Source organism: Sander vitreus, chromosome 12 (assembly GCF_031162955.1).
Source record: "Sander vitreus isolate 19-12246 chromosome 12, sanVit1, whole genome shotgun sequence".
Lineage (NCBI taxonomy): Eukaryota > Metazoa > Chordata > Actinopteri > Perciformes > Percidae > Sander > Sander vitreus.
Window position 1 is genome coordinate 23,155,529 of NC_135866.1, and position 115,606 is coordinate 23,271,134.

General features: G+C 40.5%; 2 protein-coding genes across 2 annotated transcripts; both read left to right on the forward strand.

Annotated features, from left to right (window-relative positions):
- The first annotated feature begins 10,242 nt into the window (after window positions 1-10,242).
- carmil3 (capping protein regulator and myosin 1 linker 3) lies at window positions 10,243-101,281 on the forward strand. Its single transcript, XM_078263329.1, has 41 exons — window positions 10,243-10,300; window positions 18,156-18,250; window positions 29,899-29,949; window positions 31,692-31,751; window positions 31,847-31,968; window positions 33,993-34,087; window positions 34,493-34,563; window positions 34,762-34,835; window positions 40,934-41,009; window positions 42,790-42,878; window positions 44,042-44,136; window positions 46,436-46,522; window positions 48,908-49,017; window positions 50,723-50,800; window positions 55,667-55,743; window positions 61,994-62,098; window positions 66,691-66,760; window positions 66,875-66,956; window positions 68,853-68,949; window positions 69,038-69,092; window positions 71,086-71,258; window positions 72,247-72,315; window positions 72,707-72,800; window positions 75,792-75,890; window positions 75,996-76,115; window positions 76,859-76,972; window positions 77,666-77,841; window positions 78,134-78,227; window positions 81,239-81,361; window positions 83,633-83,699; window positions 84,322-84,509; window positions 85,113-85,163; window positions 85,624-85,703; window positions 89,834-89,953; window positions 92,763-92,922; window positions 94,573-94,942; window positions 95,750-95,856; window positions 95,974-96,187; window positions 96,909-96,980; window positions 97,356-97,475; window positions 100,689-101,281. The coding sequence occupies exons 1-41, from the start codon at window positions 10,243-10,245 to the stop codon at window positions 100,727-100,729; spliced, it is 4,299 nt and encodes a 1,432-aa protein (XP_078119455.1). The 3' UTR covers window positions 100,730-101,281.
- Window positions 101,282-111,206: 9,925 nt separating this feature from the next.
- Window positions 111,207-113,123, forward strand: LOC144526191 (uncharacterized). The gene is given in 3 exon segments (XM_078263460.1): window positions 111,207-111,271; window positions 112,464-112,592; window positions 112,594-113,123. Coding segments are annotated over 3 exon segments (627 nt in total). The 3' UTR covers window positions 113,027-113,123.
- The last annotated feature ends 2,483 nt before the right edge of the window (window positions 113,124-115,606 follow it).

Below are 115,606 nucleotides of genomic sequence, written 5' to 3' on the forward strand. Positions count from 1 at the left end.
TTACCCACTTAGTCATTATATCCACATTACTGATTATTATTTATCAAAAATCTCATTGTGTAAATATTTTTGTGAAAGCACCAATAGTCAACACTACAATATCGTTGCGGTATCGATATTGAGGTAGTAGGTCAACAATATCGTGATATTTGATTTTCTCCATATCGCCCAGCCCTAACCCATATACATACCATACAATCCATCCCCCCTTGTTTTAATTTTTCTAAAACTCATTTTGTTTTCATTGTTTCACTGTTTCATTTCATTTCTCTGAAACGTACTGCTATATTGTTTCTTTTGTAAAATATTTCATTTTATTTGGATATTTTATATTTGATTTAGTTATTTTATTCTTAGTATTTGATTCTATTTGTTAGATGCTTTCTGGAGATAGGCATGACTTCCACTGCAAGTTGTACTGTGTATGTGTGTGTCCTTCAGGAGTTGATGAAGACCAAAACAGAGCTGAAAGGAGATATAAGAAACATAAGTGTTGGATTTATATTTACCAAGTGGCCAGAAACGTGACTCTAATGAGACAACAGTGTTGCTCTGTGTTTTATGGATATGTAAGTAGGCTGTGCAAGTGTTTGCTAACATGTTAGCCATAACAACTTTATTATTAGGAACTCCTACAGTATGTCAGCACTCTGTCTCTGTCTGCTGGTTTTGGAGTTTTTCTGCCACCTTGTGGACAAAAGTCAATGCAGCCCGAATTCAAAGACACCTCTCTAATTTAATATGTACCGCCCCACAGTGCTGTGACAGGAGTTTTAATTGTCCTTTAAGACAGATATTTACATAAAAGACAGGGCATAACAGAAACTATGAGTTAAAGTAGGAGACAAATTAATTGTGAGATTGAATATAATAACAAGGCAAATTAGCTTAAAAGGGAGAATTTAAAAACCTTATATTAGACATTTCATATACATTCATAGATAGTTTTTATATCCATTAAAAAAAAATTTTTTGTCAACTTCAAAAAACAGAATAATGACATTGATTTTATATATAATACTGATTGGCACATATAAAAAAAAATTGTATAATTTATAATTGTTAACTGACTGTATATCTTTAGTAGTACAATTTTTGTACAAGTAATAAATCACTTTAGAAATCACTTTTAAGGGATATCATTAACCACTGAAATAGAGCATTATTATTCAGGTGGGGCACTTTACACTCCCTTATAATGTTAATGGATTCTCCTGATTTTTAATATCATGATAAAAAAGTTTAAAAAAAAAGCTACATAGTATGTATTGGAGGTGTGAGTCTTCACTGATCTCCCGATTTGATTACGATTATCATGTCAGCGATTCCATTCGATATCACGATGCGTCAAAAAAAAATTTCTATTAAAGCCATATAGGATATTTAATTCATAGCTTTTCAAGCTTCAAAAACTAAACATTCTGCAGTACTATAATACTAAATAAATTGGGTACATAAACCTACAGCACTGAGCACATGGCACTTCCTGAATGTGCAAAACATAACAGAATATGTAAACAGAAAGGTTGTTAGGCATACATTAAATTGTAAACAGAAATAATCGATGCAGCATCGTCCATGTCCACGATTCGATGCATCGATTGTTTGATTCATTTCAACACCTCTAGTATGTATAGAAATAAGAAGGATGAAAAAAGGGAAATAATTAAGTACATTCACTCAAGTACTGTATTTAAGTGCAATTTTTACTCACAGTTCACAATGCTATAACATCTTATGCTGTACTGTAAATGCAAATTACAAATGTGAGCATTTCTGACAGAGCAGTCTAGGTTTGTGGTGTCGGGAGACACTGATGCTATTCTAGTGAGTGGAATACAGTAAGCTGTTTTGTTTTAGCATTTACACATCAAATTAAGATTTCAGTGCTGTGCTAGTTCATTTCCATGTTCAGGATGCATATCCAGATCCACAGAGTATCAAACTGCATCAATGTGCTTTGCTCTTTTCAACAGAACAGCATTATGTTTTGCTTGATGCAATACAAATTGTGTTTGTTACCAGGAATGAGTATAGATACACAACACAACAGATTATACTGATTGTTACTGATCTAGTCATGCTTTACATCCAGTGAATGCTGGGATGGGCTCCAGCCCCCTGCCCCATAAGGAACAGATGGGCAAAGAAAATTAATGAGAAAATGAATGAGGAACTGTAGGTATGCCTGACTAGGCTGCTTACCTGCCATCAATTGATTCTTAAGATCTGAAGGACTACTTTTTAAATTAATTTTTTTTTTTTTTAAATGTATCCACCTTTGATCTAATATCAAATGTATTAAAATCTTTCTAATTGTAATTGTGAAAACATGTTTCAGAACAAGGGTTTTCATGGCCAGCGCATAAAATAAAGGTGAAATGTTGATTACTTCTACATGTTTCACCAAATACAAGCGTTATACTCCTGCCAGGTATCTGCTCTCAATGAACATTGATGTTTTGCTGTTACCCATACAAAATGTAACACATTTTTATTTAAAGTGTCTGTTTGCAGTAAAGGACAAGAACAAAGACAGATGCATGCATCAATAATGTGCATGTACAGTATTCATCCTTGTTAAACAACCTTATCTGCAACAGCCATAACCTCCAAATGCACATACAGTGTTATTGATGTCATGCAGATGCAATGGCATTTTCTATAACTGCAACCTGTTAATCTGCAAGCTGCTTGTCACAAATATCTGAACACTCATATGTAGTAGTGAACTGACTACATGCAGACTAAGAGACTTTTAAATACTGCAGGTGTTGTAATAGTAAGGTGTTGTGGTGGTGGTGGTGGTGAATGTGCTAATCATTCCAAAACCATGCTGTTAAATTAAATGGAGTGTGCTTAACTATGTCACTCTTAAACTTTCTCCCTCAACTAATGCAAGCTGTGCACATATTGTAATTTCACTTCCCTTTTAAAAACCTGGTGCTTGAACACATGTATTGGCTTTTTCATCCATTATAACTCTGCCTCTTGCTTTATTTACCTTTTACCACACATTTTCCAAAAACCTTCCTCTAATATGCCAAGGATTGGGAAGTAATAATCATTCCTGCTGCTGAATGCCAATTGAAATCATTTGAAAACATTCTAAAAGTGAAAAAGTGTGCGTCAATATGGCTGGTTGTATATGTGACTTTCAACATTGTTGTTGCTGCTAGGTATATATCTGTATAAGAATATGTAACCGGCTCTATTATGGCGTTATATATGTGCCTCAATCCTGAGCGAGTAATTGTAAGTTTTGAGCACAGAGAACTATATTTTGCAAGCACATTACATTACATTTTGACTTAATGGAGCCATGTGGTAGTTTAGACCATGGTTCCCAAATGCTTTTTAAACTACAGCAATCCCCTCATAGTAATTTTACATTCTGCACTTTATTTATTTCAACAACTAAAAATAACATTGATGTAAAAATGTGTAATTTATTTAGACTAACGTTCATTTTAGGTGAAATAATATAGGCCTATTCTCCATCACTACAACAAGACAAGGCAGCAGTTTTAGGTTATGTTGCTGTGCAGATTTGCAGATAAATATTGGACTTAAACGATGAATAAAAAAGGTTGTATGCCAAATGTTTCTTTCGTTTTGTTTGAAAACAAAAAATATCTTACATGTGAGGTTTTATAGGACAAAAGACGGAACTGTCCTTGGCATCATGCATTGATTCTGTTTTTAATTTAGCTTTCCCCTCAAAAACCAAAAATAAAGGACAAAATAAAAGCTAACTAATCTATCAGGACAACTGTTTCAAGATCAAGAATGAGAATAACATTTCTCGTATACAATTATTTTATTTTATAGCGGTTATATACTTTCCAATTATAAATTACCACAACCTACTATATCTTTGGCATCCATTCCTTCTGCGTACTCCAATGCTTGACACTTATCCTTGCTGCTGCACCACATCTTTATACTTCCTCCAGCTCTTCAGCCTCCTCCTGCATAAGCATTTAGATTTGTGTGATCTTAGGATGTTTCTCTCAATGAGTTCATGTTCATTCAAATGTTCTGTATCTAAGGCTGCACCAGAGGTTCTGTGAGCTCAGAGACACTCTCTGTCAAACCTTGTGAAATGTGTGTCAGTAGTATTTTAGGGGCAGAGCCACACCACCAAGCTCAAAACGATTGTTGCAATAAATGGTTAAAACCTTGATGTGAGTGTCTTGACTGAAAATTATTCAAGTTAAGGTCTTGTCCTTAGTTCCCATTCTGGCATGATGTCAAATTCTGCCTGGTATGAAACATCTAAGACTTCTAAGATGTCTGGGAAAGGACAGTGAAGCCCTTTAGGCATCTTGTCCAATCAATACACTTTTCAGCTCTTTGGTGTGTGACATTTACAGATCAGTGGAGCCATGAAATAGAAAGCCAGAGAGTTCAGCTCATGCTGTTATCCACTCTCCGGTCTCATAAGTGATCCTCCGTATTACTTCCAATAAGCCACTGACACCCACATCTTTATTTTATTTTTTTTCTTGAGGCGCCAATGCAGTAAAAAGAGGAATTAGACAAAATAAAGCTTTGTAACAGACGGGTGTGTAGCCTCTGGTGGAACACAGCACATGCAGGCAGTCAAGCCGTCTCCATGTAGCCAGCTGTTTCACGCTCCCTCTTAATCTGTTTGCAGGCTCATTTAGCAACTGGCTGCTGTGGATTCGGTTTTCGCAAGTAGAGTCATTGCTGTGAAGGTCAACTAAAATGTGTGGCCTTGGGAAGCCCCAAAGATACATGGGAGTAAAACTCTTGAGTCCATTTGTAAAAAATGCTAGTGAGATAGCAGTGGTAGAACGCAACAAAGGACATTTATTCAACTACTGCACATAAGTACTATTTTGAGCTCATTTTCTTGAGTATTCCCACCACTACATGACTTGTTGTTGACAGAGGGAAATATTTTAGCCTACTTTTTTACTCCACTACTTATTTGATAACAGTGCACTCTTTCAAACTGCCTCTCCTGGAAGACATTCACATGGCCTATCAGAGCAGCAAATGTGAATAATAATAAATAATAAAGTTACAATGAAAATAAGAAATAAGAAACTAGAGGAAATGTAACACTTGTCCAAGCAATCTTAAACTGACAATACAATACAATCTGACAACTGTAAAACACTCCAAGTTAATCTATAAACACATCAGTACATATCTGAGTGGAGGGTTCATCTTGTATGATAATTGGGTGGGTTTGAGGTATGGACAGGGCTGCTTGATGTTAGTCAAATCTGGCAGCATGCTATGTTGGGAACCACTAAACTAAACTACAAAAGGTACAAAAATACATTAAGTAGTTCAAATTAGCTCCACCTCAACCAGCTATAAAAATGCAAAGTGATGCATCAGTCAACCATCTAAAAATTGCATATATGATAACAGTCAGAACTATTTTTTTCTGCAGAACACATACTTTTGCTTTTGATACTGATTACAGGAGTTTTTTTTGTTTTGTTGCATTGTTGTATTGGTTCTTTGACTTAAATAAAAGATCAGAGTTGTTCTTCCACCAGTTGTTCTTTTTTTTTTTTTTAAGATACATTTTTGGGCATTTTAGGCCTTTATTTGACAGGACAGCTGAAGACACAGGTTGGAATTGAACCCTGGCCCACTACATCGAGGAGTAATCATCCCTCCTCCTCTACATATGTGTGCCTTCTCCACCAACTGAGCTATCTGGGCACCCGTGATAGCAATCTATTTAAGTGTTAAACAGTAACATAGTCACTGCCATCCAGATCAACCTATGCCACCTTGCAGTTCAGAATATATCAGTATAGAACAACAGTCTTACTTGAAATCAAACTGTGTGTGTCCATGATGGGATCAATGTTAACTGTTTTCAACCAGATGAGGGCAGTGTAGCACAGCTCTGCTGCACAGCCTTAAAGCTGTGTGTTACTCTAGCACATTCTGTAGGCCTACACTGAGGAGAAGCGAGCCTGTGGTGAATGTTGGAAATGGATCTAAAAAAAAAAAAGCATCATCTTGAGTTATTACTGACATCAGGAAGAACAGTGATACGCCAGGTGTTGACACTTTTATATCTGCTGGCTTTTATAGACTGGATGTGGTTGCTAGTGCATTATACACTCCTTTTCTTCTCCCTCTCTCTCTCTCTCTCTCTCTCTCTCTCTCTCTCTCTCTCTCTCTCTCTCTCTCTCTCTCTCTCACCAAGTGTTTCTGGGATATGTTAATTGTCTCACTTCTTCTATGCACATATGTTTTGTTGTCTTGTATTGCCTGCCAAATGACTACCAAATGTCTGCAGAAGTACAAGCACAGATTTTCAACAAATGAGTGTTTCCTACACTTTTGCACATGAGGTTTGTCTGTTTTAAACACATTGCTGCCTCAGTAGCAGCTCCTTTGTAAAAACCTTTTATTCCAGCATTGTTTTATGTAAGCAGATTTATGCACATATAGCTAACAGACAAGTAATTGAAGGCGTATTGAGCTTCTCGACTCCGCTCTATGTGATGCTGCATTGATGAATAAATAATGGAACGTCCTTTCAAGTGCATCTTTGAACAGTGCTGAAGTTTTTAACCCGATGAAACCTGGAGACAGCTACCGTCTCCCAGACTATGAACCTCTTATTCTCGCTGTCTTGGCCCTCCGCCTTTCTCTTTCAACGCTCCTACCCCCTATTTCTCTGGCATAATGCCCCCCACTGGGTCTTCTTTCATCAGAGTGAAGTATCAGTGAGACGCAGATACAAAGGTCTCTCATACACATGCACAAATTTACATAGAAGCATGCATGTAGCAGACACTGCACTTTTGTTGCTTCGAGGGCACATTTTTGTAAATGACACACCAAACACAGCTGCACCCTCCAAAACCCATTCATTTGTGTCTTAATGAGCACATTTGTTACATTAGGAAGTGATATATGGGACGAAAAGGGTTAAAAATTCTGGTCTAATTCTGACTGCATCTGTGAAAAACAGCTGAACTGGGTTGCATAAGCGATGACATTGACAAGTGGCAGCCATTCAGATGAGGGGGTGAATCATATATCATTGTTACATACAGCTTGAGCTTCAACCTGGCCTCCCAATTCTCCATCCCAAATCCTATCACAGCCATGAGTAGTGATCTTGCAACTCCAAGGAGAAAGGCACTGAATGAAACTATTTGATATACGGCTCTATTCCCTCACTGTCCTCACATCATTACAGAAATATTGCCATGAAAACACATTTATCAAAAGCATCAACTCAATGTTCTGCTCTGACATAATAAAACCATTACTTTTCTGTGAAGAACTATTAAACATTATTCAAATAAATATTTACTTATATTCTGTCACAAAAGGAAGACACAGGGGAACACATGTTTTGACACATGAAAGCCTTTCTAGTGATCTAATCATGGATATTTTTGATACTTTTGAAGATCAAGTGTTTGGATTGTTCTCATTCAGACAATACATGTTTACCTTTCTGTTTATCCTGCAGAAGGATTTGGGGCCATCATGAGCAGATTGTCATCAGTAGTCTGGAAGGAAATAAAAAAGCAAGGTAGTCTGATTTGGGGATCAGACTTATAGCTCCATTACAGAACTAGGTAAAAGAGCTTTATAAATGCTACTGCCCTCTGCCTGCAGCTTTCTGCAATTGGATCTAAAATTGCAAAATGTGGTATTTTTCAGAAGCTCTTCTGGATGCTGATGTTTTGTGGTATTTTAGAATGTTGATGTGTTAACCTCATTGAGTTTCATTACGTTTGAGATTGTTCTTTTTTAAGATAATTTTTTGTTGGCCTTCATTATGACAGGACACCTTAAACATGAAAGGGGAGAGAGAAGGGAATGACATGCAGCAAAGGGCTGACTGAGCCTCTGTATATGGGCGCCCGCTCTACCAGGTGAGCTATCCAGGCGCCCAGATTGTTCTTGTTTTATGGCTTTAGACAGCACTTAGGTTGTTTTAAGGTGTAATTTAGATTGCTTCTAGGATGGAAATCTTTTGTATGATTGTATTGGAAATATTATTCATCCTTTTGTAATTGCTTTTATGTTTATTTCAGATTTTGTTATGTATTATGCTTTTTGACTGAACCTTGTTGTTGATCCTATTTTGGCTAGGACTCTTAAGATTTTGAATCTCAATAGGATTTCCTGGTTAAATAAAGGTTTAATAACATTTTTAAAAAGCCTGACAGTGTTCAATATTAAATAACTAAAAACATTACGAAATAAACATGTTAATAGGCCTATATGAAGTAAGTAAAACCAATACGTCATAGAATAGTTGAATCAAATCAAAAAAAAAAAATTATCATGAACTAACTGTAATGTTATTATTCTCATATTAACAGTGTTATTGAAGTTATTTTTTATTAAAAGGTCTGTTTTTTTTTCATGTCACCTTTCATGACAGCGGTGTTGTCATCATCAATAACCGACCCCTTTCAGCCAATCACATGGGCTATCAGCCTCCCAGCGGGCTAACCTAACGTTAGCTAGTCCAGCTAGCTAGCTACGACAACCAAAGAAGTAATTCTCAAAGAGGAAGAAGTGAATTGGGGAACGAGGGAGTGGTTTTGGATAGCCTCCGTGTGTTTTGCTCTTCAAAGAGTTGTGTGTCTTTCTATGAGAACATATTCGGAATCAAAATGCTACAAAGGTAAACCATGAATTGACCAGCTAACGCTAACGTTAAATAGATGTTGCCGGCTTGCCGCTGTCACTTGCTCTTCATTTAATGCTGAGTTTAAATACAAGCTCACACGTCAACCAAGCTAACTTTGTTAGTTGGCTAGCTCGCTAGGTAACATCAAAGCCGGTCTACGGAAATGCAAAGAGAAATTAGCCCTTATTAGAAATTATTTGGTAACATGTGTAGCGTTCTTCAGCTAAATAAAAGAAAGAGGGCACTGTATTTAATTATAGCAGCATGTTGTTCAATAGTTTTGGCTACATTTTGGTAACGGTTGGTGGGGCAGCAAAACTGATTGGCTGAAAAGTTGTGACAACGCCACTGTCATGAAAAGTGGCATGGAAAAAAAGTTATGATTATTTATTTTTTTGAAAGACACATTTTTAAATAAATATGAGTAATAATGATATGATAATGTATACATTTTTACAATAATTCATTTTCATAATAATGAATTAATTGAGTTTTAGTAATTCATTAGATTATGTCAACTAATTTCTTCGTTTATTTATTGTCCTGTATTTGTAACGTCATTATTTTTGGAATGTCTATGTTTTTCATATTGTACATTTAAGGTTGAACATTGCTGGCTTCATAAAAAAATAGCAATTACAGACAAGAAAATAATTACTTTGAACCTTTTCTCTCTTAACCATAGACTGTATAATATACAGTCTATGCCATGGATGTATTAAGAGAACGGTCTATGCTCTTAAATTACTCTTATATTAGCCTACAGCCTAAAGTTGTTGAGTGTTGTCAGTGATAGACTTGGCTCTTGTTAAACAGGGATTACAAGACATCTTCAGGGGGTAATAATTCTTGCAGCTGAAACCCTCTTGTGTCTGATTATTTATTGATTGATTATTGTCATTTCTGTCATTCTGATTTGGGAGTACGCACTGGAAATGTATTTCTGCCAGTTATCAGTATGTGTTCATTGTTTATCAATCTCAGATCCCCTTTAGCCAGTCAACCTGGGGTCTTCAAGAACCAATTCATACACTGACCATCAATGAAACCTGCTGTGTACAGTAAGTACCACATATCTTTTTTTGTATCCATGCTGAGACGAGTGAGTGGACCTTCCACCTCCTTGCATTACATTTGAAACTGTATGATCTTAAAAGGGACTCTCTTGGTTTTGGACCATCTGAATGTAATCTGTCATGATGACCCACATTCCAATATAGATTTAACAATAATCTTTTGAATTTTGGAAAAAAACTTGGTAAGTGGCAATGGTACAACCTCTAATCCTTTACCTCACACCCACCCACCCAACCGACCAACACACTCTCTCTCTCTCTCTCTCTCTCTCTCTCTCTCTCTCTCTCTCTCTCTCGAGCGTTGAAGTCGGAGGCGCTCCTCGGGTATTTGCCAGTGCGCACCACAGTATCTCTTCACGTCACACTGTCCGGACTGTTGCTGCGGCCGGAGCACCTGCAGGCGCGGTGGGAGGAGGGAAAACAAGGACGAAGAAGAAGTGCGCAAGGGACATTTGAGAGCGGAGGGAGGAGAAGGGGCTGGGCCGGCAGGAGGAGCGCACCATGGCCTCAAAGGAGACCACAGCGGCGGGCTTCGTCAACGTCAGCAGAGAAATCACAGGTGAGCACGAACACGAGTTTTTCGGACAAAGTATGTTTTAACCTCTTATTTACAAGAGGGGAAGGAGGACGTCTTGCTTTGAGGGCGCGTGGGGTTAGTTTTTATCTTTACTCAGCTGCTCTTAATCTCCTTCCCAGTGCGTTTGATTTAAAAGGCGTTATCACCGCAGGCAAGCGCAGGAAATTCCTCCCAAGGCAAAACCAGAGTTAATGGCTGTTAAAGCTTGTGAAGATTGTACTCCCATCGATGTCGGAGCCGGGAGTGTTCACTTTCCGATTGATTTAGCATTGGCTAAAGATCTGCCCCTGTTTTGCTGTCAGTTAGGTTAGTGTAGTAGTAAGTGTTGCCGTGCATGTGTGCGCGTCGTGGCTTTCATGTGCATCCATTGGGAGTTTTCATCTGTTTCTTATCTTTCTGCGTGTGTGCGCGTGGGAGGTATTGTGCGTCTGGGAGCGCTTTGCGTGCAGCAGGCAGCATGGGTTCAGCTACACACACACACACACACACACACACACACACACACACACACACACAACATGCTTAGATGATGTTGTTAAAGAAGGTGTGTCTCTCACTGCTAATTATCCAGACATGGCGAGTTAAATCCTGCTGTTGACCAGCTCAACCTGTCCTGCCCCCCTCCCTGCCCCTCTTATCCCTTTGGGAACAGATGCTGGGGTCACACCAGCAGGCCTTGGGGGCACTGCGGAGTGTGTTAAAAGGTTTAAGCGATTGGGTCTTACCCAGCTTAATGTCAATAACTCTCTGTTTGTCTTCGGCTGATCCTTCGATCTGCCGGTGTGAATTTTTTTTTTCCCCCTCCCCACCCCACTCCATCACTGCCTCATCCTCCCTGCATCCGCTGCTGCTCACTCAAGTGTGGGAGCCAACTTCACGGTTGTTGCTGCATGTGGAAAGTGAGTTGGGAGATTGTGACACAATTAAGCATCGCGACACAGCGTGACGTGCTGTATCTCCATATGATGGGCTCATATTTAGAATGGGTGGCTCGTTTGAAATGTGGACTGTGAATATCACACAGTTTGCAGGCATATGCGCGTGTTTGCAGTCTGAGGATATAGGTTGACACTATGTTTGTGAATAGCAGGTTGTATTATGTTGGTTATTGTGGGGGAGACGTAAATGGAGAAGGCCTCCGGTGTGGTTCAGTGAGCTTCGGCAGGGCCATGTGGTGTGGTGGAGTAGAGGCCCCTAAAGATTGCAGCTCTGGATCGTGTGGTCAGTTCCATTGAAATGAGCCAGGCTGCTTCTTTCTTTCTCTGAGGCTAAAAATAGCCCAGTTATACTTTTTCTTCAGCTAGAGTGTGTGTGTGTTAGAGACTGTTTACCCCTGTGTGGCTGTCTTTAAAGGAATAATCCACCAGTATACCTAAGCTGAAGATCAAAGGCAAAATGCGGCGATTGCATCAACCGCTATAACATGGGGATTTTACTGAGATATGGGCACATTTTCTGATACATAGCTATATTCAAATACTGTATAACTCATTTGGATGGAAGATTTCAAACACAACCTCTCAGATAACAGAGTCACAGATTCATTTCCATATGACCATGTCCAAAATGTGTCAAAATCAAGTCTTAAAGGACAATTCCGGCGCAAAACAAACCTAGTGGTTAATAACATATGTGTACCGAGTCGACCGTTCTCTGGGACATGTTTTCATGCTAATCGAATGTGTCTCAAGCTAGCGCAAACTGGTGATTAGCTTCTAAAGCTAGCCTTTGGGGCAGAGGGTAAATCGCTATTTTTACACCACAAACAAGGCTCAAAATAGCACCACACTTCAATGGTAGCATAATGAGGGTCCCTACATGTAAACCGAAGCATTGAGAGACAGTTTATTAAAAAGATGGATTATAAAGACAGTAGCGTTCATGTATACATGCGAGCGCCATCTTGGAAAACAGTCATGACCAGTCGAACCACGTACGCCGTGTTTGAGCTATGTTACTGGTTGCACGGCGTTCGTGGTTCAATCCCAGAATTGTCCTTTAATACTTTGATGTCCAGTTTACTTTAATATCAGATGTCACTGTAATCGCACAATGTACAGGTGCGTGATAAATTAAATGAACCCCGTAAAAGAAAACGCCACATATATTTATTTTAATGAAGTTACCTGTTCACACAATACAGTAACGTGAGCTATATAAATTAGCTGGATACATCCGTATCGGAATGTGTACTTCGTCCACAGCAAACCTCTCCAGTTGGTCCCAAAATGTCCCAGTTAGAGAGTAAATGCTGTAAACATATTCCTTGTAAATCTTTACAATCATTCCCCTAAAGAACCAAGCAGGCCTGCATTGTTGCACGATCTACATTTTCTTCAAAACTTGCCATTTTCAGTGTGCAGCTTGCTAACTTGAAGTGTGTGAAGCGGACGGAGTTTGAGAACGGCAACACACAGAGAGCAGAAGGTGATGGGTGCTTGAGCTACACAATTATCCTGAAAATGTACTTCTGTTGAGCCACACTACCCCAGAACTAAATTCGGATCCTAATCCCTGCGGTGGAAACGCAATAAGTTCCTCAGGAGGTTCCTTGTTCCGGGGGAAAGCTCCATCGTCGAAACTGGGGTATAGATGCAGAAACATTTTTACACCACAACACGACTAAGAGACATCAAATACATCCACACATACCTATACACATAGCACCTACACACATCATACTTGGCTCTGAATTTTGTTTAGTGGTGATATGGCAAAGGGAACAAATCTCCTGCCCAGTGGCGGTTCTACTTTGAATTACACCCTGGGCGAGACCCCCCCCATTGACAACACATGACTTGAAAAGACCAAAGCTGTTTCTTAATACTTTCCAACATTCATAAGCCCATTTATTTCTACTGAGAACGTCAATCTTTAACATGCGTATAGGATGTGTGTTGGCGACCTGGGTCTTAAAACAATTTGTAGTAAATGAATGCACCTTGACTTACGTATTTACATGCACTGTAGCTACCTGTAGTATGTACAGTATGACCTGTGTACTACTAGCTAATCACTTCCTAACAACATGCTGCTCATTGTTGTGTTTTTAACAAGATGTTGCTCATTGATGTGTATTTGGAGGAGGAAGAGTGGTTTGGGTCTGTAATGGGATTTATTGAATACAAAATACAGACTATCACCAGCCTTAACCTTTAATCGATTAGTGGTTTTTTAAAGACAGAAAATACTGATTACTTTGTTGCTGCATTATGACATCACAATCACTATATTTGACTAGAATATCCCTAAAAGCATGTTTTGGGTGTATTTATATCAATATGGGGGTAATACTCAGTAGGGATGCACCGATCCGACTTTTTCAGTCCCGATACTGATGCCAGGGCTTTGTGTATCTGTCGATACCCGATACCGATCCAATACTGTTGTTGAATTAATAATAAACTGTATACCTTTTCCACCTTATACCTTCTTTCCACCATGTGGAAGAGACTAAAGGCACCATACTTGCCTAACTAAACATTACTTTCCTAACTAAGACAAAATAACATAGATGTAATGTATTGAATTCTTATTTATGTGTTATTTAAAAAACAATTGTGCATTCAAATCGAAAATATAATGTAATCAAACTTCTTAAAATTAATTTAAATAAATAACAATAATGGGCCTTTATATAGGTTTATAATGGCTTATTCTACTGTCAGGAGTACATAGAATATCACAAACATTTTAATGTCATCATGTTTACTAAAAGCTTTGATTACTAAAGGGTTTGCTTGGCTTGGTTATATGAAGGAGAATCCATGAAACGGTTACAGAATCTAAACAATTTTTTTTTCTGCAAACTGCAAAGTAGTAAAATTGTAAAACTGAAATTGAATGAATACACATACAAACAACTTTAACATTGTTTCCCTTTTCAAAACAAAATAGTTGTAAGCTAGTTGTATAAACACTACCTTGCCCACAGGTAAGTTAGGTTGTAGTGTGGTTGTAGTGGGCGACTGAATGTAGCTCCGCTGTCAGCCTCCTTCGCTGTTTGAATAATGTTAGTAGGTTGGCGGACGTATTTCAGCAAGGCATCTTAAATCCAGTGTTTTAATCATTGCTCTGAACCCGTCTTTCTCAACGGTCTGTAGCGGGATCGTAGTTGGATTGCGTTCATAATGTTGTTCCGCTGCATGCTTGAAGTGACAAGTCTTTCACGTTAGCACTGTAACGTTAGCACGGTAACGTTAGCACGGCCGAGTAACGTTAGAGCGACGGGCAACAACAGTGGCTAAATTATGTCAGATTTTTTAGAAACAAAAAACCTTGCAACAACAGCCGGCTCCTCTCTTGAGCATACGTTGTTGTTGATCTCCGGTCTTTCTTCATCCTCTAACTTTCTTCTCTGTTCTTGAATGTGCAGTAGTGACCGAAGCCTCTCCCAGCTTAACAGACTGTTACGCTAGCTAGGCTAGCAGCTATAATGTTACCTAACATGCCGTTCGGCGGTGTAGCTACATTTGTAAATGTAAAATTATTAGTGTTAGAAACTGTTTAAGTCACAAATTGTTATGTGCTATGGTGTTTTATCCTTTTAAAGAAAGTTAGTTGTGGGTTATTAATTGTTGTGTTATAAAGTTACTACCATGAGTGAGAAGGGTACGCTGTTAACATGGGTCCCAGTTCTGCGATGGAGGAAAAAAAAACTAAAAACTGGTTTGGCCCGTGGATCTGTTAATTTTTCCGATCCCCAATCCAGCTATTTTGTCAATATCGGCCGAGATCCGATCTTAATATCGGATCGGTGCACCCCTAATACTCAGGTGTCCACTTGTATATAAATCATGTGAAAATGTACCCCAGCACATACAGTAATGCTATGCGACGTGCCAAACATTCACATTTGAGAGTAACTTTTGTGAATATTTCAATGGATATTCCAAATATATTTAAGACTTAGCCTATAATGAACTATGTGTGGAGCTAATTCTCTGCTTTGGTAGGACACACACACGCGGTGGTCTTTTTCTAAACATGAATTGATTACCGTTCACTATGATTAGTACTTGGTTGACTCTAGATGTATATGTTGTGTTCACCTCCTTTGTTAATACCCGTTGCCTGGATGTTGTAGTTTCCTGTTCCTATATGTTTTAAGGACATCCTGTTTTAAATTTAGAGGCGCCTATATCTAGCTACAGAGGTTCGGTAAGCTCCCGTGTTTCTAACTGCACCCACCCAGATCTTTTTCATTAAGATCAATTTTTTATTGGTTTTATATTTTTGAACAAACAGAACAGACAAACACAATTGAACAAGAACAACAACCCTCTCCCACCCCCCACCCTCTGCGGTCTTGAGGAAAATAAAAACAAACAAATAAACAAAAACAGAAATCACACCTTGCCCAGTCGCTCTCCTCTAATTCTTGTGACGCTGAGGTCATTAGGACTGATACTTGTGCTGCTGCGTTTTTCCATAGGTCTATAGTCGATGACTTGGCTTTGTTAATCCTTGCTGTAGAAAGCTCAAGCATAACTATGTCTAGAAAATACGTCAACCATTGTTTTATACAAAGTGAGTGGGGGGAGGGGGGGGCAGCATTGAGCTATCATTTTCTTGGTTGCGGTTGATCCGGCAAGCCAAATTTTCTTCTGTCTTCCAAGTAGGTGTAATTTAGAGTCATCATTAAGTAACAAAACAATCGGGTCAGTAGGAATTCAACATCCTATCACATCAGATATTATTGATATTGTTTTATTCCAAAACTCATGCACCTGTTCACACTTCCAGACCATGTGTAGGAAAGTTCCCGTTTGTTCAGGTTGGCAGAACGTGCAATAGGGAGTAGGAATGACTTTTGAGTAATAATATGTGATTAATAAATGTATTTCACGTCGTCCTAACCTCACCGTTCTATTCGGGGCGTGATATTGTGACTCCCACTATGAACCACATAAATTGTCATTCATTTTATTGTTAAACCTCTGAGGGTAAACTTTAACACAGATTTTTTTATTCTTATCGTATAATGTCGACTGACATTTTCAGGAATACATAGTCATAGAAATTTGCCAAAAAGTCATGAAAAGGTCATGGAAAAGTATTGGTTAAAATGCGTATGAACCCTGTGGGTTCTTGGAACAGTGGGAAATGTTGTCCCAAACTGTCTCCCAATTAATTATGTTTCACTCCGGGCTCAGCTCTCGCTCCCATTTCTTTACTATTGGGAGTTTTCCTACGGATACAGTTTAGCATAAATCCTGGACACTAATCCTCTCACAGGAGAATCAACAAGCCATTTAATGATTGGGTGCATCTCAACACTGTTCCCCCATGGTACTCCGTAACATTTTAGGGCTGATCTTAAGCAAAGATAAAGGAAGAAGGATGTCCTAGGGACCTCAAAGCTAGTTCTCAGGTTTTCAAAACTTAACATACCTTCATCATTGAATAGCTGGTCTAGAGTATAAATACCTCTGTCACTCCACTGGTTACAAAAAAAAGGTTTGTTACCAGACATTAAGTGTATGTTGTGCCAAATTTGGGTGTTCAAATGTCACTTATTGGTGTAGCGTAGTTGCTCCTCCACCTGTTTTAAAGTTGGTCAGTGTGTTACAATAGGGCCATAGGCTAGCATACACTTTTTTGGACACACACCCGCAAAGGCAAGGCCCCGCAGTCTTAGACTTCCTGTGAGGTTCCGCTCTACTTCTCTCCATGGGACTGTAGATGAGGGGCCCATCCACACTCTGAGGGCCCGCAGCCGAAAGGCTCTGCGGTATACTTCAAGGTTGGGGATCTTTTTTCATTTTCAAAGTTTTAGTCTTCAGCCCTAACCGATGCTGCCTCAAGTGTCATCACATACGGTGAATTATCAGACTTCATATACCTCCCTCCAGAGCACAAAAGGCTTTATACAACTTTTTTTTCACATATGCAGCCTGACACCTGTAAACAGACTTTGATGTGTCAAATCAGTGGAGTTCCCCTTCAAGTGTCTGGGACTCCACTACAGAGATGAACGTCTTTCTTTGTTGACTAAACAGTCTCAACTCAAGGGCCACTTACTTGCTGTTGACTAGGTCTGCAAATAACGATTATTTTCATTAATTCTTAATTATTGCCTAAGGAAATAGTGAAAAACACAATTTTCAAGATCCCAAAAGGATGTCTTCATGTTGCTGTTTTTATCCAAAGATATTCAGTTTACTGTCATGTAAGGCTAAGAAAACCAGCTAATATTTATATGTGAGAAGCTGGTGCCAGTGTATTTTGCTTAAAACTTTCTTAAATGATTAATCAACTATCAAAATAGGTGCTGATAAAAATATCTATTCTTCTTGTCACTTTTAGGACTCATAGTCCATGTTGGCTTAAATCAGTGGTTCCCAAACTGGGGCCGTCGCCAGCTAAATATAAATAAATAATGCATGGTTCTGCTGCACTGCTAGCAAAGCATGGACAAGTTTGTGAAAGGACTGCCAGGTAAAAGTAAACCAGAAAATGAAGTCACACCAGTACAACACCACAACTACTCAAACAAAGGCAAGAAAATACGTAGTGTTTACCACAATTCATCTAAGGAGCCGACTGCCAATTTCCCAGTTGAATCCCATTGTGCCTCGTTATCCCTTCGCGGGAAAACCGCTGATTGTTATTATCTCCTATCACCAAGATTGGTGCATTCCTAATGTTTCTCCACTCATTTATTCAGTTTTTGTTCTTTCATTTGTCACCGCTCTATATTTAAATTCATGGATTACTTCCCCCTTTTACAGTGTTTCTGAGTGCATCTCAGGACAGCGCTTTTCATTCTGTTATGGGTTTACATTATGTAATTGGCTCCCCTGTTTTACCACTTATCCTCTGCTCTTCTCTCCAGAGAGCATCAGGAAGGTGCTGGACAAGCAGGCCATTAAGTTTGTGCGAGCCATCAAGCAGGACACCAGGAGTGGCAAAACAGAGGACAGGATTCTGGTGAGAGACGCCAACACACTCACACACCCATCTCCCCCCCTCCCATCCTGTGTAACACCAGGTCACCTGAAAGAGAGATATTCATTGTTAAAGTGAAAGTGTCTTTACGTGTGTGGTGTTGAATATGGAGCAGAATGGCACTGGCTCCTTGCAGACAAAATGGAAATCAATGGAAGTTAATTGCGACAAATTGAAACAGCCATAAGAAGTCACAGATTACACATCCTGAGACGCACACCAGACGCGTTGAAAATCAGGCTTAAGACAGAAGCAGAGCAAAGTGGACATTGCCTACTGAGTCCATCCTCAGAGTTTATTAGATGTGGCAGGATGGCCTTAATGCCCCGGGGGGTGTGTGTGTGTGTGTGTGTGTGTGTGTGTGTGTGTGTGTGTGCGTGCGTGCGCGTCATGATTTTTTGTTTTTTTTCTGCAGAAGCTTGTGTGAGTGCATGCCAGAGGGTGTGTGGGCAGCCTGTTATGTGTTCAAGGAGCTTGTGCGAGCCAAGGCCACCTCTGTTATTGAGAAATTGTTAGTCAGCCACATTACTGACTGATCAGTTACTCACACCCAGTTGCAGTGCGACAGAGCGACCTTAATTCCTTTCTCTGAAGACAAGAAAAAAGACAAGCTGATAAGTTTATCAAAACTATTAATCAGTACTTCTCTCAGTTTTCCATGTCTATTATTTCTCTTCTCCGTCTCCCCCCCACGTCTCCATCTATCTCCATCCTTACCACACCGCCCCTCTATTTTTGTCATCTCCTCTCTTTGTTTCCTCTCTCTCTCCCTCCTTATCTGTCCATCTCGATTATCCTCCTCCCCATCATCACCCCCCTCCTCCCCCTCCCACCACCACGCCAGCCGCCTCTCACTTTCTCTCTCTCTCTCTCTCTCTCTCTCTCAAACCCCCCCCACCCCCCTTTATGCCCTTCCCTCTTCCCTCCATCTTTACTCAAACCTGTAAAAAGGGTATCAAGCTTTTCTTTCCATCAGAAGCAATTCAATTAGGTCTCTGCCTTACAAGAGTTTTTTTACTATCCAAATGGGCCTTGGCTGCTGCCACTGCTCCAAATTCTTTCAAGGGAAGGGAGGCGAGGGAGGTGGATATAAACATTAATTCCAGCTTGTTGTCAAGGTCTTCCCCCTCTAAAAAATCTTTTCCCTCTAATGGATACATCAGTTTGGATATTTGAAACGTGAACAAACAGATGATGGAGTTTGTAAATAGTGTCTTTCAGTCTCTGGGTATTGTGCAAAAAATATTCACTTATGTGTCAAAATGTCATACATGATAGTTAGAGAAAGTGGACTATTTTAGGATTGCTTTCTAATACGGAGATTAAACTTGGTCTTGAAAATGTATTTTCTAAGCCTGAAGGCTCAGGCAAGGCCTTCTTTTACCTTCGTCCTCTCTTTCATGCGCATCCTTTCTTCGCAGGCGAAGTAGATTTAACAGGATCATCTGCTTTCAGCTTGATTCCTCTGGTTTGTTTAGTTTGTGGGCAGAAGGAGGTTTACAATGTTCGAGTTTATATTGACTGTATACAAGTCTTTGTCCTACATCGCGCTCTTTCTTTTTACCTCCTTTTCCCTCGGGAGACTGCTGGTATCCAGCTGTCTGCGCGTGTTGACTGTACCAGCCCTCATACTGCCACAAACACATACACACACCCCCTCCACCCATCTCAGACAGACACAGGGAGGGCTCAGCGTGACATCCAAGCAGCACTCAGGGCAATGCATTGGGGAGCATCAACACGACACACACACACACACACACACACACACACACACACACACACACACACACACACACACACACACACACACACACACGTACAGTTTGACATGTGCAGGAGGCATCTATGCAGACACACATGGTTCAGTGTATCAAAAGTTGCCTGCTTACACACTCTCATGGCCATTATTAGATCACCCTATTTGAAGATTAGGGGCAACTCAGAAAACAAAGCATCTTCAAAGGCAGAGACCCAGGGAGGGAGGTTGGGGAGGAGTGGGTGGTTGTGTTGGAAGAGAAGGGGAGGGGCATACCACAAGAGCAAAGGGAATGGAGGGGGAAGGAAATATCTGATGTGTTGTGATGCCCCAGTTGCCTATTTGGCTCTTCCGCCACTTATTTACCCCGGTCGGTCGCTTCATTTTATCCTCTGTTGACTCTGCGGTTCCAATGCTCCCACCTAATAATAATGGGCCTATTACTGGCTGAGACTGCCACTGTTTGACAGTCCTGAGCACACTGAGGCACTTCAGACGCTTATTTCCACTTAAGTTACGCGGAGGTCCGACTTATGAGACTGTAGTAGGACCGGGTTTTGAGGTCGAGTTAGTGGTGCAGCATTTAATGACTTGGTTGTGGTTGCATGCTCATTGTTGCTGTGTCTGTTTTTGGGATGTTCACAGCACGGCCGTTATTCAGAAAGTTGGGTGGAAGTAATTTATAATAATGACTTATGGTTAGCAATCACTTTTTAAAGTTGTACATCTCTTTTTATGGACACAAGAAATAAAACATTAAATAATCTAAAATAGGGCTGCAGCTATCGATTATTTTAGTAATCGAGTATTCTACCGATTATTCCATTGATTAATTGAGTAATTGGATAAGAAATACTTTTGTTTTATTGAAGAGCAATAATAAACAATAGTTTTGGAAAAAGCAACATTTTTGTTGCCTACATTGCTTACAATATCATCTCTCAAAAAACTAAACGTATGATGTGCATTTAAGTGCCATATTACATTGTAACATTTTTAAAGAAAACATTTTCTGAAATGACATCAACCTCACACTAAGGCATACATTAAACATACATAAACATGACCTTAAGTTGTGCAACTTAACTTTCAGAACTACAAGTTCCATCCTGAGACTGATCTATAGGCCTATATGTAAATATTAATTATACTCAAGATTGAGCTCTGTTACACTTATGCTAGTAGATTGTTGATCAGCTGTTTCTCTGTGAAGAGAGAGAGTGAGAGAAAATGGTGCGCAACAGTCAGCTGTTTCTGCTACGGAATAGTCAACAAGGCGGCTCTTTAGATCAAATTGTGGTCACTGCTACGTATTTTCTTGTCTTTGTTTTTGGTAGTTGGTGTGTTTGGTGTAGTTTCATCGTCCATACAACTCCGTGATTTACTTTGTCGGGTCCGCTTCGTGGAATGGATGAGAAATGTTTTCTGTTGAGATGCTGAAGCATTGACGTCGTGCTATTATTGTGGTGAGCTAGTTCGGTTTTTCAGTAGACACACTGTACAGAGTTCTCGTTTTAACTACGTTTGAACTGATTCCAAACTTTGGACACTTTCTGTCATTTTCTCCAGCCCGTCTCTTCTCTTAGCCCCTCACTATTTACGCTCTGGCATGTGCCGCCCGCAGACTTAGCAGCGTCTGGTGTGCGACAATAATAATGATCCATGTGGAAACGCCATCCGTCAGCAATACAACGTTGGTAACGTAATTTAACGAAGCTTCGAGGCAAATCATTTTGCATCGAGGATTTTTTGTAATCAAATTATTCTAGTTATTCGAGGAATCGTTTCAGCCCTAATCTAAAATAACATTTGGGATGATGGATGCTAACCAACGCAAACTTGTTTTCCTATAAGTATTTTCCTTACACCTAAATCTAGAATTCACCTTTAGGACAGAAGTGTCAACACCCCCCAGTTAGCAGAGTGAGGTTTTTTTAAAGTTCTGTTTATTGGTATTTAACAGACGTTCCACAACAAAAACAGATCCCACCCCAACCCACAACCCACGCCCCCTAACATCCTCTTGTGGTTAGTGAGGTTTGTTAATGTCCACAAGTGTTATTATGATTAACTGCTGTTTTGTTGAATTACTGTTACCAGTATTTTCACTATCCCCTTGTATTTACCTGATTAGTGATTGTATTTTAATGGCCACCTGAAAAGTTCTAAAAACTGCAGCGCACCCTTGGAACATTTTTCAGCAAGACATAGCAGCTCAAAATGTGCTCTACCAAATGGTTGACAGGACTATTAAAGGGTTAATATTGTACTTTCTGTTCTTTTTATTTTCTTGCTAGTTCTCTCTACTCCGTACATTGCATGGAAAACTCATCCCTCCTGTGTTGCTTTTTTATGTTCTTCCTTATCTGAATTTAGAGTCTAAAGAATTGACAGACCGTGTAAGGCCACCTGGGAAAAACTTGTGTTTGTGTGCTAAATACTATAAGTAAAATCAATTAGACTTTAAATTTGTTGCAGTTTGCAGTCTATACCATTGCCAAATGTGAATGCATGTACTGGCTATCTGAGCGTTTTGGGAGTAAATCAATACAAGTAAATAATAGTAGTAGCCTAGAAATCTAGACGCACCCTAGCGACAGCAAATGTAATTTACTTCTTCTCGCTATGCATCTTTTTAATTATTGAATTCTATCGCTCTTTGGAATTGTTTAATTGCTTCTGTTCCTAAGTGCTCTGTCCACTGTAAACCCCATCACTGACTTGTGCTTAACTGATTTATCCAGACCCTGAGGTAATTCTGTGGTGGTAAATCCAAGTCTGTGAATTTAGAAGTCTCTTATTAGACCATTGGCATTAAAGTGGCACTCCAATGATTCCACAGATCGAGTTCCATTTCTCATCACAAGGTGTACTACTCAGCCGGTAAAGAAACGGTTGTGTAGTGTCTACTGTGACTCTGGAAGGAGCTCCTTTTAATGTTTTTGAAAAATAACCCAGATGATGTTGTCATGGTTATCTTGGCTTGGGCTTGGAGACTTCAGAGTTAATGGCAAGCTGCAGAGATGGTCTAATGAAGGGACACTATCGGTTGCATTATGGGAAATGTAGGATCCAGCATGTTTGGAGTTTTAACCCATACTAGGGACTAAAAATCACACACGGTATGACGTGATTTGTAGGTGTTTTCTGATTTTATTTTTTTATTTCTAAATATTTGTAGACAGATGTAATATACTGAAATGTAAAATTCGATAGGGATGTGCAGTTATCAAATTTTCATGGACAAAAATCACAATCACCAAATAGCCCGGGAGATTTCCAAAGGCCCCTTTTTTATTCTTTTCTTTTGACATTTATGACCTAACTCTATACGATGGGAGATTTGGCGAGGGAAAATGTTTTTTTGACTCTCAAGGTTCCAGTCCAGCTTTAGGATTTGTGTACTCCTACATGATTCATGTTTTAGTCTGCAGGACAGTAGATGATAACCACGGTAACTTTTTCTTACCGTGGTTGAAAAGCAAGAAATTCCGGCGGTAGAGAGTACGAGAGTAGCGTAAGTCAGAGCGAGAATGGCAGGGTGCCTTAAGTAAGTGACGTCAGTGCCTGTGTGGTCGCGCAAGGAGAGTGAGCGGTAACGGAGAGTAGCGTATGAGTGCCACTGTGATGAAAAAGAGATGGCAAAGTTGATGTAAAGTGAGTTAAAAGTGAACAATAAAACAACAAGCTAGAACTTCTCAAGACACTGTGGCTTTATCTATTGTCAATACTGCCGGTAAAGTGAATGGCGTCACCCCCGAAAACCATTGGCTTAAACCTTACAACATGCTCTCTCTACCAATACAAGCCACTGTTTTAGGCTACGAAATGTGCATGCAGGCTGAAATTCAACCGTGCCGTTTTATCGGGATAAAGGTATAAACGGAAGGAAACTCTTGTTAGCTGCTAGGCTAATGTGCAATGGTAAACCCTGCAGCTGTAACGTTAATGTGTCTACCTCAGCTGAGAACGGAGAAATGTATTTGCCTTTCCTACCGTAATACACGGCAGGAAAGGCAAAGACATTTCTCGGATACAAGACATTACACAGGTACTCTCGCATATAGGCCTAATAGTCAACACAAATGGAATGTTATTATGTGTCTTGGGAACATTGCGCTCCCCAACTCGCGAAAGGTCGGATTTACTCCATCTTTTGATAAGTTTTGTTTAGAAAACCTTGAATCCATGTAAGAGACAATGTCATCAGACACAATCCATGTCATTAGAATCAATGAATGATGGCGAGTGCTCTGTGCTGTAATTGGGACTGTGCTATCTTTTGATTATCATAACACATGTCGGTAGCCTATGGCGGAGAGGCTATGAAGTGTGACTGCTGACCTTCTCTCTTCCCCAGTAAGGAGAAAGTGTGAATAAAAGTATGTATTGTCAGGGCTGAGAGGCACCTCCAAAGTATCTTTGCCTCTTTTATCTCTCCATCCTATTCATTTTCTTTCTCCTTTGCTACCTCTCTTGCATTGTTCTGATCCTGCTGTATCCACCCCTCCTCTTTCTCCCTCTCTTCTTTACTCATCCATTTGTCCTCTCCCACACTCTGCCTGTCTCTATTTCATCCCAGTTTTTCACATTTGCTCATTTTTTTTTATTTCCCCCCTACCCTTCTTTCCTCTCAGCCCATTGACCCAATCCTGGCCACCCTTCAGCCCCTGCTTCTCCTCTTATACACTCTTATAATCTCCCCTCTTACTTCCAACTATAGCACAACCTCACAACCCCTTCCCATTATCTGTCTCCTTTCCCCCATTTTATTTTTTATTTTAAGAGGTCCTTTGGGTTTCAGAGCGCTCTCCTTGCCATCTTTTTGATTTAGACACATTTGACTGGTTGGTTTTTATGAGAGAATCTGGAACACGATGTGTTTTTGAGCTTTGCATTTCTTTCCTCTCATTTGGCTTCATCTTTCTCTCTCTCTCTCTCTCTCTCTTTCAACCACTCTAAAGTCCACTTATGTAGCAGGACCTGGGGCATCTGTGCTTTCAAACCCCCTGTAAGCTGACAGATTGACTGATGGCAGGGTTGTGTTCTTGTGATGCTGAGTTCACTTGAGTGATGGTAGCTGACTGTGTGTGTGTGTGTGTGTGTGTGTGTGTGTGTGTGTGTGTGTGTGTGTGAGAGAGAGAGAGAGAGCGAGAGAGAGAGAGAGAGACAGAGAGACACAGTCAGCCAGCCAAGTGTAGTCCAAAGCCAGCTTAGCAAGCTATTGTGCATCATTATAAGTGCATGAGAGTCCAAACGGAGTGTGTGTGTGCGCTGCACTAGCATGCCGGACTCATGCAAATGTCTGTATCGGAGTGTGAGTGTGTGTGTGTTTTTTCAAAATGCCCTTGTGGCCGAGCCAGAAATACTGCAGGCGGCCAAATCTGGCACTGATCCTCAGCTTGTTCCCTAAGAGGCAGCGCTGCATGCAACACACACATGACCCAGAGACACACTTTGATTTGCACCATCTCGTTTGAAGTGCAAGACCCAGAGCCTGACAGCTTATGATTAATATAAGCCCCCGCACTCTCAGCTGCGTGTGCATGCAAACACACACATCCAGAAAGAAATACTTGTTTTTTTTTCATGCCCGTACTGTACAACACACTCCCACCCTGCCCTCGCAGTCTGCTTCAGGGGCCGGCCAGCTGGCTCTTTGAACTAGAACTTCTGACACTGTGCCGTCACAGTAAGGGCACTTAGCAAACCCCCCCCCCATCCTATCATCTCCTTCTGTCTCGCTACTCATCACTCATCCTCATCACTTTCTGAGATTTTCACCTGACCAGGTCAAACAAGTCGATCTTCTCATCTTAGAGGATTGCCTGGGTGGGAAATTAATCTTTGAGGGGCTTTTAGGATGTTCGATTGATCCTTGGAGGAGAAGGTTGCCAGAATGCCACATGAGAGGAAAAACAATTTGGTTGTGGCTAGTGGAGCTTGACTTGAGCTCTGGATATATGCACCAATTATGAAAGTTCACTCGCACCTGCTATAGAAAAGCAGCGCTATTGGATTGACAGTCGAAGTTCACCAAATTCTAACCAATAAATATCAGTAAAGAGACACACGCGCACACACGCCCACTCGTTACTGTATCAACTTCAGTAGCTCATATATCAATTTCGTCTGAAGGAATGGCTCTGTGCGTAGCGAGTGTGTGGTCGAGCGAGAGAGTGAGAGAGAGAGGGACAGTGGATACGTTGAAGGCAGACAGGTGAACAAGTGTCAGGTGTTGGCGATCGTAGCAGAGGAGAAGTTAACAGTGAAGTTGTGGTAGAAAATGTACAGTGTAGGTTTCAGTTTGACAGAACATTACAACAGTGAATATTTTTTCTGTTTCTTTGTTGTCCCAGGCTAAATAGTCTCTGGATCAGTTGAAATGTATTGATAGTATATTTTTGCATGCAGGCGAAAAATAGGGCTCCTCTGAAAGCCATTGTGTAATTCGAAACACTGGAATTTACCATTGCATATGTTTTTTGTGTCAATATAGCGAACATTGAATGACATCATTCTTTATGAAGTCTAAATGTTATTCCTTCATTTAGTGGATGCTTTTTTTTATCATGTGGATTGATTTATAGTTATTTTAGACATTGCCAAATTTAGTTTATTACTCTAAAGAAATCCTACTTTTTAAGAAATTCTGAAATCTTATAGATGAGAAATAGGGCGAGAAAGTACTTTTCTTTTCATCAGGACTTAACTGTTGACTGGTATTTTACAGTCAACTGCAAAGGTAATGTGTATCTAGAAAAAGTGGAATTTTATTTGACGACTGCTATGTTTGACAATAAAGCTGAAGAAGTCGGACATCTTCTACACTGATCCTGTGATCCTCTGAGTAATGTGACGTACTTAAAGTAGAGCTGTGGCATTCTGATTACTATTTGCTTACGTTAGCTGTCGGTCAGCGACTACTATTAAGCTATAACGTACGAACTGGAAAATGGCGTGTGTACTAGGGCTGGGCAATATATCGATATTAAATCAATATCGTGTTAGAGGTGTTGAAATTATTCAAACAATCGATGCATCGAATCGTGGACATGGACGATGCTGCATCGATTATTTCTGTTTACAATTTAATGTATGCCTAACAACCTTTCTGTTTACATATTCTGTTATGTTTTGCAAATTCAGGAAGTGCCATGTGCTCAGTGCTGTAGGTTTATGTACCCAATTTATTTAGTATTATAGTACTGCAGAATGTTTAGTTTTTGAAGCTTGAAAAGCTATGAATTAAATATCCTATATGGCTTTAATAGAAAAATGTTTTTGACGCATCGTGATATCGAATGGAATCGCTGACATGATAATCATAATCAAATCGGGAGATCAGTGAAGACTCACACCTCTAATCGTGATATGAGACTAGATATCGTCTTAGATTTTGCATATCGTGATATGACACAAGTGTTGTCTTTTCCTGGTTTTAAAGACTGCATCACAGTAAAGTGATGTACTTTTCTGAACTTACCAGACTGTTGTAGCTGTTCTATTATTTGCCTTTTCCCCCACTTAGACATTATGTCCACATTACTGATGATTATGTTACTAAAATCTTAATTTTGTTAAAGCACCAATTGTCAACCCTAGAATATCGCCGCAATATCGATATCGAGGTATTTGGTCAAGAATATCGTGATATCTGATTTTCTCCCTATCACCCAGCCCTAGTGTGTAGCTAACACCAGTTGATTTATTGACCGAAAGACTCCTCTCTCTGTTGGTCTTTGAGCACAGCAAAAAGACTCAATCCTTGCTCTTTAAATATCAAAACAATACAGAGTGCCAAATCCATTTTTTGGGGGCGTGAAATATCAGCGTGAACACCGATTGACTTGCAGTGCACGTTTACCAGATAACAGCCAACGGTTTTGTAGTTTGGCTAATATACTAAATACATGTTGATTGAGCTTATAAAATTTACAACCGGTTTACACAGCCCATGCAGCAAAAGCAGCAGCTGGTTCAGTCCTCTGTCTGTGTTTACACAGGATGCGTTCAGGCCCAGTATTGAGTGTAGGTCCACCGCGTTTTGACAGCGCTCAGAACCCAACACACAACTGTTATGCAGGTAGAATGGAAGAAAATAGACTTTAAGCGTTAAAAATATGCTTTGGATTACATTTACGGGAGTAAAAAGCAAGCAGTTATGCATGCTTTATATACTCGCTGTAAAAATTAGAAGCTTACTAAGAGCATAGATCCTGTCCTTGATATTACGGGGGACAATTGGCCGCAGGTAGATTGTAGTAAAGTGACATTTTAAGTTTGAAGGGAGTCGCAATGAAGTGATCCCAGAGAGAGGATCAAACCCTGTATCTGGTATACCTCATATATTGAATAGCTGTCCCTTAGATTTCTTCCTTCACTGCTGCACAGTGAAGTAGGCCAAGTAGGCAACACAAAAACCCTGTCTTGATTATTGATTGTCTCTAATGATACTTCAATGGGCTGTAAATGATATATCAAGTTAGGACAAACCCTAAGCAAGAGGCCTTGCTCAGCATCAGAGGATAAAATGGGCATCCGTCAGAGAGCCTGCATTATTGATGCCTCTGTTTACATTATGAGATCTTCTGTCAATTTGCAAGGCTCTTGGAAGGGAAAATATTCTTCTTTCATTTTCTCACTATATAGCACCTCTCTTTCCTCTTTCTGTGCACCTCAAGGTCCTATCACAAACTAACACAAACTTGTCGAGGAGCTGTGATTGGACTATCTTTCTTCTGCGAAGGCCCCTCCACCAGCTTAGTGCAGAGATTTAATTCTCGTGGTGCGGGTATCATTCTGTCTCCTCCTTTTTTAGTCTCTAGTTTTCATTCCTCTCCCTCTCCTCTGTCTCTTCTCTGTGGGAGTCTGTTACAGATGTCTATATAGTTAAGACACAGGGCTGATCTGTGAGGCCAGCTTTGTTGGGAGTAGGTGTAGTATCTGAGGACTCTATTATCAGGAGGGAAATCTGGTCTCTCTCGCTCTCTCTCTCTCTCTCTGTATGTTTCATTTTCTTTCTTCCTCTCACCACCACACAGCGGGGCGCCATTAGCCATTCAGCACAGAGGGGCCTTGAGGAATTGAAAGCGACGGAGCAGAAAAAGAAAAGAAAATCTGAAAACGGGAAAAGAGACGAGAGTTGGGAGAAGGGAGGAGGAGGGTGAGGTGTTAAGGCGGGAGCAACCCAGACAGGGCACTGTGGCACACAAGGAGATGGAGGGATTAGGGAAGATGATGGGGGGGGATGAACAGATTTCCACAGAGTTAAAGAGAAATGGCAGAATGCAAAGGAGGGAATTTTAAAGCCAGCTAAAAAGGAGCAAAACTAAAGTGTGGCCAAGAATTGTGAGTGATGTAGAATGCATGGCATGGGGGTATGCTTATTATGGATTTTTGAATTATGAATGAGATTAATTAAATAGGCAGATGTGAATATATTCACATTTTCTGTCTCTTACTTTACCCCAGACCCATTTAAATGGTAATGCCCTTCTTTTGGCAAAAGCGCACCTTTTTTATTTTGGCTTCTCTTCCAGTCCTCTTTCTCCACCTTATCTTACCATTAGTGCCCTTCCTGATGCAACGAGGCATCTGTTGAATAAGTCCCATTTAGTTCCATCAACACAATTTAGCGCGATAAAATTGGACTGTCATATGACTCTCAATCTCGCCATAATATTTCTGACACACGCACTACCATCATTAGCTTGCTAATGCCTAGAGTGCTTAGCATGACTTATGAGTCATTGGGACGAGCTGCAGAGATGATTTGCTCTCTTTATGGGGTGTTTGTGCTGTGCTATCTTTTTGCTGCGATTTGCATTTCCTTCTCTGTGACAGAAAAATGAATGTGTTCTCCCCTCAGGTCCTGGCAACATGGAGACTGTATCTCTTTGCTGTCAAAGTGCCCACCAAGGTAAATGTTCCTCCGCTCTCAGTGGAATTTTATGGCTTTCACTTGCCAGCCTTGATCTTATGGTGATTTGCAAGAGATGTGACAAAAAAAGTAGCAGACTTTTCGGAGCAGGAGAGACGAGATAATGATGATGACTGTGCTGATGATCATTTTGAATGACACCGATTGCAATAAAGAGGATAAGGTGGCAGGTGGAATAAAGTCAGTGGTTTAAAGCAATAGTTTGACATTTTGGGAAATATACTTATTCTTTTTCTTGCCGAGAGTTGGATGACAAGATCGATGCCACTCTCATAGTTTGTAATGAAGCTACAGCAGTTGGTTAGCTTAGCTTATTGTTGTTTTTTACACTGGGGTTGTGTATGGTTTAAACAAACAAGATACAATGTGTCAATCAGTGAGCTTGTGAGGTGCTGGTAGCCAGATGTTGTGGCCTTTGGACAGAGCCAGCTGTTTCTCCCTCCTCCTAGTCTTTGTGCTAAGCTAACAAGTTGCTAGCAGTAGATTCACATTTACTGTGCAGCCATGAAAGTAGTATCTATCTTCTTATCTATTTTTCTGCAAGAAAGCAAATAAGCGTATTTCCCAAAATGTCAAACTACTCAATTCAGGTGTATTTTGACTTTGGTCTTATTCATGTAGTTTTTGCCATCCCTTTTATCAGTCATGATAACTGTGCACACACCAGAATAATTAAGATCTGGGATAGTGGCAACATCACATCAAATCACAACAAAGTCTAACAGGGGCAAGAAACTCGAGCGGTAAACCAGACAGGCTGTAAATAAGTCAACAGTTCAAATGCTTCATTTTCTTTTATTTAGAGTGGCATGTTCCAGTTAATCTATCATGGCATGGATGCAAATGATTCTCTCTTCCAGACCTTGTCCTCAAGTTTTTGGTCATTTTTCCCATTTCGCACGAAACCTGTTGCACAGAATTGCAAAAACATGAATGATTGTCTTCCTGCTCGTGTTTCTTGCCCCATCTGACTTCTTTTAAATGATGTTGCTGCGTTCACAGATCTCTATTCTGAGTACCATATTATTGAGATTAAAAGAAATGGCCCAAACCAAGAAAATAACACCTAAGTTGTAGAGCCTGAACGATAAAGGAATTTTTAAGGCCGATATCGATACAAACATTTGGTGATTTAAAAATCCAATATTCCGATATATCGGCCGAAATATATTTAAAAAAAAAAAAGAAAAATCCAGAAATGTGTAACAAAACAAACAGATTTCCCTAACATTAGTTATTTGTAGTCATTTATGAGTCCTCACTAAAATATGATAATGCAGTTTAAAAATAAACTTGTTTGTTTTATTGTCACAACAGAACAGAGGAACATCAAAATATATTAAAGTTCTGATAAATAAAATGTATAAAAATACAAACTTAAGAAATGAAACTTAAAGGGTTAAACACGAGTGTTGCCAACAGGGACGTCGTAGAGCGCCCTCTGGTGGACGCCAACACTCATAACATGGTTGAAGGGTGTTTTGTCCGTTTTTTATTGTATTTTTAAAAAAAATATATTTTTAAAATTTATCGGCCAATATAAACGCCGATACCGATAGTTTGGAAAATGCCTAATATCGGCCGATAATATCGGCCCGCCGTTATATCTGTCTGGCTCTACTAAGTTGTAAGAAGATGTAATTGTAATTATCCTATAAAGATTATAATGTGGACAGTGTGTCAGTGTGGACCACAATAATGTTTCTTTTGGCTGTTTTCAGATGGAGGTCACCTTCAACTTCCTGGAAATCCGAGCAATGAACACTTACCCAGAACACCAGGTGAGGCCCTGACATTCAAATAGTTTTCCTGCTGTTTGGACCTTCATAGCAGATTAAAGTATTACAATAGATGAACTTTCCATCTCCATACACAGGTTGTCATCGATACAGACAAGACCACCTACTCGCTGAGAATACAGACCCAGGACCAGCTGGATCATATGGTCAGCCACATCAACTACGCCCTCTCCCGGGTCTTCAACAACTCCATTTATGCGTAAGCATCTCCGAGCACCTCAGCCTCGAGCAACGGAACAAGTCTTTTTCTGTTTTTGTATTGTATGTGCTGAGGAGCGAAGACAAGTTGGCCGACGTTAACAGCACTCGACTCATGTGTTGGCAAGTTGGCAACTCCTCTTCGGGCAGCTTTCCTCCTCAGCAGCCAAATGCATTCTTGTATTGCTGTAGTTTGCATCCAACCCATTTCTGTGTCATGGTAGACTTTAACACCCAGCAATCAGTGGGATTAAATCAGCCATCTGACACTAAACAGGCCATTACCCGAAGGCATTGTGTTGGATGTTTTTTCCTTTTTAAAGCAGTTTATTTATTATAAGCGATGAGAAGCAGAACACACAGTCACTGATGGAGCAATAGACCCGGGCCTCCAGTCAAAAAGTCATTCTTACACAGTTGAAAATCCTGAAGTGGGCTGTGTATGTCCTCTGCACTTTCTAAAGAGGGGAGCTCATAGGTAGAAAAGCCTGGGTAGAGTTAAGTTCAAGCCCTAAATATGTTGTCCCATAATCATGCATGTATGGGTGAGCAGGCAAGATAGACAGTGAGAGTGTATCCCCCTTTCTCTTGCGTCTCATCTACAGTTTCTAAGAGCAATGAGATTGACTGTGCTCCGACTATTGACCTGCACAAGGCTATCTTCGCACTCTATCATCTTTCAGAATGGCTTTTTTCCATTAGGGCCACGGCAGATGATTGCTTCCAGTGAGAACATTTAAAGAGAATAAAGAGCGAGGGCTGGACAGACACAGGGAAGTTGTTGTGGGTTTGATTGTGTAGCCTTGTAACCAATTGGTGCCGTTGTATTGAAGTACACAATGCAGATGGTATCAAGATAACGGGCACGCACATACACACACGTTCCAGGGGCGGATGATGATTGTCGAGATAAGGTGGGGATTAAGGTCATGGATGTGGTTAGGTGTGTGTGATTTGACGACAAATGGGATTAAGGATGGTGTGTGTTGAATGCAACGGTATGGTGGTGTAATCCTATCAAAAAGCCAAAGCAGGTAGAGCACAGTATTATGTACGAACAGTATTTACTTTGTGATCCCAGTTCTTACAGTTTTCTGCTTACTGGATGCTTTTTTGTCAAAGAAAACAACCAGTAAGCTGAGGAATATGCATTTAATATATACAGTATATATAATTGCAGCAGGGAGCAGCAGTATCTTCAAAAAAAACATCCCAGGGATCCAATTTTACAGTTTACGTGTTATTTATTCACTACCAAAGCAATGTCATAAGCAATTTTGACAGTTGAGTAGAGCACCTCAGTCAACAAGTTTGCTAGTTTGGGTATTTTAATAAAACTGGGCTGTCTATGCAGTAGAATGGCGCAAACATTTTTTAAATTGGTGCTACATGGCCAGAGAAAATGGAGACAAGGGGCTGTGATATTCCCTTTTGCTCAAAAGGTAGAAAACGTACAACTATCAGAATGCACCGCACCGGACCAATCAAGCGAGTTCTATCGTTTTATTTGAAAATTGCGATGCATCATGTAATGGGGCCCAAAGGCTTTCTAATCACAACACTGCTTATTCAAAAGTCAGTCATAGTGCCCATCCTGAAATTATAGCTAATGAGGACCACTTTGGTTTAGACTGAAGTATCATGAAAGTCATTAGGGTTTATTCTGTGGGCACCATGTCTGTACAAAGTTTCAGGGCAATTCATCTAATAACTATAGAGATATTTCAGACTGGACCAAAGTACTAATGACTTCCTAATGGCCCAGTGTGCAGTGCAACTCGTTACGAGACCTTGGTTATCTTCAGGTTGCTAATCTCGTCCACCATTCTCCTCTCTTCTGGAAATGCCAGCAGTCTCCATTTGTGGCGCAGGTTGCATGGTATCATTACAATTAGCTAGCACCTCTTTACAAATTGCACGCTTAGGCCCTCATTGTGAGCATATTAGCATGCCAGCTCAAAGCACCACTGTGCCTAAGTACGGCTCGTCTTGTTTGACGCTGTTCTCTCGCTCTTTGTCTTTCAGTCCTCCTATTTGTCGAGCAGAGGGAGACCTGAGTGAAGGAAGTCACAAGTTTTCACCAAACTCTGAATCGTCATTGGAGCCCCAGAAAACATGCGGCGAGTCTTCTTTGTTTCCGTTTATAGCACACAAAACACATACATGCATACAAACATACACAATCCATCCACTCACTGACTCGCGTCAAATCATGTTGGAGACTCATCCTTAAGTGGGTCAGAAGACCAAAATTGCTGGATGCGCTCCCTTTCTGCTAGTAATCCCATTAATCTACAAGAAGTCTATGCTGCAATACTTTCATCTCACCTCAGTATTACCAGCTAATCTCTCTCTCTCTCGCTCTCTCTCTCTCTTGATGACTTCCTCCGTTATCTCTGGCCTGCACTATTACAATCTCCTTTTCATTCCTACATTTGGCCTCTACCCTGCTTTATTCTATCCTTACCATTTTTGGTCTGTTACGTTCTAGCTTGAATTGATTTGTGTCATTCTCCACCTTTCAGGAGGTTTTTCTGAAACCTATGCTGCTCTTTGTGACTACAACGGAATTGGCTGCAAAGAAGAAGTGCAGTGGGTGAGGACACTATACAGGCTGTACAAAACCACTCCTTTGTTCGTTGTGCTGTTTAAGATACTTCTGTCGTTTGTACAACTGCGAAAACTAGGATCTTTTTAAGTTACTGTCCCATATCTTTCTCACTCTAACTCAGTAACATCTTGTTTGTTTATTTTTCTCTCATCTTTCCTCTCCTTCTCCCCTCCTCTATTCCAGGATGTTGACACCATCTACCACTCTCAGGACAACAGGGAGTTCAATTTACTGGATTTCAGCCATCTTGACAGCAGGTGACAGTTTATTGACTTCTTAACCACAACCAGGCTGATTACAGCATGCCAGCATGCACTGATTGGAAAGACACAATTAACTTACGCCAAACCTAGACCGCAGCTGCATACATTGCAGTCAGTGTGTGTGTTGGCTCTGTACTTCAGCACATTATATTTGAAATGAAGTAGTGAAAATGAGGGTAAAGTGCTGACTTTCAGTATTAATTTGAGGGTGTTTACATCCACACCAGGGGACATTTAAGGGACCGAAAGTAATTGGGAAAAGTTAACACCAACTCATTATATTTTGATATTTGTCAGATCTGTTGCAGTCAGTGTGTGGCTGTATGTACCCGACATACATCAGCAGACATTTGGCATACTCCTTTGGGATGCTTTTCAGAACAGTAGCAGCCATCTTAAATTGTTTCCAGTTCAACTTCAGTCTGGTCTTCAGAAAGTGAAATACCTACTTAGCTACATTGTTGTACATGTTTTTGGTGCTTTACTTTGCCAGTCAAGAACATTCCCTCCAAGTCAGTGTATTTCCCTAACAAGTTTAATGATGGGTTTGGTTATGAAAAACGTTTAAATGCTGGACACAAGATGTCTCCAACTTCACTGAAAAGTTCATTCTCAATGTGCACTGGAGAAGTTTAAACATCACACTTGTATAAATTGCATATTAGACCATGATTGCTCGGAACTATTTGTGATGTCACAAAATCCTGCTGGGAATGCACACAGTATTATGGTAAGCTCTGGGACCTTCCCCCCCCTTCAGAGAGGATATTGAAAACAGCCTTCTAGTGTCAAACTCTGCACGTTCACCCATCATTCTGCACAGTGAAGGTCAAACTTCTATGTAAAGTAACGGTAAGATAAACACCTTATTAAGTGGAGGGGAACCCATAGTTTGATTCAAAAATCAAACTATGGCCCTGTGTACTTTTCTTTGCCCAATCAGAGTTGGCTGAAAGTGTTGTAAAATCATTGAAATTCAGTGCTACAGTTTGCAAACTCTCTGAGAGATAGTGTACGTGACCTCTCGCTGCAAACCTCTCTTGTTTGCAGCATTCCCAAAACTCTTCACCTTCATCTTGCAAGGCTTGTATATTGCATGAGTCATGTCAAGCTTATTCTTCCCTCGGAATTATTCAATTTAGAGTGTGCCCAAAGGCTTTGCTGCAGTGTATACGCTTTGCTCTCGTGGCGCAGATCCGACTTTTCCGATCCGTCTGCATAGCGAGGGGAAGCCGTCACGTTCCAGACTATGTCTGTGAATTGATTTAGAATTGAAGAAAATAGGAGGTGCGATTCTTATGTGAAAAGAATCCCCCCCCCCACCCCTACGCAAAAGGCATTGACAGGAAAGGTGCGTGCGTGCGTGCGTGCACATACTGGACATGTTGTGGAAAATGCCACCAATACCAGTACAACTTGATCGTTAATTCAGCGCTTCGTTAACCCCCCCCTTTGTTTGGGTGCATTGTAAACAGACATATGATGCATGCTCTTCTACCTGATTTCTGACAGAGTAGCTGCTTAAGGAACGTTTTCTGTCCCCAGTGGTCGATGCACATGCCTTGGGAGCTGTAACTGAACATCCATTTGCCGTTCCCAGGAGTCGCCAATCAACCAGGACTGAAATGTTTGGGATTGTAACTGAAGCTGAAATTCAGCACTTAACAGTCGTCGTTTCATTTCAAATCCACCGTGCTGGAGTACAGACCCAAAAGAATAAAAACATACAAGTATCATAATACTTTTGACTACTCCGTAGTTTCAAAAGACTTTTCGTCCTCATTCTGCATCACGATGTTATACAAAAATGTTTCCCCGACAGTACGATGCATGTCCTCATCTGACAGCCCTCGTCTTATCTGACATTAGAACTGTCTGTTTGTTTAACAAGACCCTCCCTGGGCAACATGTTAAGTGCATTCCTCTGTCATTCTCTCTCTGGCGCTCACTTGCTGTTCTATGTCTCTGTTCAGTTTTGTTAGAAGTTTGGGAAGATAATAGAGAAGGGGAATGATAAGCTTGTCAGATGCAGAATCCAGGGCTCAGAAACAGCTGTAAAATGCCATATGTCTTCTCCTCTACCTCCCCGCTGGTAACTTGTTAAGCCCCCAATTTCCTTTCCCAGACATATTGAGGAAGAGGATACGCGTCGCTCGATCATAAACAGATTTGACAGCTGACATGCAAATGGAGCATTCAACCTAGCTTACTTGTCATTTTGTTTGAGGAATGTTTTGTTTTTAGAAAACCCTGCGGCCTATTGAATATTTTCTACTTTCCTGACTGGAGAGGATCTATTTACACTTAAAAATGTATTTCTCATCATAGGAGTGAGTCCTTGCTATGCTGGTAAATCAAAAATACATTCATAAGAGCGTGATTGCAGCAACTCATGAATATATTAATGTATTTCATATTGAGAGCTAAAATCATTGCAACGCTGTTGTTTTTCCTCCAATATTTTATATAGTGTGTGATAAAGAGAGAGCCTTTGCAGCGGAAGCTGCCTGCCCTTGCTTTTTTTTAAAGATCTTCCTTAACATATTGTTCCCTTGAGCCCACAATCCAATACCAAAGACTCCCTCCCTGCTATTGTAGAGAAGTTGCACAAATCTAAATGGATACAGGAAGCTAAGATTTAACAAAGCACCACTATAAATCACAAAAAACAATGCAGGGAAACAATCAAGAAAAGGGTGCAAATGACTGAAGAAAGAATCTATGGATTGGTATTTCCATGGTCATGTGCCAGAAGCTATTTGTGGTGCATTACTCCCTTCCTCCCCTCCTTGTCCTTCTACATTTCCATCCTTTCGATCTCCCCTGATTGAGGCTGTCTACCGTTACCACAAGCGACAGGGCAATGCTTTTCCTGCTGACTGCTGTCCGTCCAAACATCGTCTCAGCTCATTCCTCCTGACTGAAAGCGGACACCTTTTTCTCTAGCCCTGTTTTTTTTCTCCCCTTTTCATTGCCCTCCACTCTCTTGTTTTAGCTCTCTTTCTCTGAATTACGCCCCTCGTCACAAATGAACACACACACACACACACACACACACACACACACACACACACACACACACACTCTCTCTCACTCTGCCTGTCTCTGTTGGTTCTGTCTGGCCACTGCAGGTTGTCACCACGTTGCAGAGGGGACTGTGTGTGTGTGTGTGTGTGTGTGTGTGTGTGTGTGAGTTTTCTTTTTCATACATTAGTATTGTGTGTATGTGTGTGAGAGAGATTTTTATGCCTTACGGCCCCATGAACTTGTTGGGGGCTACTCTTGGCTTGACAGTCCCTCCTCAGTACACACACACACACACACGTGCGCGTGCACGCACGCGCAAATAAGTCTGACCTTTCTTCCTTTTAGTGCCCCCAGTTCAGGTCAGAATGTTCACCTTCCATACCTAGGACAATCTAACAGGTGCTATAAATATTTATTGTCCCACAACGTTAATAAAGTTTTTGATGACCCCCGCTGACCTTTTAGCTATCACTACAATACAAATTTTGTTTCCACTTGTAGGCTACACACGAAATATGAAACTCTGAGCACATAGTCATGTCATTTACGGAGCAGATCCATGTTCCCGAGAGAATGAACCCTGTTTATTGTGCACACTTCATGTCCTTCCCTCAACTTTACCCACAAGCTATTAAATAATCTAATAGGCTTATTGCCATGAAATGTTCCGAGCACAAGGACCCCACGACCTTTCCTCTGTGCCATCTCAGGAGAAACACTCTATCTTAGCCTTCCTCCTGGTAAGGTCTATAAATGTCAAAATCACAGTTCTCTGTTGTGCATATTGTGGGCTATAATAAATGGAGCCTTTACGGTTTGCTAGAAGGTCATATTCAGATCATAATAAAGTTAGGATTTTGTCCATTCATGATTGTTGGCCAGAACGGACATGGATGTGGCGCACCCTCGCTCGGTTCTTTTTATACCCCCGTTTTAGAAGTGTGCTGGAATTTGTGAAAAACATTACCTTGCCTATCGTGGCAAACCGTTTTGGTCACTTGAGGTGATTGTGTGAAGACTTAGGTATGTAACAAACACCACTACTTTCATCTGCTCCATTGTTTTATACAACTCATTTTCAATCTAAAAAATCAGTTTTTTTGGGACCAAGAGTTGGCGGTGGGAGGGGGTAATGGCTCTTTACGCTGAATATGCAAAGCAGGCTGTTCACAGCTAAGCCCCGACTGCTCAAAGCTTACAGCAGGGCTGTTCAACTATACTGTTCAGAGGGAAACATTTTCAGAAAGCTCAATGCCTGGGGGCTAGAAATGTCCCTAAACTATTGTCAATAAAATAAATCATATTCCTGACATCAAAATACTGGGTGAAGTTTAGAAAGAATGAAGAACGCAGACATTATCGTCAAGGTCCGATGACGTCATTGACGTGCATAATAATTAGCCATGTGGATTTTACTGCTGGGAGAGAGAGGGGCTGGTTTGTTTCCGCCAGCAGCTAAGTTTACAAGAATTTGCCAAATTTCAAGATTCGGGGCAAACAGAAAGGTTAGACTTCACACACGGCTTTAATTTGAGCAATTTTCAGAGTAGCGCGCTGTGCATGTGTATAACAGCGACTGAAAAATCTACCTTTCACGAAGGTTCCCAGTTTAGCACATGCTACATTTGGATTCTTTTACCTTTCGGACAGAGCCATGAGCCAGAGCTGTTACATCCGTTCCCACACTGAGCTAATTGGCTGCTGGCTGAAGATTTTTATTTAGCATACATACGAGGGTGGTATCAATCTTCTCTTCTTACTCTCCACAAGAACGCAAATCGGCATGCATCCCAAAATGTCGAATGAATTTACACCAGCTGGCAACCCTATTCAGAGCTTAAAATTCAAATATAGGATTTTTGTGTGCATTGTAATATATAATGCTTTTGGTTCACCTCGCAAACACCAACTAACATGAGTTTGTATACTGTATATAAAAATATTAGAACTCTCTATCGTAGACCAAGTTTAATCTTCCCCTTTGCTCTAACATAATCCATTTTTGAATTGTAATCTTAACATTAGATTCCAGTCCTAAACCTGAATTGATCTGTGTGAAGAAGTGACAGATTGACCTGCTGTACAACATGTGCAAGTACAAGATACACAAAACACCCACGTGCTGCATGACTGAGTGAGACTTCATAGAGGTCAATTACATGTCCTGCTGTCAAAACATGAATCGGCAGACAGTGTTTGATGAATTCCGACATGTGCATCATCTGCACGCACGCACGCACGCACGCACGCACGGACGGACGGACTGAGCTGTGTCAGTTAGAATGGACTGGTCTGATGGCTGGCATGGTAATGAAAAAGGAACACGGCCCGCAGCCATTTTACTCCGAGATATACTGTAATGCCCTGGCTGCTGCAGTTATTGGCAACAGGACCCTCTCTGGCTAGATTACAATTTCCTCTCTTTCTTTGTATTTTCCCTCTGTCTCGCTATCCTCTCTCTCTCTCTCTCTCTCTCTCTCTCTCTCTCTCTCTCTCTCTCTCTCTCTCTCTCTCTCTCTCTCTTGCGCGCGCGCTTTTCCCTCTGTTACTGCTTGTTTGTCAGATGATGTATAGTAGGTGTAGCAGCAGTGTGGCTTTAGTTGGACCTTGGAGGATTCTAAAACTCTCTTCCCTCTCTTTCTCCCTCCCTCGCCAACACACACAGGATGGTCTGTGGGCTCTGTGTCTGTTTGTGTAGCAGTGGCTGCAGCAGTGTTTGAGGTCTATAACTGGGATCAAACTGTGCCTTTATTGAATAATCCACTGACCCAGGCATCAATGTTTACATCTTTGTTTTTACTTTCTTCATCTCTGCTCTCGTCGTCAGCAGGGCTGCAGTATGTGTCATCTTTTAGAAAGCAGTGCTGCCCATAGTGTACTCCCTGTCACAATGATGAACTGCTTCTTACCAAACGGGGGGCAAAGAAAAAGTTTGGCCCACGATAATGTGAATTTATGGATCAGTGACATCAAATGGTTTTGAGCAGATGGAATTTGCTAATTTAAAGATTTTAATTTAGTCTCTAATGCGTGTGTGTTTGTGTGTGTGTGTCTCTCCATTTCAGGGACTTGGCGGTGATCGTGGCATCCATTGCGTACAACACCTGGTTCACCAAGCTGCACTGCAAAGACATGCGCATAGTAACTATCTTTTTTTTGTATCTTCCTCTCTTGTAAACCTTGCCAGATCCATACTACAAATCCAGTGTTTTTCTTCTCTTCCCTCTGCTGTCCCCTGTTATCAGATTACATTTCTTTCATCATATTTTATCTGCTCATTTGGCAGACTGATGTCCTAATGTGAATAAAGAAGTCACGGCTCCAGGATTAGTTAATATTTTACTTGAATCAATTTTCTATTGGTTTGGACCAATGCATTATGAACCCAAATCTTCACTGGACTATTATTAAACTCTTGAGATTATATACTGAATGAAAATCAAGTTAAGAAAAGCAAAATAAAATAAAAGACAGCGAGTCGCCATCGCTGAAAAGCTATGCCAATATTTACTCTAAGTTTGTCCTCCAGCTGTGTCTGCTGCGATTTTAGTTTCCGCTTTTTCAGCTTCAGTCTTCCCTTTCTTTGCCTTTTTAGCAGGGTGGACGGTTGCAAGTAACCGTGACAATTTCTGTATTTTCTCCTCCATTCTCCAGTAGACTTGCAGTAGCTCAGGCTCATACACGGGAGGGGTAGAGTACGCACAGCGGACAAGGAGTTATTTCATTGTTTTTTTCCAGCGAGGCAGTGATTGGTGGGCGTTTTTAGCTAAAGATGACGGATCCTTCTCGCTCCTTTTTCAGAGCCCATGAGTTATTTATTGCCATCTGGGTGTGAAGACCATTTCAAACAATAAATAAAAAAAGTGTATATTGGAAAAAGTTACCAATTTGACAATTTAGACAACGTCATTGTAGTCTCGGATTGCCAGACCTTCCTCCACAGCGCTGCGGAGTAGGGTCTGGCTAGTCCATACAGCATTCTGGGATGGGAGAAAAATGTGCTCTGGTTTATTGGCGTTTCTTTAAATCAATCACAATCGTCACGGGTGGTGCTAAGCACTGCACAGAGCCCTGGTGGCGCTTCAAAATAGCCTCGGGAAGGAACTTGTTTTGGTGCAACGTGACATCATGACTTTGTGTAAACATACACACCCACTTTCGTAAGCCAAGTGGTGTGTTATCTGTACGCATTTTCCGCGCCGTATACAGCGGACGGGTTGGGTTTAGGAAAAGAAGAACCAGTTGTGTTTAGTAAAAGAAGAAAGCTACGGTTGGGTTTAGGAAACGTGACACGCGGGACACGATCCCCGGTCTCCTGGATGAAAGTCCTGTGTTTGACCCATCCACCACCCGACCAACCTCCCTACGCGTATTTTCGCCCTTTCATACTACTCGCTACGGCGTAAATTCACACACAATCGCAAGGTAATGTAAGTCAATGGAGGCCAAACGGCGTTGATAAACACGCTACAAAACGAGTATGCGTCTTGATAACACGCCAAAAATGCCATACGAATTGGCGTGTCATACATACGCCACTTCATGAGATCATGTTCTGTTTGGTGGAACGTGTGTACGTTCAAAAGTTGTTTAAGTTGTGTAACAGAAAACTCCATAGTTCCATAGATCTAGTCTATAGTCTCTCTAGTCTAGCTGTCTCGATTTCACCGGAGCAATCCCGGAAGTGGAACGTCGTGGATATAGACTAATGTCATTGAGTATCACAAAATCTCTGATTTTTCCACGGTATTGTTTCCATTGAAATTTAAATTATCATATTGAATTATCGCCCAGCCCTAATGCTTTAACATAAGCAGATTTCTGTTGCTTCTGATTACTGCTTGCTTTTCACTCACCTATGTTCTTCATCCATTTGAAACCTCTGGTCACAAGATCCTATGCTGTGTGTTTTTGTCTCCAGGGGTCTGAGGTGGTGGACCAGGTCCTGCACACAGTCAGCAAGTCCAACAGTCTGGAGGAGCTCACTTTGGAGAATGCAGGACTGAAATCGTAGGTTTCCTCTTCCCTGACATTATCAGCCCTGCCCGTCACCTCTCTGTTAATCTAATTTCCTCCCCTTTTCTTCCTCTACTCACACCTTCGCCTCTCAAACACTGCTCCACCTCTCCTCTTTTGTCCTTTTTATACACGCTCCAGTCTTTTCTCTCCCCTCTCCTTTTCTGCTTTGCTTGTATTTTATTCTCTCACTTCCATGTCTTTCGTCTCACCTCTTCACCTTAGCTCATCTCAGCTCTCCACTCCTCCTCACCCTTCATCTGCTGTCTTAACCTTTTCCAATTCTGTCTCTCCTCCTTTTTTTCTTTCCCACCTCTCTTAACCTCCACTCTTTCATCCAATAAAGGTCCCTCCTGTCTGCCCGTGGCAGGTGTATTGTTTCCCCAACGAATCATTAATGAGATTTTGGGCTTCACCTGGCAAGAGTTTTCACCTTCTATGCATGGCTAGTATCATTTAGCAGAGCAGTTTCCATATTTAGTATTAATTGAGATGAATTGGCTACCTCAAGCTAAGATGATATGCTGCAGCATAATGATGAGGTTACCAAGTTTGAATACTTTATTTATGTTAAATCGCTTCCACTAGAGAGGGCAATTTTTTAAGAGGCTCTCCACAAGCACTACACCAAACGCTCACAGTAAAGTGAAAAAAAAATGCTGCTGGTTGATTTAGGTTGATGAGAGCGGTAATAGTGAACCAAAACAGATTATTTGCAGCCTGCAAAACCAAAACAATGCACAGAAAGATGCCAAAAAGCCCGGCAGAGCTCAAATATCATTTAGAAGGGTTTCCCCTTCAACAAATATTTGTCTACTCATCCCATGTCATACGGAAGGTGACATTTTGTGCATTTTTAATAACTAACTCAATTTTTTACCATATGTGTCCATTTTAAATCATCTTCCTTTACATTCTACCTTTACAGCACAAACCTTTTCCCATTCAATTACCATTTCTGCAAAGGGACAACACTGCTGCTTGAGTAGGACACTCAGCACTCATTACCAAGAGGTGTAAGGGTGAAACTTTATCAAGTGCATTTCACTGAATTAGGGAAATCTCTCTGACGGATTTACTCACTCTATTGAATTAGCTTTCTTTTTTTTTATGTTTAAATGTAATATTTTCTTTTTAACGTTTTTTTTTTTCTCCAGGGATTTTCCGCAGAAGATGGCGTCAGCGCTGTCAGAGAACCCAGCCTCTGTGATTCACTCTCTCAACCTGGCTCACAACACGCTAGACAACCAAGGTACTGGCCTGGACTCTCTCCCTCCTACTGCTGTCTCTCACAGGGCACCACTGATTGTTCTTTTGCTTCTTTTACTTCGCTGCTGCTTTTCTTTGCTCTCAAAGAATTCAAAATCAATGTCTCTCCTCGCAGCACCCTCATTTTCTGTTTCTCTTTGTTTCTCTTTCATCTATCTTTCATGCTGTATATCTATGAGTGGTCCTCCTCTTTAGAGAAATGCTTTTATTTATTCGGTCTCGCCTACAACTCGCCTCACAAACAGAACCTCTTCTTAGGGTTGCTCCATACACGTAAACTTACATTTTAAATCAATTTTGTGTGCCTCGATACACCTTTCTCTCCCTGTGCCTCTTTCACACTTGTACAACCGAAAAGAGTGCATGTGTTTGTATGCCAGGGTCAGACTTTGCATGCAGGCCACTATCACTCATTAGCTAATTTCTGTCCTCCCGTCAGACACGTCACTTCCACTCACTTCAATAAATTATTTTGTGCTCACACTTGCCATCCTCCGTTTGTGTTTGTGTGTGTGTGTATGTTGACAGTGTGCAAACTTACTTTATTGTGACTACAGCCACAAAAGTGCTGCAGCCTTAACCACCATCACAATAATACTCATAATCACAGTAAAGAATGACCTTCAGTGCTGTGTCCGTTTTACAATGTTCTTTATGCCTCTAATGCCAGTAGAAGTTCTGTACATACACATTCCTGCTGGAACCAGGAAACAATGTTTGGCACATAAATATAAAACATTAAAAAAAATTATAATAATAAAACCGTAATATCAAATAGTCATATCTGTGGTTTGGCACTACAATTTTTATTTTTGATAAAGCCGAGCCTTTCATGTTATTGTAATTATGGCTGCAGTGTGTTTAATCGAATTGTTGAGCTGAAACTAGGTGTTATGTAAGCTGGCTTGGAATATATTTATATGGGCTTGTTTCTGCACTGGGTATGTGGGAGAAAGTGAGATTGTCGGTGTGATGTTTTTTTTTTTTAGCTGTAGTAATATACTTGTGGGGTTTACTATAGCTATGTGTGTGTGTGTGTGTTTTGGAGGGGGTGTAATGAGAGAGGTTGCATTTTAGTGACAAAGCTCTTTTTGGGCTCATAACTCTAAAAGTGGATGGGTGTAGGGCTGTAAGTAATAGGGCTGTTGGAACAAATACCGAAATTCGAATATAATTCGAATAGTAAAAAAATCAATACTATTCGAATGCTAAAATTACTATTTGAAAGTGACTTTTTTTTTTTATAAATATGTTGGCAAACGTTAGTTAATCTTCCTCTTCTCGCCTTGGCCACCCACATTTGTCACTCACATCTTATGAACAATAACTTAGCGGGCGTGAGAAACACAAGGCATTGTAAGGTATAAACTAACATTACATAGCCTACCGTACGTTGAGGAGCTAACGTTACGTACCGAGTTAACTTAGTACAAGGGGGCGTGACAGGCTGCGGCTGGAAATCGTAACGAAGGACGGGAAATAGTTTTAACATGACTTTAAAATCGACATCCACCGAGCCAAAGTGCTTATGTTAACATTAGTTAGCTCGTTCTTGTTTTCTAACTGTGTCGCGAGGTATAGTAACGTTAGCGTAGCTGGGAACTTCATGGAGACAGCTAAAGTTAATGTTAGCTGCTCTCACAGCTGTCAGAGTTAGCTTCGACTTCATATATTACCTTCTAATAGCTGTATTCTCAATAACAACAATGTGACAATGTGTGAACAACAGTGACAATCTGCAAGAAACAGGTTGCTTATAAATCACTAAAATAGTAGTGACAGCACAGTTTGGTTATTAATGCAGTTTGTTATCGTTATCGCGATATTCAGCAGCGTTATCGCATATTTTCCTCATATTGTGCAGCCCTAGTAAGTAACAGTTATTTTCATTATGGATTATGTCAGCTGTTTTTTTATTGTTTTTATTAATTGATTCATCGTTTGGTCTCTAAAATAACACAATACAGTCAAAACTGTCAATCACAATTTCCCACAGCACAACGTGGGGTCTTGAAATGCTTGTTTCGTTCAACCGACAGTCCAAATCCAAAGGTTTTCAGTTCACTATATATATATATATATATATAAAAACAGCAGATCTTCACATTTAATACAGCATTTTCTTAAAAGAAATCTAAATAGCTGACAATTTATTCATTGTTGATCATTAAACATTTTATTGTTTTGTCTCTAGATGGGTGATTATGTGTGTTTTTTTTATTAAATAAGGCCTTCAACTTCCCTATCTCTCTGTCTCCTCTCCCTCCTTCTGCTCAAACCAGGAGTCTCCAACCTGATTCAACAAGTGTGTCGCCTCAACAAGGGACTGCGTCTCCTCAATCTCTCCAAGACCTCTCTTTCCTCCAAAGGTAGGAGTGCTCCTCTTAGACACAGTAGCTTCTTGGGGGTAACCCCACACACATCTTTTTACTATTAAATGTAAATAAATGTCCAATTAAATGTTGGAGCTGGTACAAAAATGATGCGTCCTGCTCAAACAGTGGAAGCTTTCTGTGAATCTGGGTTTGAAGCCAGGTTCTTCTATTGAACCACAATGTTGCCCTGCTGCCCCAAATGCAGTTTTATTTGGGCTAGGGCTCTCATAGATAAAAAGACCCATGCATGTACAGTATTACCCATCTACCAAATGATAATCAGGTCAGAATCATAAGTAGTTGATCTGTCTTTTCCCCCCTAAAGTCCAACATAGGCATTAGTGCAGTGTCCCATTTCTATCGTTTTTATCCCAGACAATACAACCATCCACTAGTATTACAGCAGATTCAAAAGGATCATATTAATATGGATGTAAATCCATACAGTAATAGCTTATTTGTAATAACATTTTTGGTCATTATAGCATATTTTACAGCATTCTTGATCTTTTATCGCATTGTTTATCTGGTTTATCCTAAATTATGGTTTTATATTTTTTTACAGAGTTGCAGAAGTAGTAAGCTGCTACACAAATGCAAACACAGTCACCACATATTTGGTCAAAATTGAGTTAAGATCTGACATTTTAGTGTCTGTTTTACCATATAACATTGATTATGCCAGGGATAATATCATTTTTGTGAAAATACAGGGTTGCAACAACATTCGACAGCTGGTTGGAGGGAGATTCTTTTTGTGAGATTTCTGCCTCCAATGCAATGGAGGTAAACCTTTCTGCACACCTCATTTTCATTGGGAGTATTTCTTCAGTGGAAAACAGTCTCATGAAAATAGTTTTTATAAGTAGAAAAGGTAAAGAAAGAGAGCAAGGCTAGCCTTTGCTAAAGCTAAAACTTACCCGTTCTGGTGAACTGATATCTGGTAATTCTCTTTGTTAACCAACGTTTGGGGGCTAAAATAACCAGCCCTAAGTGGCATAATAACATGGAAGCATTACAGCATTTCTGTCTGTTACACGGTTTGCTGGCCAGCTTGCAAACTAAACCCTTTCTCTCTCCTCTGCCTTTGTACTGACTGCTCTCTGCCTATATAGGGCGGGATGGCTACAGAGGTGTTGGATGTAATTATAAGGCTGAAAGCTGAGTGGTGTGTATATGCCACAGACAACGACCTCGATACCCAATTAGTGTACGTTATGAATGGGAAAACAACTCTAGGTGCGATTTTAAAAGACAGTGGGTTGACACCGTAATTCCGGAGGAATGCAGTGATGGTGCTGACCTTGAATGGTGGGTATTAGTATGACTTTGCAGGGGATGAGCATTTTTTGTTGAATATTTATGGATCTCTTCCCACCCCCCCCCCTTCCTTCTGTCTCTAAAACACCTACACATATGCCGAGACAAGCACGTGCACACACACTTACTGTAGGACACACACACACACACACACACACATACACACACACACACACACACATACACATACATACGCTCTGATGTATGTCTCTGAGATGTGATCAGACATGCAAATAGGCAGATATACAACACATGCTCCCACATCCTTGCTCCCACACACTTGACATTGGCACACAGTCCAAATGGCTTCTAAAAGTCTGATAGATAGATAAAGCGGGGATTAGACATTGTCCCCTCTTCCCCTCATTTCACTCCTAATCGCTACAAATTAGGGATGAAGAGCTTAGCGCCTTGCCGGCTTCAGGGCAGCACATGCAGTAGCTGGCTTCTTCCACACACACTCCCCAATGCTTGAACAGGAGAAAGTCACCTCCTACAACTGCTAGCTATAATTGATGATACTAAGTCAAGTGAATGGCACGCAGATTAGACTTTTTTTTATTTGTTGCTGCTGTTAGATGTTTCTCCCGTGTTGTTATTGTGTCTATATTTAATCCTCAACTTGCCATGGCGTGCTGAGCTTTGCATCAATCTTGCAGGGTGAGAGTTTTAATGAGGGGTTCCATCGGGCCTGGGGGTGTAACTGTGTAGTGATCTGATTTGAGATAATTTTTTTGTTTTGGCTTTCAGGGTACACTTGGATACTGGGATGCGGGGTAAACAGTGGCTGGCTTCCTACAAAAACTCTTTTGATACTAACCTACCTTTTGGAGTTCACTAGTCTCTGCTCAGTTATTTTTTTTTTGCCAAATAGCTTGCTCACCCGCTTCCATTATGTAGATTTGCATTCATTAGTTGCTAATAAGTCACGTCCAGAGCAATAAATTAGCCCGTTGGAGAAAAGGGATGATTATAAGATAATTAAATGACTGAAGGATGCATATAACAAACCTTAAATTCCCTTCTCCTCCATTTCTTCCCCTCTTCTCCCCCCATTAGGTGTGGTTACTCTGTCCCAGGCGTTGTGTTCAAGTGACGACTACTCCAATTCTCTGCTGCATCTGGACCTCAGCAAAAACCCTGGGGTTCTGTCTGGAGAGGATGCCACGGTGAGGGACACACATACAAACACGCAAATGAAATGCTGGATTTTCTTACATTTTTTTACTAAGTGCATGTCCATCTTCAGTAAAAATGCCGAAAAGTTGAGAGAAAAAAAGAGTTCACAAATGTTTTTACAATGGCTGTGGTGGAAAATTTGATGTATCGTAACAACTGAATGCGACAAAGTCAGTCAAATCCAGCCACAAATTCTGGATTAGATTGAGATGTGGACTGAGCCACTCCAGGACATTACCATTGCTGTTTCTACCTGTGTAGCTTTGGCTTTGTGCTCGTTTTGCTGGAAAACAAAGTAATGAGGTTTTTTAACAGACGACATCAGGTTTTTATCCAGGATATCGCTGTATTTTTCTGCATTCATTTTCCCCTCACAAGCCTTCCTGGGTCTACTGCAGAGAAGTATCATCACAGCATGATGCTGCCACCACCATGCTTCACACTGGGGATGCTACAGTATGTTTATGATGAGATGATAGTCTCATCAGACTGCAGAGTTTGCCATTCTTCCACAAAGCTGCGACAGGTGAAGCACCTGGCCAACTGTTGTGGTCTTCACAGTCTCTCCAATCTGAGCCTCTGAAGCTTGGAGCGCCTTGAGAGTTTGATTGATTGATTGATTGATTGATTGATTATATTCGACAATAACAATAAATACAGTACTTACAGTACAGAACAAATTTAATTTGGTCCACCCTGTCTTGTACCCTAAGCCTATTAACTCTCTCAAAATGAGAAGAATCTAAATTAGTGGCCCCTGGTAGCCTTAGAACAAATTCTGACAAATTTCTACTATGACTTCTTTTATTGACAAAGTAGATTTTTGATTGCTTATTGAAAACCATCACACCAAGCTTAACAGGCATATTCAAGGTGACACTAGTCTCGCTTTGCCAGACCTTCCTCCACAGCGCTACGGAAGAGGGTCTGGCTAGTCCACACAGCATTCCCGGATGGGAAAATAACATGCTGTGGTTCATTGGCATTTCTTTAAACCAATCACAATTGTCTTTGGCAGCGCTAAGCACCGGGCAGAGCCACGGTGCCTCTGTAAAATAGCCTCGGGAAGGAACTTGTTTTGGTGGAACATGTTTACGTTCAAAAATTGTTTTAGTCGTGCAACAGAAAACTCAGATTGGACAGATAGTCTAGCTAGCTGTCTGGATTTACCCGGCAGAGATCTGAGGAGCAGTTAACCGTAGTCCTCATAAATCCACCGGAGTTTAAAATTCCAACACAAAGAAAGCGAAAGGTGACGGATATCCGGCAGAAAAGAGTGAAATCCGGCGGAATTTCCGGCAGCAAGGAAGCAATCCCGGAAAGGGAACATCGTGGATATGGACTAAGGTGACACTGAACTAGAGCACAAGCCAGTATTTTCAAAGCCCCATAGTCCAACAATGTGTTGTCAGAGAGAGAGCTGTTTTCACTTTGACATTAAAGGGTCTTTTTTTTTGTTCAAAAAGTCTACTTTGATTCAATGTGGTAATACAATAAAACATGATAACATCCAAAGGCAGTGAATAATTTTTTATAAGCACCATATATTTCTGTATACATATAAGATAGATATATAAGGCAAGTATATACAAGGCAAATTCCTTGTATGTGAAAACCAACTTGGCAATAAATCTGTTTCTGATTGAGATTTTTCATATTAATTCACTAAAAGACACTGTTGTTCTTCCCGTGCAGAACCTGTACCTGTTCCTGGCCCAGCCCAACTGCCTGGTCCACTTGGACCTGTCTGGGACAGACTGCACCGTGGACTCGGTTTGTACTTCATCTCTCTGTTACAGTCACTATCCACCCGTCGCTGTTCGATCTCGTCTCTAGGATGGGATTCAGGCCAAGAAACAGAAGGGGGTAGCGTCCTGAATACGAATTGCCCACCACACAAAAACAATGTTACCTCAGTAGTCTTTCTTAGAACTCCTCTGTGCATAATAATGCTTTGAGTGATGGTGAAAGCTCTTACAATGCATTACAATGGAGTTGTATAGCCTCTTATGAATTATATAAACGATACATTGTATGAATAGCATACAGGAGCCTTTGTTTCATGCGTTTGTTCACATCTTTGTCTCTTCAGAGAGACGACTTTGTCTGTGTTGTTACTGTGTCTAAATTTAGCATGTCTGCCAGCGTGACAAAAACGGTGTCTTGCTGCATTAGCAGATACGCTAACAGCACAAAGGATGACAGAGCTTTCTCTCTGAAAGAGTCCAGTGACCATGCTTGAATGTGTCTGCCCCTGCTGGCTGTTGCTGAGATGGCAGTTCTTCCTGATTGACTGTGAATATACAAGCCTCAGTGGAAAAAATGTGGTTCCAACTGTACTCAGGATGTTTTTAGGGTCTGTGTCCCTTTTGGAAGATGTAGAGGTTCATGAAAACTACTGGCTGAACGGGAGGTCACATTTATTGTTTATGTCCCGTCGCTGCTGCTTTGTCAGTGCTGTATTGCTGCTGACAGGATAACGTGCAGTAGGGACATGCACGGTTGAATAAAACAGACATAAATATCCTATTTCATTGTGTTCTGTTCTGCTGGGAGGTAAGAAGTCAAAGTCAGCTAGAGATCTACTCTGAGCTCTGCTGTTGCTCAGTGTCACCTCAGAAGGGCAGGTGGTGTCTGAACTCCACACTCACTATATTGCCATGATGCCTCGTCATATAACACATTGAGCATTTTTGCTGGTCAGTTTCACCTCATTTTCACCTAGCGGATTTAATCCCATTGCTGATTCAATACTTTGTTTCTCTCAGTGGTGCAATGTAACTTAAGAACATTTGCTCAAATATTCTACTTAAGTGCAGTTTTGAGGTACTTGTACTGTACTTGACATACATTTTAAAGGGACATTTTGAGCTTTTTACTCTAGCACATTTATCTAACAGCTGTACTTTGCATATTTTTGAGATTCTTTCATACAAAACATATAATCAGCTTTTAAAATATGAAGTATTGTTCAGTAAAAACAATTCTCCCTCTTTTCAAGTCATTTTAGTCTGGAATTGAGTCAAGGTTTTAGCTAACTATCGCTATCAGTACTAGCCTCAGTGACAAATCTATACATTGCGTTTCCTGTTTCTGCTTCACAACAAAAGCCACCCTGTGTTTCGCCAGGTGCTGTGAACTAGCAGCAGTAGGAAATCTTCAGTTTGAGCTCTGATACAGCTTTACCACAGTGAACAGAAAAGCAGTAAGGCTGATATCAATAAGATAAAATTACAAACAGGAATCTTTGATTACATACATGCATTGTTTCCTGTGAATCCCTTGTATGTGTGAAGGAGAAATGGCTGACGCCGCTACTTACAATGTAAACTACCATTAAAAAGGTAATTATAGAAGGTAAACATATTGAATAGCTATTTCTGAAAAAATGCAAATCATAAATAGTTTAACAAACAAGGTTTAATTTCATGACAATTTTAAGGATTAGAACTTCAAACTGCCCAATACTTTATAAAGTAGATAAAAACATCTCCACCTCGACTAGAGATGGTCCGATACCATTTTTTGCTTCCCGATTCCGATACCTGAACTTGCGTATCGGCCGATACCGAGTACCGATCCGATACCAGTGTGTCATATATTTTATTATGTTTTAACAACTGTACACTACTATCCCTGTATGGATGTGATATTATTTCTATCTTTGTTGTCAGTCTGGCTCAAGTTAAACTCTTTCTGAAACATGAACAATGAACGTCCCAGAACGTTCTTTTATTCTGCAGTTTGACAATCCGTTATAACGGAAAAACAACATAAATAAATTACTTTAACGTAGATTTTCTTTAGGGCTTTATTACGTGGTATCGGCTCGGTGTATGAACTCCAGTACTTCCTGATACTGATACCAGCGTTTTAGGCAGTATCGGAGCCGATACCGATACTGGTATCGGTATTGGAACATCTCTAACCTCGACCAACTACAACAAAAGTGATAATACTACGTATGTTTGTATAATTCTACAAGGAGCCATTCTGTATAATTAGTACTTTTACTTTTGTTACTTTAAGTACATTTGCTGATACTACTACTTTACTTTTATATACTTGCAGAATGCAGAGCTTTTATAATGGATTTTTTTTTACATTGTTGTATTACTAGCTTTACTTAAGTAAAGGATCCGAATAGTTCTCATACTTCCACCACTGTTTTTTCTTTACCACAATGCCTTGCACTTTACTGCGGGTGTTTTAAACCCCGGGAGCAGGCAGCTTGTAAAGCAGGAATCTGTTTCAGGAGGGAATAGTCCGCCCTGTGAAACTAATGCTCCTCCCTTCCCGTAAATGTAGGCCATGAATTTTGTATTGAATTATGTGCATGAGTGGAAGTAATAGCATCTGTTCTGCTTTATTTGCAAGTTCTCAAACTTTGTCTCCCCCTATATCTCTTTAAAACTCCCCTTGAGATTAAAAAAGTACCCTCTGCCATCGCTGGTTCATGTCCTGTTTTGATAATTGTCATTTATCCTTTGGAGAGGAAGTGTCTGAGAGAGAATTTGTCTTTTTTAGTGTTGGCCTGTTGGATTGAATTATTAATCAATTCCTGTTTTAATCTAGGTTGATGTACTGACGATGGTCGATTAGTCAGTTTGCGTGATGGATCACACTGCCAGGGAAAAATGGATTCGCTTTCAATAGTTTAACCTCTCGCAAGCGATGAGATGCTCCTAAAAAGTCTTACAAGAAATTGGATTTTGATGCCGATCATATTTGCCTAGAGCTCTCTCCTGTCAAACAAACGCACATATATCATCTTTATTTCAAGATTAATTTGGTCACAGATTCCTGTATATTCATTTTGGTACTTTCCAGAGCCCTGTAGTTTGAACGTGAGCCATATCTTCACAAGATGGGAGCTTGATTTGATATGCACTTTGATGGATGGTAGATGAATGGCTTTATTGCTGCATGATTTCACATTGATCATATAAGCAGGGGAACTTTAGGTGACACAGCATATTTAATTTCCTACACACGTTTTCAGTTGCTTTTTTTCCATATATAATGTGAAACTTGACATTTGATGGATATTCAGTATAACAAATTAAAGAATGTTAGTAATACATTTTTTCGCTGGTATGGTTTCAGCTTGATTCTGATTTAGTGTAATACAATTACTCTTCTTGTTGCCCATTTGGCCCTGCTATCGGGAATTCGTAGACTTTCCCTGACAGATGAGCACTTTCTGTACACATTTTGAAAGATTGGTGGAAACACAGCGTCTGCTTTATTTCATTCAGCTGCTGGAGCTAGGGGGCATAAACCCTGAAATGGACAAGAACATAACTAATTGAAATTTCCAACCATTAGGGCTTAAATAACCCAAGCCTTTTCCTTTTCAAAATATGTTGTATTTTTGACTTTCCTTTCATCATTTCACATTAAGGGTATAGATTTTTTTTTTTTTTTAAATGCAACAACTTTGAAACATTCCAAGTCTATGGCATGGCTCAATAAGGGGCAATATTGGTCTGTTTGTCTGTTCCTGTTGTGCACCATGAGGTCGACATTTGTGAGTTTAAGTGAAATATATTACAGCTATTTGCTGTATTGCCATGAGATTGTGGTACACACATTCATGTAAAAATATATATTCGATCATTTTACCTTTTTATACCTTGAACGGTTATTTAAATAAAACTATGTATGAAGCTTGAAAGGGAAATCACACCGATAAGTTAATAACGCATGTACATCGGAAACATGACAGTTGGTCGAGTTGAGGACCACAGGTTTAATTTTTAACATAGTTTATCGTATTTTTTATGTTAATATGAATCTGAAAAGTAACTAAAGCTGTCGGATAAATGTAGAGGAGTAAAAAGTACAGTATTTTCCCTTTGAAATGTACAGTAGTGGAATAGTACTAAGTAAAATAAAATGTACTTTACTTGAGTAAACTACTACTTTCCACCACTGCATACAGCTGACCCCAAAGTGTAGGCATCCAGTCAATGACTACCTGAGCCAAATCCACCTATCAGCCTAAATATAGAAGGCTCTATAAATAGAGACTGAGACACCACAATGTAATGTCTCAGACAAAAGAACATTTTAGGGTTAAGTGCCTTGCTCAAGTGCACACAGTAATAATGTAGCATTCCATGGTCCTTGGCAGTCGCACATTGTTGATGCTGCATACACTCTGTGTGTGTGTGTGTGTGTGTGTGTGTGTGTGTGTTCATAGAAAGGTTGTATTGTCTTGTGTAAACCATACCATATGGCACAAAAAGGATCAAATGAATCCTAAAACAAATTGCAAAGACGGCTTCGTCCTGATTTGGCCAGCAGTAACATCTCATTTGTTCTGGTACATTCCCCCCCCCCGCACCAATCTGTAGAGTCAGACTTCTATGAAATTCTATTATTTAATGTCATCTAAAAATGCTAGCATGATACATTTAGGGATATTTCTACTGAAGAGGCTTCTGCCAAGAAAGAGTTACAGCAGCATCATTTTTTTTAGTGTGTTCAAATTGCATTTGTGTCAACTTTAATCTGTGCTATAATAATTTGTGCAGTGTTCAAGAGCCAAAATAACAGTTATACAACACATTCCCATTCCCTGTAGTGAACATAACACAACCCATTTATCTTACTGTGTTTCTGTTTCTTTGCCAGTTGTTTGGGGCCTTGCTGCGAGGCTGCTGTGCTGACCTCTCCTACCTGAACCTCTCCAAGAACTCCTTCTCTCACAGGTGGGCGTTCACCTTGAGTGTAAATCCCTGTTAAGACTTCTTGTTGTTTTGTTTTTTTTGAAGAAAAAAAAACATTTGTTTTCTTATTCTGACTCAGCCAAACCGCTCTGGAGGAATTCCAGTCAGGAGGCGCGGAGCAGAGCGAGCGTCATCATTTATTTTCTGCTGTAGATTAGTGTTTAGCCCTGGACCTCACTGATGGAATTAGCGCGCAGGCTCGGGTCGCCCCCTTAATTTGTTCTGGCTCACTGCATGTGTATGTATATGTACGTGTGTGAGTGTGCAGAATGTGTTCCTGCTTGTCTTTAATTTATATATGTCTCAGTTTGCTAACAAGTTTTCCATCTGTCAAGCACTTGTTTGCTTGCCCCAATATTTTTCTTTTTTGCGTGCTACGAAATGTATGTGCGTGTTTGTGTTTACCTAGCTAGGAGGCAGAAGCGGCTCCGGCTCCCAACATGTCGTGTCCCCCGGGAGCCTTCCCTGCTCAGCATATTACATTACAGAATTACTGTGGAAGATGATGGTGAAAAATGAGACTAACTGTAGTCGAGAATTATTGTTCCAATCCCCAGGCTCCAACGCCTTCTCTCTCTCTCTCTCTCGCGCTCTCTCGCATCTGTCAGGCTGCACCTCTTGTTCTCTTTTTCACCTTTCTTCCTTCATTCTTTATTTTTATGAATTCTTGCTCATTCTGGAGCTCTTTGACCACAGAATTCTTTCATTTCTAATAGGAAGATTGAATATCCCAGGATTCCACCCTTTCTTTTACTGGAGACATCTGCGCTCCATCCATCTTCTCTGTTTGGTTTTTATCTTTCCCCTTTCCATGGCTGTTTTCACCTCTCTTATCCATCTCTTCTTGCTTACTGTGTCCTTCACTCTGTCATCCTCTTTACTTCCTTCTCTCCCCTATTTCCTTCCTGCTCATTCTCCCTTCTCCTCTTTGTCTCTCCTTATCACTCCTCCTCCCTCTCCACACCCTCCAACTTACTTTCATCCCCCTTTACCACTGCTCTTTCTTCTCACATCTTCCCACTCATCCCCTCCCTCCTCCGCTCCCCTCTGCCTCCCTCTCTTCATATTTTATCCCACCTCTTGCCGGTCCTGGGTCTTCTGGTATTAAATGCTCGCTGGCTCTAGTGCTGCCAGTCAGACGGCTGCGGTGTTGCAGTCACAACACGGAGCCACAAAGCTGTCCCAGCTGATAACAACCGCCTGGCTGCCGCTCGTGAATATGGAACGGACTGCCTCGGACCCCTCCTTCACCCTTCACACACACACACACACACACACACACACACACGGCGCTTTCCAAAGAAACATTTAGCAGTCCATGTTAGATACAGTTACACACATCTACACGTGTGGTAACAAGTTGCTGATACAGCTCCCTGGAGAGTGTTTTGTGAGAGAGACGGTGACACTGTATCATTCTGTATCAGCGGAGTCCTGACAGGCTGTATGCTAATCATTACAAATGGGTCAAGGTAGAGCTGGTGTTCCACACGCTGGGAGGTTATCACAATAGCAATGACAGGGGCTTGTAATGTGGCTTCCTGGTTTTCTCTCACTACTGTTATACTATCTTCATCCTGGTCTTTTTCTTTTTGCCTCCTGCCATTGCTCTCTCCCATATGAGCATTTTTTTTTTACCCTTTGTAACTTCATTTTCTCCTGCTTTTTTCTCTTTATCTCACATTTCCTCTCCCTACATACAGTTTTATCTTTTAACCAAGTGACATGGTTTCATCTGTGTGTGGTAAATGTCAGAGCATTATGAAAGATGTGACTCGGTCAACCATACATTTGCCTACATTACTAGGAAAATCTATATATACTGTAGCTAAAAGAATAGAATTGTTGGTGCGTGTGTGTGTGTGTGTGTGTGTGTGTGTGTGTGTGTGTGTGTGCGCGTGTGCGTGCCTGCCTGCGTGTGAATTAACACCCGCCAAAAGTAATTGCAGCTGTTGTCATTGTCATGTTAACAGCCAACTCGGCAAGTCCTAAATGGAACTCTGATCGTTAACAGTGCAATCACAACAGTCAGTGTTAACCACTCCGTCATGTGCACAAGGAATTATACTCGCAGTGCAATATGCACAAAGGAATTTGGTGAAGCGGAATAGAAATTGGTGGGTTGTAGTAATTATTCATTATATTCTCAGCCAGTCACATTACTGCTCTCATACCAATTAGACTGCTGTGCCAAACACATGAGCACACAACAAAGTTGGCTCAGTAATCTGAGAGAGGAGTGCAGAGCAGCTTTTCTGTTATGATGTCCTAGAGGTTCAGACACAATACAAATGTGCTGCCAAAGGCAGGTGATCTGTTGTTTCAGACTGAATTTGCATCAGTGGAGATATTAAGTCAGGTCATGTTGATATATTGCTAATGTTTAAACATGAAGGGGTTTATTTTGAATGAAAACCTTAAGTTAAATATTCCTGTAGAAAATAAATAAAATTAAATAATGAAAATTCGTACTACAAAAGGTTACATTTTCTGAGAAAAAATGGTCAATGCTCAATGTGCAGTTGAAGCATTTGAAATGTAAAATATGTTTTGATGAGTCATGCCGTGGTTTTATATGGGAGTAGGTTAAAGCAGTTAGTGTCCAGTTGAAGAGACAGTTAGTTGTTAGGACTTCACATGTCAGTTGATGTTGTCAGTGAAAGTTTAAATGTAAGCATACAAAGTGAGTTGATGTAGTTGGGCTGAAATGATTCCAGGTTTCAGTCAAATTTGAAGTGTTTGTGAAATTGTTGAAATGTCAGTTGAACTAAAATTTGAAAGGAGTTGAAGCATCAGTTCAAGAGAAAGAACTTAAAGTGGAACTACGCCCATTTTTTTTAATTTATATATGTTATACCTATGTTCTAAGACAGTCCAAAACTATTTGTAAACATTAACAACTCCAAATCCAAAAACTAGACTACTTAAACTCAATTTTGTGATTTCATCAAGTATGAAGTGTGGAACTGCTCCATAGACAGTGATTTGGGAAAGGTGTTATAAATGACACTGAGAGCACCCAGAAGAATGTTCTGGGTATATAGGTACATTTTCTGTTTCACAGCTGAGAACACTACAATAGAATATACAGTAGCTCATTTGGGTATTAAAAAAAAAGGAAACAATCAGTATCCCATTCATTGTCTATGAAGCAGCTCCAGACTCCATACTTGATGACATCACAAGGCTGAGACTTGCGTCTCTGGTTCCTGGCTTTGAGAGAGAGAGTAGCTCATGTTCAGAAATATTGATTGAACTTTTCTCAGCCATGGAAATAGCAATCTAATTCTTAATTTAGATGGTGTTCTCCTTTAAATGATCTGAAGCATATATTTGAAATGAATAGGCCAGGGAAATACCTTGTTAATATTATACAGTATATAAGCAAAGTATGTAACGCTATAACATTTGATTTCATAAGAAATTTTAGAGTTTAGAGTTTTTTTTAGAGTATATAATTCAGCAACAATTTTGTGAATCAGCAGTTTTGCAGAAGTCAAAGCATTAAAATACAGCTCCAAGTTTAGAGCATATTTGGAGTGTCAGCAGGATTTAAATTTGTAAAGGTCACTATATCCTTTGGTATAACATACAAATGATCCCTGCATGTACACAGAAATAGACTACACAAACAATGAGGTCATTTATCTAGCCCCACTGGTGGCGTTGCTTTAGAGATAATAATCTCCGTCATTCACACGGTCAGTTGGTCCACCACTTTGGTCCCGAATGAAATATATTATTATAATAATAATAATAATAATACATTTTATTTATGGGTGCCTTTCATAGCACTCAAGGACACCTTACAGTTAAAACAAGCAAAAATACAGTTAAAAATCCAAATATAATTAAAACAAACACATTTAAAAATTGACATCGAAAATGAAAAGAAAGTAATATATCCATGAATTCGATGGCGAGTGGAGTTATGTGGGGTAGGCCTTTTGGAATAAGTGAGTTGATATCTCACTCACTATTGGATAGATTGTCATGGGATTTTTTACAGACATTCATGGTGCTTAATAACTATGGTGATCCCATGACTCTTCCTCTTGTGCCACCATGAGGTTAAAGGGCAAATATTATATAGCATTTTCAGGATAATACTTGTATTTTGTGTTTTTACTAGAACATCTTTACATGCTTTAATGTTAAAAAAAACACTTATTTTTCTCATACTGCCCATGGCTGCTGTACCTGTATTCACCCTCTGTATGAGACGCTCTGTAGGATCGCCTGTCTCTTTAAGCCCTCCTCCCAAAAAACGCCCAGTCTGCTCTGATTGGCCAGTGCGCTTCCTGGAATGTGTCTGGAATTTGGGGAGAAATGACCAGCATTTGCCAAGATTACAGCTATGTTGCGTTAGCATATAGCAACTTTAACGTTAGCATACTGCTAACTATTGATTGTAGTGGAACGAAGCAGCACTTTCTACTGTCAAAAATCATAGATAAAGGCTTCTGAACCAAACACTACCCAATCTGACATGTTTCAGCAGTAATGCGACCCGGAATTGGGGAAAAATTTAACAACATTGGCAGCCAAGATGACATTGTTTACTGCCGTTAGCCAATGCAGCTAGCGTTAGTTTAGTTAGCAGTTGACACTTATATTATTAGAATATAGCAGCAATTTCTACAGTCAAAAATTGCAAATAAAGGCTTTTCAACCAAATACTACTAACAGAAAATCTTTCAGGAGTAATGTGACCCAAATTGGGGAGAATGTAACGACACTGGCAGCCAAGGTGACATTGTTTAATGCCGTTAACATGTAGTAACATGGGACAATGTTAACACCGCAGTTTTGGCCACGTTTAACATGAAAATCCAACATTTTAACATTGTAGATATGACAGAAAACACAGAAAAGCATGATATGGGACCTTTAACATTTTCACTTCTTAATTTAACTTAAATTACCTGCAAAACTAACAGCATTCCCATCAGCTGCTGCTGTACTTTGTTTTAAGCGCTAAATAACATATGGATATATGATTGATGATAACATTATACCTGCCAGAAATGACTATTTTCCATTGTCACCTTGAGAGTCTTAACATGCTGACGATAGCATACAGTTCACAGCACTGGTGTGCCTGAATAAATATGGCTGTTTATCTTTATTCCTCCGTTACTCTATGATGTGTGGCTTTATTTTGAAGGAGAATGATTCACTCAAACATCTGGTGTCAATTGCGTCTGTAGCGAAAGCAAAACATGTTGCATGCGTTCGCAGACATTCTGACATGTCATAGCAGGAAACGCAGCTGTAGTTAATAACGTTAGTGACTGCATTCCATTTATGGAACTGAGCCCTCATTAACAAAATTAGTCACACCTGTGCTTTTCCTGCTAAGATGAGTCAAAATGTCTGCCATTAAAAAGGTTTACATGGAATGCCATGACGTAAATCTTCTGATGAGAGTGACTTTTGCATTGTAGTTTATCATTAACTGAAATGACGAGTCATATTAAATATGCTGTTCAAAGTGCCTTGTCACTGAAACAATACTCATATGTTTAGAGGTAGCAGGTGATCTTTCATCACTTTCCCCCACTGTCTCCAGACCCTCTCCTCATCCTCCCCTGTGATAAATTATTTGTACAGTGGGGGCTGAAATGGCAGATTGGCTGCTTTGACAAGTTCTAATCACTGATCCGAACCAGTGTACTGCATCTATCCTGTGAATGCAGAGAATCGTCCCCTTGTGTGTTACAGTATGACTCAGAGGGATGTTGAACTTACACACAGACCTGTTCTCTGTCCATCCTCTGATGACAGGCTAATGTACAGTATATGCCAAGCAGATGGTTGGCTAATTGGCCAATTGTTACCTTTTTAACTGGTGGCAGTAATTAATGCCAACTCCATCTATTTAGTGTCTGGTTGACATAATACTGACCTAAATGTCACAGCTAGCATCTGTCTACTTTAGCCTTCTTTTTCTCTCGCTCCTGTTGTTCCATTCCCTCTCTGTCAGTTTTCCGCTTGTCTGCTGCGAAATTTCTGTCACTTTTATCTATCAGCATATCAACTCCGTCTGTCATCCGCTGTCTTGTCTCTCGATCACTCTCTTATCTGCTCTAGTCATGTGGTCACCTCTTTTCATTTTCTGTCTTACTGCCCGATTGTGGTCCATCTTTTGTGCTCCCCCTCTGTCCTGTTCTTCCCTCCCACTCCTACACACTCTAAAGTATTTTTGTTTTTCTTTACTGTTCTTTTCCAGGAAAGCGAGAGATTCTCTGCCAACTTTCCGCCAGTTCTTCAGCTCTGCATTCAGCCTGACCCATATCAGCCTGGCCTCTGTGAAAGTCCCTCCTGATTCACTGAGGTGAGTCACCGTCACAGGCAAGGATGTAAAGGGATCTTTAGGCATCCTTAAGCACATACAAGATGCAAATCTCTTGTATGGTCTGAACTGCAAACAGATGAAAAAGGAAACCTCTGTACATCCCACTGTAACCTCATTGATTTTGACCCCTTTTGCATTTGGAATTATTTATATGTATCTGATAAGATCATAATTCCATACAGCAAAAGAAAAAGATTAAAATTCCTATGTAAATGCTAGCCAAACCGTATTAAATATATTATCCCTCAATCTACTTTGGGAGGTGATAACGGATGCATATGGACATGCTACTTACAAAATCCATCTCTTGCAGATATAAATTGCAAAAAAGTGTAAAATAAACAAATCAATCCAAGAAGCACTTTAAAACTAATTTTCAAAAATGCACTGTCAACATACTCGCAATGTTTTAGATTAGATTCAACTTTATTGTCATTGTGCAGAGTACAAGTGCAAAGACAACGAAATGCAGTTTGCGTCCAACCAGAAGTGCAAAAAAAAAGCAGAAAAGTGCAATGCGATATACAAGTATAGACAGGTGGTGCATAGGCAGGACAAGAAATATATTGCATTGTGTTTTAAGAGCACAATAAATATAGCTATGTAATATGAACACTATATGAACAACATGTACAGATATGTGCAATGTAGTAGCAATGACATTATACTAGTAGTAAGAATAAAATAGATATATGCAGTGTATTAACAGAATATATAATAAGAAAAACTGAATAAATATGGATACACTGAATGAATCATATAGACAGATATGTACAGTATGTACAGCTATGTGCAGTGTGGTAACATTATAAAAGTAGTAAGAATAAGTATGTGCATGAAGAGCAGTATAATGTGGCTATGTATAGGTGTAATTACAGTAAGTACATCTGTAAATAAATAAATCGAACAGTATGGGTAGTGTAGTGCAAATTGTCCGGGGGGTCGGGGGGGCTTGGTAGGTTAAGTTGTCCTCTGAACCTGCTGGTACGGGTGCAGAGAGACCTGAGACGCCTCCCGGACGGGAGTAGGGCGAGCAAGCTTGGTTGGGGTGAGAACAGTCTTTGATGATGCTGCGCGTCTTACGCAAGCATCGCTTGCCCTGGATGGTCTCGATGGAGGGGAGTGAGGAACCGATGATGCGTTGGGCAGTTTCACCAGGATCTGAGGAGACAGGTGGACCTTCTTGAGTCTCCTCAGAAAGAAGAGACGCTGGTGAGCCTTCTTGATCAGGGTATAGGTGTTGAGGGTCCAAGAGAGGTCCTCAGAGATGTGGACACCCAGAAACTTAAAGCTGGTGACGCGCTCCACCTCAGTCCTGTTGATGAGGATGGGGGTGTGTGTGCCAGCTTTAGACTTCCTGAAGTCCACAATGAGCGCTTTGGTCTTCTTGGTGTTGAGAGCCAGGTTGTTGTCAGTGCACCACGAGGATAGGTGCTGGACCTCCTCCCTGTAGGCCATCTCATCGTTGTTGCTGATGAGACCAATCACCGTAGTGTCGTCTGCAAACTTTACAATGGTGTTAGAGCCATGTACAGGTGTGCAGTCGTAGGTGAAGAGGGAGTAAAGGAGAGGGCAAAGCACACATCTCTGTGGTACGCTGGTGTTCAGGGTGATTTTTGAGGAGGTGTGATTATCTAACCTAACAGACTGAGGTCTGTTGGTTAGGAAGTCCAGAATCCGGTTACAGAGGGAGCTATTGATGCCCAGTTCACTGAGTTTGGTGATCAGTTTGGAGGGGATGATGGTGTTGAATGCTGGATATTAAGAACTAATAGAGAAAGTCAGTATGCAGAATTTTGATAGTTGAAAAAATGTTAAAAAAAAGTTACAGCAACTTCCTGTCTAAACAGAAAGTTGCGTTATCTTGGCAACAATTATTCCAATTGCCCCGAAACTTGACAAGTTCAAAGTTGTTCGTCATGGCCGGTTTAGCATCTGTGCCAAACTTGGCGTCAATCGGCCATTAGATGGCGCTGTTTTAATTTTTTTTTATTTTTTATTAATCAGCAAAATATTGAAATATGGGAAACCTACTCTGTCTAACTACTCCTGGGGTGTGAGTCCGATCGGCATGAAAACTGGCATATAGACTCGGAGGACCCTCATGACAGAAATGTATCAAAAGAATTTTAATAGCTAAAACAATGCGCAAGTTACAGAGGACCAACTTCCTGTAGGTGGGTGTCAAAACAGGAACGGTTGTATCTTGCACACGGCTATTCCGATGGACGCAAAACGTAAGACAGTTGTTCCTCATGTGCCAATGAGACTGTGGGCCAAATATGGCGTCAATCGGCCTTTAGATGGCGCTGTTTTCATTTTTTTAATTAATTAGCAAATTCGGTTTGATCGAAACATACTTTTTTTTAACTCCTCGTAGAGCGTGAGTCCCATCTGCACAAAAATGTGCACGTTGACTCGGTGGACCCTCATGACAAAAAGAGCTATCAAAAGAATTTTGATAGCTAACACAATGCACAAGTTACAGAGGACCAACTTCCTGTAGGGGGCTGTCGAAACAGGAAGTTGCGTATCTTACCAACATTTATTCCGATTGCCACCAAACATGACACCGTTGTTCCGCATAGGGGCTTGAGCATCCATGCCAAATTTAGAGTGAATCAGCCATTAGATGGCGCTGTTAGAATTTTTTTATTAATTAGCCACATCGCGATATATGGGAAACGATAAATGGGCTGTGAGTCCAATCTGCATGAAAACTTGGATATAGACTCGGTGGACCCTCGTGACTGAAAGTTATCAAAAGAATTTTGATAACTAAAACAATGTAGAAGTTATGGAGGAACAACTTACTGTAGGTGGCTGTTAAAACATGAACGGTTGTATCTTAAAGTTATTACATGAAACTTTGAATGCGTGGTCTACATGTGATGTTGCATCTGCCAGTACCCCCGATTGCAAGAAGGCGAGGGCCCGTTCATCGCTGCTTGCAGCTTTAATTTATTTTATTTTTTTATTTCACATTTATTTTTTCAGGCAAGTCATGAAGAACAGGTTCCTATTTGCAATGACAAGTGGCAAAGCCACTTAGGGGAAGGGAAGGAGGGCTAGGAAATAAAATCGCTATGTTTTATTTGTGTGTGTGTGTATGTATATATAATGTTTAGCTATAAAGAAGGGTCATGATATACAGTAAGTGGCATATATGACAACTAATGTAGCCCATTATTTCGGCCCACCTCTCTTTTAAGTGTGTTACTAGCAGTTTTTACTGATGTGTCAACAGACATTTATGCTGCTGACAATGTTTAGTCAAACTTGACGCCTAAGAGTGGTAAAAGATGGATTCCCACTCAGCCCACTCATGCTAAAAATGTGTCCACTCGTGATGCTGTAAGGTGCTTTAGTTTAAGCCCTGTCTAAATTACACACAGCAAGGATCACTGCTGAAGGCCTTTTATGTGTTATGTCCAACCTTTAGCAAACTGTTAAAGAGGAGCCTCTTAAACTTTTTCAGTTTTTATTGTGTCAGGCTTGAACACTAAAATAGCTCATACCATATGGAGTGTAGTTTGCATCCAAACCATCAATGAGATTTAATCATCAAGGCTCGCATTAGGTTTCAAATGCCTTTCCAGGACAGTGGAGGCATTTCTATTATTTTGGTAGACTGGCCTTCAATCAGAGGACACAGATTGAAGCCCCCGTATTGGCTGGCGTCCACCGTGCTGACGTGTCTTTGTGCAGGACTCTGTATCCTTACCAGCTTCAGGAGATCTGTAGCTAAACCAGCTCAGAGAGCGGCCAAACAAAAAAGCCAGTTTCCCCAATGAGAATAAATGGACTACTGCTGTATTACAGTTTCTCTGTGAGGTGTGTAGCTTGCTGTTAGCTTCTCATAGCCAAAACACACAATCAATAACAACAATTGAGATGATTGTGTGCTGCATGATGGCTCTCAGCCAAACAATGGACTGAGGGCACTTCCAACTTGGCACCCATCCTCATTACCTCGCCATGGTGCATAACTCTTAATGTATATTTGTTGCACAAGAACAACCTCCAGCAGAGCCTTGATGTGCAAATGCAGTTTTCTTTTTTGTATCCAGCTGGGCTTGTGCGTGTGTATGTGTGTGCATGAGCAACAATTGGCCACTTCACCTGAATACAAATTAGGTGGTTTTCGGTGGGGAGTTAGTTAGCTATGAATCTTCCTTTTAAGCTACTTTTCTTTAAATCCTTTAAGATGGCTAAAAAACTTTTAGGTGTGCAGATGAGAATGTGGGGCAGGGTCGGATGATCTGTCCAGGTTGTTAGAGGGAGGAAAAGAAGCAGTTGGATTTATTTATTTTTGTGGGACTGATCCATCTCCTCTTTTTTTTTTATTTATTTTTTTTTTACCATTTTTCTATTAGTCATTTTGGCCTTGCCTTTGTCCATTAATTGCCTGTTGTTTCTCTCCCATTTCTTCTTTTCTTCCTATCATTCGTCTCTGTTGCTCTCTCTCTCGCTCTCTCTCTCTCTCTCTCTCTCTCTCTCTCTCTCTGCTTTTGCGTTCCCCTGTTCTGTCTCTCTTTTTCCCATCCTACCCTGCCTGTGTTTTCCTTCAGGGCTCTGTTCTTAGGTCTGTCCAATAACCCTCATATCACTGATTTACACCTGGACATCGGCAGCTGTGAGGTATGCTCTGTTAGTCTAGGCTGTGCTGTAGGTATATTCACTCATCTTCCTCATAGATTGACCCTCGTGGCTATATTCTATCATGTCTCACTCCTCGCTGTCTTCTTCCCACAGTTGAGGTCAGCAGGTGCTGGGGTGATTCAGGAGCTGTTTCCTCGAGTTTCATGTGTGGGGACTTTAGACATCTCTGATAATGGTGAGAGACACGCTTGCACACACCTACGTACAGACTTACATGGTCTTTTGTATATTTTAAGACAAAGGAATGTGCAATCAATCGCAACATAATCTCCACCATATAGTGTGTAATCATTCTGTAATAATGTCTTCTATGGCTCTGGAGTGAGCTTTCCAAAGCTTGAAAACATAACCCTGATGATGTCATAGTGATATCATCAGGTTTATCTCTGCTTTGACTTGAGACGTAACCTTTTTAACAGAAAGCCTGAGTTATTGAAAAAAAAACTAAAAAGCTTGGCTACATACGCTAAAAAAAAACCCTTTTTAATTAATTATTGAGATGTTTTACTAACACAAAAACGGCAGAATTCGAGCAGCAATAAGGATTCTGCCAGGAGAGCTAATCCCCCGTAATAAACGTACATGGACATTTAAGCTGAGTTAAATCAACAGTACCAAAAGCTAATCACATGAGGAGGAGAAGGTCGGGGTGGTGGAGGGAGATACGGTAGCACACAGTGTTAACATTAGTGTGTCAGCAGAGGAATATTGAAGTGTCAGAGCTGTAAAACTGCATGAATATGATCGCTGGTAGCCAAGCAGCCGATGAACGAGCCAGTGATTGTGAAAGATGAAAGAACGAAACGGCTGATTCCAATCACCCAGTGCAGGTGTGACTTCTGTGCTCCGAACTCCATTAAACAACAATGATACACTCATTCAAATGGGAAACATATTTTTTATTTTAGATTCAAGGCTATATTACCAACTGTGCAAAGTGAGCAAAGACCCAACTTGGTGCACCAGACCATCAGGGACCCCAATAGTCCCAGCTTCACTGCATGCCAATTGCTTTTGCTAATTGCAATTTGTAAACTGAAGTAAAATACCAACTAAGACAGATCCTTCATTAGCCCTGTGTTGTTGAGGGGCCCAATTAAATTGTGTTTAATCAAATATGTTTTGGGACCTGGTAGTATTATTCCAGCATAGGTGTGCTGGTTGATCATGAATGCCCTGTAGTTAATGCAGAGGTGACAGGGTACATACACAGGATAGTAGGTGGCGGGTCCAACGGCAAATATTTGCCCTAGGGCTCCCTACATAAACATCTTTATCATCATATAATCTTGCTGTCAATTATTTTTTATAGCAAAAGATGTCCTCAACTTTGGGTTTTGGATTTTTTGTTTTTAGAAGATATATTACCAGTTCACTCTGTGGTGAATCTGAATGTACAGCATGATTTAAAAGTCAGGGATGAATAGATTGAACTAAATTGACTTGAAAGAACAGTCTTAACCTTGAAGCTACTGCTTACTCACACTTAGTTGAGCCTTAACCACTGAAATTAATTTTCTTTAATTCTAACCAAGTAGTTTTCTATAATTACAATCACTTCCATGAACAAAGCAAATGGGATGTTGACTGCCTTAATTTCTAAACAGCTGCAACCCGCCCACCCTCCTGCTCTGACTTGTTAGTTTCCCGTCAATGATAAAATAATAAACTCACTTCACACAAGAGGCATGTAAGTTTATTTAACCATAGATATTTTTGCTCTCTGAATGAGGCATTAAAGTCTTTGTTGCTGAAATATCTCGCCATGGTAACCACTTCCTCTGAGCAGCATCGTCCATCCTTGAGCTTTTGAAAATGTGAGTAGGTGGGGGGGTAATTAGGAGTATTCTGGAATCTCTGTGGGCAGTGAGATTCTGTTCCAAAACAGACCATGAGATGAAAAAAACTGAGCTTTGAAAGCCACAAATGTTACTCCCGGGCACCTGGCCAATTTAATGATGAGTCACTGGTGTGACAGCCCCGAAAGTTTGTGTAGTAAAAAAGATTTTTTCAGTTTGGTTACTTGTTTGTTTTAAAGATTACCTCTCTAAAAGTGTGTGTGTGCGTGTAGGTTTGGATGCTGATTTGCTGGCCGTCATCCCAGCGTTCTCCAGACACCCCTCCCTCAAACACCTTATGCTGGGGAAGAACTTCAACATCAAGGGCAGGTACGGACCACGCGGGGAACCAGCAGTACAGATGGTTAAGAAGACGATACTGATGAGGAATGTTTTCCTCTTCTCTCTGCCTCCTTAGGGTGCTGGATGAAATTCTGCAGAAACTGGTTCACTTGGTGCAAGAGGAAGAGTGTGTGAGTTGGATTATATAACATATTGTACACAAATCCTCTGCGGCGTTCCGCACAGATCAGATGCACGCCTACACATGCCTCACAGTATTGTAGCCACACACACACACACACACACACACACACACACACACACACACACACATTCTGTGCACGCAAGAACACACGCTTGCCACTGCTTAAATTCTCGTGTCCTCATTCATGTGCGGTTAACCGCAATCTCCAACCTGCTGCCACACACATACACAAGGTGCAAATATTGCACACGAGTCTGTTGTCTGTGGGCTCGGCAAATGATTCATTTGGTCTCAGTGTATTCGCGAGGCTCCCGGGGCTCTCTCCGCTCTCCGCTCTGCAGATCCAGCATGACAAGTAGCTTACTCAATTATTTACAACTGTTGATGGTGATAGCTCACAACGATGCTCTCGCACTGAGTACGGTCTGATGCGTGCGTGCAAGCACACTAACAGAGGCACAGCTGGGTGTCAGTGTGTAAGTTAAAAGGAAGTACACCAAGTTCACATCAAGTACAGTGGATGACGTCGTAATGCGAAAAGTACTGCTCAGAAAGAAAGTGGAGGGATTTGTTTGGGAGAAAGTGCAAATGAGCAGTTGATTATTATGCACTTGGTCTCTCTAAGCAAAAACAACAATAAATAATTTAACTGCAGGGGGTTTGAGCTGAAAATGGTGTTTTTAAAATCTTGATTTTCATTCAGGTTCTTGTGTTATAGATTTTGGAAAATCAATAATATGATAACCTGAAACTTGTGAAAATGCAGAGCGAGCGGTCGGAGGAGAGTTTAAGTTCATTAGTGAAGATATCGAATGAATGATGACGTTAACACTGCTTTTCCGTCGCTTTTGTGACGTTGAACGTGACACCAGAACGGAAAAAACAGAAACGTCTCCTCGTCTACTGGCAATGTGAAAGGAGTCATCGGCTATTTATTTTTGTTTTTTACAAAATTCCCGCATACACGCACTTCTTTTGGTTGAAAAGGGGTATAGATGACAAAACCCATACTCCTAAAAACCTCAGGTCCTTTAACAGACATTTCTACTCACATTTTATTCCAACCAACCAACATTTCTATTATATACATCATCTTTTTTCCTCAATGCTGTCTCTTCCTGCCTCCTCCAGGCCAAGGTTATAATCGTTAACGAAAACGAACGAAATAACGAAAACTAGATGGGGAAAAACATTGTCGTTAACTGAAATAAAAAAAAATGAGGCATTACAAAAAAAACGATAACTAAACTAAAACTGTAATGTCTGTTTGCAAAACTAACTAAAATAAAATAATTGAGTAAATGTCCTTAGTTTTCGTCTTTGTCGATGTCTTTCATAGTGCAAATAACGTTATATCTTGCCTACGTTATATCTTGATGATCATAACTGACAACTAATGAAAACCCCAAATTCAGTATCTCAGAAAATTAGAATATTGTGACAATGTTCAATATTGAAGACACATGGTGCCACACTCTAATCAGCTAATGAACTCAAAACACCTGCAAAGGCCTTTAAATGGTCTCTCAGTCTAGTTCTGTAGGCTACACAATCACGGGGAAGACTGCTGACTGGACAGCTGTCCAAAAGACGACCATTGACACCTTGCACAAGGAGGGCAAGACACAAAAGGTCATTGCTAAAGAGGCTGGCTGTTCACAGAGCTCTGTGTCCAAGCACATTGATAGAGAGGCGAAGGGAAGGAAAAGATTCTTATTCTTAACGTTATTATTACACAATACTTTTTCTGACCTTTTTGAATATTGCCCCCGACAAATAACCCATATTACAAAAAAAGACTAAAACTAAGACTAAAACTAATAAAAACTAAACTAAAACCAAGCATTTTCAAAAAATAAAAACTAAACTAACAAACCCGCTTTAAAAACTAATTAAAACTGAATTTGAAAACAAAAAGTCTAAACGAAATAAAAATAAAAACTAATGAAAAATGCAAAACCATAATAACCTTGCTCCAGGCCCTGCAGTCCCTCTCCCTGGCTGACTCGAGGCTTCGCCAGCGGGGCACGGTGCTGGTCAACGCCCTGGGCTCCAACACCTGCCTGCGGAAGGTAGACTTAAGCGGCAATCTCCTGGAGGACTCCGGGGCCAAGATGCTCAGCAAAGCCCTGCAGATCAACACAACACTCAGGTGTGTGTTTATTTTGAAAACGGTACTCTGATGGGCGCGAAAAAAGGATTCTCTTGCAAATCGGAGCACACTGTAACAGAGGAACATAAGGAAACAAAGAGGTATTAGAGGACAAAATAGGGTAAATGGGAAATTAATATGTTCGGTATGGTTTGAAGAGAAGGATATACTCAGGCTGCTTAGAGGAAGAACAGTGAGTTTAATGCAGTGCGTCAAAGATAAGAGAGGTAAAAGTGAACCTTGTAGGCGATAAGAAGGTAAGACTAAGAAACAGGAGGGTAGAGAGAAGAATCTGTGAAGGGAGGGGAAGTGGCCTTCAGGCAAACAATGTATTGCATCTCCCTGAAGTAAGAGAAAAAGAACTGTGTGTTTTGGAGGTGGAGCAGATGGAAACTCTGAGATAGGCAGAAAGAGTGAGGGAAAAGGAGGACAGAAGCGAGACAGTAGGTAGGTTGGAAGCATTTGGATGGGGAAACGGTTGGATATGGACTAGAGAGGAATAAAGTTATGACGGGAGATGGAGACCACCTAAGGAGCGAGATTTGGGTTTAGCTGATTGAATTTCTAGGGCAGAGCGAGTCAAGGGAAGTAGAGATGGAGGAGGAGGAGGAGGATGGATAAAAGGAAAAGAGGGGCTGAAAATGACGGATATATTAAAAACAGGAGTTAGACAGTGTAGGTGGAGAATCTGCAGTGTGTAATAACAGAAGCTCATTACTTGCATGGCAGTTGTTCACACATTATTAATGTTGTGATATGGACTCATTCGAAGCATGTAGCAACAACAAAAAAAGTCCCAACAAATGTCTCGTTAATCCTGCTGTGATATGTTTGTGCAGCTGCGTGGTCAGATAAGTACGGAGACTGTGATACTGTTGGCCATGTGCGTCTGATTGTGTGTGTTTTAGGAGCATTCAAAAGTGACTTATCTTCTTTATCCTCTCTGTGCCTGTCTTGCATTATTTCCTGCTGGCTTGATCCCTCTCAGGAGTGTGATGTGGGATCGCAACAACACCACAGCGACAGGCTTCCAAGATGTGGCGAGAGCACTGGAGCAGTAAGACGAGCACAACACACACCCTTTTGAGGAGGGGAAACACACATACAACGGATCTCACACACACCCATATGAAAGGCAGATAACCGTCTCTGTACAATGTCTACTATTACACAGCGTTTCATCATTCCTCTGACGTGCATGCCAGTCAAGCTGTTATTTTTTTCGGTGTGGGTGTGAAGTGTGTGTTTAAGTGTGTACAAGCATGTGTGTTGGTGCATTTGCGTATTAGGGAATTGGAGACAACTGTTTTATAAGTGCCCTGGGTGTTTTCTGTTTGTTCTTGTGAACATAACAATTCTTCCAGTTTGTTATTGCAAGGGTAATATCATCTAGTCTTTCTTGCTTTCTTTCGTCCCTCTTTCTCTTGTTTCCCCTCTCCACTTAATAGCAACTTTACTCTTCAGTACATGCCCCTCCCACTCAGTGATGTCACTCAGGCATACCGCAGCGCCCCGGAAAAGACGGACCAAGCCATGACCAAGGTGAGAGCAGCTTTGTGATTTCTAAATTTGCTGCGTCATGTTATTAAAAAGCAGATAAAAACATTACCTGATTAGGTTAATGAGTCATGGCTTTGATGAACAACTTTCATTTGCTTGTGCATTAGAAGTGATGATTAAATGTGGACGTGTTGATAGATTATTATATTGCAGTTGTGGAAACCCTGCATGGGATATGTGCCATAAAAAAAGTTTGTTAGATTACTTGAAAGATACTTCCTAATTTCCTTTTGAATATTTAGATTGCCATATCCAACCAGTACATTGCAGAAGAGATTACAAATGCCTATATATGAACTGAACTACTAAATACCTGTTACAGTGGTTCAGCTTATGTCATATTCATATCGCAGGCAAGCATTTCAGATTTCTATTTAAAGGATGAGGAAGAGATGTCACAGATTAAAATTCAACATAAAAAAATAAATAAATCAAAGTATTAATAGTACAAATGTCATAACCTGTAAGTGTAGGTACACGGTAGACAATGACAACCAATTGATGTCACTTGGAGCTGAAACAATTAGTAGATAAACAAAAAAGGAATCGGGGACCATCTTGACGATCGATCAATCACGAGGGTAATTTTTCAAGCAAATATGCCAAACATTACCACGATCAAGCTTTTCAAATGTAAGTATTTGCAAATGTTCTTTGTCTAATGTTTAATAAATTGGATATATTTGGGTTTGGGAGTTTTGGTCAGAAAAAAAAAATGAGGAGAAACTTTGGGCTTCATGGTACTGTTATGGGACTCCCTAAAAACGTGGTATTTCACTCGTGGGTGCCTGATGCCCTCCGTCACACAGAGTGTCACTTTTCTGATAAGGAAGCAAAATTGTAACCTAAAGTTGTATATTATCCTAATCCGTGCCTTAACCTCGTCTAATTGTAACTTCCAGCAGTGTGATCATCGATTTCCATAGATACACTTCTACTGCGACTAGACTTCCCTGCAGATTTTTAAATGACTTCTACCTGACTGCGGATAAATTCTCAAATTGACCATCATACGGTTACACTTGAAAATATGTACAACTAAATAGTGCTAAACTAAATTGATATTTAGATGGACTAAATTATGTCCACCAACAAAAATCTAGTCAGATTGGAGGGGCGGGGGGGGTAGGGGTCTGCATTCTGATATCATCAAACGTGCACTCAGAGCACGGGCTGAGAGGGTCATGGAGCTTGCCCACGCGTGCACTGCTACGTCTTGCAAAACCATGGCCATCCAGGTAAAATACCAAGTTTTTAGGGAGTTCCATATTGTTGTGGGCATTTTTCATAATTTTGACATTTTATAGACCAAACAATTAATTGGCAGATTAATCCATAATGAAAATTACTGTTGCAGCCATAAATGCACTGCATGACCAATGTTCAGTACCCGTTTGTGTAAAAGACTCGACACAAGGATGCTGCAGGTTTTGCTTAAAGTGGAGCTCAGCTTCATGTTGGAAACTTGGGTGAATCATAACATTTTGTCAAAGAAGTGTTGATTCAATCCCAGGTAAATTCATGCTGTTATTGTTATAGCAGCTATATGCTGGTCAGTGGACAACAACAGGCAACAAGTGGTCCTCTATTTTAATTTGATGTCAGTATTTGCCATACTGCAAATTTATATACACTCACCTAAAGGATTATTAGGAACACCTGTTAAATTTCTCATTAATGCAATTATCTAATCAACCAATCACATGGCAGCTGCTTCAATGCATTTAGGGGGTCCTGGTCAAGACAATCTGCTGAACTCCAAACTGAATGTCAGAACGGGAAAGAAAGGTGATCTAAGCAACTTTGAGCGTGGCATGGTTGTTGATGCCAGACGGGCTGGTCTGAGTATTTCACATCTGCTCAGTTACTGGGATTTTCACGCACAACCATTTCTAGGGTTGACAAAGAATGGTCTGAAAAAGGAAAAACATCCAGTATGCGGCAGTCCTGTGGGCAAAAATGCCTTGTTGATGCTAGAGGTCAGAGGAGAATGGGCCAATTTCTGTTGAGACATTCAGATGGTAGAGTCAGAATTTGGCGTAAACAGAATGAGAACATGGATCCGTCATGCCTTGTTACCACTGTGCAGGCTGGTGGTGGTGGTGTAATGGTGTGGGGGATGCTATCCTAGCAATACGGGCCAACACTTCTAAAGAATGCTTCCAGCACCTTGTTGAATCAATGCCACAAAGAATTAAGTGGGCTTTCGTTGCTCTTAACATTGCTAGACAGGAGAGATAGCTAAATATAAAGATCTGTCATTTTAGATACTGAACGGTGTGGTCAGTTTCTGTCAATCCCACTGCTAAGGAAATGCTGTTTGTCACTTGGCTCGTAAGCTGCAGTTAACAGAGCAAGTCTGTTTGCATTGCTTGTCAAACTCCATTTTCCCAGCGGCTCAGCTGTCAGTCAGTCAAACACAACATTTTGCCTCCCCATAGACTTGGAAGCTAAAGGAGCATTTCTGATACATCTCCAGAAACTTCAAATTTTTTTTATCAATATATTTTTATAGCTAGTTTATTATATTTTGACTTTATGTTCATTCTAACATCAGAAATGGTTCTTCTGTAGTACTAGCAGATCGTTAGATCATTTTCTGGTGCTTATCTTAAGTGTGCATAAGTAGCGTGTGAAGCTTTGTATGTGTGTTAGGGTCCTTGTTTGTCTGCACATTGTCTATGAAGCTCCAAAGTCCTTGAGGAACCCTTGATTCCATCTTTCTTTACATAAGATGATTAAGCAGTGAACACTTCCACCTGCTGAGTCAAGAAAATAAATCAAAGTCATCCCGTTTATTTCTGGGGATCAGAACTCTCTGCAGTCTCCTTATTACCATGCAAGTGGACTCGTCTCCTGTCTCCTGCACACCGTGCTTTGTAAACAACTGTCATCGCCACTCCTCTCTCTTTTTGTGTGTGTGTGTGTGTGTGTGTGTGTGTGTGTGTGTGTGTGTGTGTGTGTGTATCTCAGATCCAGCGTGCCCTGCTTAGGAACAACCAGACACAGCGTTTCTCTCAGAAACAAGCTCTCAGGCTGCACCAAGGCCTCGTCACTAGCACTGCCGAACAGGTGTGTGTCTGTATTTGTGCACATGATGGTGAAAGAGTCAAGATTTTAATTTTAATGTTTCATTTTACCGACATGTTTGTTTGATTGTGCTTTAATTGTGCGTAGGTGATGGAACGTCTGTGTGTGCGGGTGCAGCAGCAGGTGTGTGTCCTGAAAGGCTGCGAGGAAGGAGAGGAGGTCCAGACGGCCAGACAAATCCTCAAAGAAGCCAGGGATTCAAGAGCTGTGAGGAGGCTACCACTTTATTTGTTGTGTGTGTGAGACATCGAAACTGTAATGACTCATATAATACCAAAGGGTATGAGGTATAGACACTAGAAGGACTGTGTGAATTATGTCTAGTCAGTCTGTTTTTTTTGTTTCATCACATATTTTAACCAGTGGTGGAAAATAACTAAATTACCGTAACTACCTAAATGGGCCATAAGAAATAGTTTTATATAAACAACGCATTACATGACTGACTACTTATGACACACTCTCCAACCCTCTATCACCTGACTCGGCAGTTCCTCTTATCTAAACTGTGCATGTGCTCTCCAACAGCTGAATCTGTAAAACGTTTCAATGTAACATATATATTGCTGCCATTTCAAAACCTGGCAACCCCAAATTTGTTAATTGCTTTTAAATAAAAAATAATTCATATGTAGAAATAGATGATTTGTTCCACAAAACTTCAGATCAGCTTCTAGAATATGATGGTTTTGTTACTGATTGAAACCCACCAACCGTATATAATGTAGTCAAATTTACCTCCACCTGTAACTGCTACTACATCTAAACTGTCCTTGCACATTAATAATAATAATCCAACCATTTCATAAATACAATGATATAACTTTCAGAAAAGGGACAGTCTGCTCAATGACAACATTCCTTTTGATCCTTAAATTGTTCCTCCACTGATTTTAACCTCATCTCTCTCCGTGTGTGTGTGTGTGTGTGTGTGTGTGTGTGTGTGTCAGCTGTATCCCTCTCTGTGTGAGTTGGCCCATGTGTTGTCAGTGGATGGCCCCGTCAAACAGCGACTGGACACTCTGGCTGGAGAACTGGCTAAGGCTGCGGACAAAGAGCTTCAGGTACGTTGGAGGTGGAACTGTGGCCGTAATCGCCAACAACAGCCATTCCTGATGCATCCGTATTTTAAACTGGTGGAGGTCTGGACTAGTTGCATTTAAATTGCCCATTAATTGTGTGTGTGTGGCACAGGTATGCTGACTTCAAAAGAAATGAAGCATTTAAATTCAAAGGGAAGAAACAGTTTAACATTCTTCTAGTTCTTTTTCTATTGGGATTCAGTAGCACAACGCAGTGGAATGATTAAAAAAAAAAAAGCACCACACCGCGCAGGGGGACTCTGATATACTTTCTATTGAATTTTAACTTACTTGAGCATAATTTACATTTCTGTTTGTGCTTTCCCATTTTGCTGTTGTGCACAAGGCTACATTTGTAATTTGCAAAGGTCAAGATCAGTTAAATTCAGTCACGCACAAATGTCCAATTTTGGTTTGAACTGGTAACGTAAGATCTGGAAGAGGTTGAACAGTTCATATGAATTGTTAGTAGTTACAACATGGATGAATGGGTTGCTGGAAAACACATAAATTCAATGATGACAACAGCTCAGAGTAAAGGAGCTGAATGAAAGGCTAAGCGAGCAGATAAAGAAACACATTGCATGAATAATAAGTGCTTTGAAAACATAAGTGTGTACGAAAATGTCTGCTATGGATGTGTCGTGATGCATGTCTTGGTTCAACTTTGTCCAGGTGGTGGTGGACTCGATGGTGTCCCTGTGCCGCGAGCTGTGTCCAATGTCCTGCTCGGCCGCAGAGAGACTCACCCCGCCTCTCTCGTCCATCTCCGAACAAGTTTCGATCCCTCGCTCCGCCATCCGCAACGCCCTCATGGAGAGAGCGGCTGAGGATATCAACAGAGCCTTGGAGTAAGATAAAGGCTCGATGGTGTTTTAAGCCCCCAACGTCTCCTTCCAGGCAGAGCTGTGACCGTTGACTTCAAGGCACCTAACCATAACCATAACCACTGCCTAATCCTAGTTCCTTCCAGGCAGCGCTGCCTGGAAGGAGACGTTGAGGGCTTAAAACACCAATAAACAAGATAAAGAGCTGGTGAAAACAATTCAACGTTAAGCCAAGAACCGTAGCCAAGATACTGATTTAATTGTTGTAATTAATTGTTATTCCCTCCTATGTTTTCCTTCGCTCTCCTCGTTTCAGGGAGGTGAAGTTGTCTGTGGTCTCCTATCTGACCAACTCCATAGTGGATCAGATTCTACAAGAGCTGTACAACACCCATAAAACCCTGGTACTGGTAATACCCCTTTTCTGCATGACTTCTTTGTAGAAATGTAGAACAAAATGTTTCCGTGTTCAAAGCTGAAATCTCTATCTTCACAGCAAAGATGAGTTAGGATCTAGTTCATCAGATTAACTGATACATTAATTTAATGGTATTTCTATTACCACACTTTACTATAACAGTAGATCGTAACATTATATGAATCACAAAACATAACAGATCAGGGCTCAACACTAACTTTTTAAAGTGGTTGCCAGCTTGGCAACCAGGCATCAGCTTTTGGCCGTCAAAATTGACAATACGGTTGCCATGTTTTAAACTGCTGATATTTGTAGCAATTAATTTCTTATGTAACTATACCACGCATTTTAATAATGAAACGATGAGATAATGGCTTGCAATATAATTTCCCATCCCTCTCAAATAGGGGTGCAACCAGTGAGGGTGAACTCACTGATCGGATCAGTTTTCAGATCAGCACAAAAAAGGGGGGAATTTAAATGATTATAAAAATGTAATATCAATAGCTTTTAACAATAATTACTTCTTTCACCAGTAAATTGCTGTTAAACGGCAAAAGAAGATGAGAAAAGGGTATTTCACAATAACTTTGAATGCACCACGAGGTTTACCAGTTTTAAGTAAACGCAACATTTAGTCCTGTCTGTGTTGTTTCTCCGACAACAGCAGTGACCAAGTGCTAGTTTGTGTCTTTTAGCTGAAAGCTTTAGCAGCAGACTGTTGTATGTCCTGGTGGCGAATTTACGAATCCTACTATGGCCACGCCAAGACCTGCCCTTCTATAGCATTTATTGGCCAGGCGTCCAAGGTAACGTACCCCCATTTGTACATGTCCTATCCCCTGACCAATCGGCTATCTTAACCTTAACCACTCGAGGTGAAATGCCTAACCCCAACCAATCGAGCTGCTTCGTAGGGTGGGTCTTGGCGTGGCCATAGTAGGATCGTAAATTTGCGTCCCAGTGTTGGAATCCTCTACAGTGAAATGCAATCACACGTTTACACCCTTTAGCTGTCAGCATTTTAACCGTGTTCATTCCAGTTACTACTGTAGCTAATGGTAGGCTAACGTTACCTGCTGTAAAGTGTAACGTGTTGTTAGTGTTTACTATCGTGACATGCAGCGATAATTCTATTGCCTCTTGTGTCTGTTTCGGATCATCAGAGAGCAGCGCAGACATTTAGCTAAGTGGCACCGTAATGAGGCACCGGAACTGGATTTTAACATGCGCCGTTAACGTGAACAGAAAAGTGCGTTGCCTGTATCTTTTCACGGTAAACGCATGTGTGGAAAGCGGTCGCACAACAGCTGAAATGTTGTGTTGCACACAGACATAGTGTTTAAACTTTACGGAGACAACCAAATAGAATATTGGCGTCTTTTGAAATAAGATTTTCCAGTTTTGTAAGTACTGAACAGAGGTCACAAAATCAGAGGCCACAAAACGGTTGCCAATAGACTCAATCTGGTTGCCAAGGGGCAACCGGGCAACCATTACGGTTGAGCCCTGTAGATATTTCAGCTTTAAATACAGATTTTTTTAAATTATGTTTTAAAGGAATAGTTCAACATTTTGGCAAATACAGTTATTGGCTTCTTTGCTGAGAGTTGGATGAGAAGATTGATATTACTCTGTCTAATTAGGTATGTAGCTGGAGCTTAGCATACATACTGGAAGCAGAGAGAAACGGCTAGCCTGGCTCTGTCCAAAGGTTTAAAAAATCTGCCTACCAGCACGTGCAAAGCTCATTAATTAACAAAACCAGTTTAAACGTTTAAAAATGATTTGAAGTTGCGATTTTAGGGTGGGGTGGGGAGTGCCAGACTATTTCTTTGTGGGAAGCAACGACTTTCTGGAGATGATGACATTCCATCTAACTCGCAGCAAAAAAAGCGAATAAGTGTATTTCACAAAATGTCTACTATTTTACCTTTTAAGTTGCTCAACATAAATCTGCAATCTCAAGGTCATTTTTTGGAGGAACGAGATCAAGTCTGTGGAAACTGAAACCAACTCAAAGAATGACACCCGTACATTGATCCAAGCTCCACCCCCAGGAAGTAGGTTACAAGTGATTGACAGGATGCAGACACGCTTCCTGCCTCACACTTCTTCTCATTGGTTGGATTGTTTCCACACTTTGAAAAGGGCTATCCCTGGTTCTGTCTAATATCTTTCCTTGCTGCTCACCAAAAGCAAGAATATATTTCCATTGCTTCTATATGAATAATAATCCATGAGTAACCTTCTGCCGCTTCAACCACAACAAACACACTCATTCATTTCATTTTATGAGTCCGTATTTGTTTTTAGTAAGATGTGTCAGGAATTCATCTTTTTAAAGCATGATGTCTGCTGTGGAAAACCTCAATGCCTCCAGATTATTCCATATTATAGATTATACTCCAGATTGTGCATCTTTTAATTTTCAGTCTTTTGAAGTGAAGTAGGCATTGTTTTTAACTGCTGTGTGTCATTACCAAATCAGGATGAAGGGTTATGAGTATAAAGCAGTTTTCCTCTGAGAATATTGCACTCAGAAAAAACCCCAACAACTGGATTCAAGTCCATTAAGGACATGATTAGACCCTGCAGGATCTCCTCTCTCCATAAAATTGAATTGTTTAAAATGAAGCCAGTGGAAAAGGAGGCAAAAATAGACTTCTGGCAATAACACTGCTGGCCCTGCTCTGTTTTGCATTCCATTCACTGCCTCTACCCTTACATCTCATTTTCTTTTCTCTGTTTTGCTGCAGTGCCAGTTTGTCCTCTATCATGCCTCACTCCGCTTTGATAATCAAGGAATTGTATTTTGTTTTCCTATTCTAAATGGGTTTCGCAAACTAAAGCAAAGTACCCTATGCTTTGTTTGCCTGCTTCTTGTGTACAAGGGCGGACACATTTCTCCTCTGAGATTGTGTTGAAGAATATTGTTCCAGGTGTCATCATGGCCTATTTGTGTTTGTGCATGTGTTTCAATGTGTGTGTGTGTTGCATCAGCTGCGGCAGGTGTCTCAGGCAAAGCGTTGGGATGACGGGACGGGCAGACGCACTATCAGACACTCCAGATTAGTCGAGTCTCTGGAATTTCCTGATGAGGATTATGGCGTTAACCTGGGAATAGTAAGTGTCTGAGGACATGCTAATGTTGTGTATGCTTGGTAAGTGAATAGTGAGTTCCTTTTTATTCCGGAGGTACAAATGAGTATGATTATTAGTATTAGTTTTAACATCCTGATGGTTTATATGATGGTCTGTTTTATTTTGCTGTTTTGTGAAGCACTTTGTAACGTGGATTTTGAAAAGTGCTCATAAAGATTGTTGTTATTATTATTATTATTATTATTGTCAATTACTTAATAAATCATTTAGTTGATTTGCATCAAATGAATGACAAACATTTTAATTATCAGCTGATAGTTTATCAAAAAGTGAAAAGCATTCAATAGTTTCAGCTTCTGAAATGTGAGAATTTGCTACTTTTCCTCAGTAGCAAATCCTATACATTAATTACTTCTAATAAATTGAGAACTATTGGGTTTTAGGTTGTTGAAGGGAGAAAATAAACAATTTGAAAATGTCCACTTGCGCTCTAGAAACTATAGAGGGACATTTATTTTACTATTTTGTGACATTTTATAGATTTATAGAATCAATAAAAAAAAAAGATCAATAGTTGAAATGAAAAATTGTCATTTGTTTCAGACCTACATTAATGTTACTGTGCTAAAACATGGTATACTGTAATTGTAAAAACAGACCATGGTCGAAAAGTTTGGCATCCTCTGTCCCACAACAGTGTTTTTAGTGTCGGTCTCAAAATCAGGACCACATTTCCAATAATCCTTGGAGCTTTCCACTGCAAGGAAGATGCTGATTTCACCCTCTTCACCCTTCACCCACTTCTTTCCTTTACTGAAGAGGATAAACATGTTGAAAGTCATTTTCTCATCAGCTTTGCTTCACTTTTCAGGAAGTACAGTCCTGTCGTCCTGTTTTATGCTGTAAAGCAGGGGTCTTCAACAGGGGCTCCTCAGAGTCAATGCAGGGGGGCTTCCAAATTATTGTGAATTTTTTAAGCTTTTTCAAAAATTAAAAAGTCTTAACATGAATCCAACACATTATTAGAAAATATAAATCCCCACTGATAATAGGCATACTGGCCTATAGGTTAGGTAGTCACTAAGGTAGCCATCCACAGATGCAGTTCATTTTAAGGACTCACTGTGCCGTTTAACATTAAAACATGATTTATAAAATCATGCCAACAATTATTAGGCTATTTTAATAGCCTGTGCAAAAAAAGGTATGATGGCTCTAGGCTGCCCTACATGTTATTGTAGGCCCAGTTTAATATGCAACTTAATTTTCTACAATATATGTATTAGGTGGTCTCCGTTCCATCTCTCTTTCAGTTAGGGGGTCCTTGGCTTAAAAAAATGTTGAAGACCCCTGCTGTAAAGCAACCAAACTGATTTCCTCTGAACTAAAGGCACACCATTTTATTGTTGGTTGTTGAAGGGATAGTTCAGAATTTTTAAAGTGGGGTTGTATGAGGTACTTATCCATAGTCTTTGTGTTACCTAGAGTAAATGGCGGTCGACACGCCCCCAGTTTGGAGAAGCAGACAGAAGTACCGACACGGAAGCTAAGCAATGTACTGCTGTGGATGGGGGCAGCAGCAAAACAGATTTTTGACACCTAAAAAAAAAAAAAGTCCCACTTAAAAAAATCAATATCAGTTTAAATGTACGCTATGTTTATTTTTACTTTGGTGAAACTAACCCTTTAATATACCAAACGTACAATAACACAAAAAACTGATCGAGGCAGTGGTAGACCAGCAACTCCCGTGTTCTGCGAGGTGAAATTACTGTTTTTGTCAAAGGAGTCGGGTGGCTTTGAAGAGAGCGTAGATGGATGCGTCGTGTAAAGGGCTGTCTGATGGCAAGATAGAGCAGTGGAAATATTTTAATATAGTATACACCTAAACCAAGATAGATAGATTTTTTTTTTTTTTTAGGTGTTTAAAATATGTTTTGCTGCTTCCCCTGTCCACAGCAGTACATTGTTTAGATTCCATGTTGGTACTCCTGCCTGCTGCTCTAAACTGTGTGTGTGCCAACCGCCATCTACATGTAGGTAATACACTCACTATGGATAAGTACCTCATACAACTTAACTATACCTTTTAAGGAGAGTCATGCTAATGGTTCAAAATGTACTGGAGGCGATGATAATAATGTACTTAATAGGAAAATACTGAAATGCAATACATAACCCCCTTATTCTTTTTGCTTGCTTTGTGTGTTGTCACATCTGTGTTAACATATTTGGATATAGTGTTTAAAATGAAGCCACTGCTTATTGTACATTTATCTCATTTGACAAAAGGACACAATTGCCATTAAGAAGCGGACCTCGAGAACTAGAAGAATTCGTCCCGTCTCCACCAGACCGAGTGAGTTTTTGTGCCTCGACTCGCAGCTAATTGCCCTCAAGTGCTCATATAGCACGATATATTTACAATAATAGCAGGGTCAGGGTCAATTGACTCTCTATTTGTAATAAAACAATGCAAGTATACATTTCTTCAGCTATACAAGTAGTATGCAACTTACCATAATGAAATGAGTGCTCACTTCTTTCAAAATTTAAATTATCTTTATTTTTTCTCACCAATACTAATGCCTATGATAATAGTTAATGTGTTGATGCCAGTGTATTCATCTTGCATCTTTAAATTGAAGGATTAACCCTTCTTAGGTAATGACATGGTTTTTTCTCCGTTACTCCCCTCAGGCCAAACTTTTGCCTCACTAGTGGTTATGGTCTAAGAATAGCGAGGTTGCCTCTCCATTTTCATCCATTATCTGGCTCACCGGGCAGCTACATTAGCATGGCAATGTAAATAAAGACATAGCCTAGACGAAAATTTGTTTTTTTTCATATTTGACTTTAGAAAAATGTAATGTCCTAAGCAATTATTTGATTTCAACTTCAATCTATTTAATTGAAAGATATGCAGTGTACTGTAGGCCAAAATGTGACCTGAAAATAATTTTTATTTTGTCTGGTTGTAGGTCTAGGTGATGAGCCCAGTCCCTCTCCTACCCCTTCTGCTCCACCGCACTCTGCCCCTCTTACCCACTCGGCATCATGGGAGTGTCTGTCCACCCTCCCCACCAACGGCTCGCCCTTGCGTCACGTGACCCACGTCAGGCCTCGCCCACCGCGGAGACACAGAGCAGGTCACCCTCCCCCAGAATCTGTAAGTCGATGACAAATGGCGTGAAAGTGACTTTTGACCTTATTATGAGCTCCAGTAGGCAGGAGTCACCTCTTTCTCGAGCTTCTTGTGACGGAAACCTTTGAACTTGCGATATGATTCTCGATATTGGAGGGAATGATCATTTTTGTAGCATTATTCTTATTTTCATTGAAAATGATTAAAATGAAAAGAAATTATAATGATTATAGTGTGATTTTTGCAAGGATCTGTACCAAACAAAGATTTTTTCTTTAGTCTGTAGGATTCGTTTTGTAGGCCGGGACGTCTCTGCAGCACCACAATACTTTATTCAGAATGGTTTGATGCACATTTGCCTTTAAAAAATATTGCTCCCCCGCTTTGATTTGGATATTGCACTAGTCCATATGATGATTTCGATAACATTGCGATTAATTGTGCAGCCCTACTCTGAACGGCAGTTTCTCAAACAAATGTTTGAGATTTGTATACAGATCGCTAACACAGCTAACACTTTTTAAAACGGCGTCCGGATCTTTTATGGCACCTTGAAGGTAAAGGAGTCTTTATTGTGCTAGTATGTATATTTAACCGCTCCATTATTTTTTTTATCTCATGCTGCAGCATGACGTTCAGTCTGTGTGTTTCCACAATAGAGTTCAGAAGGGTTTAGAGGTGAGAAAGTAAACCCAGCATGTATAGTTTTCAGGGGTTTCTTTTATCTCTTGACTGCTTTGTGCAAACTTGTGTTATTTATCTTGTTTGCCATGCCAGTGGCACTTTCCAAAAATAAGTCCTTTTTAAGTAGGAAGCTGTCGCATATGTCTCTGACTCGATGTTAATCATGCACAGCCATCTCCCAGGGGCCACGGGGCAGCTTCTAACTTAAAACGGCTTGTTTGTTTTGAGACTTTGTAAAAAGCTTTTTCTACATCGGTACAAACTCAGTTACAGCAGCATGATGAGGAGTTGTTTCACAAACAGACTTCTGTTGGCAGTGGATTCTGTTCTGCCAGCCAGACATTTGAAATGATAATACCTTTTGTCAGCCTTTCAGCTTTTTGCAGACATGGATTGATAATTGTTATCCTGTTATTCTATCCATTTCCGTGTGTGTGTGTGTGTCTGTCTGCAGCATTGCTCGGAGAACGGAGGAGTTAATATGCTGGAAGATGGACTACCTGATTTTTACAGCAAGAGAGTTCTACCTGACAGGTAGTTCACAGAATCAGTTTTCGTGCAATCTTTAAGAAATGCAGTAGATTTGTCATTACTACAGTGGCCTCCTGAGGAGAGCACACACTTTAAGGGAACTGTAGTCCAAATCCGGTGGATTAGTAAAACCTGATATTTCATTCTTCAGCATCTAATAGGAGCATGTCCAACCTGACATGCAAGATCTTAATCTGACAGTTCTCATTAGATAGTTAGCCTCATGTCTTTATCATGAGAAAATTGTATTGTAATTATGACAAAAGAATTATAAGAGTTAAGTTACCATTTAAAAAAAATACTTCTGACTGGGACTTATGGCTGGTAGATTACTAGAGTGACCTTAAAGCAGCTAGAGTCAATATTTTTGTATTAACAATGGATGAAATGACAATGTGAAAGGGGTCGCTTGTAGTGACAAACCAAAATAATTGTTTCCCGGTTTCCCAAAGTTCTACCGAGCATTTAATCATCTTTCAGCTCATTGTATTTGTTGTAAGACCCACACGACTGTTTTGGTTCACTCTCAGCACTCTCATCAGTGTTGTTTCCAACCACTGCAGGCAGCCGTCAGTGGGTACGCTACTTTCTTAGCACTTAAAGGTGCCCTGTGGGGCTTTTGACCACTAGTAGCGCTATGAAGCAATGTTTTTGTGTAAGGGTCGTACACAAGGGGCACCATAACCATTCCAGCCAATGATTTCACACCATTCCACTGATCTACAGGTGGCAGTAACGCACCAAGAAAGAATACAGCAGCAAAGGCAAGAAAGAAGACTGCAAGCTAACAAACATGAATTTAAACAATGCAAAGTTCAAGTTTGTTTGAAAAATTGGCTTCGCAAATGTTTTACAAGGAAGGAAGTGCTTTCACCATCTGTGTTAGACCTAAAGAATACAATGGGTTTAGAAACAAGAAAACGCCACAGGGCACCTTTAACGGCAGAAACACAAAGTTAGCGACTAGCTGGTGAACATAGTAGAGCATTTAGCAACCAAAGAGCCAGATATTTTGTAAAAAATTAGTGGAAACCAAAAAGAGATAACAATGATTAAATGAATAGTGAATATTAGACTTGTAGTCACCAGGTGGCCAAAAACGCAACTCAACAAATGCCGATGTTGCTCAGAATCTGCTAGCTCGCCTGCTTGCAAGCAAGTGTGCCATGGATTAAAAGGTGATGATATAAAAATTGATACAGCATAGTATCGCGATATTTTCTGTGGCAATACTGTATCGATACACAGACGGCAAGTATCGATCTATTATTATATACAGTATGTGTTGGTCAGTTTATCTGCTTGACAATCCCATTTTGTAGCAATAAAATTGAAGTGAGATGAACAAATACAGACATTTATCTTTATGGATAAAACGGATGTTGACAAAGCTTCCTTTTGGGCACATCATTTGAAAAAAGGTAATAAATTGCAATATATTGGGTGCCTGGGTAGCTCACCTGGTAGAGCAGGCGCCCATATATAGAGGTTTACTCCTTGACGCAGGGGCCGCCGGTTTGACTCCCACCTGCGGCCCTTTGCTGCATGTCATTCCCCCTTTCTCTCCACTTTCATGTCTTCAGCTGTCCTCTATAAATAAAGGCTTAAAAATGCCCCCCAAAAAAAATATATCACAATATGTTTAAAATTGCAATAATATCGTATCGTGATTATATCGTATCGTGATTATATCGTATCGTGAGGCCTCTGGTGATTCCCACCCCTACCCACCGCTGCCCTCAAGCAGGAAAAAATCAGTTAATGCAGGTTTATGTAAAGTGTAAAGTGTTAACTTACGATTCCTGGGCAATGTTGACATACAGTATGAAAAATCCCATGAAGTCAGTGACGGAATCAGGTTCTCCCAAAGCCTCAAACCAAGAAGGAAATAATAGCAACAAAAAAAAAGGCAGTGTCATCAGTCTGTCTTCTCAAATGGCGACTGGTCGTTTTTATCATAACTATGGTCTAGCCTTCTCATAATTATCACATAAAGATGTCCTAATTGCAAGATGCTAATCTCTAATCTTGAGATACTGAGTTAGAATTATAGAATTTATAATTACAAGAGAATGCTTCTGAGTTTCCTTTCTCCTTTGGATGTGCTTCATTACTGTATCAGTATAGCCAAAATGGAAATGTTACCAGTGAATGATTTTACACATTTCATCCAGATAGGGCTAAAGTGAATGATATAAATCCTGTGGCTGCTTAACGTGTATCTAGATGCATCAAACTAATTGTGTATAAAGAGGTGAATCACATTGCTTTAAGTCTTACCATAGGGTACATCTGCTCTGGACACAATAAAACCCATATCAACCTGCTGAACCAAAAATAGGAATATATTGATATACATCTAAATAAGAAGTATTCCTCCTCTGTGATACTTAGTTCATACTACATGCATTAAAAACAGGACTATAATGTCCTTCTCTATATTGCTTTTGTATTGCATGTCATGTCAATGAATAAACAACATGCTCCTAAAGCACTTAGGCTCAAATGTAGTAGGGAGATTCCATTTGCACTAAATAGAAGCCTCATTTGTAGCTCTATTTGTTCAATAACCAGAACATATTCCATTATATAAAATAAATGATCTTGTTTACTGTGACTGTCCAGCCTTCTTACTATTTTTCTTTGGAACTGCACAGTAGTCACACAAAATAGTTTCTGTGCTTTCTCTGTATTAGAGACTGACTGCCTGTGTATACGGATCTGTGGCAGAGCAATTACAGTACCGGTATATATTGAATAAAACACAACTAAACTGCTTTCATTACAACAATTACTTTAACCCACTATTTCACATCAGTGGCACATGATGTGAAAGCATACTGCAAACCTAATCAATACAATTTCAATAAAGCATTGTATTTGACAGTGTGGTCAAGTCATGCTTTGGCTCATTTTAAAGCGGCTATAATCAATTTTTATGTATAAACAATGGATCACATGACTACTTGTACGTGAAAAGGCTCGCTTGAAGTGATGAACCCAAAGGTAATTGTGTGCCGACTCTGCAGTTCCGCTTAGCTCTACTAAACATTTTAGCATCTTTTAGCTCATTGTTTTCAGGCCCGCCATTTTACTTTATTGGTTCACTAATCGCTCCCATCAGCATCGTTTTCAACCGCAGCAGGCTACTGGTTTTACTGATTAAGCTATAAAAACACTGTACACTATGTACTCTGCACTATACTGCAGAGTACAATGCAAGTAAACAATCTGTGTCGAAAGCAAAGAGGCGGAACACATTGACCAGAATGCAATCTCAGAACTCATCGCATATCGACTGACTACGATTTAGTTTTTATTAGATTTTTTATTTATTTATCTGCATTCATATGCAGATTTCTGTTTATAAAGATTGTGAAGCAATCCAGTCGTGGACTTTGTTTCTCAACTTCATTCTCGTGTCTCAAGTTGCTAATCAGACTGTAAACAATGACGTGCACAAGGAAGATAGTCTTATCTGGATATCTGTTGGCTACACCAATACCCCGAAATATTTGCCATTTTAAAAACTGTCACTAACAGACGACGTGGAAAAACTACTCTACTGAACACTCCATAGAGTATTGTTAACATTTACATTATGAGTAGTACAATTGTGGTTAAGACTTAAAGTTGTTGTAATGATCATTTCGACACACTAAAGGTCAGTTGTTAAGCTAGGCATTTGTTAGCAACTTACTTCATCTGGGTACATCAGCCTAAAAATATGGATTTAGATTGTAAGATAATCATACATGGCTCAGAAATTTGCATCTCAAACAGCACTACTCAAAACCACATGGAAATAGTAGTTCCCAAACCATTCTAAGGCCATATGACAGTGTGTGCTTAATTCTCACCAGCTGTGCATGAAAAAGATTCATTGACGCAGCATAAACTATGCCTTCTGTCAAATACTGTATATTATGCCATCTGTATTTTCATTTTCATAACACGTCATGTAGTCAGCTGTTAACACTGAGATCCGCAAGCCAATGATGACTTGCAGGGAATGTATACTTGTCAATAATTAATAGTAGAACATCACCAAAATGACTGTATCCAGCCGTTCTTTTACTCTGTTGTCTTTTCCAATAACCTCTCGTTTCTCCTCCTCTTTTTTTCCCTTTCAGTCAGTTGTCATCCCTCCATCAGGGCCAGTCGCTGAGGAGAAAGAAGAGACGAAGCGTGTTGTCCATTTTCTCCGGCTTCCGCAAGAACCGCAGCTCCACCATCTCTAATCAGGACTCGGAGTCAGTATGCAGCGCAGGGGCTGAGTGGAAGGAGGGGATGAAAGTTGAAACATTTAAGTGCTTAGAGCCAGAGATTGGGATGGCTGTTAAATTAATCCAGCGCTGGGCATTAACGTCACTGCATAGCTTCATGAATATTTTAATGGAAAAAAATATTTAGCTGTTTTAGATTAACTGTTTTCCTTCGCTTTGAATGTATGGCACGTAACGGCTCCATAGTTAAAAAGTAGACGGCAGTATTGCGAATAGGAGAAAGTACAAGGCGTAAAACATGTTAAAAAAAATTATTACACAGCTGAATAACTTGGGAGAGTAATGCACTCAGTAGGCACGCTTTGCAAACTTCCCCTTTTGAAAGGAGTTACAGTTACACAAAATGGAGGAGAAAAAGGCCCTCAGTGAGAGCTATGTATGTTTTTCAGCTGACTGAGGTGCCCACAAATTGAACTTTAAAGGTCCTATGATATGCTGCTTTTTCGGTGCTTTTATATAGACCTTAGTGGTCCCCTAATACTGTATCTGAAGTCTCTTTTATATAGGCCTTAGTGGTCCCCTAATACTGTATCTGAAGTCTCTTTTATATAGGCCTTAGTGGTCCCCTAATACTGTATCTGAAGTCTCTTTTATATAGGCCTTAGTGGTCCCCTAATACTGTATCTGAAGTCTCTTTTATACAGGCCTTAGTGGTCCCCTAATACTGTATCTGAAGTCTCTTTTATATAGACCTTAGTGGTCCCCTAATACTGTATCTGAAGTCTCTTTTATATAGGCCTTAGTGGTCCCCTAATACTGTATCTGAAGTCTCTTTTATATAGACCTTAGTGGTCCCCTAATACTGTATCTGAAGTCTCTTTTATATAGACCTTAGTGGTCCCCTAATACCTTATCTGAAGTCTCTTTTATATAGGCCTTAGTGGTCCCCTAATACTGTATCTGAAGACTCCTTCCCAAAATTCAGCCTTGGTGCAGAATTACAGCCAGTAGAGCCAGTCCCACAATGAGCTTTCCTTAGGATGTGATTTCTGTGTCTGTAGCTTTAAATGCTATTGAGGAGGAGAGGGGGGGGCAAGGTGGAGGGTGGGGGTGTGGCCTTGACCAACTGCCATGCTTTGCTCGTTTGCAAGCCATGATGTCTCTCTCTTTCTCATGGGCGGGCCAAATTTTCTGGGCGGGCAAAGCAGAGCAGTGTTGAGAGTAACGGCGTTTAAGTATAACAGCGTTACTAACGGCATTATTTTTTCGGTAACGGAGTAATCTCATTAATTACTTTTCCCATCATTGCAACGCCGTTATCGTTACTGAGAATGTAAAGTGGTGCGTTACTACAATTTGGTTGAATGAAGCGCGAGGTGTCAGGCTTTGGCTACACATCAGCTGCCTGGAGAGAGCCGGGGTGGGGATGATGACACCGTTGCAAATGTGATGATGATTGGCTGGGTGGGCGGATGCCCTGCTCACGCTGTCTCACTGTACACTCTGACTACCAGTAAACACAAGACCGCGACAATGGAGACGAGCCAGGGATATTCAAAGGTAGCGTTACATAAAGAATGTTTATGTAATATGCACGCTATGCCCAGGAAAAAAGGCTTTATCCACGTCTGCTTCAAGCAACTCGAATCTTATGAAGCACCTCACATCAACACATGCAAACACGACACTTGTTGCTGCTGCTAACCCAACCCCAAGCCCAAATGCAGCTAGCGTGAGCTCCAGCGAAGGAGACGGAGCCACTCTGTTAAAACAAGCAACGCTCGATTTTTCGGGTCAGCAACAGGTGACCAAGGCCGAGCTGAACACATTGATTGCAAGGATGTTATAGAACGTAATAGCGTTATAGAACATAAAAAAATAACGTCACAGTTACTTTGCTGAGTAACTCATTACTTTTACAAGTTAGTAACTGAGTTACTAACTCAATTACTTTTTGTAATAAGTAATTTGTAACTGTAACTAATTACTTTTTTAAAGTAAGATGACCAACACTGAAGCAGAGAAAGGGGAGGTAACTTTTCCCCTTAAGACAACATAAGGGGAAGATTCCAGATCGGCCCATCTGAGCTTTCATTTTCTCAAAGGCAGAGCAGGATACCCAGAGCTCGGTTTACATCTATCGCCATTTCTAGCCACTGGGGGACCATAGGCAGGCTGGGGGAACTCATTAATATTAAATAACCTCATAAAGTGACATTTTCATGCCATGGGACCTTTTTAAGGAATTGTGGTGAGGCTAAAAAAACTGGTGCATAATCACCTCTGCTGTTTAACAACCGCGCTAAAGCACAGGAGTTACACTCTTAAACAGAGGCCAAGTTTTACAGCAGTCTGAAAGAGGAGAATAAAAGAACAGATGATTCATCTTCAGGGTAGCCATAGATGGAAAGAAAAACACAGTTAAACATGTTATGTCACATTTTACCTGCAGATTGTTGCTAAGCAATCAAAGAGATTGTTCATTGTTGCATTCACATGGCTGCCCTCTGCACCCACTTCTTTTGTCTTTTTACAACTGCTCAGAGTGTGTGGGAAGTGCAACAGCATACTGCTGACAATAACAGCGGCCAAAGAAGCGTTCAATAAATTAGTGACATAGGAAGTATGAGCTTGTACTGTATAGTAAATAAATGCAGATTGTTAGTGTACAATATATTAATACTATAGCAAGTAAGTAAATGTAAGGGCAAGTTAGATCACCAAACACTTACTCTCACCTTCTCCTGCCTCTCAGGTCAAACCTCATCCCCATAAATGTGTGTAAATATGATTCACTAATCAAAATTTCTTGGGTTTTTCTGTGCGTCTGTTCCAGCAGCGCCTCAGAGAACGTCTACTCGATGATTCAGCAAACAGGGAGGCCAGAGAGCACTGTTCCTGGAGCAAACGGGACCATGCCTTCAACTCGGCCCATGCAGGGTGTACCTGTGCATGGGATGAGGGCTGAAAGCCCCTCCTGCCTCATCCAGAGACAGGTACAGTGTTGGAGACAGTCACAGTGAGTGTGATGTGACCGTTAGAAATTCAAACTCTTATTAGTAGCAAGCAGCTACTGAGAGTTAATCCTGAACCAGCTCCAGGGGTGCTGCAGTCTAGCTAACTGTAGTCCATATCCACAACGTTCCACTTCCGGGATTGCTCCGTTGCCGCCGGAAATTCCGCCGGATGTCACTCTTTTCGGCCGAATGTCCTCACCTTCCGCTTTCTTTGTGTTGGAATTTTAAACTCCGGTGGATTTATGAGGACTATGGTTAACTGCTCCTCAGATCTCTGCAGGGTAAATCCAGACAGCTAGCTGGACTATCTGACCAATCTGAGTTTTCTGTTGCACGACTAAAACAACCTTTTGAACGTACACACGTTCCTCCAAAACAAGTTCCTTCCCGAGGCTATTTTACAGCAGCACCGTGGCTCCTCAGCACCGCCCAAGACGATTGTGATTGGTTTAAAGACATGCCAGTAACCCAGAGCACGTATTTTTCCCATCCCAGAATGCTGTGTGGACTAGCCAGACCCTCCTCCGCAGCGCTGTGGAGGAAGGTGTGGCAAAGCGAGACTAAGCTAACTGTGACCTTGTCTGTGAACTGTGACATTGTTTAAGTGTGCATTTAATTTCCAAATAGCCAAAACATTTTGGCACACATTGCATTATTTCTCTGTGGAATAGTGTACCAGTCTGGCACAACAAACAGTTGAAGTAAATGGAAATGTACAACTATTTTAATACCATATCTTCTTTCTGTTTTCAATCTACAGTAATAAAATAATTAAATAAATGTAGTTTAACATGGCACGACAAAATGCATAGATGAATGCTGTGCCACCACCTGCTATTCTTATTCCTGTATCTGTGTTGGATGCGAGTACCTTGTCAGAGGTGTGGAGGACTATATGGCCTATTTTAAACATTTTAAAGTCTATTCTATTCTCTGTCGCTCAATTTACACAATACATTTTTTTCCAACATAGTCTGCCATCACTGTAACCCAGCACATTGAGAAGTGTTGACACATTCAAGCCTCTCTCCTTTTGTAATTGTTGCTAATTGTTGTGAGCTTCTGTAAAGCCTGCTAGTTCTCATTATAAAAAAATCTCAGTGTTGTAACAGTAATTCACCTTGAGCTGTGTCTCAAACTATGCCATGTTGGGTCTTTGAATTTGAGAGAACTGGGCCTGAAAAGTTATCAAAAAGTCTCCTTCAAACTCCTTGAATTTGACGTTTAAGAAGGTGTGGGAACCCTGTTCTCTGCCCAGAGTTGCGCACGCACACACACACACGCACACACATAGAGAGAGAGAGACAGTTGCAGTCATCCAAATCTCTTTGGTCCTCAAAGTAGAGTCCACAGATCCTCACTGAGCCTTGAGGGGATTTGAAGACATTCCCAGGAAAATGAGGGATAATTTAATTTAGGTATAATTGATTTAACTACAATTAAGAAATGTTAATCGAAGCCTTTACTCTCACCGCTGTTACCACCAGACTACACAGTTAATTCATTCAGTACATTATCGACAACAGGAAATCCGAGACAGCATATGATCAGCTGTGTGAAGTCAAATTACTTTGAGTTTGAGGACTCTTTTGTTTAGCCTTTTTTTATTTTATTTTTCTCCTTGTCCAGTCCACAGACCTGGTCAGCATGGTGTACAGCTGCATCGGGGCAGAAATCGAGGACTCGGATGTGAGCAGCACCTGTGACATCAAAGAGACAGACCAAGATACTGACGGGTCGACCACCATCTCAGATGTCCCTGCAGATCCTCGGACTAACGGCCACGTGGTGTCCTCCAAACAACAGACGAACAGACAGATGGAGATGGGCACGCAGGAGAGGATCGTACCCCTGACAGACTCACGGGCTGACATGGAGGAGGACAGACAGAGCGGCGGTGGAAGCATGGCCCCCTGTGGGACGAGGCCAGAGCCACCCCCACAGAGCACCAAGCCAAGTGTGGCTGTCATGAGGCAGAGACACCTGCAGGAGAGTCTAGGTACTGCAACTCAGACAGAAAAGACAAAATTAGATCAACATCATTAAAAGAAGATTTGTTCAAGACATCTATCAAAGTGAGTTTAATGAGAGAAAGTGGACAGAGATTTGACTTGCTTAGTCCCAAAGGTTCACTGTCCCAAACTATAGGGGCCTTTACATAGATAGGGACATAGGGCTATTGTTGGTTTTAAGTCTAGACATTGTAATGAGCAAAACCTCCACAGTTCCAAAAGTAGCTATAGACTGTACTCTGGCTCAAAGAGAATTAAGAGATCAGTACAATAGCTTGAGGCCAGAACCGGTCATGCCATAAAATCAATGTAGAAATCTGCAAATTGACATTGCAAACAAAGAAATGGTACAGAAAAGTACACTTTTATCCTCTGATTGGAAACCTAGCTGCAGAATGTGCAGATCAATAAATAATAGCTGCTGCTATTTTGCTCCTCATTAACTGAATACAACATCAGTGACGTGACAACCCTCCAGCAGATAAACGTGCGTATATAAACCATTGGCCAGCATAATATGCATATGCTATTTTCTCTCTCTTGAAGATGTAGAAAGAATTTAACACAGAAATGTCAAGCAACCCAGTTCTTAATTGGAGATGTTTTTATTGTTTCTTGTTTACTTTATACCTTTTCTTTGTTTGTGCGCTGTATATTTGCCAGTGATTTCAGTCCCAGTCTAGTCAAGCTAACATTTCCAATTACAGAAAGCACATGAGGAAATGTGTGCACCTGCTACTCCGCTTCCATGCTTAAAGGTTTTCAAACAAAGCTCTGTGTTTCTCTCTCACCAGAAGAGGCAGGAAGGCTGCAAGGAGAAGAAGACCAGAGTGAAAGAAAGCATGAAGAGAAGCAGAGAGCGCGAGTGCCAGAGGGACAGCGTTCTCTTCTACTTAATAAGGTATGTGTACAGCATGTAAAACAAAGAAAAAATAGGACACCTTTTGTACAAACTCTCACGCACTGTACTCTGATGTGTAACATACTGTAACACACAAATGCCGTGTTCCTCCCTCAGCCCAGTCTCGATCTCTCAAGAGACAAGACCTCTCCGGAAAAGGCTGTGACCTCTGCCAAAACCTCACCTGTCAATACGGGTGAAGAACCGACCAGTGACCAGAGGAGCTTGCCTCCTGCTCAGCCAATCATTGAAGAGGAGGGGACCGCCGAGAATAAAAGCTCACCAGCATCTGCCAAGCCGGGGATAGAAGCAGCAGATCCTGTCAGTCAAGGTGCTGTAACAATGTTACTGTACAGCAAAAGATAGGGACAGTAGTGAACTGTGATGTGGTAGATCATTCATGATAAACCAGTGTGGTTGATACTTTAAAGGTCCTATATTACGGTCGGTTTTAGGTTCATACTTGTATTTTGGGTTTCTACTAGAATGTGTTTATGTGCCTAAAGGTTTAAAAAAAAAAAAAAAAAACACTATCGAAAAATCCCAGACTGCTCTGATTGGTCAGCGTTTCTGGGTCGTGCGCTCTCTGAGTCTGTGCACCGTCATTGCAGCCGGGGAATGACTTTAACGGCACTGTAGAAGCACTTTCTACACACACATATAGTAAAGCTGTGACACAACCGTACGGAAGTCCTGGTGGCTTGTTTAAAGGCACAGTTTATGAATAAGGGCTGTGTGCATTTCTCTGGGGATTGAGCGGAGCGTGGACTGAACGTTTTGATACTTTCACATTGTTTATATAGCACCTCGACCTGCTTTATAATAAAAAAAAAAGACATGGAAATCACATCTAAATTTTTACAATATGGGACCTTTAATGTAATTGTCCTGGTTTTTCAGTTGAAAAGGTTTCAGATTCTGCACATGGCACTCTTGCTGATTAGAATAAAGTACATACGGAATACTGTTGATGATGTCTGTCAGGCCATTTGGACAGAATAAGTGTGGATGACGATCATGATAATGATGATTAAACCTGTTCCACCAATCAGATGGGGAAGAAGGTCGTAATGGATTTACAGCAACATCACGTCACACCGGAAAGTCCAACTCGTTTGACATAGGTACTGTATGCCCTGTACCCCTGCTGTTGTGCACACATTATGATATACGTACATAGCATGAATGCTGTTTGGTTCTACACATGGATGTCTGAGACAAATGCACATCTTGTTGCTTTTGTTCATAATTCATAACAATGGCGCAATGCCTTTGTTATTTTGTATCAAATAAAAGCAGCGTGAGTCTCTTATTTGATCTGCTCCCAAGCCTGTAGAGCTTCCTGGCTGTGTACCACATTACTGCTTTACCCTGCAACCTCTTTTCAGTTCCCACACCCCACTCTCTGTGTGTGTGTGTGTGTGTGTGTGTGTGTGTCTGTCTGTCTGTCTGTCTGTCTGTCTGTCTGTCTGTCTGTCGCTCATGCCATTTCCCCTCAGGCATGGAACGGAACAGCCCCTACGATCTGGAGAGGCCCTCAGATCGCAGATTCCCTGTGAAAAAGCCCTGTTTCCCCCAGTATAGAAACAGATCCCTGGACTGCCCTGCTGGGACCAGGTGTATGTATCTGTTTCACTTCCTGCAAATATGTCTTGTATGACAGCCATGTGACAAGAAAAGTTTGCACCCTTGAGGTTTTGCAGTTTATTGCAATACAGTGATTTTTCTCAGTTTTAATTTAAAATAGATTATGAAAATAAAATTCAATACTCAAGGCAGGGTTCGATGCTAAGGCTTTTTTACCTAAAAATTCTACTTGCCCGGAGCGAATTTTTACTGGCCCCTATGGAAAAAACCCGAGGAAAAACATCGAAAAAAAAAGTTTGGAAAAAAAGAAAAAGTCAAAAAAATATTTCGGGGGGGGGGGAAGAAAACGTCAAAGATTATCGTAGAAAGAAAAAAAACGGCAATAAAGCGTTTCAAACCCCCATAAAAATGTAGACCAAAACGTCAAAAGCATCAAGTGCCAACTCAATTCTTGATTGACCAACGGCACATTCAAATCAAATGATTATGATATGATAATGTCATAAGTGGGTTGTTACGTTTACTTGCCCGAAGTGGCTTTTAACTTGCCCCGGGCCATCAGGCAACCCTTATTGTTGAACCCTGCAAGGTATTAAGAACATCCGTTAATCTTTATGAAGTTCATTAAAAGAGATAAAAGGTGTGCACAGCTTAATCATTTCTCTGTAGACTTTTTCATAGCACTGTACATGGACGAGTCATACCTAACATATTGAATGCATGCTTGTTCCGGTATATTGTAAATGGCTGACCAAAGAAAGAGATCCTAAAACCTAATTTAAAGACGTAATTTGGCTGTTTTCCAGAAATGTCTCTTTGCAGCTGGCAGCCAGATCTGACACTGCATGGATAATGGTGCCAATAAACGACAACCTCAGCATTTCACTCCTGCTTTAATTTTAGCTGATTCCTTTTAGATACTATGTTGTATTATTGCATTATTGAGGTAATTGGCAGCTATGTTTGGCTGATTCGTCATCCATTTCTACATTTCAGTCATTTGGCATTGAAGATGAAAACCCTGTGGCAGTGGAAAGCTAGGGGTACTAATGACATGGCAAAAGCCCATGCCAATTACCTCTGTAATACATAACTGAAACCTGCTGATGGGTGCAATTATCACTATGAGAATGATAACAAGGTCCATGCCACAAATGATGATGTAAAAGCCACTTATATAGAAAGTGTGAAACTGCAGTGGTTCTCTGTGCCTGGCTACATTTAACATAGGTTGATACATCAAGCAACAGTGTTTCCCACAGATTAGAAGGCAATTTGTGGTGGTGGGGGTCGGTCGGTCGGTCGCCCCGTGCCAGACCGGGGGCGGGGTGAGAGAGAGATACTTATTTTCATACAATCAAGTATCAAAAACTGAGGAAGACACGCTGTTGGATGCTGTCCTCCTCTCCTACTCTTTCTTCAATGCCTAACGAATCCATCTCTCTCTCTCCCTGACCCTGTCTTTCACTGGTTGAAGCCTGAAAATATTGTAAACAAATTCATAACATAACTAATTGCACTAATCGGACTGTTCAGCTCTGTTTCAGACTGATATCTCCGGTTCAGGCTGGTCCTCATCCTCAACACGTGCCTTTTTCAGTGTAAGAGTAAAAAAAAAAATGACATAACATTATTTATAAGTTTATTTGATTCACAGCTGCTACATATAGTGTTTTGACCTCGACAACCCAACTGCATTTTACCGCAAACTTGCGACTAGTTGACGTTCTAAAGCAGGCGCAATCGCTTGTTTGAGTCGGGTCGGGAATCCAACATTAACACACTGACAACATTGTCTTCAGAATATAAAATATTTGTATAGCACTTTTTTAGTGTTTGTGTAAAGGTGTTCCCAAGATAGATACCAACCTTTCGTGAACTTGTGAATTTCGCCAGCCGTCTTCTCCTGTTTCTCCTGTCATGGAGACAGACGCTTTGTGCACGGGGGGAGGGGGTGTGTGTGAGACGCAAGTGACAGAGAGACTGAGGAGAGCAGGGAAAGGAAATGCGCTGAACGAATGAACTGCGTGTTTTAAATAGTGTAAATGTTTGGGTTTTTTTATAACGAAACGCAATGTGCGGCAGCAGGTGTTGATAGTGCGGCGCACCGCCACAAATTAGTCTGTGTGGGAAACACTGAGCTTTCCTTTACATAATGAAATCTGAATGTTGGAAGTGTAACAATTGATTTTTGTGCCCACTTTTGGGCAGCGGAACAAGCTAAATACATATATGACATACAGTATTATCACCTTATAAAAGTGATATGTCAAATCTGTTAGCACACTGTTTACACATCCAGCAGACAGAAAAACAGTAGCCTTTATTTGGAGTCAGGTTTTCAGCCCTGTTGAATGGAAATCTAATTTTCATTCTCCTTTTAGCATTTAGCAGCTAAATGCTCCACTATTCTCACTAGCTAGTTGCTAACTTTGTCTTTCAGCCATTTGGTACTAAGCAGGTAGAATACAGTTGGTTCATTTATTTAGAGTTTTTTGTTGTTGCTGAAAACGGCTGCCTGCTACGGTTTAAAAGAAGGTCGTCAAGAGCGGAGTTGCGTGCGAGAAATCCGAAACAATGATCCAAAATAGAAATAGACCAAAAGGGCAACCGCAACATTTTGTGATTATTCTCTGTGAGTTTGGCACAATGGGCGACCTGTTTCACATTACACAGACATTTGATCCATTGTTAATAATATAAGATATTGATTAGTGCAGCTTTAAACATGATAACTGATTTTCTGTTACTTGGGGTCAACAGAAACAACCTTTTTAAAGTTGATATGGTGAAATTGTTTCCTATTTACACACATCAAGCAGATACGCAGCAACATTAGCATTCAGTTGGAGTCGTGTTTGTCTTCGAGTCTCCACCAACTTCTAAAAAAAAATTTATCTGGATCTTTAGCAGCTAACGTTCACCAGCTAGCCGCTAAATTTGTCTGTCTGTTTGGTGATGAGCAGGTAGCGTGTCATATTTGTTTTTTTGCTAGAAAATGTTGCTGCTACTGGAAACACAGTTGATATTGTGTTTGTGGACTGTAAAACCAAAACGATGAGCTAAAATGGTGCTAAAATGCTGTGTAAACAGAGGGACTGAAGGTTTGGGTGATAAACTTTCTAACTAAAAGTTTGTCTCTACTAGTGACAACTTACTAATACTCACTTGATCAATTGCTAATGTAAAAAGTTTGATTAGTGCAGCTTTAAAGTCATTTATTGACACTGTATCTGCTTCTTTAGGTTATGAAAGCCCCCAGCTTGGTAACAGAGATGCGTTATGACGTTACCAGTGGATCAGAAGAAGTTTGCTGGGAAGGACAGACTGGAACATGGAGGACTGGACAGAGACAAGCTTTTAAAACTGTGTGGACTTAACTGACAAAGCTCCAACAAGCAGCTTTTCTTCCTTTTTAGTTCATGTAAACATTTGTTGCTGAAAATGCATGTACTGGTATGCTTTCTGTTTATAACTGGTTGCACTTGCTATGGTTTTTCTCAGGCATAAGGGAAGCTCTGACCTGCAGTACATAAAGCACACACAGTAGTTAAATGTTTCTCCAGTATGCTCATCATGAACTGTTTTGTGCATTTGTGCAAAATCATTTAATATTGAAAACACTGTCTTCTCATCCCCCTCCCCGTCTTTTACTGACAATCTGTGACTACTAAAAGTGAATTTGTACTGTATTTATTCAAATGGAGATGTAAATACGGAATATAAAACTGCACTAACCATTGTGGTAACTACCAGTTAACAACCATGTTTTTATTTGTGATAATACATCATTTGATAACTGTGTTTGTAATTATGCTTTTTGGTGTATGCTGACATTGATGATGATTGAGATATGTGTTATCATGCACTTAGCACTCCCATCTCTTCAAGAGTATTTAAGTCAGCAGTGAATCCCTTAAAGTTTTAATCTGATTTTGCAGGCCTGAAAATGAGTATATTTTCTAAAAATGCTTCTATGAATCAGAATAAATAAAATTGACTTCACAAGGAATTGGATTATTGACAGTCACGTTTGTGATGCGTTTTTCTACATTTACATTTAAATATAATCTGAATGTCACATGCAGGTCAGTTTATTAATCATGGGCTGTACTACTTAGCCTTTTTTTCTATCTTTCTCAGAAAAAAACCCAGTTTGTCATTAAGGTTCACTTGGCTTAGGCTTACCAATGTTTAAAGGAATAGTTAGACATTTTGGGGATTGTACCCTTTTGTTTTCTTGCAAAGAGCTGGATGAGAAAATTGATATCCCTCTCATGACTATCTGTTAAGTGAAGAGCTGGAGCAATGAGGTGGTTAGCTTATAGCTTAGCGTTTACCATGCAGGGGATTGCTATGGACCAACTACACTCAGCGATACACTGGTAAGAGCAAATTACGTTTAACTGTGTATCCAGCTAATTTAAATAGCTCACATTATTGTATTGTGTGAACAGTTAATCCTATATAGTATTGTATGTGCGTTTTCTTTTGCAGAGTGCAAAGGTTCCACCAAAATGAAAAGTTCCTTCCCGAGACCATTTTACAGAGCCACCGTCGCTGCGGCCTGAACGCCGCCCAAGACGATTGTGATTGGTTTAAAGAAATGCTAATTTTTCTCTACTATCCCAAAATCTGTGGTGTAGCCAGACTTTACTCCACAGTGCTGTGGAGATAGAACTGGGATTGCAAGACTACATTGACGTTTACCAGGAGCTACAAGTCAGGACATCATAACCCTTTGTTGATCGATTTAACCAGTTCTTTTAAAAGTCTGTCTCTGGAGCATCCCCCAACTTTAGGGAAGTGCAAAAATAAATTGGTGAAGCACTCCTTTAACTAAAAAAAACAAAACAAAACAAAAAAAACAATATTCTTCTCCTTATTCAACAATATTCTTGTCTTAGCGGAATGATCATGAAAAGTAAAGACTTGCTGTTTCTGAGCAGCAGATGGCAGCGGAGACTGAGTTTTCCTCTCTCCTGTAGCTGCCTGTGGCTGCCAAGTTGTACTTGGTCATTACCATAAACATGGATCCTAGCCACTGTGGCTGAAGTAATGAGGGCAAAAAAATGCATGGGGAAACAGCTGTTGATTTTTTTTTGGATTTTTGTATGATGTTGATTTTTGCAGATCATTGATGATGACATGAAGAGACTTGCTAATAAGCAAGATCAGCACTTCCTGTAACTGACAATATAAACATGCTCATTAATTACTCCTCCATCTCTGGCATATAAACAGCAGACTACAGTGGGTTCTCACTCTGTTAGCTCTCTCCTCTGTGTTGCATGCTCTCTGTCTCAGGCACACACGTGAGACGTCAGTTGTTCCAGACAAGCGATTTAATTCTCTCCATCCAGTCAACCTGATCTCCCACACTGCCAGGACAGATTACAGCCAGAGGTGTTGCATTCACGTTCACTGGGTCACCTGATAAGCTTGGTTAATTCTTCCTCTGTCGTTCCATCCACACAGAGTACCACACACCATATGCCCAGCTGAACGTTTCATTACATTATATCGAAACCTGTGCGGCTCACACATGCATAATCTGTGTGTGTGTGTGTGTGTGTGTGTGTGTGTGTGTTTTTCTCTTTTTTTTTTCAGCACCAGCAGATGGATCAGCAGCAAGCCACTTGACTCAGTGTGTCAACAGTGAAAGGCTGGCAATGAGCTTCTACATTATGAGCCAGTGTGGTCTCTGTGCACCTATGGAGCAACACAAACCCAGGTAACAAAGCCTGGCACACGAGGGCTCCACTACACATATGATGTTAAGAGTTTTTTTGTGATTGTTGCGGGCAAAAATCCTTGATTATGCGGCACGTTTTCTTAAAAAATGCGATGGAATATGCATGCTATTTATGCAATTTTATGCGATGAAATTGCGGGAACTTTCAAAAACTGCGGTTTCATCATGGCTTTATCGCGGGGTTTGCAGCTTTTCGATGATGTTCACGTCGCGTAATTACGTCACTTCATAACGTCACTTCATAATGTTCCCATGGCAACAGGAAAATGGCTGCTCTTGTGTGTGAAGTAAACGTAACATTATTCAACTTTCTGCGAAGATATATGTGACTTTTTTGCAACAATGCGGGGATTATGAAATCATGCAAGCCCCGCATATTTTGCGTGGAAATCGGCAATTTATGCGGTGAAAGTGCGGCGTATTTGAAAAAATGCGGCCCTGCATAAATATGCCGACTTTGGCTGATTATGCATTGAATTATGCGATCGCATAATCGCGTTTTTCTGGAAGGACTGAATATAATAACGCAACTCAAAAAAGATTTCAGCTTAGTGTTACCAAAATAATAAACAGTACATTGTGTGTCATATGTAAAGGGCCCCTGAATCTTAAGTCTGCCCTTACTTAATTTATCCGATATGCAAAACTTCAAATTGTGGTTGAAGTATTAGGATGCAAAGGTTGAATGATGTGCAGCTAGTAATAATGTGGCTGCTCAGAATTATTTTGATGAAAAAAAAGTTTAATTTTTTTTGTTTGGGTCGCTTAGGCAGCTTTGCTTTTTAACGTTCTTGTTGCAATTTGTGCTGTGGAAAGAAAAATTAAGATTTTTCATGTATTGTAGAGCTGTCATATAAAAGCTCCCAGCTAAGGACTTGATTTGGACATGGCAGTGTCCACGGGTGGATAACAGATGATACCTTTGATTATCCCAGTTGGATGTACTGTAAGGACTATGCTGTGGTCAACAGAAAACCTACCGTACAGTAATACAGCACCAAGGCACACCTCAACATTTTGCTTTTAAATATTACGAAGTTGCAGATTGTTCTACACCTTGAAAAACTCAAAACACAGTACAAAGTTTAAAGGGAGAGGACAAGAACTGAGATACTTTGTAACTTGCAACACAATGACTAAGTCCCACCTCTGGATTACTCTACAAGTTTATTTTTCAGATTAGTTTTTTAATTCAAAAAAACATCAAAAAGAAAGTTAAAAATAAAAAATACACATCACATCATAAGATCTCAGACCCCATAGCAACATCTTCAAATGAATTGTTTTATGACTTCAAATAATTAATCAATTAACTAAATTGCCTAACTTTGCAAAATTAACTACCTTTGCTTAATGGTAAAACAATCCAATGTGAACAAAATAGTGTGAAGACCTCCTGGAAAATGACTTAAAAGTCTCAAGTACGTAACTCAATCACAATCACTTCTTTATAGGTGGGTCAGCGCTTAAAATGGCACTTCTGTCAGCCATCTGGCGATTATTATGTTGATATGTGGACTAAATGCTAGCATACAGTATAGAATAGCAGGTTAAATAGCAATAGAAATGTTAACCAATTTAGTCAAGAGAGTGCTTCACAGAAATCAAAACATATGACAAAGACAATCAAACTGCATTAATAAAGACCAACAACACTGTGAAAATGAGTGTGGGTTTGAACCCCACTGTGCTGTTAATCAGTTAAGAGGCAACTGTACGTAGGCTATTGGGGTTGGGCAATATGTTAGTTGTGCAATATTTCATTGTGCAAGGGCTGCGCTACGCTTATTGCGGAGAATGCAGCCGACAGGGTTGTTCAATTAAAAAATGCCAGTGGTACCTGTCTAATGTATATGAAAGCATGTTTTGTGTTGCATGAGAGTATGTGTTGAGAGATGCTTATTTTCTGTATTTTGTGTTGTCTTTGTAAAGCTGCGGAACGGACGAAGTCCAAAACAAATTTCACTTCGGGGACAAGAAAGTATATCTAATCTTATTTTATAACTTCCGGAGTTTCAAGCAAACCCATAAACTTGACCGCCTCCGTTTTCTTGCCATAGCTCAGATTAACGTGATGCAACTGAGAGCCACACTCTATCATTCCTCTGGCTCCATCCTGAACTCTACACGACTCAGACATCTCCCACTGACGCAGCTGTCGCTGTGTTTTTCCTCTCAGGTTCAAAAAGGGCTTCTATTCGGTTTGCATTCATCTTTACAATCTGAGCAGGCGTGTTTGACACTTTCCACGCAGGCCTCAGTGGAAGCAGTCATTTATCCTCCCTCCTTCCGTCCTCATCTCTGTATCTGCTTCGCACTTAATGCTCTCTCACCCCATTCCTCCCCCCGTGCTTTATCTCTCTCCTATATAACTGTTTGTTTTTCCTGAGAACTAGTGAGTCTCATAATACCTACTGCCAGCAATTAGTGAGAATAAAGCTGTGTGCGTGTCTGGACAGGCATTGCACCTGTGTAGGTGTTTCAATGTGTTTTGCTGCTCTTTTGTTTAGGTGTGTGTGTCAGTTTGTGTGAGTGAAAAAGAAAGTGATAGTGAGGTCAGTGTTTAGTGGGAGTGAGATATTTTGTAGACAACAAATACCTGGAGGCAGAGAGGCTTACCGATGTAACCCAGCCACAGAGGGGAGGGGGATTTTCAGACTTAAAGCACTAAAGTTGTATGCTGAAGATACACTACATAGCCAAAAAGTGTGATCAAAAATGTGGTCATCCAAACCAAAAACTCCATATGGGATTTGTAGCCAAACCAGTGGTGTGACTCTTGTTTGTTGTCACTTTGTTCCAAACTGAAATATCTCAACAACTATTGGATGGTTTGCCCTGATGATGACTTTTCCTCTAAGGCCACCAGCAGGTCAAGGTTTTCACTTATCCAGTGAAATATCTTGGCATCTAACCAGATGGATTGGCACATTTTCTACAGACATTCATGGTTCCCAGATGTGGTTAGTGATCCCCTGACTTTTCCTCTAGCGCCACCATGAGATTCACATTTGTGATTTTGAGTGAGATGTCTCAACTATTGGGTAGATTTCCATTCAATTTGGTACAGACAATGCATGTCCCACTCAGGATGCATTGTGAAACTTTTGGTGAGCCCCTGTCTTTCATTTAGCGCATTCATCGGGTCCAAATTTCAATTTGTTCTTTGGTTTATGACCAAACACCTGGAATTGACGTTTCCAGCCTCAGCTGTACTTTGTGTTCGGGGATAATTAGCAAATGTTAGCATGCTAAGATGATTAACGTGCAAATGTTACCTGCTACCATGCCAAAAGTATAGTACGTGTCCACATACATTCTGGCCATATAGAGTGTGTATGGATAATACTAAATTTGTACACAGGTATAATCTTATTGATACAGTCATAGAAACGTGCGTATGTGTGTGTGTGTGCGTGTGCGCGCAGGTGTGTGCCCTCTCTTTATACAGCACATTCACTGATAATGAGCGGAGGGCTTCTCCCCCTGAACAGAGCAGATCACTTTTAACAGTACGTGAGGCACATCCATTTAACCTCTTTGTATTTCCCTGTGGCTCTGCCTGCAACATTCTTGGCTTCTGTTAGAACCCATTTAAAGTTTGACTTTTTTGTTACCCTGTTATGGTGAAATGAGGTTTTAGATATTATCAGTGGATTCTCTTGCGGTCTTAGGTCGCTGCTTATCAACAAACGTCAATATGGGTCGTAATAATTCAGTGATTAGTATATGAATTACAGTGCATTTTCTTTTCGTAGGTATATGTACGAACGGTGAATGAGGACAGCCTGCCTCGTTTGGTGTTTTGATGTTGAGGTGGAGAGTGCTGTCTAGCACGTCGCTCTAAACTCTCCCGTCGGTGTTTAACTGAGTTTTGATCTGGTGCCTGTAAATCATTCATAACATTTGTATACCTATCAAACCTTTAAGTGACTGCTACTGCCCTGTGTGGAAGCATCTGCCTTCCACACATCTGTTTGGATTTCTTTCTAATATGTGACCCACCTGTATTTGTGAATTTAATTTTGTGGTAAATCAATCCGTTTATTCCTTCTTCTTTCTGCTTTCTTCTGGAAACCACAGCCTGGATCGATCGATTTTCATGCTACAGATGTATGTAAATCCATACTGTGGCCGAGGAGTGAAAGTGGTGGGACTGGAAATAGGCCGGAGCCAGTCACAACTTCTAAATCAGTAAATCAGCACAGCTGGAGGTCAAAGAGTCTAAAATTAAATACAATTAGTTTAGCCTTGTGTTGCTCACTTCATGTCTCTGTACTTCCAATCATTTCTGTGTTCTTGGCTGTCTCTCCTCATCTGTCACGTTACGTCTTTCCCTTTTAGCCCTTTTCCACTACTTCTACTCTTCCCTCCTCATTCAGCTGCAGCTGTACTAATAAAACCAGAGTGAAAACAAAAATATCACTTAGCTTCTGTGTTATTATAATGTGTGAAGTCAAATTTAGCAAGGCTGGAAGCAGGCTGCTAATTTGTTATTTCCCCTCCAATAAATGATTTCCCCTCTAATCACATCCATATAAGGCCTGCATTAAAAATAAAATGGTTAAATGATGATGGTTCAAAACATCAACTGAGCTGCCGCGCTGACCTTGCTTTATGTCTAAAGCCCACATTATCACCCACCCCAATGATGAAATTTGGACAGGGATGTTAAACTTGAGTGAGATACTGCACAGAAGGGACAGATGAATGAAGTAATAAACAAACGTTTGTTCATTTGTTTGTCCATCTATCCTTCACACACAGTATCACGGAAACAGTTGATCAGACAAAAGTGCAGTAATGATAGCCTGACAAGCCAGACCCACATCAAGATGTTGGGTCTGGGAACTCACCATTGGCAGGGCTCAATCCGAGGGGCGGGATAAACGGTTGTCTTTCAAATTCCCTCTGCACTCATAGCCAACCAGAGCAACGCTAGTTAATAGATTAAACCTTTGCCGTATCCAGTCGGCAAAACTCTGAACACATCTTCCTTTTTTTAAGAATGACTTCAGTGCTTAACTCCAAGTCTTCCAGAGTCGCGGCCAAAGCCGATTCCAAAGACCGTTGTTCGCCAGCAGCAGCAGCAGCAGCAGCAGCCATCTTCTTTGTTTTCAAATAGCAGGGAATTCACGGGGAACCGTCGCAACTCTGCAGTCCTTATGTTAAGCCCGCCCACCGGCTCTATACACAATGTGATTGGCCTGACCAGAATTTGGTTTTTCCAGCTCCAAGTCAACAGAGAGTTACTAGACTGGGTGTGTCTAGATTTCTAGGCTACAATAATGATGCATCCCACCAGCACACTCTGGCATTTTTTATTTAAATTGTCACAATTAACATTTAAAGAGCATATTTATGGAGCTAAAAGAAAATGACAGGTACTTTTCGTAAAAATTATTATTGTCAAGTAAAAGTGCAAATTTACCCAAGTTCTGTACTTAAGTACAATTTTGAGTTACTTTACTGTTTACCCTTTCTTCACTATATTTCAGAGGGAAATATTACACTTTTTACAGCTATAGTTCATATACATTACCTTTTTTAACGATCTAAGCGCACGGTGTGAAGCGCCTGGCACAGGTGCGTTTAGGGCATGTCCAAATCCACTTTTGCTAGTTTGACGGTGGAAAAAAGGGTCCGGGGCGCATTGTTCAAAAATGTTGTACTTAGTGTCTTAATTCATTCATAGGTGTGTTTTGGGGGTAACATGCAATAAACCAATCAGAGTGTCATCTCCCATTCCCTTTAAAAGCCAGGCGCGTTTGTACCTTGGCACATTGCTATTATGATGGCAGATTTGCACCGTAATATTTTTATTTGTAATCTTTTCATGTTTGTGTGCTGCTGCGCTTCCCTATGTGTGTAACAAGCATAGTGTGCGCGCGCTGTGCATAAGCCTAGGCACATTTTACTAATTTGCTGTTAAAATAACAATGACATGCTGCGTGATTGACTTTAGACCAGGTTTTTGTTGGTCAATGGTGCGATCACTTTCCACTGCCTCAAGGTAGCAATACGCCAAGAAGGCACCTGAACACACCTCCCTGTAAGACCAGCACGCCCATGTGCACACACACACACACACACATACACACGTTTCTATGACTGATAAAATACAGGGGGCATAAGTAAGTACACCCCTATGTTAAATTCCCATAGAGGCAGGCAGATTTTTATCATCACATAGCCTTCACCATACCTAGAGATTGGCATGGGGTACTTTCCATAAAATCATCTCTCAATGCAAATCAAACCAGCTATTAGGCTAACTGAAATAAAATCATGCCAATCTCTAGGTATGGTGAAGGGTATGTGATGATGTGGGGCTATTTTAATTCCAAAGGCCAAGGGAACTTTATCAGGATGCATAGTATCCTGGATCCATGAAATAACTGGCCTTTAAAATAAAACTCTGCCTGCCTCTATGGGAATTTAACATAGGGGTGTACTTACTTATGCCCCCTGTATTTTAAGGAAGAACATTTATTTATTTACGCTACATTATTCATTCACAAAGAAAATTGGTGTCCTTAAAGTTTGGATTTTTCCTCATTTCTTTAATAAAGGGATTAAGATCAATTTCCAAAAGATGATATTATTTATTCCTCTTTTTAGTCAACTTTAGCATGGGTTCATAAACTTTATGAGTGCCACTGTATTAGTAAAACCTTCCCAAATGTCAGCGCGTAGGCAGCCAATTCATCTCTCTAACAGCAAAACAGTGGCTTGCTTACTTATGGGGATAAATTGTTTGTTTACTTGCGGGGCTTGGCTCTGGTCAACTGCCTGCTCTTTACCAAAGACATCCTCTCATTTCTCTTCTCAACTAGTCTGTGTGTGTTGTTGATCCCTCTGGGAACAAACAAGCTCCTTTGTCTGAGTGACGAGTCTGCCAGTGCAGTGTGCCCCGCCGAGGTGAGTTGGCTTGTTTGTGTCGTGATGCAGTCGACCTGCTGATGTCACAGAGTGTTTGTCGCTGAAGAAAAGAAGAGGTGGGACTATAGGCCAACAGTTCTGAATCATCAGGCTTGTCAGTCACAGGGCCTGGTGAGCTCTGATTTACAGGTGATTAGGGACCCATGGAGCTGCAACTATTATAAGCATGAATAATACATGGGAGATGGTTGATCAACATACGTTTTCAGAATAATTGTCACTCTGTGTGTCTCTCTAAACTCCTGATTCTGTCTACCTTGTTCTCACAGTGATTCTGTTCACCTCTAAAAATTTCCTTTTTTCTATTACTCCTTCCCTTTTTACATAATCTCTCCGCTACTGCTGTCTCATCTCATTTGTAATTTCTCAGATTGTTTCTTGCATTCTCTCTTCTAGACTTCTATATCACCTTCGGCATATTCACTCCCTTTATCAAGCCTTTCCCTCTTCATCCACAATCATAAACTTTGTCCATTTTTTTCTTACGTCCATCTTCTCTATCTTTTCCCTAGTCAGACCTTCCTCCACACAGCATTCTGGGATGTGAGAAAAACGCGCTCTGGTTTATTGGCATTTCTTTAAACCAATCACAATTGTCTTGGGCGGTGCTAATCACCAAGTGGAGCTACGGTGCCTCTGCAAAATAGCCTCGGGAAGGAACTTGTTTTGTGTACGTTCAAAAGTTGTTTTAGTCATGCAACAGAAAACTCAGATTGGACAGATAGTCTAGCTAGCTGTCTGGATTTACCCTGCAGAGATCTGAGGAGCAGTTAACCATAGTCCTCATAAATCGACCGGATTTTAAAATTACAACACAAAGAAAGCAGAAGGTCATCCGAAAATGGACATCTGAAAAGAGTGACACCCGGCGGAATTTCCGGCAGACAAGAGCAGTCCCGGAAGTGGAAAGTCGTGGATAAAGACTATCTTTACCCCAACTATTGTCTATCTCTGAATCTTTCATCCCAGTGATATCTTGTACCTTTAACATTGTATCTCGGTGGTGGGACCTGCATCCCCCTGGGGCTGAAGATTTCCACTCCCACAGTCACTGAAGTCATCAGTGATGTCAGTGCTGAGGTATCGTATTGTGGCACCGCGGATGAGACTGCCTGCTAGCCTGACACAAGTGTGAGTATGTATCTCTTACCAGATAAGACTGGCGATATTATTCATTTGTCTTATTGTCAACAAATTCCATAAAACCAATTAAAAGCTACAATGAATTGATCATTCTAACCATCCTGGTGGTGCCATACTCACTGGTGCACCAAGTGTGGTTTTTTTTTGGTTTTTTTTAAGATTATTTTTGGGCATTTTAAGGCCTTTATTTTCACAGGACAGCTGAAGACATGAAAGGGGAGAGAGAGGGGGAATGACATACAGCAAAGGGCCACAGGTCGGAGTCGAACCCGCGGCCGCTGCGTCGAGGAGTAAACCTCTATATATGTGCGCCCGCTCCACCAACTGAGCTAACCCGGCCACCACCAAGTGTGTTTTAATCAAAGGCTGAAGCAAGTCTCCAACAATTGTGCTACTTACTCCATTTTAAGTAACGTGTGCTTAACTACTAACCTGATGCGTCAGATGTTTTGTTAAACAGAACCACCTGAGAAGCCATCATTGGAAACTGATTGGAAAAGGACAGGCACTTTCAAAAAATACCAGGTTTTTGGATGAACGATATGTCTATCACGTTCACCATTGTTGTTTTAAACGAATAGTTGTGGCCGTCAGACACACCTAAACCACATCCGTACAGCTGCGAGGAGCTCCTCACCAGACGATGATTGGTTCGGTTAGCTGGTAGTTCAGACAAAAATGCATTACTTGAAGCCTGATAGGATGGATTTTTTCGTGTGATATGTGATCCCGAAATTCTTGTGTGATCTTATTATATCGCTAGAATCCAGCTGATGTGTAAGGTAATAAAAATACAGTGCCCAGCTGTTTTAGGGAATTAGTCTTTTTTAAAATATGTGAGCTTTTCAAATTCTACAAATCATGACTTAAAGATTCTACAATAAAAAAGACAACCATCTCAAACAGTCAGCATGCATGAGAATAATGGCGGAGTCAATTGCTTAACTTCAACCTAGAGGCAGTACAGAGGAGGGACCATGAGCATTCTTATGTATCAGACAGGTCAATGCAGACATTAGAGATCAACCTTATAACCAACTGTTGGCTAATCCCATCACATCAAACACTCACTATCCTTCCCATCAGACCAAGGTCTATGTGTTCTTGCAGTATATAAATGACCTATTTATTCTAGCAGAAATGTGATCCTCTGATCTTCCCCTGTCTTCCTCTTCCACAGGTCATGCACTGTTGTAGCCATTTGGCTGGTCTCAGTAACCATGGCATTACCCAAGGTCACCTACATCAATTTTGATGGGGGTTGCACGTGGGCAGTGGCCCGAGACGAGTGGCTGTCCTTCCTGGTTCCTGGTTTATTACGTGGCCTCTCTCCTCTGTATTGCTATCAACTGTGGCCTCATCATCGGTCACCTCCATGGCTGCAGGGGCACTCTGGCCACCGACAGGCGCAACAAGAAAGCTACTGCTCTGCTGGTTGCTTCAACTCTGGTTTTTGCATTAAGCTGGTTGCTGTATTATGCACTTGAGTTTGTCAATGTTATGTCTCCTATAAGCAGATTCGGGCTTAAGCTATCCTCGACTTCATCATATTTGTTATCTACCTCTCCTGGGCCAAGTGAGGAAACAGAGACAAGGGTGTCCTTGCTGTGGGAGGTGACGGCCCTGACGGCCATCTTGTTGGTGTGTCTGGCTCCATGCTGGAACCCGACACTTTACTTCCTGTTGTCACGTTCGGCTGAGCTCCGAGCTCTGCTGCCTTCCTTCTTTCGTAAGCACTTGTGAAAAAACCCTGTGCAGCGCTGTCATATTGCTCCCGCTCCTCCCCCACGCCTGCCACGCCCTCAGCCTCCTGCACACTCACACACAACACACAGACCGACTCAGTAAAGTTGGTACACACACAACCTTGCTCACTCACATGCCCCCATTATACTTTTTTAATATTTCCCATCACCCAAAGGAAACACTGTACATCCAAATACATGAGTCACAAAATGCTTTGTATACACATTACCCTCATCCCACCAATAAAAAAGGACCACCGCCAAGAATCTACTACTACTGTAAGAAACAACCATCATAGCAAAATGTTATGTTATGTTAGGTTATGGAATTAATTATATCTGAAAACACCCGAAACATATCTTGGCAACAGTTATTCTGAATTGGACGAAACTCGGCACAGTTGTTTACCATGCTCCACTGAGGCTGTGTGCAAAATTGAAGTGAATCCCATTCCAGCCAGTACCCTGCTGCTCGCAGCTTTAATTATATTAGAAGAAATAAAGATTTTGCCAACCTGATCTCACAGAATTCCGTGAAATGAACACGGCCCCTTAACTCAAAATCTGTGGCAGTTTCACGGAAATGCCGAAAATTCCGTGAGGGGCCCACGGATGTGATGCCTATGTAAGTCAACGACAGGCATCATCCGTGGTCTATGCACAGATTCCCTGATCACAGCACGTTTCTTTCTGCCAGTCGGGCTGCGGCAGAGAAGCTGTATAGCTTTGCTATTATTGGTATTTTTAGCCCAATAACCGCTGTTTTAATCAACATTTATTCACCAGATATTATCATGGTTTATTTGTATTTCTTTTAATGTTATTATTTCGGTCTATTTCGGTCAGTGATGCTGGATTGCTTTGTTGTTTCTATCAACATGTATTTAGATGTTATCATAGTATACATTTCTTTATTTTAATATTATTTTGGTCTTATTACCGGTGAAATTTACAGTATGATGTAAAACAGAACACGATATGATCCGAGCTAGACGCATTCAAAGCATAAAACACTATTTTTTCATTATTGGTATATTTATTGTACAAATTCTCACGTAGGCTACAACGTGCAGCAAGCTTTCACAGACGGCGTAAGGTAATTACTACGTCACTTCCGGAGTCGTCAGCTTATTGTCTTCAGCTGATTTGATTTGTTGTCACAATACATGAGACAAATACATGAAACTGTATTTTATTATTATTAATATCGTCATTGTTTACATGCTCAAATACAACGTTAGACAAAAACATCAATATTACGAATATTATGTATTTTTTATCTTATCCGCCGAGCGGCACGTACCACGATGTTGTTGCTGCTGACTAAACCACTGATTATATATATGTACATTGAAGCGATACTGGTGTTAAAGACCCGCTGATCGCTGTCAGATTCTCTGAAATGAATGCCCGCATTGCATTGTGGGAGATCGGCTTTGCATGCGCCCAGCTCGGATCATATATCGTGTTCTGTCTTACAGCATAGCCTACTGTAATATTTCACCGGTAATAAGGCCAAAATATTATTATTAAAATAAAGAAATGTATACTATAACATCTAAATAAATGTTATAGATGTAGCGTTATAGTTTTAAAAATATCAATAAACAACAAAGCAATCCAGCTTCACTGACCGAAATAGACCGAAATAATAACATTAAAAGAAATACAAATAAACCATGATAATATCTGGTGAATAAATGTTGATTAAAACAGCGGTTATTGGGCTAAAAATACCAATAATAGCAAAGCTATACAGCTTCTCTGCCGCAGCCCGACTGGCAGAAAGAAACGTGCTGTGATCAGGGAATCTGTGCGTAGACCACGGATGATGCCTGTCATTGACTTACATAGGCATCACATCCGTGGGCCCGTCACGGAATTTTCGGCGATTCCGTGAAACTGCCACAGATTTTGAGTTAAGGGGCCGTGTTCATTTCACGGAATTCTGTGAGACCAGGTTGGTTTTTGCATATTGTTTAAAATGAAAACATAGGCTATACTTTTGTTTAATACAAATTGCAGCTTTTATCCTAAGTACAATCCACATTAGTGCTTCAAAGCTGATTTGCCATCATTTGATTCTGGTATCATTTAGTTCATTAATCATGTATATTAGTCATTAATTTCGAGTGAACATTATTTGTTATATTTATACGATGAACCAAACCACAATACAAAATCAAACCCCAATATCAAATAATTGCAATAAACCCACAGTCATTTAAACTTCAACACTTTTTAATATTTGTCTTTCAATACAAAAGTAAAATGGCGACCTTGGTGTATGATACACTGTCAAAAGAAAAGGTTTAATAAATGTAATTCATATTTAGATTTTTCAAATTATATGTAGGCCTATGTGTCTGATAGTGTGTGTGTGATGCTTTAAATTAGGACCTATTTCAAACATTAACTCAGTAAATCATTCCATCTATCAAAACTACATAGGCGGAACTGGCAACTAATTAAATTGCTAATTAAAACAGACACAGAAAACAATGATATGAAGTCATTAGGAACAAATTGATAGACAAGTCATGACAAAGTGAAATGATAGAATAAAGCACCTGTGAGA

Coding starts and splice junctions, on each gene's coding strand:
- carmil3 (XM_078263329.1), top strand. CDS start 10,243: ATGGCCTCAAAGGAGACCACAGCGGCGGGCTTCGTCAACGTCAGCAGA. Junction 31,969..33,992: donor TTCAACAACTCCATTTATGC/GTAAGCATCTCC, acceptor TTTGTCTTTCAG/TCCTCCTATTTGTCGAGCAG. Junction 96,981..97,355: donor GTCCAACTCGTTTGACATAG/GTACTGTATGCC, acceptor ATTTCCCCTCAG/GCATGGAACGGAACAGCCCC.